A 144179-nucleotide genomic window follows, 5' to 3' on the forward strand; every position below is an offset into this window, starting at 1 on the left:
TATTTCTGATATGACAACGGTTGTTAATAATATTAATATATTATTATATTTGTGTGCGTAACAGTGATCCAGACAATTGTGTGATCGGCGTTATCAGTTTCGACCTATATCGACCGCCGAACACAATGCCATTATTATACCGTTGTGGCCAACTTTTTTTCGTTAGCGTTCTCACCGCACAACGAAAACGTCGCGTAATTTGCCCGCATGTATTATAATATTATACATCATCCACCAAACACGTGCGGGGAGGGGGAGTGCAAAAAGGGGTGTCCTCAGACCAAATCCCCCGGGCCGGAGTCGAACGGTTTAGTACTCAATAATAATATAAAACCCAGTACCATATTATGTGCGTGCAAGTCGAGGTTTCGGCACATCCGATTCACAATCGGTCGCTGCAGTTTTCGTTGCAGTCGCCCCGTCGCCGCAGTCATATAATAATATAGCCGGCCGGCAGATAAAAATGGCGTTTCGACTCTCTATTATATACATTATATTGTGTTATGTGCGCGCGACGCGAGAGGATAAAGTTACCCCTAGGGCACACCACGCACCGTACAGTGATGTGCGCCCATTGTGGAGTGTACCAAACACATACGGCATACGTATTAGTATATTATATACTTTGGTGTGTGTGTGTGTGCATGGAATAGGAAGGGGGGATGAAAAAAAAATAGACTCTGAGAGAAAGAGGCGATGATGTTTATAATGCACTATATACACACATACATACACACACACACACACACATATGTATAGTGTATACAAATGACGATAAAGCCCTGCATCATCCCCTACCGTCGACCAACGATCGCGTATAGTTTATAAAGAAGACAGCTGGGTGTGTACGCGCGCGCCCGCGTGTGTGTGTGAATTTGATAATCTCTCACTCTATATATATATTCCAACGGCGGTGGCTTGGGTGACGGTGTGGGGAAGAGCATATGTCACTAGCACGCCCTTTGCACGGATTATAAATACATATATATATATATATATATATATTATATACTATGGAGGAGCGACGAAATGTTTGGTCGGTAATTGACGGCGGATTTTCGACCGAGTGGCCGATTCCGCGGGGCCCCATTCTATGCGTGACGTATGTATGTATACGCATAACATATTATACTATTATATTATATTATGGGCTGCGATTGGAAGGAATAAAATATATCATATATAGGGTAGTATCTCTATAGTCTCTAGTTCTCTACTACCATATACATAGGTACTATTCACGACAAAAGTCGCCTTGTTTCAAGACTGACCGCGATTGCACGTACATAATATAATATTATATCTTATCATGTTGATATATTATTATTGTTATACTGCTATTGACTATCAGACTCCCGAAAGTTTGAATTAGGAAGAAAAAATCCACATTGATAAAAAGTATTTTTTTAGTAACGAATAACAAATAATTAAGTGCAATGGCGGATTATTTTTTATCGAGAATTTCGAGTTATTTCGATTTGCGGAGAGTCGTGTATCGTATTAACATCACGCATATAATTTTATTGATCGGTAAAAATTGGAAGTATAAATTTTATTTAGATCGGTACTTAAAACACTTAAAACGGATATAGATAGCTTCCCCTATTCGGCGATGTGAATCGTGCGCTGTTGTAAACTAACCTATCATTGGGTACCATTCCTATTTCTTTTATTGATATATAAGTTAGAATTATTAGTACAACATTATAATAATTTATTATAATGCAAATAAGTATATAATATGATATACGATAAACTAAATTTACTAATTTTTCCATAATAATAATAATTATTATTTTTGTTAATATTGCAGTGTAACATTTGTTACATCTTATATATATATACAATATACATATATATTATAATCACACTATATGATTGACCAATACATAATATATACACACTCAACACTTTTCTACCCATGCACATAATTACTTATTATTAAAATGAAACACAGCAGTTAGTTCGACATTGGCCATCAACAGGAGCGAACTCACCAATACACTTATTAACAGCCATCTACATTAGTAAAGTATTATTTTTAATATAATTATTATTTATTAATATGGATCTATAAACCAAACGAGTCTTATTATTGACAAAATACCTCATACACTGCAGTGCTCTAACCCCCAGCTACGGAAAACTTATCCATAATCATAAGGAATAGAAAACCTTCCCTGGATAACTAATATCGTAACAAGGTCCCCCTACCACGTTGCAGCAGTTAATAAACCAAATTTCAAAAAGTCAAATATAAAATTCAAAACATATAGAGAAAAAAATACACATTTTGTTAACTAATAAATAAATAAATAATAAGTAATAAGAATAACTATTGATTTATAATTTGGGTTGAATATCGATACTATTGAGTGACAGGATAACATCATCGATAATAATGGCATAGACGATTTGAAGTTGGCTGGGTGATAGATCAATAGTTTTAATAGAATGTAAATCACCGAAGAAATGTACTCTATCTGTAAATTATATAGTTGTGGTGGGGGGGGGGGGGGCAAGTAGTATATGCAGCTCCACCGATTACCATAAATTATTAATAAATAGGATTGGAAAAGGTAAATTAGCACAAATGAGTAATATTTTCTAAAATTAGTCATAAGTTAGTAGTTGAACTAGGAAAATTATATTTTAACAGTTTTAATTTTTTTTTTTTACAACAATTATAGCGGTGATCAAATGCTCTACGCCTAATTTTTCTACACGAATAGGTATACGTTTTGCGTACAATCAACATAATAATATAATTAAGTCTTGCTTAATGGATTTATTATAATTAATTATTTAATTGTTCTAAACACGTGTAGGTGTAATTAGCTATAATAAATAACTGATTCGTACCCCATTAATATTTAAAGGAGTGTATAGTATATAGCAATAAAAACAGTATAATATAAGGTACCTCTACTAGCAAAGGCAAACAATTCAAAATACAATGATGTATATACGTAATATTTAGGTACCTATAGCAATTTACTCTATACAATAAAAATAATATAATGCGAGTATAAAGGCTTGTTACTATACCTACATATATACATATAATATATAAATAACATACAGCTAGAGTACGTCTAGAGTGATTTTTGTTTTTTGATCTCGACGATTCGTACCTACCTCCTATGTACATCATATACGCAATTCACATTATAATATTATATAATGAACTGTTCTATAGAGCTGTAACAATAAAACGATTTCGGATAAATATATGTATACATATATTATACACACGCATATTATATTGTCGCCGATACGTTTTAATTATTATTTTATTTACAGATCGGGGTCGTACGCACTCGATAATAATATTATAACAAACAGTGGTGGTGACGATGACGGCGACGACGACAACGACGACGACGACGCGTACACATGGGGGTAGCCTGAAGAGCTGTTTTTTAGCCGTTAAAGCGTTTGGGAATGGCGGTGGGGGGTGCCGTGTCAAAAAAAAAAAAATACAAAAATTCGCGCAGCACTCGAGTGTATCCAGGTTGTTCTCGGCGACAACTGGCCCCGGCCGCGGACATAAGTGCCCGGCAGCCACTTGATGCTAAAAGTTACAATGCAAACACACCGGTGCGACAATCTGCAGTACCTACCTATACACACACACACACACACACGTGGAAAGTATTATAATGTTGCGTTTTTCCCATGAGAATCGCACGCGAAGAGCTAGACCGATACCGACTATACAATGTATTATTATATATATATATATCAATATATTACATACTGCACGCGGCTTTATCGACGTCGTACTTACAGATCTTTATTATATAGCCTTCACTCGACAAGCGTATTCACGGATTCCTATGAGCTGTATTCCATGTGCATGTTATATATTATTATGTTATTATTTTTGTTTAATGTATAGAACATAATATACACACGCATAATCTAATAGCTTCTATAATAATGAACATTCAATGCGAATATTTGTTAGTTTGTCGCGGTTCGAACTCTGTATATAGACTCTAAAATTACTGGACCGTTTTCAATATGAGTTGAGTTGTGTCAATAGATGATTATTCGAGGCGATACGGGAAAGGTTTGAACTTAATTTTTTTCAACTCCATAAAAAAAAAAAAAAAAAAAATGAAAACATTTCAACTTCGGCAAACGGGAAACGACAATAATGGATCGAAATTTGTGTAAAGTTGGTTACTCGGCCAATATATACACACGTTATATGGTTATAGTTTGCGAATTAAATCTAAATGGCATAATACATGTGCGTGCATGTCCACAGTCTATGACCAATAATTTATAACGAATTTTGCACGGAATCAAAAAAATACTCCACCGATTTTGACGATTCGTGACAGGTTTAAATGTACAAATAATATTAAAATCGTGACCGTATGTCAACCGTATATTCGTCCACTGTTAAGCAGGCAGCGATATTGATTCGAGTGGGGAAAAAATTACAACACTTACTAAAGTTTATTATTAGTCATTATTGGCCGCCGATGCCAATTATGATCCATCTCGGGTTCAGTTATCACCGGCGGAAAATGTGCAGCTCCAGTTTGGTAAATATTATTTATATGCATACATACCAGGTCCGGTTCCTATATACTCGTATATTAAAATTTGTCTTCACTCGCCACCACCGCCGCCTCACTTGGGATTTGACCGTTCGCCTGCCATGTACACACACATACATATATATATATAAAATTTGTTTGTGTATATACAATAGAAACACGGTCAGGTCAACCGTACGCTAATACGGTTTGACGTGGATTTTTTTTCTCTCGTCTCACAATATTATTTACCTGTAAGCATAGGCCGTGCATTATAATATATAGGTACGTTTTATGTAGGTACGCATATGTATAAATGTATAATATTATTATTGTATATACTCTTCTTCTCTGTGCCTATATATATATAATATGTACCTTGTATCTACGTTGTATTGTTCTCTGTGTCGGCTACCGTGCGGCGCGCAGTTCCGTCGTCGTAGGTATACGGCGGCAGGTCCCGCGTTGAAATCCCTCTTGGTGACTTCTCGGAATTCTTTGAAATCAACCATCTCCGGCCGGCTTTAACAATAATAATAATAATATATATACATTATCGTCGATAATCTATCGCCACTGTGACGGAGGACCGCGCTTATATAGGTACGATAAGGCGACCAAGACGAAGACGATGGCATCAGACACCGAGCCCGACACAATACGTCAATACGTGCATATATACATGTATAGTGCATGATTTTTACACAGTTATTCCGAAACGAACTGAACGCGCGTGTAAAATATTGTCCATAGGAGACATCATAATAACATTGTCTGCTCGTCTTCGTGCTGTTACACGCGGCGATGGTGACCGCGACGTCGGTACACCACACACACACACACACACACACACACACACACACACACACACACACACACACACACACACACACACACACACACACACACACACACACACACACACACACACACACACACACACACACACACACACACACACACACACACACACACACACACACACACACACACACACACACACACACACACACACACACACACACACACACACACACACACACACACACACACACACACACACACACACACACACACACACACACACACACACACACACACACACACACACACACACACACACACACACACACACACACACACACACACACACACACACACACACACACACACACACACACACACACACACACACACACACACACACACACACACACACACACACACACACACACACACACACACACACACACACACACACACACACACACACACACACACACACACACACACACACACACACACACACACACACACACACACACACACACACACACACACACACACACACACACACACACACACACACACACACACACACACACACACACACACACACACACATATATATTATGTATTAATATGTGTGCCTTTAAAAGTGCATTGCAGGTTTAGGCGAAAAGGTTAAGCATATTAGGTATGCATGTAAGCGCGTGTTGTATATACCTACTGCGCCGAGTGAAAACAACGGGGGACTCGGTGGTAAGGGATGAAATCCGCGTGAGAAAAATATCGAATAATGTTGACATGGCCCAAGTTTACAGAAGTGTTTGATGCAATTTTGAATTTTCAGACTTGAATGATATACGTTCGTTATGCCCAGGTAATATTATGATGCCTATCAGTGTGCGATGACCTAACGATATTTAAGAAATTATGCCAAAAATGTTCTTTTTTACTATAGTTTTGTATAATACCTAAAATCACATAACTCAAATCTATGATACAAATTCATGAGGAGTTTGTCACACAAATAATTGTAGACATTGTTAAACTGTTTAAGTATTTATTTCCATATCAACTTAATTAATTGATGCATATTTGAATTTTGAAGTGAAGCCGTTGACTCTAAATAGTCTAAATTATTATAAAGCTTTCCGCCAATCATTATGTTGTTATCTGTTGTCATCGATTACCCGAAAACCAATTTGAATACTGTCCTGAAATTATAAACATTTTTTCATTTTGTAAAATTGCAATTAGGTGTGCCGTAACACTAAAATTCACTGAGTTGAAAATTAAATAATTTTTCATGATATTTTAAGTCATTCCAGTTACAATAAAATTTTCTGAATATTATTAAAGTGGAAAGTACTCACTATAAATATGATATACGTGTATTGTAACAGAAATGCCAAAATATGTTTTAATATGTATTCACGGATTTACTTCGCTAAATAAAAAAAAATTATTATGGTAAAATGTGTAAAAAAAAATTGATATCGTATTAATAAGGACGCTTTAAATGTTTATCATTTTTTCAACGTTTTATTCTATATTATTCTAATAAAATATATGAGACTATGCATTTACATCTAAATCAAGGTCTAAATCCGTTCCTTAAATATTGGAATCCAGATAAGTTGAAATTCAAGGAAAATAAAACATTTTCGACTTGCTAGGAATAGTTTGGGATATATAAGATTAGGCAAGGGAACGGCATTTAATTCGACTATCGAGATTTCATTGTACGTATGTAATACGTAATTTTACGAGAAAGAGTAGTAGTGTAGCTGTATTGGGTAAAAATAGTATAATGACTTCATTTTTAAGGTACTCGTTTAGATGTATAGTATAATATCACTGGGTTAAACGATTTACAGTATAAACAGTCGATTACTACCTATATATATTAAAGGGGTTGCACCGTGAATACACCCTGAGCAAACCACGGAGTTTAAAATACAATCTAATTTGTTTGTTGAGGCGGTCAATATGTCAAGACAATATTTGATAAACACAATTCCCCTTTGAAATCTGTTTTGAATTTTGAAGGGGCCTACTCAACCAGTGCAACGGTTTTAGTACCTATTTAAGTCGAATAAAGTATATTCAACGAACACGCTGCGTGATAACGATTTCCACTATATATGCTCAAGTATGGGCACAACAAGAAACATATAATTTGTCTTTTATCTTATAAAATAAAAGTTTTTGTGCACCGTAAAATGCACAATGAACGATTTTGATGATATTATTCTATTACTCCCATCATGATATTACGACTTAATTCTGTCTATAATTTATGTTTTATAACACACAGGTTGTACATAGCTATATATATATTCCAAACGTTTCTCGACAAGTTATTCGTTCATATTATTCATTAAATATATTTCATATTTGATTTGATTATATTTTAATTACGCAGCGTATTTATTTGAAGGTGCTTACACAATAATACACATGGTATATTTTATTATATGCATTATTGATGAATGATGATTAATACATAAAACACAATTTCATACCTACAATTATAATATTCTATATACAGCCTTGTAAAACGTAGTATATTTAACTACTCGAAATACTTGGTAGGTACCTACGTATCTAATTATTACTGCGAATTTTAATAATAAATAGGTAGTTGATGAATTTTTTTATTTTGTTTTAAACAACTTAAGTTTTTGGAATTGATTGATTAGGTAGGTTTATCAATTAGATTGTATGACATCGCTGACTAAAATTAAACTAACACTTTAATTTTATTATTATATTATTTGAATAGTGCTTTATTGTATTGTATTTTTATTTCTAGAGTATTATACATAGGTACTTAAAGAGGACATCACTGAAAAAAGATACACTGAGATAATAGCGTGATACATTTTAATGATACTTCGGTAATCATTGTGTATACATACGATTCCTTTTGATGGGGTCGTTTGGCTATTTACGCTCCCTAAGCTACTTTATTATTAAAAATCAAATTTATCATAAAACGTTAATGGCCACGGACATTTTTTATATAATTATTATATATACTGATCATGATAATGCAACTTATTATTTTCATTTTTATGGTAACAATGAAATGATATTGCATAAAAAAAGAAAAATACGATTACTAGCTTGTCACCATGGACAAGTTCTCTCGAGTCTCGGCAATAGTAATAATGCTATTATAATTTGTCGATAAACATAATATATAAAAATAAATATACCGGAGTATTCTCTAAATATATGAGCATTATACATTATTATATTTTTTGAAAATGAAATATATAGTATGAATTTGAGTCATGAAATATAGATTAATAGTAAAAACGTATGTTTAAAATAGTATTGTATATTATAGTATTAGAAAATAGTTACACCTTAGGTGCTAAGTAGTTTCAGTGATATTTATGGTATATTCATGGGAGTGACTAAATACAAAATTTTGGAGTAACGAAAAAAATATTAACAAGCAATTTCTTTCTGTTTATTTTTTTAAATGGGGAAAAATCTGTTTCATAGTTTGTTATAAAATAAATATATTTAAAATAGTATAGCATTTGGGACATTAAATATATTTAGTAAGTTGAATTGAGCAGCGAGTTTTTTTGAGAAAAAAGTTTAATATAAATTTACAGTATACTTATTAATTATAAATACATTTTCAACTCAGAGATTCAAACCACAGCCGTGATTTAAACGTATTTAACGGAAACGAATTATAGTCTTGTCTAGTGGACTAGTCTATAATTATTGTAATAAGTTTTAATTCATAATACATTAATACACTATTTCTGCCGTTTTATGATGATTTATGACGTTCCACAGAAAAAATAATTAACACTATCACAGTCCACAGAATATATACTATTATTATTATTTTTTTTATAGTTTATTAAAACTTAAACAATAAGGGTTTTTAGCCTATATATTATTTTGTAGCCCCGATTTTAGAATAGAATAGTACATTATTATAGTACCTTTATATATATGTCGCATCCATTTTACGTTCTGACCCGTTTCGTGAACTGGATGAAATTTCTATGGCTGCATACTAGTTGCGGTCATGACGATTTTTGAGATAAACAGATATAACAGTTGCGGCCAAGCCAATTTAGGTAATATCTTAATTGCGGTCATAGCTTTATTAACTCCAATTCCAGGCGACATTTATATTATACGATAAACATATTTTTCGATATAATGTACACAGCGTTTATAAATAAAATAGATTAAATTGTATACTCCGATCATAGTTTCGAATATTCGAATAATTTAAACATAAGTATCAACATTTTTAACCATACCTACACAATAAATAATAGTGTGTAGACAGTCCTAACTCCTAAGTATGTTATATTTTTGATATAAATGGGAAGGAAAATGTTGATTGATACATTTTTCTAAATTAAATAAATAAACGGAATATTAATTTCATATTTAATTATTATATAAGCTATATTAACTATATTATATTATATTATTTAGTATACTTAGTTATTATTATTTGAGTGACCGCAACTGTATGTAACCTTTTTGATGGGTGACCGCAACTAGTATGTAACCTTTTTGATGGGTGACCGCAACTAGTACGTAATTTTTGATTATGACCGCAACTAGTACACACCGATTTATATCTATTTCAGTTTAGTAGTTACTAATGTTATTTAGTAGTTACTAATATTGCATAAAAATAAACAAATAATTCAATAAGGGAGGCGTATAACCATATTTAATTAATATCAATAGAATAATATTTCAAAACTTACCTATTTCACAATAACAATAATTATATAGGTACAACATTAATATTTATTTATTCATGCATTATATACGGGTATAATAAATATAATACATCATGTTATATTAGAATTAGACCTACTATTAAATTTAAAACAAAGTATTTTTTATTGGTCTTGAGTCTTGAATTGCTGTTTTTAAAGTCTCAAGTCTGGATCGCATTTAATAAGCATACGTTAAATATTCTCAAATGAGAATGGCGCATAACTATAAATAGCCAATAATGGATATAATATATGTATTCATAACACTGCGATTTATTTGAAAATATATTAAATTAAGATTTTTCCGCAGCTGGGCGATGATAGATACTGGAACGAAATTTCCTATTGGGTCTATACACTATATTATGTATAATATTATATTAAATACTACGGTCTGTGCCTATACGAATATATATGTTATATTTTATATCTTATACCGTCAAGTATAATCGTGCAAAAATCTGAATACGCGCAGCTGAACCGATAGTCATCTGGGCCAAAATGTCACCCGCGCTTCAAAGATCGTGAAAAGAGAGAGAGAGAGAGAGAAATATAATAATAATATGGACAATGACAAAAGTAAATACACCACAGAATAATGCACACGTCGGTGTCGCGGAGTCTATTTAAGAAGTATTTTGTCAGCCTTTGTGATTCCTCGACCGCGGTCGTCGGGTATATCCTAAATTTCCATATAAAGACTCGCCCGAGTGAATCACATCGCACAAACCCTCTTCCTATATAATATGGTAGGTACCTCCGCAGTACCTAACCCCCCCCCCCCCCCCCATGTCCGAGAGAAATAATGCCCGAGGAATTTTTATTATTCCCTTTTCTTTCGGCGACTCTATACCACCTTGTATATACTTATACATATATATATATATATATATTTATGGGGTGGGTATATAATAATGATAATAATAATAGTAATAATAATGTTCAAACTAAATATAATAATATAATAACATGGGTGACAAATTTTCGGTGTACCCGGTGCACAGTTTAACGTCAATTATGACATGCCCAGTGTTATCTGTGTAAATATCATTTGCCGTCTTCTAAAATAAAATTCGTATTATTATATTTTATACGAATAAAAAATAAATAAATATAAACACCATCTGTTTCGTAGTGTGTCGTACTTTACATTGTATAATGTATATAATATATATAGTGATATCCAAGCGTGTATTCCTTTAGTCGTCATTACCGACATTTACCTAAGAGTTATATTTATTTTTATTTATTTCTACTTAGAAATTCCGTTTCTATATACCAGCTTAATAGGTGTATATTATATTTAAATTGAAATCAAAGAATAAACGATATATATTATCTTAGGAAATATATTTCAATAAACATATACATAATACATATAGCTCTCTATGTAATGTGTAAGAACTTGTTTGATGTTAAGCTTTAATATTTGTATACTAAATAAAATATAATTAATATATATATATATTAGGTATACTGACAAAATCTAGTCGACTTTGAATAATCGTTTTTTTTTTTTTCCAAAAGAGGAAGGGAGTTTGTTTGCTTACCGGTTTATTGGGCCTTTCCCAAACGCGTGACTTAAAAAGGATTTGCCAGACATTAATACCTCGAAACAATGTAACCAAACCCTTTTTTTCATAAACAATGTAGGTATGTGATAAAAAAAAATTATATAAATATCCTCTTATCGACAAGAGAAACTGCATATTGTATACCTATATATAGTTGTTAGGGGAAACTTTTTTTTTTTTTTAATTAAATGTTTTTGTTATTTCACCACTCGGCATTTGGCCAATGTAATAATTATTACAATTACTGACGGTTAAAGGTTACTGTAGAAACATACTCTGAATAATTGTTATTGTATGATCCTTGTGACTTGTTTTGATTTTAAAATTACATACCGCGGGCATTGTTCTTCGATTCACATCGATACAGCGTTTAAATGTAATTATATTTTATACAATCAAACATACAGTTGTACCTATAGTAAACCTAAAGTTTCAGAAATTTCAGATAAAATATAGGTAGCAAAACAGCAGCAAATTCAAAACAAATTAATTTTCTGTGCTTTGGTGAGTTCACGCGTAAAGAATACGTAGCCAATAACGCTGAAACGGTTAAGTTGACAATATTTATTCTTACGTTTAAATGTTCACTCATCTAAATTCTAAACGAATAATGTTCATTCAATTGAGAACTTTTGAAACCAATAAGTATTAAAGTATATAGGGATTAAGGTATGCGATATATTTATTTTTATTTTTTTTTTTTACAAGAAATAGTATAGGTACAAATATACAATTAAGCACAATAAGTATATGTGAGATTAGGATAACAAAACATTATGGAGTTACGTGAATAAGAAGCCACCTATCAGTAATACTTAGCTTGTTTATTATGTGATTCTTATTAGGATTAAGTTAGATGATCCTTACACCATTTTCTTTTCAACCTGCGACGGGATATGTAAGCCTTTTATTAGATGATTTTCATGATTTTCTAATTTATTATAACATCGTTTATAGAAAATAGCAGCTTCTTCTTCTACTATTTTTATACCTATGTCTTTGTGGTGAGTCATGTTAGAGACGAAGGGTGGGACATTTGTGATTTTACAAAGGGTAATATTTTGGAAGGCCTAAATTATATTTCAATTTGATTTTTTAGCCGATCTCCATAGTTGGATACCATACGTCCATATGGGTTTCAGAAGTGATTTGAATATTTGAAGTTTTATTTTTAAAGATGTGAATTTATTTTTAGAAAGTAATACTTTTAGAGAATGGGAACGGGCATTAAGTAATAATCTTTTTTTTTTTATGATTTTGACATGTTAGTCTTTTATCGAGGTTTAGGCCTAAGTATTTAACAGTGTCAAGAGCAGGGATAGGTAAGTTATTTACAGTTACGTTAGGGCAAAGTCCGTGTCTTAGAGTGAAAGTTGTGTGAATGGATTTGTTGTTGTTTAATTTAATTTTCCATTTGACATACCTTCTGAAGTTCTGAGAGTAGGTTTAGGTGGGATTGTAAATTCCTTGAAGCAATTAGTGGATCATTATGTACTGACAATATGACTTTATCGTCAGCATAATCAGCAACAATAGTATTTTGTGTAGAAGGTTGATCTGCAGCATAAATATTAAATAAAGTAGGAGAAAGTACACCTTCTTGAGGTACTACTGCACTAATTCTGGCTATATTTGAGGTGGCGGAACCTTGGCATATTTGAAAATGTCGGTCTGTAAGATATGACTCCATTAGTAGAAATAATGTAGGAGGAAGAAATTTACGAAGTTTAAACAGAAGACCTTCATGCCAGACTTTGTCAAATGCCTGAGGGATGTTTAAAAATTCATAACTACAGAAGCATTTGTTTTAAGTAGGTTAGTAATTGTATCAATTACTTTATGGACCTGGTGTACGGTGCTGTGATTGGCTCTAAAGCCATGAAAATTGTGAGGACGGGAGAACATTTTTTGATATTATGTGTGGATAAATACTTTGAAGATGAGTCTTTCACAGATTTTTGTGAAGTATGGCAATAGACTTATAGGTCTATACGATGTTGGGAGGTCAGGAGGTTTATCCGGCTTAGCAAACATAATAATTTCCAAAAACTTCCAAAGAGTGGGGAATTATGAAAGTCTCAAAATAGCATTGTAGATATAAGTAAGCAGTATGAAGGCTTTGTTCGGCAAGCCTTGTTAGATCAAACCTTGGAGATTTTTTGCGAAAACAATTGGAGATTATAATTTTAACTTTATTAGGTGTAAAGTATTTTTCTGGGCGAGCACTTGGTAAGGTAGGATGTAAATAATTTTCAACATCGATAATATATTGCGGAATATGGATGTCCTCATGCGGATAAAAAGTTTTAGAAAGGTGGGCTTGGAATTCTTATGCTTTTTCAGCATCTGAAACGGCAAGATAGTTGTTAGCATTTAACAGTGGGGGTGAAGCAGTTTTATATTTAAGTAATCACTTAGTTTCCCTCCATAATCTCACATCAATTACAGATAAAGAGTGTAATTTTTGTTCAATTTCATATGATTTATATTTTGCCAAAGTCTTTTGTTAGTGAGTTATAGCGAGTTTATTATCAGCTGTTTTGTGAGATGGAAGCCTAGTGACTTGGTATTTAGCTATAGACCTTCGTATTTCTACTATTAGGCAGTTAATTTGATCAAGGTATGCTATATGAATTAAAAAATATATAATTTCTGAGTCTGTATATTATTTGTACTCTTAATTTCGTATACAGTGTGATCACGATAAGTGGAAACACTCAATAACTATGTGTATAGGCTTTATATATTAAAATAGTCATAGATCTACATGACGTGATCTGATGAAGTGGCGTATATAGAAATGAATTTCAGGTGGGCTATAGTAAATTAGTTAGTGATCTCTTACACTTAGAAGGTAGATAGCTACAATATTATATTTAACAGGTCGTCTGTTCTACTCGTCAGTCAATCGTCGATGAGGTTGTATTGGTAGGTGAAGGTTAGGGAAATGCTATAAACATAAAAATAAATACATAAGTAATTTATTTAATTTCGTTAGGGAGGCTACAGTTCACAAGTCCTCCCCTTATATACGCCACAGGATATTTGTATTGTTATATCGTATGTAGTCGATTTAGGAAAAGTATATAAAGTAACAATGATGACGTGGTGTTCTGAAAACTCCAAAAATAAAAATAAACATATTGGTACAAGTCAATAGAATATAAATTCAATTGTAGTGTATAACTTTTTTTATTGTGATAGTTATAATGTGTTTCATCTATTTAATATGTATATATTATATATATATACTCCGATGAATAGTCGGGCGCGGTAGTAAAATTTGACCTTTATCTGACGTGAATTGAGGTACAAAATATTATTTCTATTAAAAACCACTGACCGGGAAGGGTAAAGGTATATAGGTAGATAAAGAAGCCGACCACACCCGCACACACAGTGTAATACCAGTAGTAGTTTGGCGATTAGTCCTTAAGGTATATTTGTACGTGTAGGTACAAATATATATATACACATATACATTGTGTTCGACACCGACAACAACTGATGATTTCCTGCCTTCTTCGCGCTTTACATTATTATTATTTAACCTTTACAGACCAAATCCTTTGATGCCACAACGGCAAACACAAATATCCGTTATAAAGGATGAGATGCGTTATAATATTAATGGAATCAATTATTTTGAAATATTTTTTTCTTGATGCATTTGAGGTTGAAATATGCCATACGCGTTTACTATAATATTATAGAACATAAAAATAATTTAATGAGTTCAGTTGCAAATTTGCAATAATATTTTAATATTGAATAAAGTATTTACATATAATGAAAAAACTGGCGATGACAACGCATTTTTTTTAAATAATATAAACGGTACACCCTTTTACACAAATAAAAACACCGATGTCAGGGAAAACAGTGCTAACTGATCTCCTAAAAATAAACAATCTAATAAGAAAGTTTTTTTCTCCAATAGTAGAAATTCTAGTTTAAGTTCAGACTTTTTGAAATTTAAAGAAACTCAAGATACTATAAGCTTACCAGATTTCCCAGCAACATCAAATCAAGGTTCAATTCTTAATGAACCTATTACAATGTCAGAACTGATCTTTAGTCTAAATGAAAAAAAATGCAATAGTTGTGGACCTGACAAAATATCGTTCTCATTTATCCAAAAACTCTCAACTAAAGGTAAAAAAAGCTTGTTAACGAAATTTCGTACTATTCCACGTCAAACCCTCTAAAGCGTTATAGAAACCACTATTCCAAATTTTAAGATTCTTCGTTATGTAGTTTTTGAGATGTAGCGATGAAAGAATGAGTGGTAGGTATTTGGCTTATTTATATATTTATAATCTTATAAGATATATGTACAAGTATTATGAACGAACAAAAATTCGATACTTGTGATAAACAAATATTTTATATATTTACTAGGTTTGGTCGTTCGGTGCGTCTCCTGTCAGACAGAAGAGTACGAAGTTTCCAAAATGCGTATACCTAATGAAAATATATGTTATTATGTTAATATGTCATTAATAATTCTTTGCCATATTTCAACTCTTAACTGAACTAAATAAATGTTGCGACAATTATTACATAATATCAACTCATCTGTGATACTTGATTTCTATCATCTTAACAAGTAAAAAACTGAAATGATTGAGCGATAATGTAGGTACCTACTATAGCAAACAAAAAACAAAAAACAACAGGACTTTAAAACGAAAACAATTATCTGCCTCTGAACCTTCAGTGAAATAATTAAAACTCAATTCAACCAAACAGATTAAATAATCTCATAAACACATGATTTATTTGTTTATTATTAATATATTACCCATAGAAAGTCATAACAAAAAATAATTCATTAAATTTGGTGTGATTAAGGATTTATTTTTAAATAATGTCTAAACAGTTTCTTGAGATAAATGAAAAACTAAAACCTTAATCTATTTATTTTCTCCTTATAAAATTATTAATATATTAATATTACATTAAACAATATTTATCATCGTTGGTTAAACAAATCCAATTCAGTACTGCGTCTAAAAAATTCAACAAATTATATTTAAATGATTTAAAATAAGTTTATTTTACTTCTAACCTAATTTCTTTTCTTAGCTCAGCTGTACTTAACGCGAGTTTTCGACCCATTTGAATTTCTAAATCTTTCTTCTGTTTAATTCTTCTTATTTTCTTTTCCTCTTCTTCGATTTCTTTTTTAATATTACACAATCGTTCTCTTTCAGCTTCTTTCACTCTGAAAATATTTTACTTATAATTTTTAAAAAAAAACTTATAGATACTATAATATTTTATAGCGATACTTTAAGAAAATTAACAATACATGAATATTAATATTGATAATTATATTGATATGTAACTATTAAAACTTATAGATAGGTAAATAAAAATATAAGTTGGGTTTTAACCTAACTGCAATATATTCGTATTTTAAAACGTTAAAGTTTTTTTTTTAATGAATATCCTAAGTAAATACGAATTAAATATTTAATACGTTCATGTATTAATTTTAAATATCCCTCATGATTATAAATTTATTTTATTCGAAAAATGTATTAAACTATAAAGACATTTATCATTCACATTACAGTTTACACTCACAATAAATACATAATTGTTGTTAGAAATAAATGTGTTTATTATAAAATAATAGTTTTTCCAGTTCATACATTAATTATTAATCCATATGGAGAAAAATATGTCCAACAATATATATAGTTTACCTACATAGCTATATTTCTCAAAATTGAGATGCCTTGAATTAGAGCAACACTACTATAAGGGAATAACTCCGAAGTCTATGGATTAACAAACCAACTAGTATGCCGGATAAGCGACTTAAGAGACTAGGAATAGTAAATGTAATGGTGATTGGTACCTATTAAAATATTTCATAATTTAAAAAATATATAGATAATGGTATTAATAATTTTTAATAATTTTATTGTAATAATTTTATCATTCCTATTAGCAAATCTTAGAAAAATTCACCTTTGTATTTTGGCAGAATGTTCTAAGATTCTACGTTTATTTTCTATCTCTGCTCTGAGTTTTTTATTATCAGTGTACAGAGTTGCATTCTCTTTTGCTCTTCTTAACTGCTCATATTGCATTAACATTATACGATCTTGCCATCTTTGCATTCCATCATCAAGTTCTCTAGCTACTCTATGAACTTGACCCATGTGTTGTTCTCTCTGTAAGCTAATTAAATTATGTGTAATTATTAATATAAATACGAGGTCTGTTCAAAAAGTTCCCGAACTATCGTTTCTAAAAATAGAAAAATTACATTATTGTAAATGTTATTATATCAAAATAAAATAGAGAGAAGCATCTATCTTTTCAATTAAATCCCAAATGTTTATTGCTATGGAATCATTAACTGTGCGCGTTCAAAGTAGACGAGTCGTGTGTATTGTGCGATTTTTAAGATGAGTAATTTTCACGAACAACGTATTAATATTAAATTTTGTGTTAAACTTTGTAAATCTTTTACTGAGACTCACAAAATGTTGCAAAATGCTTATGGTGATCAGTGTTTAGGACGTACACAGTGTTGTTAATTTTCTCCAAGACCAAAAAAGCTCGTCAGGTTAGATCAAACGTCAAAGTCATGCTAACAGTTTTTTTCGACAACCTGGGAGTTATTCATCACGAATTTCTACCTGCAGGACAAACTGTTAACCGATGGTACTATCTAGAAGTCTTAAAACGTCTTCGAGAAAAAGTGCGGAGGAAAAGGCCTGAAGTGTGGAAAAAAACTCATGGTTTCTTCATCACGACAATGCTCCGGCGCACACTTTCCTGTTAATTCGTGATTTTTGCGTGAAAAACCAAATGACCGTGCTTCCTCATCCACCATATTCTCCCGATTTGGCACCAGCAGACTTTTTTTATTTCCAAAACTAAAATATCCGTTAAAAGGACAAAGATTTTCTACGATAGACGAAATAAAAGAAAATTCGCTAACGGAGTTACGAGCAATTCCAGAAACCGCTTTCCAGAATTGCTTTCAACAATGGAAACGTCGTTGGCAAAAGTGTATTAACCAAGAGGGAGAATACTTCGAGGGTGATAAGTCTCAATAGCTTGTAAATAAGCACCATAAATAAAAAATTGAAAAATTCGGGAACTTTTTGAACAGACCTCGTATATTAGCAATTATTTAATTTTAATTGTTTTTTTCTATTCGATAATCATAATTAAAAAGTAAAATATTATTTCAACCAAAGTGCAGAAATATCATAAATAATAATAAAAAATAATATATACTCTTATTCTCTACACTAAAATGTTTCATTAAAATTGATAAATTAAAAAAAGCGGTTAAGTAGAATGTAGATGTTGCTCTGCTGTACATTAGGTGGTGGGGTGGACCTCTGAATAGGGTAGGTTAGATTTGAATGCAATGATAGGTATCATTGTATACGAAAAACGATTCAGAACGGAGATGATTTGTCAGTCTAGGATATATTATTATTTAAATATTGTCATATATTCTATTTTGAAACAAATATTTTATTATTTTTTTCAATTAGGACGCATTTTGAATAAGGCATGGTTAATCAATTTTTCCAAAAACATTGCATGTAAGTTATCATAATTCATAATACCTTATATTATCATAAATATACATGATTTCATAATAATTTGAAACTCAAACGCACAAAACATTTTTCTTATAAAGACGCTTCAAATTTTCTCTATAGCTACTTGAAAGAAAACTTATGGAAAACTTAGTGTTGTATTTTTAATTCTTAGTTATAAACACAACAAATTTTATGATTTTTCAACTTCAAAATAACTTGCAAATTTTCACGTTTTCGACAGATTTCAAAAATTTGATCTATAAAGGATTATAAAAAAAAAATTGTGCCCATGTATTCCTATAATTTTTTAATCACTATAAGAATAACTTGTGAGGAAATTTGTATTAAATTTTAAATTATTTTGATTGGGCCAAAAAAATTTTATCGACACTTCAAAAAAAATTTTTCAGAAAAATTGAAAATTTCAGTTGTCTATAAATACCTTAAAAAAAGTCAGAATATTTCGAAAATTAAATCATGTAAAGAAAATGCCAATCTAAATAAGTGGTAAAATTTTCATTTATCTACGACTTATACTTTTTGAAAAATAACAAATATTTAAAATCGTTTGAGGATAAATCGTTATCGTTACACTATTTCGTAAAAATTTAAAATTCAAACGTACTTAACATTTTTCCTATAATGATGCTTCGAGTTTTCATTATAGCTACTTGAAGGAAAACTTAGTGATGTATTTTTAATCCTTAGTTATAAACACAAAAAATTTTATGATTTTTCAACTTCAAAATTACTTGCAAATTTTCGCGTTTTCGACAGATTTCGTAAAAATTTGAACTATAAACGCTTATAAAAAAATTGTGACTAATGATTTTTAATTTTTTTTTAGCTACAATAAGGAACTTTGTATTAAATTTTCAAATTTTTTTGGTCGTCCAACATTTTTTACCGACACTTCAAAAAAAAATTCTCATAAAATTCGAAAATTTCAGTGGTCTATAAATATCTCAAAAAAGTCAAAGATTAAACTGTATATAGATAACACTAACATAAACATTTGGTGAAAATTTCAAGTATTTACAGCGATTAGTTTTTGAATTAGAACCATATAAAAAATCGATTTGGTCGAAAACTGGTTTTGCGTAAAAATTCCCGTTTTTCTGTCATTTTTTTTTTGTTTTTCTCGATTTTTTTGAAAACTGTTGGAAAATGTTTACTTTTGATTTCTATAATGCACCAAGGATATTCACTTTTACATCGGAAACCACCCCCAACGTTTGAAATTGAAGCATTATTTCGACTAGTTATGTCTACACACAAAAAAAAAAACACACACACATCATTGTAAAACCAATACATTCATCACTTCATTCAGAATCTAAAATTATAAATATTGTATATTTTCATTTTAAACGATTTATTGAAATGTATGATGAATCAATATGATAATAAATAATACATTATACCATGTGAGTTTTTAATTAAAAGTTTGTAGATTTTTTACAATTTAACAAAAACTCAAATTTGAACAATATTGGGGTACATTTATTTATAAAATAGGTACGCATTTTGACCACAATATGTCATCAGTGCTAAATAGCGTCTTACTTCATCCAGCGTAGTTTAATATATTTTTCTGTTATAGGTACAGAGAGTATACAATATCTGCAACGGTAATAGCCTAATCTAACCATTGACATAATGACATGCAACATGCTCCTTCGATTTGATATGTAGGTATATAATAAATTGATAAAATTTGAAGTCAAAATATTCATTGATTTTATGTTGTTTTATCATTTAAGCAAATTGCATTATGTAAAATATGTAACTCTCAATAAAATAGATTTTTTCGATATTCCCATTGTCATGTTTATTCTATAGTTTTACCTACTATTTTTACTTTTTCATAATATTTACAAAATTGTATGTTTGTACTAAACTTCTATTACCTAAATTTTTTTGTGACGAATAACAATAATAAGGGTAAGGCCTTATTCTTTCCGATAACATATTATTTATATTGATCAAAATCGAATTGTTAATCACCTTTTATTAGCTAACTCTCGCATACGCATAGACATTTTGTCTAAATGATTTTGAAAAGCTCTGCGTTCTTTCGCTTGGCACTCGTCAAACTTGCGACGGATTGTATCGTCATGTCGTGCTTGAATTCGCTCTAATTGCACAGCATGCCGCAATTCCTCCATACGATTTGACGACTTAATTCTCTACGAGAGTAACAACAATACATATAATTTTAAGAATATTTTACACATGCATATATAAATTGTCTCTGATTTACATATCGGCCAATTTTGTGTGATTCGCTTTAATATATTAATATAGTAATTCTTTTATTAAAAATTGAAGTTTTATAATAAAATTATAAAAAATTATAAAAATGTTTTTTTAATTACAGATGATAATCCACTTTAAAAATAATCCATAATCATAAAATTTAAGCACAGGTCACAAACAATTAAATAATTATATAGTAATTTTATGCATATATTTTTATACATAAAATATAGTATATTATTTAATAATGTTATGTACATATAAATAACCATATATTTATATATATGTATATATTTAAATATAGTTTCAATCTATATTATTTGATGAGTAAGAAATGAATATTCAGATATTATCAATATGAATATTCTATGCATAATATCACCAAATTATTTTAAGACTATTCAATTTGAATATCCATAGAATATTCTTTTATTAATCATAATCATTCAATGAATATTCGTTTTGAACTATTGATGTCATATTATTGCATATTGATAGTATATTCATAGAACGATTATAAGTGGCTCATTTAGCTGTTTTTGGATGAGATTAGTAGATTGATAGAAGGGTGACAGTAGAATCTAGAATATTATAAGATTATTCAATCATAGTAAAATGAATATTCTTTTCACACATTATGAATGTTTTAGTGTTAGTTGGGTATTTATGAATTAACCAATTTTCAAACTTAAAATCCAGAACAATATCTGTGTTTTTACGATATTTTGCCTTTTAAGTGATTTAATTAGCCTTATTACACAATGAAAAATTAATTATTTAAAAAAAAATCTAGGACACCAAAATATCAAATTGTATCCATTAAAATGGTTTTCCGTGAAACAAAATCATGAAGATAATATTTCAGTAACATTATCAAATTTTTACAATACATAGAGAAGCGATTTATACACTAATCATAATGTACCTATTTAATTTTTTTGATAACTTAAAAATAATCTAAATAGTTAATTAATTAATTCGCCGATATTATTTTTTACTTTATTTATCACTTAAATTTACAAATAAGTGGGTATCAATAAAAATATAAATGCTACAAAACAGTTAAAACTTTCTTCTACGTGTTGTGACAATTGACATATCTGCTGTAGGTACATACAGTTTTTGAGTAAGTTTGTCTCACGTAAAATCATTTTTTTTATATCTATAATATAATACCGTTACTACATTGCAATTGCCGTTGTTAGTACTGGCACAGTGGCACTTTTAAACTAGGTACATTTAGTACAATTAGTGAACAAACAATCTGAATTCATCTCAAAATGTCATTAGAATTGCATATACCAAGCCCCTTAAACAATGACTTATTTTTAAGTTTGATAATGTATTCATTCATTCATTCATTCATTCAAATATTAAATCTATTAACTACACAACATTGGTTCCATTGAACAAAAAGTGATAATTTATAGATTTGTAAGATGAAGAAAAATTAGATGTGAGCAAAAGCATGTGGTGTCTTCTTAGGCACATGATTATAATGGATGAAAAATATCAAGTTATTCAAATTAATAAGCATTTTAATACTTTAGCTGTGATTTAAATAAATATAATTGACTAAAAAGTAACCGTATATAGGGTGATTTTTTTATCATGAACCACTCATTATTTCAAAAAGTGTTGACTTTTTTCAAAATATTTTTTTACAAATTTCATGTTGTTAAAAAACAACGTTTTTATTAAAAAATTATGTTTTTTAATATTTTTTACCCTTATAATTTTTTACTTTTTTGAATGACAACCTAGAGTTTTGATTTCATATTCCAAAGCAGAATATTTTTCTAAGTATTTTGATACGTAAAACTCGAATTTTGGACGAGTAGTTTATGAGTTATAAGTATTTAAAGTTTAGATTGGTAGAGTGGAGTGGAACGGGGTTACCCCGCAAAATGTTTTTCCACTACTCCACTCTCTAAACTTTAAATACTTATAACTCATAAACTACACGTTCAAAATTTGATTTTTACGTATCAAAATACTTATTCAAAAAAATTCTGCTTTGGAATATGAAATTAAAACTCTAGGTTGTCATTCAAAAAAGTAAAAAACTTAATAAATTATAAGGGTAAAAAATATTAAAAAACATAATTTTTTGAATTTAATGTGATAATTTGCGGTTTCGTTATAACTTTGAAATGTTTTTACTTATTATATGACATTGATTTAGCTTTTAATAACGAATTCGTTTAATTTTTAAGATCTAGCGCGAATCAATGGTATAGATGTAATAAGTTTTAATTTTTAAAAGTACAGTATTAGATGTACTAATCTTACATATTAAAATCTTAAAGTTGATGTATATAAATATTCAGGAACAGATTGGGATAAAAATTCGGCCCGGGAAACCTGTACCTGAGCCGGCCCTTCATGAAAAAAAATATACTCAAATTTAGTTAAACAAATATATTCATAACTAATTAATACATTAATGCTTTAGTTAATGTTTTAGAAGTACTAGCTACCTTATTGATTATTTCATCTGTGTCTATATTATAAAGAACTTCTTTTTCGACGGACATTAACATAAACGCCTCTAGTTTGGATTCCGATAGTTTGCTCCCTAATTTGTTTTTAATACATTTTAATGTCGAAAATTATTATTAAAATCTGTTATTCTAAAACAAAAAGTACGACCCAGTAGCCCGGCCCTCCGACCCAATCCGTGCCTGAAAATATTAATTAATAGTAATAATGACATTAAGTTTAACTAAATCCTTAAAAACAACTCTCGAATGAACTAAAATTACTTCTTGACTTATTTGAAGTGATTTATTTCTTATTTCATCTGCTTTTTTCTGTCTTAAAATATTTATGTCATGCAATCTTTTTTTGTGTTGAAGAGTGTTCATTTGTTCATAAAAATTATTGTCGATCACGTTTTTATATTTCCTGAACTTTGTGTCTTGTTTTAATGCGTTTTCAAATAACTATAAAAATATATACAAGTATAAAACTTAATTATCTAATTAATTAAAAGCGAGAATGAAATGTTAGATTACCTATATATTTATATATTGGCAGAGGATTAAGTTTTACAGTTAAAATACCGGTAATATAATTTAGCATTAGCACATAGGTAAATGCAATTGTTCAAGATATGCATATATAGGTAATATTTAATATTGTTAAGCAAATTACAATATGTATATAGAATGTGCAAACGACATATTTTATACAATTTTATTAAGCATATGTTAGGTAATAGCTTTATGAGTAAGTACCAGTATAGGTACCTATACATATGCCTAAAGCATAATAAAGATGAACATGAATGAAAAGTAGTATTATAAGACTGATCAAACACACGCTGAAAATTATAGCGCACCTATTATTATGTTAAGGATATTTATATCAAGAGGACGTGATAACCGCATGTGTTGTCTCCGTCTTACAACTGCGTAACATGGAAAATTTTACGCTCAGTAGATCACGTTTAGCTTTGTTAGTTTAAAAGTTAAAGTGAATTGACCTCTTATAAATTTTAAAGGTATGAATATTATTTAAATGACATCATGGGTTTTTTACTATATTTTAATTTTGAAGCGAGTTATAATTTTTTTAAGATATGCAAAAATATTACAATTTTAAAATACTTATAAGTTATAACTCGCTTCAAAATTAAAATGTAGTAAAAAGCCCATGAGGTCGTCTAAATACTCTAAATAATATTCTTAACTTTAAATTGTGTAAGAGATCAATTCACTCAAATGTTTAAACTAACGGAGCTAAACGTGATCTGCTGAGCATAACATTGCAAAAACTGTTTCGCGTGGGACAGAACCGAGAAAGCTACAATTTTAACTAAGAAACGACATTTTCACCATATAAAAAGGAGAATTTTGTTTGTGCAGTTTTATTTGTACCATTTTTATTTTTTCGATATCAAAACTACAAAAAATTTATTCGTTCTTAAAAAACACAAAAATAATGTATTATGAAACAATAAGAACTTTCGAATAAATAAAAACGATATTGCACAGACAAAATTTTTCTTTTTATATGGTGAAAATTTCGTTTCTTAGTTATAACTGTAGCCTTCTCGGTTCTTTCTCGCGCGAAACATTTTTTGCTTTGTTACGAACTTGTTAGACGGTGACAGCACATGCGGATGAGGCGTCCTCTTAACATTAATATAATTTATTATACCTTGCGGTCTTCAATTTGTTGTTTATGTTCATTAACTTTTATGTCTTTTTGTATCATATGTTCTTCCAACTGTCTTTGATTATTCTCGAATGCCATGTGCAGTTCATCCAAACGCATATGCTTAACTCCATTTTCTACATTTCGTTTTGCCGTAATAAAATCTTGCCATTTTTGTTTTTGTTCTTTAGTTAATCGTTTTTCTTCTTCCCGCATTTGTTCCCAAAATATATTTACCCTATGAGCTAGATCCTCTCCATACTGTTTTTCTTCACGTTTTCGCCTCATACTGTCCAAAATCTTTCGATCTTGGTCTGGTATATGAATACCACTGATGTCCATTAGACTTCTGTAAAAACAATAATATATTCAGAATGTTCGTTCGTTCGTTTGTGTGTGTGTGTCTTGTGTTAAACGTAAATAGGTACATTTCACTGTTGTTATTCAATTAAATTTAATATCTTTTTTATGATATTTAATACGTATATTATTATTTTAGTATTTATAATTTACTTCAAGTTTGTGACAAATATATGTAATTTTTTATGAGAAATTTAAACACTATTTTGTTCGAGTTTATATAAGCATATATGCGTGTACCTTATACGATTACGATCATACAGAAGTTAATTTAAAATCGATGAACTATACAAAAATGTTTAAAAATGTTTGCCCTTTGAATATTATTATTCCAAAATTACACAATAATTATACGATAAGTCTATTACACATTCGCGCATAAAAAAAATGAAATACGTACCGAGTTGCGTTTCCAGATCGTGAACGTTTTTTTACAGTTTTATGTTTATCAATCATCTTATCTGGTTCACGTCTTTCAAGGATTGCAATCCTATCGACTTCTTTACACAATTCTTTTAAATCCATCAGGTCACTTATGCTTTTCGATTTTTTACAACGACGTTTTCGTCTTTTTGTGATATCATTGTGTAAGTTTCTATTTTATACATATATATATTATGTTATACATTTCTATGTAAAAATAGGCAGAGGAATTTAATTTGATATTTGGATGTGATATTTATAATATAGTACTACCTAGGTACCTAATCTAATGAAATATGACAATAGGGAATTATTATTAGGTACTATTATTATAATAATATTATAAGGAAATGTATAAAATTCATTTTTTGTAGTTTTTAAGAAAGGAAATTTATGCTACCTATACAACCTACTATTATACAATATTATCTATTCTATAGTAATCAGTAGATATAGATTCCCCAGATCTTGCGCAGGAAATAAATTATTTATGTAATTTATAAATAATTTTTGTATAGTATTAAAAATATTTATTGATAGATATCAAAGTACCTACGTAAGTCATGCTAAAAAATTATATATTATATATTATAATTTACAACGTAATAATTACTTTTCATCTTCATTTAATTTATTTTGAATAGACTTGGTACGTCGCATATTTGAAGCAATATTGTTTCGATAAAAAGACATTTCTTTTCTTAAACATTTTTTTCTTTTTTTTCGTGTTGATATACTATCAGTTTTAGTTTCACTGTACAACAATTTATTTCTCTCTTGTTTACATGCTTCAAGTTTTTCTACATAATGCATAGACACATATATAATAATCCAAAATTTTAAGTTAATTGTAAATATGTACCTTATTATTGGCTACAACCCTGATACCTCTGTAAAATTATAGACATTAATATTTCCACATAGATTTGAAATTGTGTTTTTTTTTAAATTAAATAAAAAAATATTTTTTGGATAAAGATCTTTATATTATATTATAAAATAAAAATAAAATTGTGCGTTTTATAAGTGTATTTTTTTTTAATTTGTCAGAGCATTGCAATCCCAATCATACTTCATATAGTAATAAGGTTATTTACTTATAATTGCATACTTTACACTTTTACAGTGTAAAGTAAGTTTACACCAATCCGTTTGAAAATTTAAATGCGGAATAATTACTTGGTGCCTTAAATAAATAAACTTGCTGGATTTGTGGAAGTACCACCCATAGGCAGGTAGTTATGAACGTTTTAAATATTAAATCAATATTGGATAAACTTTTTGAAGTCGAAAATTTAACCTGCATACCTATCAATTATCATACAGGTATTCAGAAAGTTTAGGTTGAAAAATTTAATTCGTTTACGTTCGTGTTTACTTTCTTTAAAAGGGATAGATAATTACGTTAATTACTTTATATATAATATTTCAATTGCTATTACATCAACTAATGTAGAACCATGTTTATAAATGACTTAGAAAGAATTGAAATACTTTGAAAAATTTTGAAGTATAAGAATTGATAAAATAAACGGTTAAAAATTTTAAGTTTCTAGGTACCTATAGTAATTTGTTTTTGAATAACAGAAAAATAGGAATAGCGGTAGAAGATAATATTATATGGAGTGGAAATTCAATAATAATGTTGAACAAAATTTTAATTCAAGCTCATAAAAATTTAATTTGACTTTTTGGTAGGAATTTTAATTGAATAAAAGTATAGACAAATTTATGAATTTCTAACTCAAAATAATTTGCCCATTTTCGTATTTCAAAGTGTTTGATCAAAATTCTAACTAAAATGTTTATAAACAATTTGTGAATATGTATTTTTAATATTTTTAAACTATCATTGTAAAAAAATATTAAGAACCTTGTATCAAATTTTCAAGCTTTATTACCTAACAAATAAAATTGTATCTATTGGCTTTTATAGAAAGATAAACTAATTTTGAAAATTGAAAACTGAGGGGGTCCGCTAACAAATTAAAATAAGTCAAAATATTTTGAACATTGAACATTTTGCGATGTTTAAACGCTAATATAAATATTCAGTGAACATTTTATGTGTCAAGGGTCATAAATCATAATTCATATGTCATAATTTGTTTTAGTCACACCAAAATCGATTTTGCGTTAAAATTCACATTTTTTCTTCATTTTTATTTTTTCCCGGTGATTTTGAAAACTATTGTCATTTTTAAATTTTAACCTCTCAAATGTACCAACTAGATCCACTTTTCCATCATAAAAGCTATTAAAGGTGAAAATCAAGGCATAGTTTCAAATATTTATCGTAGATCATAGATACAAAAAAAAGACACATCATTGTAAAATCAATAGGTATACATTCATCTCTCTGTACAGAATCTAAAAAAATAGAAAGTAGGTACATCTGTACCTAATTGTAGAGTACCTAGGTATAAAAAGTGTACTGCGATTGTATAACTAACTAAATTGCATGATGTATTTATAACATTACTAGCTGATCTCCATTTTCCATACAAAATACCCACTCTATATAACTCAAAATTGTTGGTTGATTCGACGTTTATACCGGCTAATAGCCATGATCAAAATTTCCCATGGATTTACCCTATCCTCCATAAAAGATTTTTAACACAGTAATTTAAAATACGCAGGACTAAAAGTAATCATAACATTTTATCGCATACTTAGCTTTGTAAAGGTGAGACAATTTTTAAAACTGGTAGGTACCTAATAACAAATTGCTAATTTCTTATTCATCCATTCTAAATTAATAAATCTCAAATTTTAAATAAAAAAATTAACGGCAACTTATAAAGATAAAATATAGCCTATGACACTTACGAAGAATTTGGCTTTCTAATGGTAAACAATTTTCGAAATCTATTCAGTAGTTCCAGGGATTACTCTCAACGTCATTAGTTGACTTCTCTTAATACTTGTATAAGTATAGATTACCTACCTATTTAATTATTTTAATAGTTTATATATCATATTGTAATTGACTTTTGAGTAAATTCCTACTTATCGCAAAATAGTGTGGATTTCCCATTATCACGATATTAATCTAAATATTTTGAAAATTTCATTATATAAGTAGGTAAATTAATTTTTGCCAAAAATATTAGACAGGTACATAAGATGTCGTTGCGTATATAGGTATAAAAAAAAGTAAGTTAAATTTGTTTAGACTGTTTATTTGAGCATCTACCACAAATATTGTTTCTAAATTACAATATAATATAATAATATTGTTAAGAATTAAAATTATCTATAAAAATAATTGTATTTAGGTATATTATATATTGGTACCTAGTTATAAGAATTGTTTATTTCAATATGAAATACTTATGAAGAACAAAATTTCCACTTTTAGACCAATCGTTAAAATTAAAAATAAATCCAATAATTTCTAATGTCTAATAGGTACATATAAATTAAGGGTTGTTTTATATTTTGAAAATTGGATCATAATATAGAGAAAATTATTAATATATAATGAATATTTCAATTAAATAACTTAAGTTATTCATTTTTGAACATCAAAAAAACAATATCGGGTGCTTTGCCCCTTAATCCTCCTAGCCACCCATATATTTTAACCTATTAATGGGAGTTATGTACCCCGAAAGGTATTTCCTTATAAACTTTAATAATTCTTGGTTTTTGAACCATATTATATGTTATAACTGAATATGGATTACTTGATGATGGTCGATAAATATTTTAGAAATTATATTAAAAATATGCTGAAAATATACAGCTCACCAACAGAAAACGAAATAGTTAGCGTTTACAAAATTTAGGTTCCTGTTATTGATCAGTTTTAAATAAGTTATATAGTGAAGTATTTTGTTTTATTCTAATTTTTGAACAAAATATCTTTTCATTTCATAAATATCATAAAGCCGTATAGCCAAATTATATGTACCTACAAATCAATATTTAATAATAACTGTTCATTTATTTATGAAGAAACTAATTAGTAATTACACATTTTCAAGCACCCAATATTTTATTTCAATTTTTAATTATACTTACCTTGTCTAATTTTTTCATGCTGTTGATAAACTGGATAAGCTAACTTAATTGACACATCAAGATCTTTAGAAATGTCTGCGGCACTCTTGTACAATAACTCATTAGGCTATGAAAATCATGAAATTAAATAAAGATACTAATACAAACTATACCACTTGCCTTTATTCTAGCTTTGCGACAAGCTAATAGTGATCGCGGACTAGTCAATATAAAAGGACTCAAATGTCCACACGTATCAAAATTTGTCAAATCCAACACATCTGAAGACATTGATTCCGTAACACTACTCCCCATTGTTAAAACACACAGCTTAAATTTTATTCTTATACAATTAAATAGTGTTAGTACTAGAATATCTGTAAGAATATTGGTGCCTGTTAGTACCAGGTATTGTTGAATCAATAATTTTGAGGTTAAGAAAAGTTACTAAAGCAACACTCAAAAGAGCTGTACATAAACAAGATAAATTACACCTAAATATTCTTAAAACATATAAAAAACTATTTTATTTTATAAATAATATAATAAATACAAACATCATACTTTAAAGTATTAAATTACAGTTGTTTTTTTTTGTTTTTTTGAGGGGAAGGGGTTAGGGGACTGGAGTATGTAGGGGACGAATAAGCATGGCTTAAGTATATTAATGAAATAAAATAAAATAACAGACTAAAATCTAAAAAAAACTATAATTATTGCATATAAATGTTATATTTATGTTATATTTCTCATGAGAAATGTTTTTGTTTATGGATGACTAGAGCTGAATTTGAAACATTTAAGTGATCATATTATTTATAGAAACTTTTCATTTAAGTAGCTATGTTCATGATAAAGTTACCACTTTGTTGTCTTAAAAGATTAAATGGGGAATAAAATGATTAGTATTTTGGAACACATAAATATAAATATTTACACAAATACCTAAAGTGCTTTTGAAATTATTTCAAACAAAACTCAATAAAACAAAGATACAATAAAAGTAGTATAATTTAAATTGTGCCATTTGGTAACGCTCCATTGATGTCATCTATTTTGGAATTTGAATCATCATCTAATGTAATTTCGTCACTAGAAGAACTACGAATGTCTCCATCCATCTGAAATCATTTCATATTTGAACTAAATACAACAATTTTAAGATTTAACAAAGAATTTGAATAAATGTATGTAATAAAATAAATCTAAATAAGAGGAAAGAGGTTGTGATAAATACTGTATAGATACATACTGATCCAGAATTCCACGATAGATATGCAATTCTCAAAATTAAGTGTGTCCAATAAAGATGGAGACCAAGTAAAAGAAACAGTAGTCCATTGAATATGTAATAAGCTGGGAACATTTGGTTCACCACTTGGGGCGCATTGACTGACGTACTATATTTAAAATATAAGCCAAAATTATGATAAATAAAATTACACAAATATATAATAAACAACCAATAATACTAACCTGTACAAAATCCAAAAAGGGAACAGGCCAATTCTAGTTAGTAGCCAGACAATAATGAATACTATTGAAATGAAGTCACAAAACTTTTGATACTTGGCATATTTGGCCATTTTTGCCAACTATAATAAAAAATACTGATTAAAATGTATGTTCCAAGCAAAGCAAAGAACAGGTAACAAGTATAAATATTTTTAAGTAGAGATATTTCAAATTTGATGTAATTTAATCAGAGGTCAACCATATTATGAACTTTGTTGAAACTTTATTATTTTTGTCATGTACAATACTAACTCATATTATTACTAGATCTTTACAAATATATTCCTGAACATTAATACTTTTATTTTATAGCTAGATTAAATAATTTGGAACTATGTCACATCCCCTATACCAGCAGTTTCCAACTCATGGCCATGGACAAAGGTCAAGTATCAAATGATCTGAAAATTTTAATTAAAATCAACATCGAGATTTTTATATGTATTTATACACGTCAATATTTCTTCTATCATCTTATTTGTGTGATTATATTTTATACCTATATAATAGGTAAGTAGGCTTTGATTTTTTTGCGGTAGTCCGCACAACTAAAAAGGTTGGGAACCGCTATCCTAAACCATATCTTTCATATAATTGAATCTTTAAAAAATAATTGCAGTTAAAACAATAAATTGGCAGACAAATTTCTGTATTAGGCTCTATTTAAACTATAAATATAACATATTCACTGCATAAAATAATATATTTGTGTTTCTTTATTACAAAATTATATACAAATTAATTATGTAAGTATTATCAAATTATTGGTTTGTATGACGTACTTAGTAATAGTCATTATTTGATGGTAGATGTTTACCATTTACTACTTGTTCAGCATGGCTTTACAAAACGAAACACCAGTTGGTTATCTTTAATTCTCACACATATACAATGCCATAATCATAAGGTAGATAAGGACAACTGAGGGTATTTTAATGGAAGAGATAGAAACCAAAAGTATAGTATGTTTGTAGGGAATATACTTATTAATCTATTAATAAGGAATCAATGATAAATATTCAATTTTTAATAGCATATTATCATAGTAAATTATATTAATTAGCAATTTTTTAAGAAATAATACTCAGAAAAGAAAAGGTTATGTATGTGATACCCTCCAAAATGTTATGTTATTTGTTTAATAGGCGATAAAACAGTAATTTACATAACTCACTGTGGTAACAATGTAGAATAGTTACTTTAATTGTTAATTGATATGCTCCTCATGAATATTTAATATGGGTAAGAGTTAAATTTGGCCAACTTTTCCTTTAGTTATACAAGTAATCAAACGATTAACATTTACTAATGAACAAAATATTTTATAACTGCCAATATAATATTTATACATACATACATTGTTACTTTTCATCATGATTATAATTTTATCAGACATCTTTTATCACATGAATTAAATATTACTTATAAGAAAAAACATTATGAGGAAGCTATACCCACATATGTTTTCTCCGTCTTACACATGTACGACATCATAGACTAAACACGTTTACGCAGTCTGAGTAGAAATTGATCAATTTTGGTTCCAAAGTAAAAATACCTATTACAAAATTGAATTGTGATAATATTTTGAGGGAAAGATGGTGCATTTTTTGATGACTCAATATATGTTTTAGAAACAGCGAAAATTTCAAATGACCTTTAACTTTTCAAAATTTAAATATTTTTAAAAAACAAACTATCTTGCCCTTGTAAATATTATCATAATTCAATTTTGTAACAGGTATTTTAACTCTAGAACCAAAATTGAAGAGTCCTACTTAGACTGCATAAATGCATTTAGTATGTCATACCCATGTGTGTAAGACGGAGAAAACACATGCAAGTATGACATACTTTTAAGAATTTTCAGTTTCTTATGAAACCTTTTACCAAGTTTTTCTGAACATTTATGAAAGAAACAAGTTTTTGTAAATCATTAATTTATAAGGAATCAAAAATATTTAAAGTCTGTAAGTAGGTGATCTATTTACATTACAATTTCAAATAGACATTAAAAATTATTGTTGATTTAAAGTTATATTTGAATTTGAATTTTAACAATGTATAAAGAACCTATATTTAAATATTCATTTTTCACCAAGGATAGATTTTTTAGTCAATATTTAATGAAAAAAATTGATACATTTTTATATTATATAGCCCTAAAAGTTAGAATATTTTGAAAATCTTACCATGTAAAGAAAATGGTAGTATAAATATTTTTTTTTAGTATAATATTAAGAGGACGTAATACCTGCATGTGTTGTCTCTGTCTTACAAGTGCATTATACAGTAAATTTTACGTTCAGCAGAACACGCGTAGCTCCGTTTGCTTAAAAATTAGAGTGAATTGACCTCTTATAAAATTTAAAGGTATGGTTGTTATCTAGTCAACCTCATATGCTTTTTAATATATTTAAATTTTAAAGGAAGTTATGAGTATTTTAAGAGGCACAAAAAATTCACAATTTTAAAATACTCATAACTCGCTTTAAATTTGATATAAAATAAAAAGCATATGAGGTTGTCTAGATAATAATCTTACCTTTAAATTTTATAAGAGGTCAGTTCACTATAATTTTCAAGTTAACGGAGCTACACGTGTTCTGCTGAGCGAAAAATGTACCATGTTACGCATTTGTAAGACGGAGACAACACATGCGGGTATCACGTCCTCTTAAATGTAATGCTAATGCCCTAAGATATTGAAGCAGAAATTATTAATAATTATTTCAAAATCGATAAAAAAATAATAATAATATATTGTATGATATGAAACAAAAATATTTTGATGTACACTGTTATCTAGCACTGCAGTGTGTATTTTAATAGTTCTTTAGATCACACATTTTTCAGAAAACAGTTATAATTTTTTCTGATGAAAAATTCAATAAATGTGGCCTGCCAACTGCATTAAATAATCCAAAAATTAACTATTCATATTATTTTGATTATTGTTTTTTATAAAGTATAATCAAGTATACTTGTACACATATAGTTCTAAATTTGAATTACTCTTTCCACTTTTCTAAAAAAACTGTGTGTAGTTACTATCATTAAAAACTTACACTCATATAAATGTTCATTGCATTTTTTTATTTTTATAAAACTAATTAGGTATTGATCATGTGAAATACACAACTTCGCCGGAACACCATACCTAACCATATGGATCAATGAACAATTAAAAAAATTTCATTTGAAACTAAAAGCAGTATAACATCACGAAAAGAACCAAAAACCGCACTAAAGCCACGTCTCCCACAAGATGTATTGATAACTCCAAAATCATCATTATCTTCACCATCGGTGTTTCAATAATTCCTTGGCAAAAATTCATAACTCTTAGACTATAACCACCACAAGATGTTTTACTTGAAGCAGTTGAAGATCAAGAAGAGAACTATCCAGACTCATAATCAAGCTAAAATGTGTCCGTAAACTTATTTGTAAACCTTAATTACCTTTATAGTATTGTAAAAACAATGTAAAAGCATTGTAAAAATATGAAAAATATAATTTTTTATTGTCCCAAAACCAATTGCATTCAAAAATTACTTGCAAAATAAGTAACTTGAAACTAACTTGCATAAATATTTGATTTTTAGTTGTAATTTTATCAGCCCAATCATAAAAATGTTTGCATATTTTTTTTTTAAATATCCTAAAAATTATTGTACATTAGGTAGGTATCAAGGTTAAAATAATAATTTTTTCTGTCATTATTTTTATAATATAACAATGAATATAATCTACAATCTTTGTTTTAGACTATTAAATTGATATGAAACTATAACCTTCAAAAATTGACATATGTTAATATACAATAAATAAAATATAGTATAATAAAAGAACTAATATTTTTAAATCAGACAAATCCCAATCATATTTAAACATAATAATGTGACCTCTAACATAATTTAATTAAACAAATAATATTTTATACTTTTAATTTAAAATGTGTAGAAAAGGTTTATCTTTATTGTTTGACCTATGATTCTAAGAGTTTTAAAATTGATTTTTCAATTTTATTTTTTATTTATGTTATTAATGTTATTATTGTTATTTTACTATATATTTTAATGTTAGGTATATGATAAAACAGCTCTATATAAAAAGCTTATACACAAAGAAAAAAAATTATTTGTTACCTCAAGGAAAATATCACCACAATCATGTGTTAATAGTACAAGAGTCCCAATTCTATGGAAATTGCATATCCACGAAAAGGATAATAAGCATATAGTACATATATGGTGGACAAACATTTGCCAAAAATCTTTTCGTTTGACATCAAAAAATTGAGAAACAGCTAATGCCCAATAAAATGATAATGATGTCATATAGTACCACCATGTATCTCTTGTGACACCCTGTAAAAAAGCAAAAAAGTATGGTATAAATAAATATGGCACTAACTATTCTGACTTTTCAAAGAAAAAATATTTTTATAAGTAATTTTTACCTGGTGTGGATATCCAATCCAACAATAATCTATATTCAATAACCATGGTTTATTCCATAAGAATGTAAGGCCATAGTGGAATGAAAATGTGTAATAGACAAATCGCCAACTGAAAAGTATAATATAATCAAAGTATTTTTTAAAACATAAAATAATGAAAATTATTCAATAAAAATTGAATCTCAAACGATAATTTTATGATAGTTGATTAAAAATTAAAACATTAATATGTTTAGTATAGTAAACAATAATATCATAGAGAACTTTTTTTAAATACATTTAAAAAAAATTATATAATTTATATATGGGTGTACTTGCCTAGTATATAATTATATAAATTATAAATACATAGGTAAATACTTGATCATTATTTTATTTCTATTTATTATAAATAATAACATACAAGGAAAGTGCTACTATTTTTATGATGGTAATTGAGAAATTTCCAATAAAAGAAATACATAGAAATATGCCGGTTTTTAAGAAGAGATTTTTTGGGGGACGCCATACACTCGTTCTTTAAGGAGTTTGATATAGGCAATTTTAATGTAATTTAAAAAATAATTAAAATTTTAATTTTTTAATGTATTATGATAAAAAGAATGGCTTCCTATTGATGTCATAAAACAATTAAAATATTATTATTTTTAATATGGTGATATTTTATAGATTTAACTCAATACCAATTAAAAGATGTCAGACATTTTTAAAATAAAACTGTTGACACATTAACATCTATAATCTGAGAATAAATACATGGGTATTAATTATTGTTTTGTAGTTATCACTGATCACTAATTAGGTGTTTAGAATTTAAATTTAATTAATCAAAAGTATTTATACTTAATTAAACATTAACAATTATTATAGGTAGGTATATTGATAATGACTAATCAATTTTCATTAATACCAACTACTATATAAAAAAAAATTGTGGGTAAAAATATTTATATCAACTAATATTCTAAAACTATGTAAGTATCTATATTAATTAAAGTAAACTATTATAGTTAATATTTATTTTAGAACATTTTGACACATAATAATCTAATTATAAACAAGTAGTTATTTAGTTACTAATAACTGTTTAGAGCTTAGATAAGTGGAATAATATGACAAGGATATCCCAAAAATTATGCTCTGTTTATATTAGTTTTTAATACCATTAACTAAATAACTCAATGTTTTAGATTCTATTTTTAAACAACAAAATACATCGCTATAATATGCTAAGCTACCAAGGAAAGCCAAATGACAAAAAAGTAAATTAGAATTACTGATTGGACAGCCTTTAAAGTTTTAGATCTAAGCCTTTCTTGTTTTACATATTATAATAAAATGTATTTTGTTTAATCATGTAATAAACTATTCAATATATGCATGATAAAATATGTTACATAACCTATTTTCACGCTTAATTTTTGTTTGTCTGGCATGCTATACTGTTAAATATTTGAATAGAATATATTTAAATGGCTTCAATTATTCATTAACATGTTTTAAAGGTTTTTTTTAACTAACTGAACAAACGTAAAATCTGTACATTGTAATTTAAAATTTTAATAAATAAATATGTTAAGATTTAAGCTATATTTTAAATGAATAGTACCTTATAATATTAAGATGATGTCAACACACCATTTGCTTTCTCTATTTGACCAATGGCAACATACTAAATTTGCATTCAGCAGGACCACTATTATGTTTATAACTTAAGTGTTTAAAGGAATTGATTAATTATCAAGAGGAAATTTATCTGTGTTTCTACTTTGGATTTTTTTTATAGTATTTCAATTTTAAAGAAAAATAAGAGAAATTTTATATTGTTATACATTCAAATAACTACTTAACTAGCATACAAATTGAAATATTGTAACATACCTACAACATAAATAATTTTCCAAACTTTAAGTTTGATAATAGGCCAAACTATTCTAATAATAAATCCATAACACAAGGGTTGGTTCTACTAAAAGAAAAACACGTTTTGCATAAAAAAAATAACTATGCGCTGACATCCTCTAACCTCTTAAAAAAGTATTTGAATAAAAATATTTAAGTGTTTACCATTCAAAAAAGTTTTATTGAATAAATATTAGAAGTAGGTATTTTATGAACAATAAAAATATAATTCTTAAGAATAATTAGATATGTATTCATTATTGTACAATAATGAACCAACGTCATAACCATAATTATTAATCAACTAATTATAATTGAAAACAGATATAACCAAATAAAAAATAAAAAGGTTTATGAACTTATCTCAAAATTTTATGGTTTACATTTTATGAGGAAATAATAAAACTGAAAAATAAACTACATAGATAAAAGGTACCTATAATACAAGTTAAAAAACAATTAGTTGACAAGAAATAACTAATATAGTAATAAACAACATATACAGTGTAATTATTTTAACATGAATCAGTAAAACCTATTTTATTGTATTTTGTACAAGACCAAAGTCTTTTATTACTAGTATATTTAAATGATATCAGTTTTGAATTTCAAATACTTATGCTTATTATTTTTAAAGAATTTTGGTTTCAAAATAGCTTTTAATTGTTTAAATTTGATTGGGTCCATGTGTTAAAGCAATCATTCTGTATATTATGAGCTATGGTGGATCATTCTTATTTTGTTACAGATAAAATATGAATTATTATATAACTACTTCTACAAATTCAATAACATTTAAATTAAATAGGTAATATTCTTTATCTCAAATTTATTGATTTCAAATAGTCAATTTTCACCAAAACTAATGAAAAGTATTCACTATCAATATAGGAAATAAAATCAAAATGATTTTTAAGCACTTTTATTGAAATAATGCATATTGTAATGCAGGTGTAGTCTATGAATTTCAACATTATTTTATAATATTTGTCTACATTAATATTAAGCACTGTTTTTAATATAATATAAAACTATTATTATGCATTGAATTTATAACCTGTTTAATATTTAGAGATCCATAAGTCTTTGCTCTTAGTTTCAACAAAAAAAACCAAACAGTTGACTTATTAAGGTGTACAATGGTAAATATGATGAAAATTAAAGTTAGGTATTTATTTAAAGTTAATATTTTTTAAATCTATCCACATTTTAGCATAATGAATGTATTAATACCAGGCAATTCTCCAACTACAGACAAGGAATTGTAGTAGGGTTAACAAGAAGACTTTTAATCATTATACCTCAATATTATGTAGCTCACAGCTCAATTTATTAGATTATTTAAGTAGTACCATTGTTATTATGCTACACAGTTACTTCATTACAGATAATTACCATAGACTTGAGACAAATTCAAACATCAAGTCACAAAAGGTTAGTTTTTTATTTGTATAGATAGAAAAATATTACCTGCTCTCACAGAACTTGACGAGGGTCGAAGGCTTATCTTGAGCTCGCCTCAACCTCAACCATCGTTCTACTTGTCGCTCGGTCCAATCGAGCCTTTTGGCCAGGCCCACCACATCCTTGTGATTCCACTTGCTGTTTCGTGCATACCTTTCCTCTAGCATGTCATTGTTCGGGACTTTTTTTGGTTTGGTGCTCTTGATGCCCAGCGAAAGGCCAAACGGCGAAAAACAATATCTGAAAGAGAGAACCAACTTAGATAGGAGAAAAGAACGAAAACCGACAACCACAATCCAAAAGGTGCGCACCTCCTGAACCGCCCACCCTAAAGTTTAACTCACTTTTCGAGCAGATATCTTATGAGCAACACGACGACGGCCATGGGCAGCGGGTAGACCAGGTGACGGTGATCTGTGTACTGGACCCGTTCGTTGGGTTCCAGATCGGACCACTGGGTATTCGGCGGCAGCCAGATGTCCGGCGACCAGAAGGCATCGATCAGTGGCCGGAACACGGACATTGCGCGTTTGATTGGCAATGAGCACCGGTGTGTCGGTCGACTGTCCACAGCCCTACAAGTTGCAGGATGACGGATGCAACTAACTGGAGACAACCACGACGATCATCGTAATATAGTCGGTCAATAATCGCACTAACCACCGCACACGTTACACGCGAACTAACTGCGCGCGACGCGGGACGTTCGGGCCTATTTATACGGCAACGCACGAGGACGGCGGCGGCGACGCACGCGATTGTCGTTGTCGTTGTTGGTGTCGTCGTCGTCGTTATCCGTCATGGAACGGGTCGAAATCGCGCCAGTGTCGAATCAATCGACGATCGATGCCGGGGTGGCCGACGGACGTTGTCGACTGTCGAGTATGGGCGGTTAAATCGCCGCTACAACTCAACTCGACGACCGATGCGATGCGTTGCGATACGGTGCGGTGCGGTGCAGCGAACCCGACGGCCGAAGTTTAGGAGGTTTACGGCGATAACGTTATATAACCGATGGGTGGGTGGGTGGCGGGTCGGAGGCGTGTGCGTGTGCGTGTACTGTGTAATCATATTGTACATAGAATTAGTGTAGGACGCTGGTAGCGTGTGCGTGAGGTTTCTGCCGTGTGCGTAAAAAAAAAAAAAATAAAACGTTAAAAGATACAATGAAATGATAAACGAATTACTGCCATTGGCGTTAGGTACGGAAACGGGTGGTGACGAAAAGAGGATGAAATCGGTGGCGGAGGTGTGGGGAACCGGCCGGCCTGCTGCAGTTGGTTGGCTTTGATGGTGGATGACTGGCCGGGGTGGATGATCTCACCGATAAGCAATGCCAGTAAAAAATTTATTAAAAAATCATAATAATTATGATACAAGTGAATATTGATAAATAATGGTGTAATTTAGCTGATGAAATTATTAATCTATTCCTTTTTTTACTTTTTAGGGATAATTTCTGTGGTAAAATATTGTGTAGTGAGACATTACAAGTGTTTTTCCGATGAACGAATTTTTTTCATAAAAATTGTTTCTCTATTTATAGGATAATAACGATTGAAACATGTGATAATCATAAATCATAACAACATTTTTGAAAACCGAAAATGACGATGGCCCTTAATTTATAAACATGATTTAAATTTTAAATGAATAAAAATATTCCGCATTAACTCGTGGTTGGCTGGCGGGTAATTAACAATGATATCACCACACATCACATGATTATATTTATAATATTATCTTAAATCATGATTGCTCATATCACAGAATAACTGTGATATTATCATAATCATTGCCGGTATCCAGAATATGGTCGGATTTTTCTCTACAATTTCAATAATTCAGATTTCAGCCATTTCAATTTTCACTTTTTCAGGTCTACAGTAAACAGTCTTCTGGATATTGACTACCGTTCACTTTAAATTTCTGCAACTTTAGATTCGTAATCTGACATCTGTTTAGTAAATTAAATTTTAGATATTATAGTATTGTAGAACTCCATAGTCCTATTGGTGAATAAATTAATTAGCCCGCAACTTATAAAATATTATTGTAACTCTGAACTTGATTAATATTAATTGACCTCCATCATGAGCAAGTTTAAAATAACATCGGATTTCATAGTTAACGCGTTGTGCACTGTGACCATCGGTACCGGTGCTATTGAATATAGTTCAAACATAATATTTAACGATTTATTTGTCAAATACTTTAAAGAAGCAAACAAGTATGTTACTACAAAATACAGTTATCTTAGTGTTTTCATTTTTACATTTTTGAGTATTTCTATAAATATGCTAGACTAAACCACTATAAAAATAAAACACCAGGTTATTTGAACTATACCATTTACGTGGTTTATTATACTGGTGTCGATAAAATATAATGTTTGATAATTTTTAAATGGTTAAATCTAGCCAATTGCCTAGTTCATGTCTAGATCAACTAGATAAAACAGGTTTGAAAAAAATATGTTGTAGTCTCAAATTTAAAATCAAAACCAATTTTTAACTTATCAACAAGCTTAAATCACAATTGTTTATCTGCACATTCTTAACTTTTTCATTTCCACTCATGCTTAAATAAGTTGCTTGATGGTTGTTTTATTTATTTCAAAACTAAATATATATTATGTTTTTCAGAAATAATCAACCAGTTGCTTTAAGTGACTCTTTGAGAAAACGACTTGATGATGTAATTCAAGACTTAAAATTAACAGATTTTAAAAAAGCTTTTGTTGTACCATTTACAGCTAAAGGAATTTATCCAGTAAATGTTGGTTGTTTGAATACTCGTATGGGTAGTTATATAGGAATTCCAAGCATTTATGATCTTAACTCTGCAGATGATATTTCTATTCTAAACGCTTCAGATTTAAATATACAAGTAAAATCAATTATTTTTATAATATTATATATTAAGAGTTTGTATGCTATTAATTTTTCCTCTTTTCAGGAACAATATGCAAAACTTATAAATGACAAGTCTGAATTTGGACAGCAATTTGTGAAGTCGTTAATCTTCAGTGAACGTGCTAAAAAATATAGTATTGCTCGAGAATTGCTGCTTACAGATAATCATCGAATATTTATTAAATCTGTTTTATCTTCTATAGTACTAATTCCAATGTATGCTTTGGGATTTTATGTATGTAATGGATTGCCTCTAAAACCAGCTAAAATTAGGGCGTTAGCACTTGTTTTATTAAGTAATATAGGAGTATTTGTATGGTTTTTAATACGTACTGCTACTGAGAACTTTTATCAAAAAAAAGCCGATGAAAAAGTATGTAATATTGGTGAAGAATATATTAAGGGCGGCATAGAATATTATGAAACATTAATTCAAAGAAATCTAGCTTTAAGAAACATTTTACCAGATGGTGAAAACATGTATAATAAACAAGGAAATCAAATTGAATTTATTTCAGAATTATCTGAACTACCCCTTACATACAGAAAAAAGTATCTTGAAAATAGATTAAAAGATTGTATAAATGAAAACAAAGAAACATCAACATAATTTGTTTAAATATTTCAATGCTATTATTTGGTTTTTTAAATTAAAACTATTTAATTTTTGCTTAAAAGAATTTAGTTCGTAGACATTTTATTATGTTCATTATTTTCAAATCATGTTTACATTTTTTTTTTTTTTTTTGCATAAGTTATTAAAATGTTAAAAATAATTTAAACTGTAAATGGAAAGATTTATTCTTAATTCTTATTAGTATACAATATATTATTGCTACTTAAAGTTATACTTCGCTATTAATTAGTGACATGAGAAGATTTATTTAACTACTACTAAAATAATTTTACTGTTTCTTGAATAGTGTTATAAAAAAATAATATGTTTTACTTTGAATACTTTGTACCATATAATAAATATATTATATATAATTATGTAATAAATTTGTTTTCAATATTTTTATTTTAAAGTTATAAACATTTTTAAATTATTATATATTTATAACCAGGGTACAGATTTTATACTTTTTATAGCCTAAAAAATAATTGAAATAAACGCTATAATATGACCTAATAAATCTTAAAACAAGCATTATAAAATGCCCTAAAGACATAAATGAAAATTAATTAGTTCATAATCAAACAAAAGATACAAAAAAATGTATGACAGAATATTCCAGACAAAATTGAATGAATACAACCAATAAGGTGTCTTAATTATTCACCGTCCAATTGGCCAATTCAGCGGGCTACTTTAAAATAGATTTTAATATTAACAAAAATATATGGATGCTTATTATTTTTCTTATGGATTCAAATAAAATATAATTAAAAATAAATGAAAAACTTTAAGCTTTTTTTATTTTTCATACCGCATAATATAAACTAGAATAGATACCAGAAAAAAGCTAAAATTGCCCGACAACCTCTTTGAAGCCCTCAGCCCTACCTATGACAACACCAACAAAATAATTACATTTTTAAAACAAATTGATATGGATAATCTAATTTAAGAACCTATTGTATAACCATATTTTAGTATGTACCTACTAAATACTAATTTTGTTACAAGCTTATTACCTTAGCAGTTGGAGCTGTACCATGAATAAAAAAGAAAAAAATATAAACAGATTCATGGAAATACAAAATAACACATTATGCAAATTAGTAAAAAATAGAGTTATACAATTTCATTTGTGGAGTCCCTGTTTGCATGAAACAAATTTATAATTCATATATTTTTATCTGTATCCTATAACGATTAGCAAATGCTAACCTATAAAATCCAAGCCCTGCTTTAACTCTACCAACCAAACACTACTGCTAACCAAAAGTTAAATGATAAATTCATTCATTAATATTAAAATAGACAAAACCAAATGTAAATGGTTGAACGTAAATTGGAACAAATAGTATTACCATGTTATTATACATAATGCATGTGAAACAGACAAAAAATAGTAACCACATTCACTGTCCATGGTATATGAGCCAAATATTGTAATGTTAATAATAAATTAACCGTAGACTTTAAAATAGTTGTTAGTGTTGTTACATGTTCATTTCAATGCTAATTACCTAATTTTCTGAACAAAATGAAATTAATTTTGTAGTACACAAAATGTGTGTGTGGTTTACCATTACTCATAAGTGTGTAGAATGTTTGGAAAGAACGTCGTTCATGAGCGCATGTTCACACGTTCATAATTCATATATTTTTATCTTGAATTTTATCATTGTATAGTGAACAATACTATAACTTCTCGTTTTTTTTTCAAATTGAACGTGAACTTTATTTTAACGAATTTGGACGATTTTTAAGGCACTCAATTCATTTATCATTTTATAAATATATATGTTAGAATATATTGATTAATTATTTTTTATTATAATTCCTATTGTAATCAGTGGCGTATTTAAGGTTTTTCCGCCTCTAGGCACTTTCCAATTCGCCGCCTTCCTCCCCCTTCATCCTTCTTACAATTATTTCTAAAACGTATTTAAATTTACAATTTATTATATTATAATATTATATTAAAAAGATACATTGAGATATATGTAGATATATGATTAATTTTGAGCGAACAAAAATTAGTTGAGTTTGATTTCATCAAATGAAAAATAATTTTTCTAATTTTGTAAAAAAAAATTGTTGAAATTTGCCGCTCTAGGCCCGGTGCCTAAATACGCCTCTGATTGTACACAACTAGCACGGAGGGCTAGTTCCTATTATTAACAACTAAATGAACGAATTAATCTTTTCTAAGAACTCGACCCCGAACACATTCGTTTGAAAAAATACACTAAGGTTAACGTGAACGAGTCCCTTTTTAAAAGACTGGACGTGATCGAATTTATATTTTTAGAGAATGTTCCATAACTAACACTGAGTAATAGTGGTAGTACAATAATAAGTTTCGTCTCACTAACAGGTATTTTAGTTCTATGGTTAAGTCGGCACAGTTATTGTTGAGTTTTGATAAAATTGTATTTTTGCGATCTATTTAAATGTTTTCATCATTTTTTTATTAATAAATAATAACTTTTTTTAATTTTTGAAAATTCAGAAAGTAATAAGTGATTCAAATATCTTCCATTTCGACCACGAACCAGTAATCCATAAATAGAGTATTATTACCTTTACGTTATGCTTTATGCAGTAACAAACAATGAATCAACGGTTTAATATAAATGCATAATTGTGATACAACAGAATAGGTGTGTTTAAGTGCGTTACTAGTCAAGAGTAATAAAGTTCTATTACCAAGTTAAAATGGGTTAAAACTTACAAAATTAATTTAACTTTTTAGTTTTTGCATCAGTCAAACCATTTATTTAGTATTCGTGGTCATGAGTTTATGACGCCAATCGAATAAATGGTAAATAGCAATAGACATTACACACACGTTTCTAGTTTTTATATTGTCTAATGACTAACTTTTTTTATATTAATAACAATTTTGTTATCAAAACGAGTTATCTACCGTACACAGCTAATCACTGTTTTGTTGTTATTATTATTATTATTTTCAGTGTGTAACAATGTGATTCATAGGTAAGTAATGGGTAGGTATAGAAGTTTTTCTTAACATGGTTCCGAACTGCTTTTTTTTCAAATTTACGATTTTATAATAATTCTAGTGCAACAGCGATGAACTCGTTTCCGCCTCGAACTGCTACGCTTTTGTACGAATTGGACAGTAAGTGTAAAATGATTGGTTTGTTGGTGTAACTGTCGAGTTTTGTATTATTGTGTTTTAAACAGTCATTTCGTCAATATTTATTGTCTTGTTTTATTTTATATTGTAGAAAAGCTCATGGTTCTTTTACGTGATGGTAGAACGCTTATTGGATACTTACGAAGCGTTGATCAATATGCTAATTTATTGCTTCAGCAAACAGTTGAGCGCATACATGTGGGCAAAAAATTTGGTGATATACCCAGAGGTGTGTTTTTGGTCAGAGGAGAAAATGTCGTTTTACTTGGAGAGATAGTAAGATTGTTTTTAAAATGTTGAATTAAATTTAACAATTTTAATAATTGATGTTTGTTTTTTTAGGACGCCTTAAAAGAGGCTGATCAGATGTTTGAAAGAGTGTCGATAGGAGACATTTTAGCGTTACAAAAACAAGAGCAAGATGCTAAGATTGAAAAAGCTAAATCTATTGAACGGTCTTTGAAGAGAAGAGGTATGCGATTTCCTCCAGACCTAGTTCAAGATGACTTTCTTTGATAAACATGATAAATTTGCAAAAGTAAACAATCAACAAATAGTGATACTTTAATGTTTTCCAATTTTGTAGATTTGTTAATTATTTTAACTTTGAATTCTAACAAATTAGTAACTAAAGGCTGTCAAAATATTTACAATTATATTTTTTATTTAAATAGTAAGAGTAAAAAATTGTTAGTATCTTTTATTAATTTACCTAATAATAAAAAACATGGTGATTTTTATACTCTACAAAACAAAAAAGAAACAAATTTTTTCAATTGTCTTTCATTTTTCCAAAATCAATTTGGAGCAATAAAAGATCTTAAAACATTTTTATGTTACCACTATGTTTTTTTTTTGAAATTTGATGCAAATGTCATATTGTGTAAATTATATATTATATTGTTGACTTATTCCATATGGATTTGAGCAAAATGTATAATGTAAAAAAAAATTAGATTTTAGTTAATTTTTTTATTTATTGATTCAACCTTATATAATTTTCATTAAACATATAATTTGTCATTAAATTATTCATTTTTTAGTTGATAGATTTGCTATATTTTTTCCTCCAAAATGTTCATAATTTAGCAAAAACGGCAAAGCTATTTTATAAAAGTATAAAAATATATGTATATTTGAACATAACCTGACCAGGTTAAAAATTAAAATTGTCATATAACAGCTATTTAGATTCTAATAATTACATACAGGGTGAACCATGAGTTTTTGTTTTCTTTTTTTTTCATTTACTTTTAGAAATATAACGTAATGTAGACTTGCTACAAAATTAAATTGTGTTAGGTCTTAAAGAATTTTGATATGCAATTTATGATATTATTTAAATTAAAACTTTTGCTTAATAGATTCATTTTTTTAATGATTTTTCTTAAACTTTTATGCAAATGTAAACATTTAATCAAAGCTGCTAATTTTAAATCCTAATACTTAACCCAACCAAAACATTAATGCAACTGTTGTACAGTTGCGTTTATGACTACTAAAATAAGGTATATTTACGGCACATTTTAGAATTATGTACTTAAGTTCTTTCTATTTTCGGAATCAGTCATGTCCATTTTCTTAGTTTCCCCCAGTATATTTTTGTACTATAATTTATAAAATACATCTTTCACTAAATGAACAAAGATTCCAGTTTAAAATATTATGAGATAGTTATTTACTTCTTATTCATTGAGCATATATTTCCTATTTTATTTTTTCTGTAATTAATTTGTCATATTACTATCAGATCACTACAACTGTCACCTTGAAAAAAAAGTTCATCTTTGTTTTTAGTTAAAATAAGTTGAAATGGTGTCTCGACATTTCAGAATATTTATTTATTATTTAAATTACTTATTGAAGTTTTTTTTTTTTTTTAGTCTGAAAGAACTTGTAATGACCTTAGCAATCAATAACTTCAACTTCATTACACTCTTAATTGCTTTTAGAAATGTATTGACATCCAGGGCCGGATTGGTATATATTAGCCCATCGAGATTTTCACTTCTAAGCGGCCCATTTACATATTCACTGGCCCAAAATTTGGGTCTCTATTATTTTTTATCGGTTTATTACGTTTAAAATTGTTACAAACTTATATACTTATCCTTAACATGTATTATTTTTACCCACACTGATACTACCGGCCTTAACTTTAAGCTGCCCACTGAGATTTTCTTGGTAGCTCACCTAACCAATCCGGCCCTGTTGACATCTAATGATGTGCTGGTATAGTTTATTTTATTTTTTCTAATTAAATAATTACAAAATTATTCAACCGTACAATTTTATTTAATAAAGACAATTAAGTAGCATTAATTATGGCAATGGAATGCAAACTATTTTGTTTGTGGACAATCCATAAATTTTAGCTGTTACATATCATCATCATGAATTCACTCGTGAATTCATGATTATAAAATTAAAATTAATCTAACAATACAAGTATTTAAAATCAAATAATTCGTTGGAATATAATTTATAAATATAACAAATATATTGATAATTAAAAATAAAAATCCAAAATACAAACTAATATTTGTGTGAAAAGTTAGTATCAACTAGTGCACTATGTTTGAATGGCAGAAAATTAAACAATAGACATGACAAAGTAGAAAATAGAACATAAACTATGTTTTGATCATCAATCACCATGGTTGTTTTGTTTTTTGAAAAATGGCAGTTTGAGTTAAAGTCCATTTTGTAAAATATGGTAAGCTGCTCCGAGCGCCCAGCTTATTTCATGCCCATCAATAGTATTTAATAACTAAACATCAAATTTATAATGAAATTAGATTATTTGAATATATATATATATATATATATATATAAATCATAATTGTGATATTAAAATAGTAAAGACTTACAGAAACTGAAGTGTCAACAGGTAAACCAAAACCTTGTTCCAATAATACAGAAATATAGGTTAAATCAAGGCATTTAAATGGACGTAACTCATTATAACTTGTTTGAGAACATTCTGAAAAAATTCAATTTATTATAAAAATAATTAATATTATAAATAATTATTAACAAAAACATTACCTTTCTCTGCTGCTTTATAAAATGATTTAATAGTAACATCTCCTCCTTCTTCGCCTGAAAATTAGAATAATAGCAATAAATCAAATGTTAACAATAATGTACAATACTATGTTTATGTTTAAAGTATAATACATACCGACAAGATCAGCATCTTGAGCTCTGTCATAAAAGTATGAAAATGCAACTATTTTCTGGTTGAGCAAATCTTTGGGTTTGTCAGTGTATACAGTCTTAACTACAGCTTCAATTATACTTTTACACAACAAGTAATCAACAGCTGGACCTTTTTTTGATGGTGCCCCACTAAAATTAATATTAAAATATGGTAATAACTAAGGCTCTGATTAGAATGATCTTTCAAAAAATATGAACGATACCAAAACATGTAACGGTGCAATAAAAAAAAACATATAGCTGATTGGTTATCTATATAATTGATCATCGACTAGATATATGTGATATTATAATACCAGAGCATTTAATGATATTTTATTATAATATATTTTGTACCTATTTACATATATTTTTTATATTAGTAGAAAAAAAAATTATAATAATTATAAAATATAATTGTTACTTTAAAAAACGGTTAAACATTTCCTTATACATAAAAGTTAAAAAAAATAGAAAAAACTGATGTAAACACACTATATATTTGAAATATTTGTATCGGTGTATATAATATATGTATTGGAAATCATTGGGTTTAACATTCCAGAAAAAAATACAATGCATCAAAATTCTAGACTCTAGTCCTAGTACTAAGTAATAACTAATACCAGGACTGTAGCTAGGAATTTTCTATGGGAAGCAGTGGCGGTCCTTGACCAATTCCAGGGGGAGGGGGCGAAATATTTTTCACATTAAATACAATACGTACTCAAAAATAGAAGTTATAAAAAAATTTATTGCATGTAATAATTTTATATTTAACCAAGAGGGGGGGGCCCACCCATATATATATATATCCACCCATCGCCCTTCTCCTGTAAGACCACCACTGATGGGGAAGGGTCCATAATCCTTTCATACTGCCCCATAAAAGAATTTCCTAGTAACCACATAGTAAAATGCATGCAATGATTGGAATTAATTTGTCTCTATATTTTTTTATTATTAAAACTCTTATCAATTATCACAATAGGCACTATTAATACATCTTGGGCATCTTAAAAATTACTATAATATTATATTAAGTATTTATTCAGTTAAAAAAAAAAATGATTTGAAAAATAAACATTTTAAATTTTAGAATATACTAAACATTTTTACATTTTCTACTTACCTAACCTGTTAGCTACGGCCCTGACTAATACCTATAAAAGTAGATAGACTAAAGTAGTCAAAATGACTTCATATTTGTATCCTAAAACTCAACTTAGCTCACTTAGAAAATTGTTAATACAGCAATTAAAATTAAAAACTTACGTTATGTGATAGGTTTTTTGAGCAAATTTGTAGGGTGTTCCTTTAGCTGCTTCTTGAACACACGGACTAGTAACATTTAACAAATCACCATCTACAGTAAACACACTCTTTCGTGCAGCCATTAATCCCAACCCTAAATAACTAAAATGTATTTATTTTAATAGTTTGACATAATATGATATAAGTTTAATCTTAATATACCTGTGGCTATACAAATTAACTTTTTCATTCATTATCGAATACTCAGTAATAAATTCTGGTAATTCTTTTACAATTTGTTTACTATTAGTAGGGATAAATGTGATCTGTATAGATCCACCACCTAAATCAAGAGCAGCTACTGTATTTGTTAATTTACCATTCAAGCGATCTGGAAAAATGAATTAACTTTTATAGCTGCTTTATAAATAAATATATTGTGCATGTATATTTTTTTACTGAGAAGAAAATTGACTGTAAACCATGAAAAAAGACCCTCGTCAATACCATCCATTATGGCCACTGAATTTTTATTTGTATAAAATGGATTTTGTTCAAATAATTGTACTACCTATAAAGAAAAAAAAACAAGATTATTTATAAAATTAATTTAGCAGTTATTTTTGCAAAAAAAAAAAAAAAATACTTCGTTGAGAAGTCCATCTGCTTTTTCAGTTGGCAATAATCTCAAACCAGCTGTTGCTCTCATTGCAAGCGGTGTGCTTTTCCAATACCGCTCAGGCACAAAATTTTTAGCTTTGGCTAATAACTGATCAATTGATTCAGCCCCCTAAAATATAAAAAACAAATTTAATAAACTTAAGACATCATGTTATAACTATTAGTTCTGTTAGAACAATATTTACTTTTTTTGGATCATCGGCAAAACTAGATAAGCCTGGTTTAACTTGAACAAATAATTCATCTTCTAGTTCCAAAGAACCACCTATAAAAGGTAATAACAATAATAATAATAAGCATTAAATATTAAATGTTTTGTTTACTTGGTGTTTTTTTAAAAGCTAATGCTAAAACTCGTGAACCAGTACTTCCTGCATCAATAATAACAGCATATACAGGTTCTGCAGATAATGGTTGCTTTTTAACAACTTTATCTCCAAAATCCGATTTATATATAGTATAATAAGCTGAAATTTCACAAAAATTTAATTAACTGATGTTAAATGATAATTACAAAACAATATCATAGTATAAATTATATACTACTTACAGTATATTACCACAAAAATTATAGCAAAAATACTATACAGTAAATATTTAGATTGATTTACTTCAGGTTTATTTTTATCATTAACATAAGTATCATCTTCTTCAACAATCTATGAAAAATCATTAAAAAAATGTTAATAATTATACCATGTGTCAATATTGAAAGGGTTTGAATGGAGAACCTTATGACATTGCAACTATGATATAAAAATAAATGTAAATTTACCATTTCTAATTTCAAACGAAAATAGTCAGCTTTTGAAATTATTTAATTCTTTTCAAAATAGAGAAATCAGTTTCAATATATATTAAAAATATAGGTAGATAAATATTGGACAAAAAATACTTCTTAGCTGTAGTATTTTTTTTTTATAAATAAATTAATGATGTTACATAAAAAAATTCTATATTGAATATTACTAATGATATTAAATATTGCTCGTCTTTTGTAAAAACAAAAAAAAAATAATCTATTATTTATATGCCTTACAGTATATAATTATACTAGCTGACCCGGTGAACTTAACGCCTTCAAATAAAGTCTAGTTTCAAACTTTTAAATAATTTTGTTTCATTTATTGTTACTAAGGATCCCTGTCAACTTGATATATTTAAAGGGTATTAGTTATTACCAGGCGCGTAGCTAGAAATTTCTAAAAGGGGGGGGGTGTTATTCAAAATTAATTGAAAAAATTATACACCCAAAATTGATCACTTTATGTAGGTATATTTAAATTATTCACATATATATTATTATAATTAATGCAAAAAATAAAAATTATTTTTAATTTAATTAATTTAATGCGTCTATTTTTTAAAGCTAGAGTATCAATTTTTTCGTCAGTGGTTACGACTAAATCCCGATGAATATTCATAGCTGCTAAGCCGTTCAACCGATTTTCACCAGTTGTGTTCCTCAAATATGTTTTTAAATGCCGTAACGAGGATAATCAAACAATCAATAATTAAGAAGTTGTAAACGTTTTCTTACACGCTGCATGAAAAGATATATTAAATCGTGCATGAAACAAGTAATCAATAAAACGTCACAGAACAGTCTAAAATAGTAATTAATGCCGGATCCTGGCTTTAGTGCTTTACATTATTGTTATCGTAATATAAACTAATATATTTCATTTTGATAAATAAGTGTAAATCACGATTTAAGATAATTCGTGTTTATGTGGCATCTTTATCTTGATAAAAAAATATTAAGTATACCTACTACGGCTGAGGGAGGGGGGGGTGTTATTACACCTGTAACACCCCCCCTGGCTACGCACCTGGTAATTACTAACAAATCCTCATATAATCACATCAAAAGTATTTATAAATTAAAATTATTCTATAAGCCATTAATTACTACTGACTCGTACATCTATACCAAGGTTTTTTTTCTTAGGTTCTATCAAATATAATTTTTAACTTACAGAATTTTTTTAATGCCCAATATATATATATATGTACATTGTTCTATCATGTTTTTTTATTGTAAGATAACTATTATATGACTATTGAAATCAATGAAATTAAAGTTTTAATTAAACATATAAAGTTGAAAAATATACGTAAGAATTTATGTTAAATCGAAAAACTGTAAATTAAATATTATGCTTGAAGTTGGCATTTAGCAATAAATGTACATTTATACTAATACATATTAGTTTCTATTGTTACAATTTAAATAAAAGTGGTATTTAAAACTTAACTTTTTAAAATATAGCACTACATAAATTATTAAATACTCCTCCTTTAGTATCTAACCATACTATCCATTTAGATCTAAAAATGCGACTATTGTACGATGAGGCTATCATGTTTCACATTGGTCCAATAAGTAGAGATTGTAAATTTCATATAAAATCTCAACCATAGGAGTACATAAATTCAATGTTCTCTTTAGAAAATAATCATCATTTTCTAAAAATTATCTTTGCTCTCCTGACTAAAAAATGTCAGTGGATACTTGTAAATTCTAAATCATATAGAACATAATAATCTTTTGCATAAATAAAAGAGGGTATTTTAACACCAATACCCCTGGATTAAATTTAAGATTTTGATTTCATAGGAAACCTCGGATGAAACTAAATCATTACTTACAACTTTATAATTAAAAAAATCTTTTATACAATTCTATAAATTCTCTCAGAAATTAATTATAAAATGTAGATACTAATTTTGTAAAAAATTACCTAATTCACCTATCCTATAGATAAATTATAGATTTTTTATTGTTAAAATCAAATAATTTACATCTTAAGATACATTAAGAAATTAAGTTTTTAATACAATATAAATAGGTATATGTATCTCTACAAAAATTAAAAGAGTTAGTTACAAATTAAACAACTAACATTATATGTAAGATATAATTTATAAAATAAGAAAATTAAAATAGGTGCCTCAGTAAATATTATGTATGTCATACTTGGTGACCTTCACTCAATACTGACCATGAATTCTATAAAATAAAAAAGAGTAGGTACTACATAATAACAGAGATTACAACATTACCTATTACCTAGCAATGACAAATGATAAAATTTCCTTTTTCTATTAAATTTAAATACACTGTAAATGTATTTTTTTATCTATGTATATCACATCAGAATTCAGAATATATAAAACAATTTAGACAAGTTTAACTCTTTCAGATTTTAAATTAGTATACCTCATGATGAAACAACTTTTATATTTTAAATACACTGGCCGCAGTTCTTAAGCATTATCTAAATAAAAAAAATTATACAGATCAGTATTGATTATTTTTTTCTAAAATCAGTATTTTTCTGAAAACAAATTCCTAGTATTTTTTTAAGGACCCCTTGGACATATTAAGGGTCCTACTGTGTCCGTATCAATCTATTAACATCATTACTAAAGCTTAGAAGTTGATAACCTTACAACAATTCAAAAAAGCAGCTAAGTAAATGGATGTCGCTCTGCAGTACAGTAGGTTACAAGTGGGTTATTGTAATGGATGGTATTAAATTTGAATTCAATGATGCAATATCATTGTTTATGAAAAACGATTCTGAATGGAGAAGGTTTATCAGTCTAGGATATGTTATACTGTATTAATTATATTATTATAATTTTTTAAAAAAAGTCCGTAATTATTTAATTTTATAAAATTGTGAAATTGTACTATTTTCTCCTTTAACAGCTTTTATTTCGAGTATCGTTTCAAAAATCAAAAAATGACCTCTCTAGAGTACCAGCTCGAGAACATTACCTTTCAGAAAAGATGCTACACTTGACACTTTTGAGCAAGTTTAGAGGGAGCAAAAATATTTACAGAATAAAAAAGAAAAAGAAATAAACATCATTGTAAAACCAATATAAACCTCGCTCTGCTCAGAATCTAAAATATGAATATAGCAAAAAATGAACAAAAAATGACCTTGAAATTTAAATATTGCAAATAACGGCTTAAAATAAATAAAAAGAAAAGGAAGTTTTAATTTATAAAATACAAAAAATTATAATAGCTTACAAATTATAGAAAATTATTTAATTGTGCTATTAGATCATATTTGATGTTGTAAAAATTAAACAAACAACTATTAATAAATATTTATATTAAAAAACTTATCTACGACATCCACTAACGTGATTGGCGCAAATTTGAAATGAGCTAAATCTTCAACACAGGAGTTATTAGGAAAGCACTCAATTTAAGCTATGGTATACATTTATTTATGAACTATAATTTTAAATACATTTTAGCTAAGCAAGCATCATCTAAGAATTTCAAAAAAATGCACCAAATCCTAGTCATAATTACTCATTAGATCATACATTTTCCAATTAGGAATTAAATGTTAAATTAAACTTAATACCTAATATGAAAATAGGTTGATTTGTCAGCACTATAAATTTAATTTTAATATTTAATACCTAATGAATTTAATCAAATTCTGATTTATTAAGTCAACTTAAAGACCATATTAAAAATATTGAGGTTTTTAATGCTACTTTGAAAATTGTTCACTAAAAGAAGGACGATTCTCATTTGGAAAAAAATGAAATAGAAACATGATCAGTAGCTGGAAATAAATATGGTATTCAATTGAACATAAAAATTACGATAAATGCACGATTAAAGAGAAAAGCATTTTCACCGTAACATTTTACACCCTCACATGTGTTTTGAACCTAAACAAATTATTTTTGTCCCCTTGCACTGTGTCTGCACGGTGCTTTAAGCACGGTTCTTCGACACCGACTCTGCATTACAAATTTGCTACTCGGGAGGTGGGTATACGTTGGTTTGGCTTATCGTGTGAAATATATTATCTATATTAATACGTTTTGTATTTGTTTAAAATATATATAAATATATGAGCAACAGAGCACAGAAATTTATTATTATGATCATAGTGATGTCAAAATTGAAGTTATTAGAAAATCTTTTCCACAAACCTGTTTAGTTTTCTTAGAGTGCCTTTCCATTTCAGTAAATCAAATAACAACCGAAGTCGACGAAACTCCGTGGACCGTTGTGTGAATATTTAAAAATCTATGTACGTATATTATGGATTAGCAATAAACTACGGTCGGAGGATAAGCTGAGACACGGTTAAGCAGCAACAATAATTATTACTACTCAGCAATAGTATTAAATATTAATTCACACGTTAATGTACACTGCTACTGCAATACTGCGTACAGACTACAGACTACAGAAATACAGAATACGGATATCTTTAGCCGATTGCCCAGGTCGAATAGGTAATGTTTATTTTATCTACGTTATCATTTTTGAAAACACGGTAAGTAAAATGATGTTCAACTATACACATATTATCATATATATATATCTAGTAGTTGTATCTCAACCTGCAAGTTATATAACACAATATGATGAATCCACTGATAACGACTAATCCGACTCCGCCTTTTTTCCAAAGCTTAAAAAAAATATGAAGTCATTTCTCGTTACACAATACACTTTGACTTTTAGGTAGGTACCTACGACGTAACAGTATTATTCTTTACAACATTTTGCAATACATATTTAAATATTTAATATAGTGTCACTGAGGATTTTTGTATTTTACGCTGACCTCCATCCTGCACAGTTTTTTCATTAAGTTTAATTTTATATAGATAGATAGGTACCAGATAAAATCGTTTTTCGAATAATTATTGATTTATTAGCTTACAAATAATAAAATCTAATGTTAAGATTTTGAGCGAAGCTATTAATCTATTGTTTTAGAAGGATGTGTATTTTTTATTTTTGTAAGTAATAGGGAAAAAACTAAAAAAAAAAAATAAGAACAAAAATGAGCGCCTGAATTGTACACGGAATTCCTGTCTATAATATTTAGGGAAATCCGAAAATAGCTTAAATATTAAATGCTTTATATGCGACCATATCAAAATTACCTTTATTATGGAGTAATATGTAAAAGTGAGAGTACCTTACTTACGTACTGTACACATTTAAATGATACTTCATTATTATTGAATCATATTTTTATATTTTTTTTGTTAATGTAAAACGTTCATTTAAAGTTACATCTTTAATGGACAAAATTATAACATTGATTATGTTATGTACACAGATATATATACTTTATATATCTGTGGTTATGTATATAGGCATGCCTGTGTATGAGATAGTTGTAATAATAATAATAAAAAATGTTAACGTCAGAAACGAATTTAGTTTTTTATCGTAATTATTTACGGTGCCTATTACGAGATAAGTCGTGTAATAATTATTGCACACTCGTAGTACCTTAAAATTAAATACCTAATGTATATTATTATTCACTATAAAACATATTAAATTATTAAATAATTTACGGCTGCGCTGTCATAGGCGTGCGCAGACTTTATTTGCAGGGTATGCGGCTGATAAAATATGCCCCTCTACCACAGATATAAATTATCCTAAAATTAATGAGCATGACATTTCATCTTACACTTTTGGTTACTTATTTGTTCATGTGCTCTCGATCTCCATATATTATTATATTATGTGATCTTATGACTATAATAGTATAATATATAATATTTAAACTATAGTTTCTGCGAAACACTGCAATGTTACTTATTGTTGTTCAACGTGCTGTCTAAAATTAATAGTCAGTTACCTATAGACTATTGCCGATGATGACCGACTTGCTAGATAGGTACTCAAACACGGACTTTAAATTGCTTACATATACGAAAAGGTATATCGGATATACGACGTGACCGCCTAAAGCACTCAATCCGCCATAACCATAAAGTCTGGTCGGATATTGAGTTAACCGTTGATTACTGACAAAAGTTATAAGGTACGATGATACAATACACGCAATACGCAAATGTCGCAAATCTAATCATAACAACGACGACAATTCCCACGGAGAAACCAACTTAAACATAAGCAACTATTGTGTATAAATTCGATAGAAATAATTAGTGCGCTTGCGGTAGTTTTTATTTAATAATTAAATCAACTTATTTTATTATTATGTTGGCTGGAATTAAGTTAACAAATTAAAAACTGTGCTGGCTATTATACACATATTTGCATTACCTATTATAACGAAAGTATGTTTATTTTGTTAAGTGTTTTGTGACTCTCGGTTATTGTAATTTTGTACATAGTTATTAATTCTATTTATTTTATACTCGCATACTTTCAAACATGAATATAATATTTTTATTTAATACTTTTTGAGTCAATTTTTCGTTTAAATAGTTGTTTTAGGAAAATGTATTTTAATGTTCTCTTATTCAGTTATTGCAGGGAATTATTTTTCAGATACAAGAATATATCATAATAAGACACGATTATATAATTCAAATGTATTGCTTTTTCTAAATATACAAATCATCAAGCTATAGTTTTATTGAAAAAAAATTAGACTGGATTAAAAATGGTACGTGAATAAAATTGTAATTAAATAATTAACGTTATAAAGCTTTGCAGGATAAAAGAAAAGCAATTGCCATTTATAATAGTGGTAGTAGCCAGACTAGCCAGTATAGGTAAGCTATAAGTTTAATTTATTTTTAGAAATAATATGCGAGCTCAGCAATCTTGATGAAATCTATTATTCTTTTTTCTCGTCCGGAGCCGAATGCTTCTTTGAGTGAGGTATTGTTTATATTTTATTGTGTTCGGTCTTCTTACACATAAGAAGGAATGTGTGAGTCTAGTTTGTCCAACGCGTACTCTGGTAACCATGATTTCCTCGTGTCGTGTGAACTTTATTACTGAGTTTGATCATTTTTTGGTAGATGATAATTTTATTTGTTTAAGTTTATTGTTATTGTTGGTTTGTTTTTTTTTCCAGGAATAATATTATTAACTGTAATTTACAACAATTAGCTATAAGTAGTATAGCGTAATACTATAGATAAAGTATACAATAATAGTAGCTACCTATACTATTATTACATTTTTTATTTAGTGTATAATCTAAATTATGTATAGGTAGAAATATAATATTGCCGTGTTAAATTCAGTATATAACTAATTATTTATTTTGTGTATATAGAATACATTTATTTTGTTATTATTTTCTTTGGTCTCGCGTTAAGCGTTTTAAGGACTACCGATAACGATATCCACGTTTTGAATTTAATACGGTACAGGGGACATTGGGAGAATTGTGGTTAGCAAAAAGATACATTATTAAATCATCTTTATATTTATATTAATCTGCATTATTATATTGGCTAAAATAATGATACGACATAATAAATTTCTTACGGTTTCTCAGTTTGTCTCATTTGAGTTGGCCGTCAGTTCACTCCCATTCTCCTCTTTGTGGAATAGGCCTACATGGGGACACCACAATAAAAAAAACGCGCCTGTTGCAATACCTCATGTGACATTAAATGCGACATATTATACATTGTCATCGTTTAATAAGCTAAGGTGGTGTGGAAACTTGCAATACATTACATTACAGTCTGCAGTAAATATGCTAAAAATACCCAACTAAATATTTATGGTTTTTATTAGAGAACATAATCCTATAATTTATTTTATTGTACAGTCGTTGTAGTAATAATACATATCAACACGACTAACTAGTTTTCTTTAATATAATAAGTATAATGTATACACGATTATGTTTTCAGAATTGAGAACCCCTAATACCTCTATGCGTCAAATTATTCAATAATCATAGGCGTGCGCAGACTTTGTTTGCACTGTTTGCAGGGTACCTATAGGTATGCGGCTGATAAAATATACCCCTCTCCCACAGATATAAATGATCCTAAAATTAATGAGAATGATATTTCATCTTACACTTTTGGTTACTAATTTGTCGATGTGCTCCCAAGCGTCTGCCTGCAGGGTATGCAATGCATACCCTGCATACCCCGTGCGCACGCCCGTGACTGTATAGCTTTAATAATGATATATACGATTCAGTAAATCTATTGCAATAAAATGAATCAGTGCGTACGTAGAATTTCTCAATGGGGGGGGGGGGGCTTGAAAATAAATAATTACTCGGTTGTCACATGTTTAACAGGCAGCGCCGGCGAAAGCTATGGGCTAACTGGGCGACTGCCCAGGGTGCCAGCACGGAGGGGCGCAAAACTGAAAATTATTTTTATTTATCTTTTAAAACGCATTAACAATCTATACAATTTGAAATATTCATTATCTAATGTCGTTTTAATTGAAGATGCATCTTCAATATTGTCTCATATTAGTCATATTTGTAGAATATAAGAATAATATAACAGTGCATCGATACCGCTGGTTTTGATGTAAAAATAATACATGGAATTATGGAAGCATACCACCGCATTTGTGTCAATAAATAATAAAAGATATAGATGGTCGTAATAATTATTTTCATATTATAATATTTACCTATTTATAAATAAAATTATATAACTAGACGATTAAGGCTATATTCGTTAGAAAAACCGTGGCGGTAAAACTCATTCGGACCTTACGGTGAAAATACTGCAGAGTATAGTGTAAATCAAAAAGACACAATTGTCTGGCACACACAATTATTTATTCAATTTATTGTTTTCGACGAGCTCTCGCTCCGTACGGTCTGCTGTGTAATGTCAAATACTCAAATGTATAAGGCAAAAAGTAACTGCCAACCATAGGCGCCCGCGGGGGGGTGCAAGCTGGGGCATTTGCCCCCCCTGGCTTTTTCAAAATATTTTTTTTAATTGAATGTTTTAAGATAAATGACTATATACTATACAACATATTTAAAGTATAAAATAAGTTGTAATATAATAAAATATAATACATTGTATACGAGTATAATAAAAAAATGTTATTATTTTAAAACACCTAGTAAAATTATAATATTTATCCTCAAATCCTAACATTGCCCCTCCCCTAGAAAAATTTCTGTGGGCGCCAACCACAATCAATATTCATATGATCATATATTTTGTTTAGTAAATTTGTACATAGTATTTTGGTTTCTTTTTTACAATAAATTCCGTTTTAATTAATAAGTAGTTAGTGAAACCAGAAACACAATATTCCTATATTATAGGCAGTGGTGGGCTGGTGGCGTGAAATTATATTATATTATTTTATTTGATATTTTATGTTAATGAATATACTTTGAATTTTGATAGTTGATATGAATATATGATGATATATAATAATTAATATATGGCGCAACGGTCGATATAACGTGGTGAATCGCACATTCGCATATTTATTATTATGAAAATTAGTATTATTAACTTAACACGTTTTTCGGAGTATCTATAAATATGATATTATAAATTTAATATTATTTTCGTTGTACAATTTTATAAGTTAATAAAATAATATGTCTAACCTTATTACAATATTGTTATGATACAAAATACATGCTAATTTTATTTAACTTACTAAAAAACTTAATTTTAATACTACTCAAACTAGTCTTGGCGGGGGGGGGGGGTGTTAAGGGCGCCAAAACATGGTTTCGCCCAGGGCGCAAAAACTTCTTGCGCCGTCCCTGTTAACAGGTTAACTAGGCCATTGGAATAACGATGCTTGGATCATAGAGTAATATTACTCTATGGCTTGGATAGACGGATATAGTGTTGTTAACATCAATTCAATTGTTATCACAGATTATAGATTTATATGGACTGTGGCACGGCCACGGCTTAAGATAGAATGGTTGCACAACGAGCACGGCTTAAGATAGTATCTTTAATTATGACTAATGACTATTGACTATGAAATGTATAAAAATATTATCTATGAACCTTAAGAGTTTAGCCAGTTTAGGACAATATGGTTTGCATTGTTTGCAATAAATAAGTAAACACACGATTTAAGAAACTATATTAAATCAAGGTTACACTAGATTTTTGTCTAAAATAATAAATAGGTAGAGCGCAGCGCTATCTAGCTTTAAATGTATTTGGTAATAGACACACATGGCGGTGAAAGTAGTATCATTGATTATAGAATAGATCTATTCTATAATCAATGGTAGTATCAATACAGCATATGGGCTGATATACAATATTGCCATCTCTATATTCTTATTACTCTATGGTACAGGCCAGGGGTCTAAAATTAAAAATACTGTGTCCCCTGACACACTTGATAAGAGTTGATTATCAATATAGATAAATGATAAGAACTATAAGTACCCAATCAAAATAATGGATCCAGTCGTACGGATCCAATTGTTATTGTTGGTGGTGTGTTTTTTAAGTTTTTGTTTTCAAGCGTAATACCACTAATATCAGCTGTGTTTGTGTGTAATATACATTATAATATGATATACGTCTGTTGTCTGTATAATAGTATATTAAATATTTAAACAGCATAATACAGCTCTGCAACTTGCAGCCTTCTAGCGTTATTTTAATTAAATACTTCAATATTCGATCTAAAGCTTTAATTTTTGACCATTACATCTGTTCTGTAATTGTGATTTGTATACGTGTGCTCAAGCCCTGGAGACTTGAACTGTACAACTAGGTACCTACCTATTTTGGTGGTAAAATGGTAAGCATTATATTTGAAACAATAATTTATTCTAATGAGAATTTTATCTTTACTTTTTATAATTTTTTAAAATTGCAAAAAAATGAACATGGATCTCTGTTATAGGTACCTAATATTTATAATTACGATTTTTAAATTTTGAATACGTAGGAATGTTTTCAAATAGATAAACATGCAATACCTATCATGGTATTTTGCATGGTGTACAAACATTGTTGCAACATGACATAAGCCTTATACCATTAGCCAAATGATAAAATTCATGTTTCGAACAAAATACATTTCAAAAATGTTCTACCAGACATATGTAAAGTCAAACTTGAAACTAATAGTTATAAAATTTATTAAAATATGATAAGTAGTAAGTATAGTTACTTTTGGATTGCTATAGGATTTAATAAATATATTTTTTCTTTAAAACCATGTCTCTTTAGATCAGAAATCTCATACTTCAGAAATCAAAATGAACTAATTACATGCTAATTAAATTTATATGTCTATAGTATCTCATTATTTTGTATTTGCAGGGTACCAAGGTGTGTGATATTGGAGATGATGTTAAGGAAACATTGAGAAAGTTTCGATTCCGTAAAACAACTAAAAATGCTGCTCTTATAAGTTAGCCATTTTCAATATCAATATACATTTTTATTTTAAATATTTATCTTATTTTGTTAATAGTGAAAGTTGATAGAGAAAAGCAGCAAGTATGTGTAGACGAAATGTTGGACGATGTTACACTTGAAGAACTAAGAGAAATTTTACCTGGTCATCAGCCCCGTTATATTATTTATTGCTGTAAAATGGAACATGGAGATGGACGAGTATCATTCCCCATGTGCTTCATTTATTTCACTCCAAGAGGTACTTAATAATAGTTAAGAATTAAATTTGTTATCTTCTGCCAATTATTTTTAATTTTTAGATAGTCATATGGAATTGCAAATAATGTATGCAGGCACTAAAATGGCTTTACAACGCGAAGCCAACTTGACTAGGGTATATGAAGTGAGAGAATTGGATGAAATGACTGATGAGTGGTTACAAGACTGTGTTATGGGAAAGTAATATCTTGTATAAATTTAGAACTGTTTATAAATGACATAAAATTGATTTAAAATGGATGTGCAGTTTAAAAAAAAAACCATTAATTAACTTAAAACAAATAATAGCCCATATTTATTTTTAATTATCTACACACTTTAAGGTATTAAAAGAGATAAGATCTAGTACAAAACTCTAAATAAAATTGAACTGTTCATTGAACTTTGTTTTTAGATATTTGACGTACCATATCAAAATATATTATACAGTAATTATTGACACCATTTTAGATTCTTTATATTATTATTTTTTAATCTTTTGGACATATTTAAAATGTTTGGGTATCCTTAACATTTGAACCACAATAAACATTCCTTTTAATTTTGCACTTGTGTGTATTATGATAAAGTATTTTTTTAAATTGTATATCTTAATTTTTTCACCCAAAAATCGACAAAACCCTGTTTTGGTATGAATACTATATTTTTAATAATTTAGATTTTCTAAATTATAAATGTGTGATTTTTTTACTCTACTATATATATATATATAACTATACAAACTATTTGTACAATTTATTATACATACTATTATAAAACATACTAAACTTATTATTTAATCAGGAAATTTTTAAGTGGATATATTATATTTAAAAATATATAATATTATTTATTGTTAAATTAATCTATATGTTCATATATTTATTTATTCATTTTTTTTTGTTAAAAATTTAATTTTTAAGTTTGTTAAATTATATTTTTTAAATATCTGTAGTGTAATATTTTCTTTAAAAATTACAATTTTTAATAGTTTATAATATGCAGAATGTCACTTTTTTATAATAAATGATTAACTGTGTTTTTTATATTATGGATTATAGTTTACTAAAAATTTATTGGTATTTTAAGAGAGACTAGGTATATTCTAAAACAAATGTATATTAACTTTTAGGATGTCGGTCCTGAGTCTTTGGATTAATTTCACTACTGTGATATCAATTCATATTTTACAAAATAATTGTAGAAATAAATCATTGGTTATTAATTGTATTTACTGTTTAATATATACATAATACAATCATTAGTTAGTTACTAACTATTCAGAATTGTAAAAGGACTTTTGGATAATTTGGGATATCTAAATATTAATATACTTGAAAATAATATTGATTAATGATCACTCAATTTGTATATATATTATTTTTACTTATAAATTAACAACAAAAATTCAGTGTGATCTTAATGTACAAATATGCTTATTGTATAATATAAATAGGCAATGCAATGCTTTCAAATTTTACAAAAATGTAATAGTTAAGTGCATCTATTGGCTGTAATAAACAGCTTTATAATACTTCCAAAATGTACTAGCTATGTATAAACATTTTTTATAATTTATTTCTTAAATCATATTTTTACTATTTTACTTTTATTTTTATATCTGTAGGACCAACTAATTGAAAATATTTATAATCATCAATAAATATCATTAAAATATAAAAACATAATAGTAATGAAACTTTTTAAGTTATATAATCAATAATGATGGCCTTATATTAATAATTAAATTTTTATAGTAGGGTTAACATTTATATTTACTAATATTGTACTTGTATCTTGTATGTATGTATCAATGCACTAAACATAGACAATTTTAATTTTAATCTATGTAACTTGAGATTATCAAACTGGTACATTTTATTACTTAAGAAATTACAGTATTTTTTAAGCTTTATTAATACAAAATTTAAAATAAAATAACTAAAATGACAAAATATTAAAAAAATATAATGACTTATTAATAAAAATGTACAAATCATATGAATACATATCACTAAGAGTGACTTTTAACATTTATTATGTTTATTAATTACACATTAAAAGAAAAAAAAAAAAAAATTGTAATAAGTTACATTCTAAACACAAATGCGAACACATCACTGAACACATTATTAGGTAGATATTGTATAATATATTTATATACATATACACACATACCTTTATATTTTAAATATATTGTGTATACAAAGGAATATAATATATTATGATTCTATAAAACAAACTACAAGTCTCAAGTATGAATAGAGGTACTTAGAAGTAATGTTTCTTATTTAACGAATATAAAGTCTCAAATTGTTTTGGGCAACGTCCTGTTCGAGTAGAGTAAACACCATACTCACACAATGGCAACAAACACTGGCCTGATGTTATGCAGCTGTTGAAAAATAAATGTTTAAAGTTGTTACAGCTTTTTGATTGAATCATTTAATTATACAATGATAATTGTTTTTGGTAAATCATTTTCTAATAATTAATGATTTTTTACATACTATACATTGGTTAATATACTAATAGAATTAAAACAGTACCTAAAATAAATAAAATTTGTGTAGAATAAAAATTACTTACTATCTATCGTGATGGTTAAAATACACGTGGCCTTTCTTGTATCGGATACACTCTCGTTGTTTGTCGAAACAGTCACAAGAACATGAACCATTGGTTGAATAACGTACAGTGTAAACCATGGGACACTTGCAACTATATTTTATAACAACAATTATTTAATTATTGATTAGGTAAGTATTGTATTAGGTAATTGACGTACACTTAAATTAACTTAGGAAAAAGCTCAAACACCATTGTTTATTAGCCACTAAAAGTTTCGGTTATAAGAAATCTATTTTATTTCTTTATTTAATATTTTTAGTTACTATTACATCAGTTAACTTCTGAATTTTCAGTAGAGATTTTCAATCTTCAAGGACTAAATTATGATTTGTAAAATACAGATCACATGGGGAGGAGTGCCAAAGCTAAACACCATCAAATCTCATAACATTAGTACTCAAAGATTAAATAGGTCAAGTCTTTCAGGCTTTAACATAAATATTTTTTTAAATATGAAGGTTTTATGTTATTTTGAATTAATTTAATTTTTATACATTCCATTTTGACTTAGGCATCCAGGAACAATTTAAAAATTATCTCGTTCAAATATCTAATGATAATTTTAGAACATTAAAATATGTAACTAGGTACAAATCGCATACAATATTCTTTGATATTTGACGTTTCATATTTTATACCTACTAGAGTTCATACATTATACAGTATACACACTATCAACCGTCACGGTTAAATTCCACTAGTTGAAGTTGAATAGAGTTCAATAGTATGGTAATAACTAATAATATAATAGACACGAATAGATATTAATATAATGATCTATTTTCAAAATTTTAAAGGAGTAGGTAGGTAACAAATACCTCAAACGTCACATTACTTAATATTTATTGAAGATCGTGTAGAATTATAAGTGCAGCGGATCCCAAATTCCAACCAGTGGTACCTACCTACGTTAAGCTCGCAATCGGAAGAGAATGCATTTTTTGAGGAGCGAAAAAATTTACCTACTTCAAATGAAAATTTGATGGATCTTCAGTTGGTACATTATTTTTTATTGTAAGCCCAAAAACTAAAATTGACTTTGCATAACAATTTTTGGTTTTACTCAATTTTTTCTTGTTTTTCCCGGCACTTCTGAAAACTACTAGAACTATTTAAATATTGACTTCTCAAAAGCAACAACACACTTGAGTGGGATTCACTTTTCCACCGGAAAAGATACTGTAGTCTCATTTAATTTGTATGTGATCATGATCATAGGTGCGTCAATAGAAAAACAGTTTAATACTTATGTCTTATAATCATCTGTGCATGTATAATTTATATCTATGTTATATGTTGATTGATAAAAGGTATACTGTCTCGGTAATGGATATATTATGTAAAAAGTATTATAATGCCTACTTTAATATAAGCCTTACGTGGCTGTTTTTAATGAAATCCTAAATCTAGCAAGCTGTACGCCTGCACAGACTGCAGAGCTGTCTATAAAGCTGCATGTTTTGTATTACTTATTAATATAATAAAATTTTTGATTTACCTGTTTTGATTATTTTTTTCTGGTCTGTGCCTGATAGGCGTTGGGAGATCGGGGGTCACCATGGCAGCAGTCGGCATCGTGTCTCTGGGCATCAAGTCGTCCGTTCTTGACTGGCATTCGCACTCAGTATGATTGTAAAAAAGTAACGATTTCTGGTTGGACGATTGCTCGGGTGATTGCCAGTCTCCAAGTCCGGGTAAAGTCTGCATAAGAAGTAATATATATATAAGGGTACAAACTCGTTTAATTGATTGAACTGAGGTCGCTTAAGTCTTATCTAAATGGTTAATTGCAGAACTTAAGATTTTCCAAATTAAAAGACTTACACCTACCCATCATAGGTGGACATCCACATTAAAGTGTTTAAGACGAAAATTATATAATGGGGTTGAAAATCTTTTTAAAACTAAGCTTGCAGCTTGCCTTAAAAAATAATGCAAACAAATTCGTATAGACACATATTTTTTCTATAAATGTGTTTGTGATGAAATATAATACAACTTACATTTCATATAAATCATACATATGATACATGATAAAATACAAAAAGTAACAAAACCGTTACTTTTATGAGTAGCAAACGTCCAAACTCGCACGAGTACCTATAAGCCTAAATATGCAATTTTAATCTCGTTTTATTTCATGACAGTGTTATACCCTACAAGGTATATAATATACTATATATACATTTAAAAGTTCTTCACATAATTTCTAGTGGTTCGATAATAATAATTGTTTTATCTTAATGCGTTTCAACAGCTCGAACTCCCTCTAAAATGTTTATGCATATAAGTCGTTCGAGGGAAACGTCATGTAAAAAAATTTTAAAAATGTAAAATATATAATTCCATAACTTATATTAAATATATATTTTGATGCCGTTTAGTATATCCAACTTTCAAAACGATATTGACAGGTCACAGATTACATAATAAAAATAGTATATCGCCTAGACACATGCGAGTATGTGACCATGACGAAACGAAATATTTGTTTGATCACGCCACTCTGTGTATACATAATACATATACAATAATACAATATGTATATACTATATACATGATACCAGAATACGTCTATACATACAGAAACTGAATTATCGTTTCTACATTAAGGGGGCTCCTGGATGGGTCCTGTGATCAGTTATCAGAGCATCGGAGAAAGTCCGACAATTGTAACGATCACGCGCTGATTTTAAATTTTTCACGCACAATGCCGCGGTCTGTCCGCGGGTGACGTTTCTATTTTCATCTCGTTCCCGGGTCGTAACCCCTACGGTCCTACTCCACCTCTACACCACCATCGACATTTACGCCCCGTGCGATTAACAATCGAAGTATCGAACGGACGCACTGAAAAGTATAATATAACACGTGTACTATTATACGTGTATTATATTATGATATCATATTGTAATGTCACCGGCTCGCACAAAAGGACCCTCAAACCCATTTAAATAAATGTTATAATTTATAAGGATTGAGGGGATTCATTCGATAAATAGGTACTCTGATAGTCCGATAAGGCGATAAATATATTTATATATTATTATTTCGATCGTTGGGACTAGTAAAATCAGCGTGGTCCTAGGTATAGCTGAATACACACATTTAAAATATTTATAAATGTATTATGTACCACGTCGTGCAGGCACGCATCTGTCTCGTTTTTATTGTCGATAGTCGATCATCCCCGTACGACGACCACCAGGATTTCAAGTTCCTCGATGATTTTCGTTAGATTTTGCAGTTCAAAACTGCATGAGAGGGTGATCAAAAATGTTTATTAAGTCCTCGGGCCTGACTGCAGTGATTGAAATTTGAAACGTGGCCGAACAGTAAATGTTGCGGCAAGCAAACATTTTAAAATGTTTGAACATCACAACCTTTTGGTGTTCCTATTGTTGTATTATTATTTGTGTAGGCATTAAAATATTATTATAGTATTAATGTATTATAGTCTATAGATCAAATAACTTGATATTACACGATGAAACCTTTACGTTTTTTAAATATTACATGTAAAACATGAACTATGAATGTATTGATAATTCGATCCTCGATATACGCATTATACATCTATCTATAGGTAAACATAATCTTGAATATATATTTATGCAAAATGAATTCATTATTAGTTGAGCATGATATAGGTAGGTATATATAATATTTTCAAATAGTAAAAAACATATTAAGTTATATCATGTCATGTCAATTTGTAATAATTAAGTTAGTTAACAAAATATTATTTTAAATTTTAATACCGGTATTATATGATATTATTATACGTTTTCGAGTTTAAGTTGTTAAAGAATTCGTAAAATATTAAAATATATTGAATGTACACGAATTGATATTGAGTTATAATGTTTCCAATTATCTTGAATTATACATTCATTCCTTCAATAGCCGTCTTTTTATTTGTGTACTTGCAGTGGCGTAATTTGGCCATGTTTGTGGGGGGGGGGATAAAATATTTTAACATTTTATCTATACGGCTATACCCCCCCTCCCATAAAAAAAATAAAAAGTATTTATTATAAGCACCTTTCAGAATTCAGAGTAATATATTTACCTATGTACACATGAGGCATGGAATAAATTCCGATTGAGTGTACAAATCGATGTCATTTTTAGTTCAATAGGACTACGGAAAAATATTAGGATAGGATAAGATAGGACAGATATGACAATATTCTTTCGATCGTCGTCGATCCACGATAAAATAATACTTTACTGCTCGGTGGTTTATTTTTGTACCACTACACAATGCATAAACAAACTCAAAACTTACACAAAACATATTCATATTGCAATAGTGATACTTATAAACTTGCGTGGCTGCATTTAAAACGAACTAGGTATGAAGTATTTATGTACAACTAGCATAAAGGATTTGTTTTTTTTGTATTAATTCTATAAAGTATAAAATATAGGATATTTATAATAATATTAATTCGCCGAGGTATTTGATTTCAATATATACATTTATATAAAAAAAAAAATAATATTATTAGATGATGAAGTACATAGGTATGTAGTTAATCAATCTTAAAAAAAAAGGGCATGGGGGGGGGGGGATACGACACCCAAATTCCCCCCCGTAATTACGCCACTGTGTACTTGAAACTAAGCACCAAGCCCTCAAGGTAACAACGTAACGTTAACTTTTTTTGTCATACACAGTATTACGGTAATACCTACAGCATGAAATTTCCATTTGTATCATAAATACATTTTATCATATTACTGTGTGTAATGTCTTCTCTTTAATAGTAATAGACATAGTAGATATACCGTATAGGTACAGGATGAGTATTGTAGTGTATTGGTATTACTATTACATTAAGTACAGTAGATTCTCGATTATAAGAAATTCTCAAAAACTTATTATTTTTTTGTTCGCTTTGTTATTACCTTGATAATTTGAATTTTTAATAGCAATAATTGTTCAAAGATTTTTTTATCTTCATCGAACTTTCAGTTAATCAAACATTAAATAAGGACTAAAATATGTGTAACACGGTTTTTAATTCGTAATTAAATCGTTTAGGTTCTCAAGTATAAAATATTTAAATATTTATATAGTATATCTGATATATTCACACAACTCACCATCTAATTGACAGTTGAAATATCTTATATTTTGTCTTTTTAGTTTATTCACCGTCAGAGCTATAGATTTATATTATTTTATAATATTTTTAACTAACTTTGAAATTTAGCAAATTCATATCATGAGACACTAGGGTCAAATGGGGTATTTGTAAATACATTTTGTTACTTTTTAATATTTTTTTTATTTTCTAAATTATAATTAACAATACATTTTCTTTCTCATCAAAACCATTCATAAACATATCCTAGGCTTATAAAATTTCCTACACAAGACCAGAATATTAAATCACTTAAGAAAAAAAAAAATAATTTACATATGCCCCATTCATTTACATTTGCCCCATTTATTTGGGGTAAATGTAAACAATGATTTCACGTTATAAGAGTGAAATAGAATCTGGATCTGGGGCATATGTAAACAACCTGTATTACCTTTTATTTAACGTATTATCACATAACCTCAAAATGTTATAAGTTTCATTGATTCACTATATCAATATACGTTCATATCTTCATGTTATTAATATGAAATACATTAAAAATGATTGGTTAATTTCTTATGATTATTATTTACAAATGCCCCGATTTACAATTACCCCATTTGACCCTATGTAGTATGTGTATGTATAATATATATGTATATATAATATTATATCATTTTAAGAGTTTGTTATTTATTTCTTCACGATTCGTGATAATATTTTATATTCATACAATGATACAATGCCCGTTTAGTATTTACGTTATTGTGGTATAGGTAATCATACCATTATTTAAAAGGTGTCCTGGATGTACATATAATATAATATAATATGAAGATAAACGCTGAGAAAAAATATTCGGTAAATATTGGATTTAGTCTTGTTAATTTTGAAACCTTATAGACTACCTGGTACATTTTGTGTTTACATTATAATTATTTTATCATTACAGGACGCCGCAGAATTTGCCTCGGGGTTTTCATTTGGGTACCAATAACACTGTCAGTCTTCGTTACTTTCAAGTGTGTGCACTTAATACATATATATATATATATATATATATACTACTATAATACTATATATATAGTATTAACGCCTTATGATCACGGAGTTCGTGATGCTGCTTCAAAATGTGGATAAAAAAAGAAAAAAGAAATGTTTTTAAGAAGTATATGTTAGGTATTTATTTTGGTATATAATGAGGAGCTATATTTTATTCTATATATTATATTATACATTGTTTCTCGAATTAACTCAAATACCTAATATCAAAACAACATTTATTATTATCCATAAGATGGAATTTTTCAAATAAAATGGCTTTTATTTGTTTTTCTGTTGGACAGCTTATACTCGTGTATTTTTGTATTTTACGACTGCGTATGAATAATTATTTAATGGAATAGAGCAACCGTAAATATTAAGTGGATGACCAAAATTCGATTGAAGACATATGGAAGTGCGATGACTCGAAGTTATTTATTATACTGTATTGTTCCAAAGTATCTATACACAGGTCTATGCTGCAAAAGAAAACGGTAATTTTATTCGCCCGTTCAATCCTGACAAATTAAGATACAACTTAATCATCTCGTTTGTAGCCCCGGGTTCCGCCACACAGTAGGCGTGTTAGTCCTTTTTTCCTTCCTCTCAACAACTGTTTGTTTATAAAACAATATAATGTCCCGAGGACCGTTATTATTAATGGGAAATTATAATATCCTGTATGTGCCTATAGTAATAAAAAATAAAAAAAACGTATTATATAAAATAAATGTTGTACACAGAAAATCAACAAAACCCGGATCGGATAGCCAAAAGACAATAGGCATATATCTATATGTTGTTTTTTCTCTACTCGGTGGTTACGAGATCTATAATGACTCGTTTTGTAAACGGGCAGTCAATATTTCATCGCAGAAAGAATAAATCGACTTTGCATAATATAGGTGGTAATAGTTAAATGGTAGGCCTCTGTCGTTCTATTCGTGACGAACCAGCCCATTTAGGAATATATAATATAGGCGTATATATACTATATAACTATATATCCGCGTGGATAATAGATAGGGATTAAACACATCAATCTGAAAAAATCACAAGCTGCAGTATCGGTATATAGAAAGTTGTGCCTTATTTTGGACTTGAGTTGTAGGCGAACACGTGGTTAAATGGTTTATTACCTACGGCTAATTGCTTCACACGCATTTATGTCGACAATAGGCCTACCTATATTTATACGAAAAAATTATAGACAGTTACCTACGTTAATTGTTCTTATTCATTTTAACAGATTGCTTTCTAGCGATATTTCAAAATATTATATTTATGCAGGCACAATAAATATAAACCCTACAAAATTGTTAAAAATAATCAAAGTACATATCTGCTGATTATTAGTTATTCATATTATTATTATAATTGTGTTTACCTATAAGTACTGAAAAGATAAAACGAAATAGTGAAAGTTTAAAATGAAACGAATATAATAAGTAATGCGTTTTAAGTATTTTGTATATATTTTTGAAATGAAAGATTAAGTAAACGTCATAAACAATGAACTTCCAAATGAAAGTCAATGCATAATACAATTGCACATTTTATTTTTTTTCATTAAAATTATTTTATTAGGTGGTTAAAACTTGAGAAGTTCACGTGATTTAATTTATTATTAGTCAATATAGTCGGTGAATAATTAGCAATAGCAATTATGGTAAGAACATTTTATTAATTTATGTATACATATACCTACATCGTCATTCGTCATATGTATAAAATATTTTAATAATATTGATTTATCCGCTTTACAAATACATTTTAACACCAGCAACTTAACAACTATCACTAATGTGGTGGACGGTAGTTAATAAATTACCATTTACCATATTGGCATATTATGATTTATAAATATAATTTTGAATTAAATGAACAAATTTTAAAAATAAATTTAAATAATAAGTTGATTGTACCTAGTTTAATTTGAAACTTATCTAAAAAATAAAAAAAAAACTCCTAAAAGAATTAAATAAAACTTTTTTGATGTAAATTGTAAAAATATATTAATTATTAAAAGAGCAAAGCAAAACCGTTATAAATTAAATCTAAGGCTTCCATTATATACTGAGTTGCAAGAAATAGATCATATATTTGGATAAATAAAGAATATTACTGGTAAAGATTGTATGACCTTAGTGATTGAATGTGTTGTACTTACTGAATATTACAATAGGTACATTATAATTATGGATCTCAGGAATGTAAATTTAAATATCGAGTAATACTAGCTAGAAAATATAGTAGCTATATTTTTTTAATAACATCAATAACGTATTAAAAACTAATTATTTTAAAATAAATTCGATAACGTATTATGTATAACTTAGGTATAACATTTTAATATTTATTATAATTCATATTAACTAATGTATGCAGTATGCACTTGAAGTTATACAGCTGTTATAATTGATTATTACTCTAGTTGAATAATAATATTTATTAATACATAAAATACATTTTATGTAAGTAACAAATATTTATTTCTGTATAATATATTGTATTGGATAATTAGCATATAACTATTATTATAATAAACACTCTATAAACACTTAAATGTGCAAAGTATTTAGGTATATAATGATAGTGATACTTTAATTATTTTATAAGACATGTGCCAACGATTTGTATTGATTTGTTGTGCGAAGGCGGTGTAAAATCGTTATGCTCCATTAATTTTGTCATCTTTAGATGTCAATAATATTTAACTGTCAATAAATTAATTATTAAATGTCCGTAAGGTGTAGTGGTAAATTGAACTCTAGTGTCATAGGCCAAAGTTATTAATCACAAACACACAATGTCGAAACTATATATTCTCTTTGCATGGTTCATACAGCGAGGGGCACACGTATTGGATGTACCTATTTATGAACCTGTTTGGTGGTGTGGGGATGATATTAAAATAATAACTATACCGATACATATTGGTATTTGGTACGTGACTTTCAAACTCAAAATTAAATTCAAGGACGATTTATTATAATATATATTCATTAAAATAAGAAGGTAAAACATAGTCATTTTGTCCAACAAGGCAATAACTATTGGTATTTGAGTTCCAATGGTATGGCATATCAAATATAATACCTATAGTTGTAGCCATACAAAAACATGAATTGCGACAAGCCTATTGTTCCAAAAAAACTTCTATGAATGCCATGATAGGTAGTATTGAAATCGATTTTTAATTAAATTAAATAATCGATACAATATACTATATAGCATCAAAGGGCAGGTTCTGTAAAAATTAAAATAGTAGATTTAACTAATTTAAATTTTGTAATCAAGCAGTTGTAAATTTAAAACCCATATTTTGTCTTTGATTGGACACAAATTATAGTAATAGTTTGTGAGTTTTGAATTTAAAAAATAAAATACGCATAAAAATTTATTTGAAAATGGGATTGAAAATATTTATCTAATTTTTCAATAATAATGTTACTTTTACTTACGTAAACTAGGAAGGGCAAATAAATTGGTTGTGAAGTCTTCGGTCCGCATTTCAATGTTGGACTATTACAACAACCTGTATCTTCAGCGCAAACATGGAGCACTGTACACGAAGGTAAATATTTCTTATTCGAGCTGGGGTATATGTCAGTTACCTTGATCACTCGAGATCTTGGTACTTTGCAAGACGCCTCTTTCGAAATTCTCATTTGATGCTTGTAAGCTTCACCTCCTTCGCTATCACCTAAAAATTGTTTTATTTATACATTTAATCTATGGTTAAGTGGAAAGTCTGACAAAATTATAAAAATTTAAAGTAAAATAATTTGATTGATTTCATTTGGTATAGACATATAAATAAATTAAAGATAAATTATCATATCAAAATATTTATTTGAAAATAGTGATTTATAGTTATAGTTGATTAATAATTTATTGTATTTATTGGTATTATCCCTAACACAATTACATAACGCTGATTAGTCTTTTTATTTCAATAATATATTTAAGTTCAGTTTTAACTGTTTTTTTTTTAGCGAAATGTCTTGTAAAAACAAGTTATGGTGACATGGATGTGAGAGTGTGATAGTTAAAATGTAAAAGTTTCCATCCGGTAATGCAAAAATTCTCATAATCTGCCGGCTGTCATTACATTTTTGAAATAAGTGGAAATTCATTTTTGGTTTTCCCTTCTTTATATTTACTCAATTTATCACTTATGGTATAATAATTACATATTTACTGTACATTTTATAGATCTAGCTATAAAGTATTTAGTAGCTAAGTTATTGGTAAAAAAAAATAGTTTTTTGAGTGTGAGCATATATTATATTATAGTACATTCAATGTATTTTAATATATGTGAGTAGGAATGCGAAAGTGTCTGTAAAACTCTGCAGTGACATGGGAACATGATTTACTGTCGAGTATATATATATTGTACATGTACTTTTATACTACGTATACTAATATAGATATATGATCAACAATTATTGACTTTACACTGCACTGAACGAGTATAAGTATATGTGCACACTGGTGATTATCACGTATTCACGTTTTGAGAATAATAATACTAATGTAATGTAAATAAATGCGCGATTTGTGCATGTCGGGTTTTTTGCCGCACGTTCGACTTAACGGGCATGACTCCTATCAGACGAGAATCGTTCATGCAACTGACCATCACGTCATACAGTATAATAATAATGTAATAGCAAAATGTGTAATATATACCTTGCCCTTGCAACAAGCTGATTCTGTGTGAACTACGGAAAGTTTCTTCCACCGTCTTTCTAGAACCAAGAAATTTCCATTTATTTTCTGATATCGGTGACATAGTTCTCGCTGGTTCGTGTTTCTGGATGTCCTGTAAAGTGTTCGGTAATTATATATTTATATGTTAAAATTAGTAGTAAGTATAGGAGTAAATTTATGTAGTATCACCTATGTATAATTCTATTAAGAATTATATTATAGTGGCTTGGTGTGGCTAGCTGATAGGTGATTATCCGGGATGTTTAGCAATAAAGTATAATTGCCAAACATCCAATACGTGTTACGAACTAACCGTTCCAGCGAATAGATATAGTTGCCGGGATTAGGATCAATAAAAAAAAGTAAAGGTCATACTAATGTATACATACTTTTTAGGTACATTAAACTTAAATTTAACATTTTGTAAACTATATACGGAACGCCTAAATAATGGCAACATATTATGGATGTAATAAATAGTATAACAGTTTAATTTTTTAATTTGTTAAATTGTGGGGTAGACAATAAAGTAAACATTTAGTCCAATAAATTAGCAAAATAGAATTTCATTAAAACATCAAAACATAACGTAATAAAATATGGTAAAAATATTCGTTGTTAAATTATTATTGAAAATGGTTTCTGTATTTTTGGCTGCAATCCGATTAAGAACTACCGTATTCTCTTCTCCTTTTTATACTTTATACACGCGTTGTTGAAGTTAGTTTTTAATCTTACCATTTACCAGTTACATAATATGTATGTTGTGTTGCGTGATTAGATGATGCAGGGAAGATGAGCAATAATAGCAAAATAAATTACAAGTAATGACTAAAAACATACAACCATTTTCACCACTTAATAAGACAATTAATTTGTAATTAATAGTACTTGTCCAAATTCCTAATAACTCTGTTGCATTTAATATAGATTTAGTATAGATTAACCAAACATCCCATATAATAATCATAATATAGGTACTTACGCATTATTAAAATATACAACTGAGTCTCAATAACTCGATTCTCAAGGGAAATAAATATTAATAAAACTTTCTGTATTTTTCGAATTAAAAAAAATCGAGTTATTGGGACTTGACTGTATTACCATTTGACGATAATTGTTGTCATATTTAACATTCACTAATAAAGATATTTTCAATATTATTGTACATAGGTAGTAAAACGTCGGCCGCAGAAATGCAAGATATATCAGTAGTATAGTACAGTAGTCACTCGATAATCCAAACCTCGATATTTCGAAAAATTCCATAAATTATGCTTAGTCCCCTGAGAAAACCTTTATAATTAAAAGAAAATACATGTATTCCGGACCTCTTGATAATTCGAAATGCCAGTCGGTGGGACACACTCTACAATTCAAATTTTTTTACAGAACCTCTATAATTCGAATTTCCTTAAACGCGATTATATGTATAAAGATTATGTACAAGTACAATCCATTTGACATACTCATAATGAAAATAATTACAACAGTGATAAAAATATATTATTGGATTTTACCTACCTAATCTAGACTTTAATCGTACCATTTCACCAAAATAAACCTCTGCATGCAATGGGTAAGTAAGCAACTGTTGAAATCGAATAAAACGTAGTCAGTTGGAATAATGGGTTCCATAAAGTATAAGTGTTTGTCGATCGTCGAATAAAAAAAAGTAATCGCGGAAGTTAGAGCAGGTGAAAAATAACATACATTTTTTACCTCTCTTTAATTTGAATTAATTTCTTTTCCCTTAATTATTCGAACATTCGGCAAATCGAAAACCTCCATAACAAAGGTATTCAAACTATGCGTCGCGGTTCCCAGTGGCGTCGCGAAAGTTTGCAAAGGGAGCTGCGTCAAAACAACTAAAACCAATATCATACATAGGTCTTGCGTAATTATTATAAATATATATTATTTGCAATCATTATGGAAATTAAAAAGACACACCTTACAACGCGCGGACCATTTGAAGTTTTAAATCTATAGTACTACAATCACTGCTATTATCACCTATATAACATATTGGCTGTATTGTATCCACGTGTTATTTCGATTTTTTCATAATGAAAAAGTCTGAATAACTTTGCTCTATAAATTTTTAGCTCAGCCTCCTGAACTTCAAATTATCGAGTGACTACAGTACTTACTAGAATCTAATAAGTAATAAGCTTATAACTAAATGGTACTTTATTATTTTATATTCAAAAGCAACATTATTTGTAACCAAATATGGTAATGATTTTATGAACGAGAGTTCAATCAAAAATTGTTTAAAAAAAAAAAAATTAAATGATAATGAATTACTTATTTTGTTTACTTACATATATTTATTTTTGTCTGAAGTACTGTTTAGCAAATTTTCAATATTATTCGGAAATCAATAAAAAATAATATATTTTTAGTATATTAATAGTAAGTAAAAATTGTATTTTATTTACTGTCTTAATGAAACTACATGACACTATTGCATCTTTTAATATTCAAGCAGTCCCAAACCATAAATCGTGCTTATGCTTTATAAGTAGGACTCAGATGTTTATGAAATTGTATATTTTTTAATATTTATCTAGTTTAGTACTGACTTGGATACAAATTGAAGTCATATTCTATTGAATCAACTAAGGCTATTTTTACATTGCATATTTCTGCATATTTAATGGTTTTGTATTTATGTAGGTAATTCATATTTTAGGATTTTAAAAATATAAATTTATATTTCAGTATATTTTAAAACTTTTTAAAAACGACTTAAATTAACGAACCATTTAAGAGGACATCGCATCCGCACGTGTTGTCTACGTCTTACACACCTATACGATGTAGCAAAATTTTCCTTCACCGGTTTAATTTAGACTAGTGATTTTATTTGGTTGGTGTAGACTAACCGTGTTAAAATAGTGTACGTATATACTGTTAGTTTTGAATTAAGAGTGAATTGACTTATTATACAATTTAAAGATAAGTCTATTATCTAGACATTAAATTTGAATACGATAAAAAAAAAATAAGTACTAAAATAATAATAATACGTGTTGCATAATATTATAGCCAGGTATATTATTTTATCATGTACGTGTTTTGCGCATTACCTAATATTTATTTTTTTGGGGCGTTAATTAACTTTTAACTTGCAAGCCACTGAAGACACCGACGAAGACGTTGACGGTCGACATCTGTTCTGTTTTTTTTCCAAACCAATAATTAAAATATAATTATAATATTATGTAGGTATCTATTTAAGCATTACAAATTACAATATATATTGTGTTGTATAATATGAATGCGATCCGACCGGACGTTGTCTCCCACATTATTATTATTTCTAGACAACGCTCGTCGTATGTGACTAACTCATGACATAGGCACATAATAACTCTTTCGCAAAATAGACTTGAAAGAGAAGTATCCATATAATAACCTATCGGAGTTTCCATAAATCCGTTTTGACCGGATCGAGAAACGCATTCGTACACAGTTTCATAATCTGATAAATCGTTAAATTCAAGATTTTCAAGAAGAAGAACTCGATGTGTATCGACTGAGAATAGTTACGTACCGACTCGTATCGAAGTCTAAATCCGATACGGATCGGTACGTATCGCTAGTATATTGTAACTTATTGAACACTCAAAATTAAATCGATACGTATCGATACACTCCAATTTCTTCCTTATAAATCTTCATTGTTCATTCAAGCTATAATTTAGAATCTCTTTGTGGCTATTTTTGGTAATAGCTATATCATCTATGTCACGACCGCGGTCATGGTCAATTTATGCTTTTTCTCCCAAAGTGGTTATTTATTAAAAACAATTTTATAATTTGTATTCTTATACATGTTAATGTGTTATTATGCGAAAATTAAACACTTTTGTCTATTTTTACTCTTCTGAAAAACTTGTACAGACAACTGGGTCCACTGAGGCACTGACGGATCACGGATGAGATGGGACGTGTTTCATACATGGACGTAACGAATAACGAGAATTTTATTATGTTTTAGTAATCTCAAGTGCAGCGGTAACACCATCATCAGGTACTTTATTCGTAGACACGAACTATAATGTTAATGTACAATAGAACATGTACATTGCACATCCAACCGATAACTATAATAAATAATAATATTACGTATACCTACGAACATGTGTGTGTGTGTGTATGTATGTGTAATTCAGTGTTATTCTCGGCAGATGGATTTAGGGCGAACGTCTGTCCTGTAAAAATACACACTCACGTGTGTTTGTGTGTGCATAAAATAATGCATAATAGCCCACGCCCGAGGTGCTTCAGCCACACGAGAATCCGTGAGCTAATATATACAATGGGCCTATTGTGGCGCCTACGTCTCGTCGTCGTGTGAACGTGTGCGCTTATCTTGGTCGTCAACTCGCCGCATTGTAATTTTCACGCGCCGATTTATTTTTATTTGTTCACAGACACGCGTACAACACACACATACACACACATTATACATATTGAATTAGATGCATTTGCGTCATTTAAAAAAAATATTATACTAGGTTTAGTTTTAGTTCAAACGCCTATCGACGCGTTGCCCATTTTCTCGGAAAAATATTATCATATTATGTATCACTTAATATTATAATATCTCCCCCAACCTGATGTAACGATGACAGTGATGATTTAATAGATATTTGAATATTTCACTTGACACCAACGATATTACCACTTGCAATAACCGCGATATGACGGAAGCAGGAAAATATTTTTTAATTTTAGTTACCTATAGAAAAAAAAATGTAATTATTATTATCATAATATTTATGATTATCATTTACATTATATACATTTCATAATCTGAATATAAAAATGCAAAAACATAAACTAATAACATTCATAATAATAATATTCATTTATGTGACCTTTACCTATATGTATGTATATATAAATGTACCTACCTACTACCTATATAGGTAATATATACTTAATATTTTGTAAACGTTACAACAAAGATCTTGATGTCATGACTGAGAATAACTCTGAGAGTGAGAGAATAACTATTCGAGACTTATAAAAAAATATATTGATTTATTGGCCCCTACCTATATAACATTGTTGTAGACCTTGCAATATTTTTAGGTATTACAAATGAAATATGAATGTATTTAACATTTATACTTAAAATTAATTAATAAACACAATGTGTCTGATGTGATAGTTATATGCAAAGAAAACTGAATTTCTGTTCATCAAATCGCATTAAACCACACTTTAAAACATTTTTATTGCCACCTACCTAGGTATAAACTATAAAGTAATACTGTAATAAACGCTTAAAATAGAAATAGTCAATTAAACAATCAATTACTTATGGAACAGATTAAAATTCTTTTTTAAATAAGTTTTCTCATAAAATGCACTGGTTTTCGAAGAAATATTTAAAAAACTAAAAGTGTAAAGTTTCAAAAACAAAACATTAAAATAAATCAAATTTTATTTTTTTAAATTTTTTAAATACCTATGTAGGCACCTTTTTATAGTTTAATTGATTCATATGATATGTAGGGGACTAGGATTTTTTTTCTGTGGCTGTCTCTTTTTTAACTTTATAGCAAAAATATGTTTCAGTTGTGCCAATATTTTAATACTTGTTTTGTTGTAAATAATTAAACGATAACAATCAAAGATTATTACTTATTATAGTTACCTCGTACCTACCACGGGTATTATTTAAGATAAAATTATGCTACACGATACAAATATATGTTTGCATATACTATAAATAATTATAATATAGGTAAACTACAATTTATTATGAGTAGGTAGTAGGTATTTAATTCTTTTCAATTCATATTCCGTTCTTTTTTATTACAAATTGATAACATTATTAATTAATTAAGTTAATTACAATATTATAATTTTGCATATTAAAATTATGTACCTATCTATAAATATTCAAATGCTTAGTTCGTTAGGTTATCTCGTTTTGTATTCACATTTTATTAACTAATGAATTATCAATCATTGTACAACTCACTCTTATTTCTATTAAAATATAATATATTACAGTCAATTGATGAATAGGTTTACCCATTAAAAAGTATTATATTTGCACTTTGCAGATTAATTATGTAACAAATGTTTATAATAATAATATTATAACGAAACATAATATTAGACGTATCATATATCTGGTTAGTTATTCTGGCACCCAAAAATCAACATTTTTAATGTACACTAATTCCACTTTTTTGTATTTATCTTATTTGTAACTATTTTAACCAGATTTCAGCATTTTTGACTTATATTATTTTTCGTCAATGTTAAATTTAGTGGCACTAAGATGACTTACCTTCTAAAATACTAATCCTAATAAGTATAAAGATATACGGTTTTGCCTTTTGTCCAATAATAGGTTCTTTTTGCATAGGTATTTTATTATGTGGCTTGCACTAATCAGATTTTAAAATTTCAAGTATGTACCAACCAAAATGCTCTTAGAATCATTTGTTGGATTCAACAATTACTATAATTGTTTTCGAATTCACAATACACCAGTCACCGATATCTCAAACATTGTTGAGTGAAGTGAGACGAGAAGTTACAAATTCACAACATGTTTTATAGGTAACTTAGGTAGCATTTATGTAAATTACTAAATTCTAACAATCATAGACCTCTATCGATAATTAAATAATTGTTTGTCCTTAATCTTCGTGTACAGTAAACATTTAACACATTTTCTGATTAGAAAAATATTGTTGAGGATCATTACCAAATGTTTGTATTTCTATTTAAAAAATTTAATTATAATACACATTTTGTTGCTGATCATAATTTGCAGTATAAATCTATGGAAGTTTCACTGTACTTCCATACATATCAATGATGGCTTATCCTATAATGCATGTGTTAATTCAGGAATACATATATATAACATTTGTTTGTTTGATAGGTGGATCGGTTGGTGATTTGAACTAGGGTGATTAATAATTATTTATTATGCAAACACTCTAAGGGCCGTTCTTACAATGTCCGGTTAAGTGTCGGTTAAGACTAACCGGTAGAATTCTATCGGTTAACTTATGATAAATTCTTCCGGTTAGTGTTATCAGGCACTAACCGAGCATTGTAAGAATGGCCCTAAGTGTAATAGTGTCATAAGTTATAGCAGTGTGACATAATTCGAAAAAAAATGCGCACTTTAATGAATCATTGTATAATAAATAATTAATAATCACCCAACATTCAGTTTTTATATTTTAAACTAAATATAGCTCCCGTTTATAGGTAAGTCCTCAGAAACCTATACTATTTTGAGGGTAGTCGTCTCTGGTACATATATACTTTATAGATATTTTTGGATTCCAGATTATTTATGTCAAACAATAACTATATTTTATTATAATAATGCATATCTACCTATTATTTAAATCCATTTGCAATACCGGCTTATTATAATAAAGTATTAATACAAAAAACTACGTCACTTGAAGGAATTAAAAATTTTTCACGGAGTATTTATATTTTATTCATTAAATATGTGTACATAAATCAAAACATTATCATGATATATTGTATATACTTACCATCGGAAGACCATTTCGAATGTAAAATGTATAGTCGTATTGTAATGTTATATTGTATTTGTATGTAACGTACGGATGAAAAAATTATGATCCTGTTGCTGGACGTCGACAACCGTCAGGGATCATAATAACATAATGTTACTATATTTTATAATGTATTTCTATTATACATATAATATCTATTGTAATAATGATGGATGCCTATATTATTATTGTGTACCCTTGTTTACAACCGTACGTGTTACCGCTACCCACAACCATACACACATTATATATATTATATACATATATATAAGATATAACCATATAGATATAAATATAGGTACCTGCCGAACGTTAATATTTCGACTCCTGCAGTTTTTTACGACACAACTGTTGTACACACGGCTTTCGACTAATTGGTTATTCACAACAGTAGCGTCTCGCCGGTATAATATTAAAAATATTGTACGATATCATGCTCTAACAGTATTCATTGTAGTATAATATATTATGTATTGTATTGTAGTCACACAATTCGTCTGATCTGCAGGACGCACCTGTGACAAATACGTAGATATTGATATTTCTGACCAGGTTTATATTATGTATATTTTTTTATTTCTTTGTCTGGTTTTTCATATCTATTCATTTGTTAAGTGACGCTATGCTAAAATATGCGAAGGATACGATACTCAGAAAATTGAATTTTCAAAGTATATAAACTTTGTGGGTGGGCGGAGACGTTTGAAAAAATACCGCAGTAGTGTTAGCTGTTGCGTAAGTAATAATAGTGTTTATCATACAATATTATTAAAATTATATCATTACCTATATTATATTATGACAACAACAATATTTCTTTAACGTAAGATTACATTTTTGAAAAATGAGTTTAATTTGATACATATTTGAAAATTGATACTTTTTTAATTTATTATTGTAAGTATCAGTTTTTACTTTTTTTTTAGCATAAATTATTAGTTTTAATTTCATATTTTTGCTTTAAAATATTTATATCGAGGTAAACTTACGAGCATCGGTTGAAAATAAGTGTCTTTTGACAAATATATCATCTTGTGTAATAGCGTATATAACTAAAACAAGCATATAAACGGCAGTAACTGCAAAAGTAACAGAGTTAGGTATATGTGCAGAGAAATTAGGAAAAATTCGAGAGATCTCACTAATCATTTTGCACAGGCTTGCAAGTCACGTCTCAAGAAAATAATAATAAAATAATGTAAAAATGTATCTTTATAACTTGGCTGTTACATTCGATTTGAGTTCAGACGATCAATCATGAATTCCCAAACATTGAACATTGTTAACGTGCCTCAGTCTATAATATTCCACGTGAGACTTTTAATCATCACCAGTATACATAATAATACCAGTGTATGGTATATAAATTTCGAATACTACCATTTTTGTATGTTTATAAAGACTTACTATGACGGCTATAAAATACAAGTTGCAATTGCAGGGCAATTATTAATATAATATTTTATCCGTCTCTAGTAATGTTGTAACTATACTTATAGATTACTTTAGGTTAAAAGGGTTTTTGTAATCGTATTTTAAAATACAACTCAAATTTCAAAAACGGTAATAATCCTTTACTTTTTATCTAAGTGTATCTTCATTTTGTTATAGTATTTTGTAATAAAGGCCATACATTTGTGTCATATATATTTACTTATTATATAATATGTATAAAATATAGTGGCGTAGTCTAATAATAGCGTATTTAAAATTAACACGTTCACCACCCAAGACATTTTTGAAAATCTTAGGACAAACCCAAACCTAATATTATTTCGATTATCTCACTATCTCGTGACGCTAACAAAAAACCAAATACACCGTTAGATGGCGTAGGTAGCGCTTAATAAAACCATTATGCTGTGATATTTGTTTGAAGAAACCCAAGCCCACGATAAATAATTGAAAATCATATACCGAGTGTCACATATGTATGACATGGGTTTTTTTAAAGAGACCCCATGTCACACATATGTGACACTTGGCGGCGAACGTGTTAAAAAGGCCGCAACAAGTTATAAAACTGAGAAAGTGAGAAAACAAGAATATATTATAATACCTTTTTTTATTAGTACCATGATAGGCATGATCCACTGCGTATTACGATCTAACGAGTTTTTCATTTAGAAACAGATTATATTACAGTACGTATAAATGTATATAATGCCTATTATATTAATAAAGTATAATTACTTAAATTATTTACTTAATTTTTAAGTAATTTATCACGTACATTTTGGCTTATAATATTTAAATACTAAAAGGAAAACTATTATTAAATTATAATACAATGCACGACGTAAGTTATTATAAAAAAATAGCCATATAAAACGAATTAATGATAAAATTATACTAATTAAAGGTGTGAAATCATTTTTAATTTTAAATCCAACAATACTTGTATTTATAAAAAAAAAATAACCATCAATTATAATATTATTGTCATTAAATGTGGAAAAATTAACATTTTACCGGATCTGAAAAAAAAAGTATAGATAATACCGAACATATTATAACAGTGACATGACTTTAATTCCTTATATACATTGGAATACCTATATTTTATTGTACTATATAGTGAGATGATCGTCTATGCGACGATCCCATCGCGGGCAGTGGCGTGTATAGAAATAATTTTCGGGGTGGGTAGCCCACCTTATAGACGCCACTGCCGTTGGGTTTAATCAACATTAAATTTGATATGTTCGAAATTAATATCAATGCACTCAAAGTATTTTCCTATATATTATTAAAATAGTTGTTCGTTAGATTTAAAATATGTAAATTCTGCTGTAAAACTTGGCATCACACTATTTAAAATCTGAAAATGGCTTGATTATTCTGCATATATCATAAAAGTCCTTAAAAATTCTTTAGGTAGTTTGGTACAACAGGTAAATATTACATCTTGGTATTGAACTTCTCAAAAAGTGAAAGGATATTTGGATATGTAATATACTAATATTATTATAATTTGAGTTAAGATATTTACTATATAGTTTTTTTTATATTACTATTATTTAACTCCAAGTCATAAATTATTACGTTAATTCTTTCCTAATTTCTCACCCCCTCACGTTATAAGCAAATAAGCCCATTATATGAAAAATATTGTAATGGGTATCTGTATAATATCGCGTTCAATTATTTTACTAAACAGTGCTACTTATACAGTGCAATAGGAATGATGAAATGAAACATTTGTTTTGTCACAGTGTAGTGTATGATAGAAAAAATATTATATAAAATATTAACGGAAGAAACTTCATGATAACTGCCCCAGGAAGACAGAAAACGCGTCACGGTAACAAATTCAAAGACGTTATTTAATAGAAATAATAATAAAACGACTTTTATTTCATTCAAAATTCTATGAGATAGACATTACAGGATGATTCAACAAAACGTCAGACATCCAAGTTTATTGTTGTGCAGGCGCTATATACCCGAGGCGCCTACAACCGACATTGGCCGATTAATATTGTCGCATTATAAAAAGAATAGAAGAGAGCTTATAGTAATCATAAAAATAATAATTAAACACGCATACTTTTGTTATCATAAAATCAATGGTCAGAATCAGAAGACGCCGGACAAGGACACAAGCAGAAGGAATAGACAGGTAAAAATTCACAGAAGTTTGATTAGTTATTATGTCTATCGATTCTTCAATGGACATTCGTTACGCCCAGCTCAGAAGTCAGAATACCTTGAACTGTTCTTACTTTGCCACTTAAAAAAAAATTGTTTGATACATAAAATAATAATAAGATCATAGTAATTATTTAGAAAGTATAAGTAGAAAACCTAGGGTATATATAATATGTGTAATGTATAATATTATGTATTACAGGTCTCGGAAAAGATTCACATAGGCTATAATTATGTAAAAAAAAACCAAAGAAATCTATTGAATGAAAAACTCGTTTTTGTTATGTAGGTACTCAGGTATTATATGTAATAACAATATGCGGATTTGATTTATCACCGATTTTCAGTGTTCAACACTAAACTAAGTCAATAATATTAAAATAAAAGTTAAATATTTATTTGAAATAGGTACGTAATTAATTACCTATAGGTACATATTATGTAATCAGCATGTTCGGTCTATAGGTAGTTATGATAGCAATGATTATGCATGGTAAAATAATAACTTGTAACTGCCTAAGATATCGATGGCAATGTATTGTTTATATATTTTATAATAATATAATTTATAATAAAATTATAACACTATTATTACAATAAAATTATACATCTTATAAAATGTATATGATTATTTGACTTTCGATCGTTTGCGATGATGATGGTTTGTCGGTGATTTAAAAAAATTATTACTGATTATAAAGTTTAATTATATAAATTGTTAAAATAATAAGAGTTTATAAAAAACCTTAATTATATAGGATTAATATAGTATCGTTTTGTTTATATACACAATACAATATATATAATTATATATTTTACGTCATTGTTACGACCATTATAATGTCATGTGATATATTTTGTTTGCTAGAATATTCTTGAACACTATTTTAAAATTGATTGTGCATACTTCATTTAACATAAACAGTTAAGGCTAATGAAGTGTAAAGATTATTTTTTAGTTTAAAATGAAAAAAAAATTACGTTCCTATTCGACACGTTTTCTCATCACACATATGACGGTGGTTATACTTATACTGTATACACATACTATAACGGGCTATATTCTTTCCGGTTTCATTTTTGGTTTTATTTTTTTCGACGCGTAAATATTTACGGCAGACCATTTGATTATCACCGCAATAGAAAAAAAAAGCAAGTACATTAAACATCCCCTTCGTCTTTATCTAGAAAAAACCCAAATAAATAGATTTTTCGTGATTCATGTTTGTATTCCATTATTTTAAATCAATAATGATACTTTTTTAAAACCATGAAGTGTCTAGGTACTAAATATTTAAAAACAAAAATTAATTTTTAATATATTTAAGTTTTTTATTATAAATACATAATATTATGTCATACCTACTTGTACATTGATTTTAAACTAGTATATGTTATTTATTTGAGTATTAATAATAATTACTTACATATTATAACTTACAAGCATTACATATTTAATTAACATAAATAGGTATATAAATATTCAAAAATTACAAATATTAAATTTATAGAATCATATTTTTTTATGTTTGTGTAAGGTGATTTTAATAATACTCCCAAATTTTTAGGAAGTTAACTTCCGTTAACTTTGTCCCAAATGTTAATAATTTAATACGTAACTGGACTTAAATTTTTTTACTGGGTAATGGGTTACCTAAGTATTTTTTTTTTTTAGAATTATTTACTTATTTAAATATACATGGAAATTTGTACATTAATTAAATATAAAAAACATTTTAATTAGTATAAAAATATACATTATCGTAATTATAAATATGAATCTATACATAAAATATTAATTTATATCTTTATTTGATGCAATATGTATTAATTTGTTGTACAATTGTAAGCCATGTATACTTTATAAGTTGACTGTTCTATAATATAGTGTTGTAATTTTTATATTTTTTGAAACGTGATAGTGATGACGACTAAAATAATTCTTCTTTTTTTTCTAGATTTTAATTTAAATATTAAAATTATTCTCATCGAAGTAATTCTTAGTATAGATTTCCCTAGATTACGTCTATATATATATATATTTTTTTTATAAGAAATTTACAATCTGTTCTTAACTAGAAAACAATAAGCAAATGTGCATAGGGTATTTACATATGATTTTTTTGAGAGAAGAAGCCACCCATTGGTGACACTACCTCTTTTGTGTTCTTAAAATTTTTTAGTTAAGCTAATTTTAATTTTGAGACAGAATGTCCCGACACCATCTTCGCTTAGGCCGTCTGGGTGGATTACCTGCAGGAATGGACAAGGTAGATAGTTTTTTAATAAGAGGATTAGGATGAAGAGGTAGTTTGGTGTGAAATCTTTTGTAGTAGCATTTTGCTTCATCAAGTACTGTTGTTATTCTTAGATCGTTATGGAGCATTGGAGCGTAACATTGGATACAAAGGTAGGGGCATTTGTGATTTTTCTTAGGGCAATGTTTTGAAAAGCTTGAATTTTTTGTATATTTGATTTTTTTGCACTACCCCAGAGCTGAAGCCCGTAGGTCCAAATGGGTTTTAGAAGAGCTTTATATATTATTAATTTGACATTTAGGTTAGTGTGTGTGTTTCTGTGTAGCAATGAGCTTAGTGTGTGTAATCGATTGTTTAATTGTAGCCAACGTCTATATTTCTAAAGGCAAAATAAAATTTATAATATTTGGATAATACGATTGTACCTACATATAAGACAATAGAATTTTGCATGAAAAATAATCGAGGACGATATTTTTTTAACTTTATAACAATTGATAGGCCACACTGCCATAGAAATTTTAAAGAAAAGTGAATTGAAAAAGATTCATGAGTTAAGTTTACATTAGTCTTCCACTTTATTTGCAATCGAAAAAATTCCATACAAATTGAATATTGATTTTTAGTCAATATATTTAGAAGTTTTTTTTTTTTTTATTATTACTTTAAAGCCTCAACAACTAAGGTTATTAGCTTACATATTTTAAAATATTACTTATATATACAGGTACAATTTACAATACATTTTACAATATTACAATAAAATTATTCTTGGTAGGTATGTGTAATTAAAGTAGGGGAATATCTAGGAAAACATATGAAATTATATGAGGTTATAAAGTTTGGTTATTTTTAGGAAAGTTAGAATATTAATAGAATTTTCATAGTCCGGTCCGAGTGCTTCGTAGAGGTGTTCTGGAATGTTTAAGGAGGTTCTGGTATCTGTAAAATTTCGGCAGTGTAGAAGGACGTGTTTGATAGTTAGAGCTTCTCCGCAGGTTGTACATTGGGCAGGATCGTCGTGTCTCATGAGAAAGCTGTGTGTAAGCCACGTATGCCTGATTTTTAGAAGTTTTATGTAAACCGTAATTTATATTATTGTTTATTGTAAAAATAATAATATATTTTAAATAACTCTATACGTCTATTTGTATATAAAAAAAAATATATAAATATTTTTTTATTACCTACCAATAGAATAGTTTATTTGTTTATAGACGATTACTGTGTTTTTCGAGTGTAAAACAATATTACAGTGTTTATAATGTTTATATGTGTAATGTAAATGTAACTTACGGATACGAGTGCGATGGTACGGCGTATAATTATTGACGTCTCTTCCGATGTGTATTAAAATAACGATTAAAAAATATATTATCTTCATAAAGTACTAGAATTTCGCGCGAGTAGCACTTAATGAATGAACGACAAGCGCGTATAAATAGAGATTTATATGGTTTTGGTGTAATAACCATCCCATATATGAAACAGGATCGTGAATGAGAATTTTTAATTCGGCAATATGATAATAACTTGTGGTACAGTATGTACAATTATTGTTATATTATGGCTTAACACAATACTACATTAAAATCTTAATTGAACGCGTGGCGTGGTAGGACATAATATACCTATACATGATTGCATTGAACAAGTATATATAGTCATAGTTTGTCTGAGTACAACAATACGACTTCCGATGAATGGATAATATAGACGTCGACTGTCATCTCGGTCACATATTGTATAGTGCGCTCGTGCACTTTTGTCGTTTTATGTGTACCTATAATACGTGAATATGTGTGCGTATACCGTGTACTACACGGTAGTGCCGTAATAATGAAATCGTTATTGTCAATATTGTAATGTTGTCGATGATTATTTTAAAATCATGTTACAGTAGATACAAATACATAAATATATTGTAATAGACAATATAGTATAGACCACAAGAAAGACTACCGCATTAAAATTATAAACGTAAATTGCGAAGTACGCCATATAATATATGAGTTTTAATAAAAACGATGTTAGAAATGAGCTTGCAGGAAACTTTAAGAGGACGTTATACCCGCATGTGTTTTTTCCGTCTTACAAGTGCGTAACATGGTAATTTTTACGTTCAGTAGAACACGTTTAGCTCCGTGAGATTAAAATTTAGAGCGAATTGACTACTTATAAAAATTAAAGGTAACATTATTATCGATGGCTTTTCATGGGTTTTTGATTTTTTTTTTGATTTTAGAGCAAGTTATGAGTATTTTAAAAATATACAAACAATTAACAATTTTGAAATACTCACAATTCGCTTTAAAATTAAAATATAATAAAAATCCCATGAGAAGCACTCGATAACAATGTTATATCTAATTTTTATAAGAGGTCTTCCCTAAATTTTAAACTCAAGGAGCTAAACGTGTTTTGCTGAGCGTAAAATTAGCACTTGTAAGACGGAGACAACACATGCGGGTATATCTTAAATTGAATACCCTACTCCCTAAATAATGCCATTTGACCTAAACACCCTGGAAAGACTTAATATATATTATCGTTGATTCTGGTATAACTTATTGTGTCCAATTCCAAATTCAGCAACCTGATTTTAAAAATCATAATGCATTAAGTATACATATTATAACTGTAAGTTGTATTTCAGCATTTATATTTAATACCTAGTCTTTAATTGTAGCACTTGATGTGCTTATAGTATATGTCGTTAATATAGAATTATTCTTTTAGAGGCGTATTATAACGATACTACTAAAATACATTTTTCGGAAATCATAAAAGAAAAATACCTTTAGTTCATTGGCATAAAATCTTAAATATATTATTTGCTTAAGAGGACGTGATACCCGCATGTGTTGTCTCTGTCTTACAAGTACATTATATTGTAAATTTTACGTTCAGCAGAACACGTGTAGCTCCGTTTTTTATTTTAAAATTGTAAATTTTTTGTGCATCTTAAAATACTCATAACTTCCTTTAAAATTTAAATAAAATAAAAAGCATATGAGGTTGTCTAGATAATAATCTTATCTTTATATTTTATATGAGGTCAATTCACTCTAATTTTTAAGCAAACGGAGCTACACGTGTTCTGCTGAGCGAAAAATGTACCATGTTACGCATTTATAAGACGGAGACAACACATCCGGGTATCACGTCCTCTTAATATTCAAAGACGGAATATAAACCCGAATGCATTATCATAAATATATATACGATGTATGATATTTATTACATTATTTTCGATTGAAACATCGAGTGGTTCAGTTTAAAAATTCATCTCGATGTAAAATCCATCGCGTCACTGTGCATGCATTGGAATAATCTCTTGTATAAAATAAACCAATGAGTAACAAGCGTGCTCACGATGCGGTAATAACAATTATACAAAAACAATACGTTAATTTTTATCGAATTGATTGAAAACGAATTCACCCAGTGACCTTTACATATTATGACGATGTTGCCGGCGTACCGCGAATTCAAATGCGATTACATCGTGTGGTATACCTATGTTGGCTTATCTGTAATATAAATTGCATATGATATAAATATAAATAAACATAAGCGTAATAGTTTTACTCGTAAGAACGCATCGTAAACTCATAATATCGAATATTTTCAAGGCTAGCTGTTTCCGGGGAACGAAAAATGAGAATTCTCAGCTAATTTTTCTTTTGGAGCCAGCTGGTCGTCCTTCAATTTTGGACATTAGTCAGAACAATACCGAGAAACAAGGAAATACATTTTCACGCGGGTGTATGCCGTATCCTACAATATGTCTACGTTTACGACTGACCTATATCCGTACAGACCGGGTTAACGATGTAAATAGTCATATTTTATCTGTGGCCTTATGGTACGGCGCTATATGTATGATATTACGTGGAATCGCGATGAGGCTGCAGCACAATAACATTTTACAAAGTACGGTGCAGCTTATGTATTTTAACTTCAAAGCAAAAATGAACGTGAAACGTGAGAATTAATCTTAGGGTTTGGCTATGAAATTTTCTCCAAAGTGATGGTCAATGCCCATAAATCTCATTAATATAATTATAATATATACATTATGCGTGTATTATATATGTATATATTGACCTAAATCAGTAAATCTGTACATCAAAATTAAACATAATTCATATGGTAATAATGAACATACAGAAATTTAACCAAATAAAAAATATATGTAAAAATCACTTAAACGTATTACTAAATGATATAGATTCACTAATAAAGATACACAACTTAAAAGTTTAAGCGATATACAGCTGATTATATTATGATATTAAAATATCAAACACATGTGGCACATGATTTTTTCTAAACTATTTTTTCTAAAACATCTAATGAACCTCAATTTTGTGCCTTTGAATACGATATTTAGTGATGTAGTCATATAGATTAGGTAGTATAATTAATTAGACACTTTAAGTTATGTAAAAAGTTGACTTGTAATTTGTTTATTTTTTATGACAACGATATAAAGGTCAATACGACCTTTTCCACTTTAAGACTGTTCATGTAAAGGTTACTATATTTTAATTTACAATTTTATTAATTATGTATTTTTATTTAAATATATATAGAAATATTTCACAAACGCGTTGGTATTCTAATTGTTAAACTTTTAAATTATAATATTTTATTATTAAATTGATCGATAGACAAGTTTAATAAATTATATGATATACCTTTGTACGATTTCTGTAAACATGGTAGAAGTTTGTGTTTTTGATGTTTGTCTATTACTAGATAATTTATCATATTAGTGGGACATTGTGTTTTAAAGGTCAAACTTGAATTTATTAGTTAATTATCGATTAAAATAAATTTATGAAGTTTCAAAAATAATTTTAAGTTACTTTATAAAAATAAATACTTAAAAATGGTTAAACAAATATTTAAGAATATAGGTACACTTTTTCCAAGGCTTTGTACATATCATAATATAAGTATAACTTATTATACAATTTTATTTAATCTAAGTATTATTAAATAGATTATGTAAAACAATTTTGAAAGACGGATTTGTAAATGAATTTCATATTAATCATATTTAGGATCTAATCTACGGAAAACTTCAATAATGTAGCTTATAGTTAAAATTATAATTTGTATTTAATTAAATGACATGATTTGTGAATTGCACGATTTTATTTTATATGATGATATGTTTTAAATTACATATCGGTATAGTTGAATTTAAGAACGGTTCATTGGTCTGTGCCAGTCGCCAGAAAGTCTTTTAGTTTTGTGGTGATTTAAAATGGCAGCTGAAATACAGCCAACAATGTATAGTAAAAATGTAAGGACTCATAAAAAGTAGCATTTATACACGATAGTGTGTTTTAACTGCATCGGACTCTGGTAGTTTATTTCAGTGTGCAGGACTTTATGGCTACACGCAAATTGATCCTAAGAGAGGCTATTAATACTGCCCCGTCAATAATAATTAATAATAGTCATATATATTTGTAATAACTAGGTAGGTACTGAAATAAAATAGAAATTTTATCATATGTAATTTCAGTATAAATGCTTAGGCTTATAATAAGTTTCTAATGAATGTCTAATTTTCTTTGAGAATAAATTATAGCAACGATTAGTGTGTATGTTTTAAAAAACACATATTACATATGAGTATATGACAAATAAATTGTATTTAAATTAGTTAATGTAATCAAATATATAATTATTAAATATTCTATTTATATGTTCCAAATAATTGGAGATATCAAAGATACCACTTAAAAAATATCTACTAATATTTTAATCAGTGTTTTTAAACGTATACAGTTATTATGACACAATTTCTGTTCAAAAAAAAAGTTGGATCTGTTTAGGGAATAGTTTTAATTTTTACACAATAATTCAATGGACTATGGATGATTCAATATAAGTGACTGACGCGCTAGTACATTTTAAGAACGATATCCTTGTTGATAACGGATGAATTTTTTTTGCGCTCATACGTATATTATTTTTTGCTTGGTGTCATGATGAAATAGGATAGAATGGAATTTTTGTACTGTTCAATTTCAATGGAATATTTTAATTGAGCAATACAAATTACTCGGAAAAATAAAATGAACAATTAAGTCAATATATTTAATTGCGTAACCATAAAAAATTGTCAATTTTTCAAAAACATTAAAATAGCGTAATTATTATTTTTAATAGTAGGTACTAAATTAAGTAAAAATGTTTATGGAAACTGTTTTACTGTACGAAGTATAATATAATATGTATGTATGTATGTCTTCAGTGCCCCGTTCATATTTAAAAAACATATTATATGAATAAAGCGATCTGAATTTATTCTGAGTCATATGAGATTATACGTTTATATGTTCAGTAAATAAAATGCAATTAATAATTAAAATTCTAAAAGACGATGAGAAAATTTAACTGCAATTTTTACTGCTCAGCAAATTTCCATACGCATAATGCAAATTTTATTGGCACCGCTATTTTTATTGTTTCGTGAAGAATAAATAAAATATTTGCGAAGTATACTTATTTTGTCTACGCGAGTCGCGAAGAACAAACAATCATTATACGAATAAGAACGTATGCAAGTACCTATAGCTGTTTTTGTACTGTTTATATGCAAAAACACCGATAATGGCACATATTATATAAAATGTGCACATGCACGGTAATTCTTTTAAAGATAATTGAAATGTTCTTAAAAGTATTGACGTTTTTTGAAATTTTGTTCTTTATACAATTTTATACCTTATTAAAAAAACAATATTTTTGAAAAAAAAATTATACTTTTTAACGTTATTATTTTTTTTAGCAAAATACTTTTTTGAAAACAATATTAATATATAATAATATAATAATTAATTAGTTAAGTATATAAAGTTCAGTTGAACTGAATAGTGTACCAACATTTTGTGGGGTAATTTTAAATACTTATAAAATATAAGTCATAATACTAAGGCTTAAGGACTTCTATATAGGTATAAATATAGTACTTAAAAATCCTAAAAATCTATTAAATGATTAATTTTAAATTAAAATATCTTAAAATATTTGATAAATTACCTATATTATTTATATGTTAAATGTTAATAAAATAATGAAGTTTTTAAAATATTAAAAATTTGAAAAATTAATTTCTAATCTTATATTTACATCGTAATACACGTAATAAAATAATAATAAATATTTCGTTGGTGCGCACGAGCGAAAATTTCCAATCTTTATGCCAGACAAATACTATTATACTGAAGTGTATATTGTTATACTACACCGTATACATGCGTGTAATGTGTAAAGTTCATGTCGTACAATATTTATGTGTTATCGGAGATTTTTCATATGAGCCCTGATACAATCTCAATAGTGATATACTGTATTATAACAAAAATATTTCGAATTTTTTATTTGTACTCATTTTTTTTGTTCAACCTTTAACCTTATATGAAAATATAACTATACTGTACATCGAACTACTGCTAAGTATGATATTAATTTGTCTAATATATAGGCAGGTACTCAAATATGCATTTGTACGCGAAGTATTGGTAAAATATGCTAAGTAAAATTTTAAACATAGTTCATTGTGTTATGATTGATGAAGCACAGTTATGGATCAATTTGTTCTGCGACCTTTCTAGAGAAATATTGAAAAACTAGAAGTTTCAGCATTAATTACAAGTTATAACTTATTATATATATTATTTTATACTCGTTCAAAATTCAATTTTTATAAATTTAAATTCTCAGAAGTAAAATTGTTCTGTTTCTTAATATGAAGTAAAATAAATACTGTCATTGAAAAATGTAAAAATTACAAAAACGATGTTTTAAACATTAAAAAATAGTAAAAATTCAAGTAATTTTTTTTCTTTAAAAATGTAGTTTTGAATTCAAATTTGAAAAAAATTATTTCTAAGAACTCTTTGAGAAAATAAATGTTTACATTTAAAATAAACACTTTGTATATTTACTTATTTCTATATTTTATATATCTCATATCTATAGGCATACCTATACTATAAATCTATTATCATAGTGATCCGTAGTCTATTTATTCATAAATAATTATAATATGAAAACAATAGTCATGTCTACAAAATATTCATTGAGACCGTGATTAATGCATACGCGGGTATCTGTCACGGGTATAACCGACAAATATATACATTCTATTGATTAATAATGGAAGACAAGTCGACAAAATGTAGTCCGTAGAACTTGTCGGCATTTCTATTATCATTGTATTCACGTAATATTGTTCCGAGACAACACGGAGGGCGGAACGAAAAAAAAACACAATAGCGTTAAATTTGTCAAATAATTTTTGTTACGTTTATCTATATGGACATTAGTCGGTCATCAGCAGTAATAAATTAAGTAAAAAAATTTCACCACGACAATATTCTCGGAATAATCTGATCGCGGTGCTTCTTCTCAGTCATATAATAATAATAATAATGATATCCATTAACCACCACGTATTATGCACGTTACCGTTTTACTGGGGTCGTAAAAAATGAGCAGGAGAATCTGAATTATGTTCTCGATCGACGACCTACAGTATGAAATCACTGCTGATGCAATCGTCCCGCTAATCGTACCCGTCGCTCAGCTACGGTCTGTATGATATAGGTAATGTCTCAGCAGACGCAATAAAAACTTAGGTACATTTTTATTTCGAGTCTTGTCGATTTTTGATGACTAATTTCGATTGTATTCGACATTTTTACGGGCTTGCACTGTATATACCCGACAATCAAGGGTGTTTTTACGATCGTCTCTCAAACTTTCACTGCATTTTAATGAATCGAGGGGGGTAGGGTAGGGGAGGGACGAAGCATTACACATTATGTTACAGGCGGCTCAATATCTATTATTACACTATATTACATAATCTCTAAAATATATAGATATACATATTATTAGTGATATTGCATAAAGACTTCCGACAAAGCTCCGACGGCCGTTATATAGGTAATATATATATACCCTTACATATAATATTATATATCTGGTCGGCCCAATTGAACATCGCGTACGTATAAAATCGCTTCTGTCGCCTTAATGGGTGGTCGGAAAATCTTATTAAATCAAATATAATTATCTAACACGCGGTCGTCACTCGTCGAATGCGTATGGAAGGTAGGTATAGTATATAATATGTATAATAATAATATTATGAAGGTAATATGTATAGGTATGTACCGCGCACCGCGGTAATAACCGTGCGGTCGCGGGTGGTTAAACCGTATAATATATATAATAATATAATATAATATTATGTGTTCACGAGGTCCTCCCCCTTCGTGTATAGCGAAGGATAATTTTTGTGTCAGTGTCATAACTGCGAGCGTATCCGTCGTATAACTATAGGGGGATACACGCGTGTTATTTTTTGTTTTCTACACTTTTTTTACATTAATTTTAAACTCGTTATAACTACGTGATTACAGAACGATGGGCGAGACGATAAAAAGAAGGAGGAGAAAATTCGAGCGTGTGCCGCGGCCGTCTATATACATATATGTATATACAAGTCTGCTGCGTGACTCTTGGCACAGGGTATGCATCTGGAACAACCCCTGTACTGGCTGTACCTAAATGAAAATCGTTTTGTTCACACTGCAGTATGTATTAATGTATATATCAATTATAAATGCGTGTGAAATGAATTCATGCTTTGATGACCGGTAGGTATAAGTAACGCGTTGAGTTATATACCTAGTTATTAGTTTATTACATTCCAATTAAAAATCAGAGGTTAACCGATAAGAACAAATGACGATGTTTGATTGTTTGATTTAGTACGATTAAATTGGATTCTTGAGTAAACGCGTCATCTAATCTTTCTCTAAAGATATTATTTCGTCCATGTTTTCATTTTATTTGATAATAATAATAAAAAAAGTACCTAATAATGTTTGGGGAGTATAATATTTTATAAATATACTTATAGGAATATTATAACATTATCTCATAAACAGTTATAATAACTAATAACTTTTTGTATTTTGTATTTTCTACGATTTACGGCGTTTAAGTTATTTGATTATTGATTGTATTATATGTTTGGAGTAATATTTTAGACATTCATCTATTCATCTACACAAGCCGAATTTCTTATAACCTCATTTTTTATTTTTGTGGGACTTACAGCGTTTTTGCTTATGACGGCAGTATTTTTCTATACTTATAGTTACTAATTTAGTATAAGAAAAATATTAATCCTCAAAACGTTCAAATTAGTAGAGAATTTATTTTTGTTATGAATTAGTAAGTTGTAGCTTTTGATATAGGTAATTACAAAAGAATTATATAGGTATTATATTGTTATGTAATAATACCAATAAAATAATACTAATACTTCTGATTTAACAGTCATTCGATTCTAGACTCCAGTTTATAATTAATAATAAATTAATTTAAACAACGAAAATCAAAGTGAAATATTGTTTGATCTTCTATATTTTTACAATACCAAAATCATAAATTACATAGTAATAACAATAATAACAATTGCTGTCATTTTTAATGTAAAAACTAATTTAAAATTAATTCGTTTACATTTTATTGAATACACATAATTAATGATGTACAATTGTTTATTACACTTTTTCATATTCAGTACTCAGCAGTAGCACATATGAATAAATAAAGAAACAATATCTAGTTACAAAACATGTCAGATACCTATAGTAAGTACGCGTTATTTGAGCTCATATAATAATAATTAACTATTGTACGTTCCAATATTAACTTTGTACAAAAAATCGTGTCCATATTGTACTTTTGAAATTTCTAGACATAAAAAAAGTAATTTAATTCATATTTATTTTCTGACTCAAGTTATATAATTATGTTTGATAAATAATAACGAAAGAGATGTAGTAGCAAAATTTTATATATTAATTTGAGAAAAAATCATTATTCTGCAACATCTAAATAGATATTTAGCACTCATTAGCTTAAAATAAAAATGTTTAACTTTATATTACTTTCGCAAAAAATTCTTACAAGTGCCAAAACATATTTTATAACATAATATAATTGAATATTTTAGTATAACGTCAAAAGAAAAAGAAACCGTAAACACTGAAACATTGACATTAATATATCGTTTGAATTTTTTTTAATGACAAATTTAAAATCCTTGCAGTTAATATAAAACGTAAAACGTATAGCAAGATAGAGTTATACCTACCTAATTATTTGTTATTTATTGTCTGAGATTTTCGTACAAATAACATTTTTTATTAAACAGTCACTGCATTAAAAATATTTTAATAACATTTTGTTATACTATTTTTATCGAATATTATGATTTGAGTAGCATTATGATAGTGATAAATTTTAAAGAAAAAATAATTCCAAAACTAATTGTCATTAATAAATAGACTGCATGAATAATAGATTAATCAATCTGCTTCACGAAGTACAATTCGGGAGTAATAACACTTATAACCTCGACATTCAATGTTTCAAATACCAATAATACGAATTTCTGAATGTCTAGAACTACGTGTATAAATAATATTATATACTTTTATGGTTGGCACATTATTCATGAAAAAAGTATGTATATATTATAGGGCATTTAGGTATTATATTAGTTGAGACGAGATCACTTATTCACACAATATTACAGTACTTACAGCAATCTTGTTTTTAAACTGCTCTCGAACTTAATGCTCAGATACTCAGATAGTCAGACAGTATTCAGAACGTAAAATAAGAAAATAAAATACTCCAATACATTAAAAATCGGTGTTCATATAACAAAATCGAATCGTGCTAAAAAATAAAATTAAAATTAAACGAACGGAATGAAGTGAAAAATAAAAATAATAAAAACCGCTTTAGTTTATTACCGTGGTCAAGTATAAAGATTGTCTTGTACTGCAGTGTATACGTACATGCATATAGTATATACATATATAAACTTTTTTTTAAAACCCATTAGTCATTTTTCCATTCATTTGTAGAATAACTAGTGTGTGTGTGTGTGTGTATGTGTTATTGGAACAGCTGAAAAGCGTTAATAGTTTGTGTGACCCCGACAAACCAGAAACCGTGACAATAAACACGTCGTCGTCGTCGTCCGGGAGGGTATAGGGATGGTTCGTAAAAACTGTAGAAAAAAAATGTACATAGGAAGCTCGGTTTAATATAATATGAGCCGCAACAAGGGAAACTGACCAACAATAGATATCATTTGTCACGACACGAGTTCGCAGCCCCCCGCACCCCTCCCCATAAAATATATAAATCAACCAAAAACTCTATAATAAACTGCCAACATATATTATATATTATTATTAAAACGGTCCGCTATAATAACCGATATATACATTCATGACTTCTTGTTTTGGGCAAATATTTGTCGACAAGCCGTGAATTTTCGCGGTTGATAGAACTTTGCACTCTGAACAGCCTGAACACTGTTTATAACTTGAACAAGCTATTTGTCATAAAATAAAATTGTTACGATGACATATTATTGCAGGGTCGAATGGGCTTTTGGAGAATAAAATATAACTAGAAAATGTCCCGTACTCCTGGCTGTAGTTTGCTCTAGCTGTCGGCTCTCAGCACGATTTATTATTCAAAACTTTTTTTGTTTTATTCACAGTATGTCGTTCGCGCAGAACACTTATTTGGACAAAACACTAAGAACAAAGATTTGTTTCATTTGTTCGGCTACAGAAATTGTAAGTTAATCGATTTAGCGTGATGAATTTATATTCGGTTAAACCTTAATACTATTATTATACCTACTTAATACTGCTGCAGGGATGACCATGGGGTAAGTATTCAAGTATCTGACAATTGTTCCGATCGTAATGCACCCACTAACACTTTTGCCCACTAGTTGTTTTGGTATACAAGTTTAGTCAATAGCCATAAATAAAGGAAGCGTAAAAACGGGGTGAGTAAAGTTTAAATATGCACACACATTAAATTATTTTTTTACGATTTTCACCTTCTGAAAAATATAAATATATATATATAAATACATGCAATTATTCAGTTATCATATATTTTTTTGAATATAAAAATAAAAACCTATTATCTGATAATTAAATGTGGTAAACAATTTCCCTGGTCGGACTTCAAAGCTCAAATTAGGGTCATTATAACTTATCACTGACAGAAATAAAACAATTTATAATTCTTTTCATAAATCTGTTGTAGCCATATGGTTAAACGAAAATTTTTTTTTTTATTGTGTGTTCTTGAATTGTAATGTTTTTTAATTCCGATTCCACGCATAGGTAGACACGTCATTATAAACGTTGATATTAGTTATATTTATATATATTAAACCGTCTTGGTTCTTTATCTTCTTCCTCGCAGTATGTTATAGGGTCGAATCACTCGAATCATTTGAACTCTGACATTTTAATCCCTTTATTCGAACAGTAATAAGTTAAAGGGATTACAGTTTAGAGTTGCATTAATAATAACCTATTTTTAAATTTTTTTTTGAACTAAAAAAAAACTTTACGATCTTTTTTTGTATAATATATATATATATATTTATTTTCTACCATATATAACACCTACACTTAAAAGCCAAATTTTAGCTGCATATTTCATAGTAAAGACTATAGAATAATTATTTAAAGTTATGTTTTATTGGTCGAATATTTATGAACTTAAATTTCTACATTATATTCTATATTCTATATTATAATTAATATACTTCATAAATCAAATAACATGTAACGCTGTCCGAGTGGATCCTAAGTATAGAAATTTGAATTATTAATATTTAATCGTTATTATGAAATTAATTCACTAAGGCTTTAGCCTTACACAATTAATTTAATATAAAATATCTTAATGACTCATAATATATGTAAATGTACCAATTGATAAGTTAATTTGCGATAAAATAACTTTTTAAGAACACTGACAACACTATTTTGTCATTGAATAATGTAATTATATAATTAATAATATACTCATAAGGAATAACTTAATAATTTTGTAAATCCATCAGATATATCTATATTTTACGTTATACCACCACCCCTATGCAAGGTGAATAATATAAAAATAGCCAATGGTTATTACTATAAAGTACTTAAAAATGCATTATCTATTAAAAATATGCATGCATATATAGGTATTTTTTAAATTTTTGAATTTCTACACATCGATAAAGATCGTTAATTATTAATAATATAATGTGTCTCAAAATAATTGCATTATGATTCAACGATGGTTGAATTAGAATCTTTTTTCATAATTACAAATAGCGTTTTTTTTTGTGGGCCATACTTTGCCATAGATACTACGCTGACACCAAGTTTTTACATACAAACTGCATACGTGAGAAAAGGTACATTCACCTGTAGGTGATTCTTACTCAACGCGTCTTGTATGTATATAGGTAGCATGACTTGAACTTGCTTTCTGTAAGACGTTTCTTTGTGAATAAATGCTTATTTACGTGACTATCAGACTATTAATATATAAAACGTATAACACACATATGAATATATATATATATATATGAGTGTGTGTCGTTCGATTACGCATTATGTATTATTATTTATTTTCTTTTTTGCCGACATAATAATATAAAGACATTTGAAAAATTGTTCAAATACGCCGCCTTGACCCGATCAGACGGCTTAACCACTCTGGAATTCACTTGTTAGTTTGTTACTCACATATAATTAGCACAATAAATCTTTCGTGTCTTTTGAATAGTCACCATTCGATTTAGGCCGAATTACCATAAAAAAAAAAAAAATGTAAGTTGTCTGAGCATTTGATTATAAATAATTATACAATTATAAATTTAGTTCGTAAAAAAGAGCACAACAAACCTTCACAAAGGTACCTACATATAAATATGAATAATAATTCGCAAATTAGAAAAACTAAAATATTTTTTACATGGATAATTATATTTTTATAGATATTATATTGCATTTGGATTAAATATTATGTTATACATTCATATTTTCGATTTATAAAAAAAAGATTTATATATATATATATATTAGTCCTGTGCAGTGTGTACCTAATTTTACATATAAGTTTAATATGCTACATTTAAATTACACATGCATAAAAATTAAAAATTAGAAAATAATAATGTTATTATAAAGTAGTATACTCAAGTGGAGTCAAAATCATTAATAGATAATTAGAATTAGCTATAATATTATTATTTTTTTTTTTTATTTATGGATTATGACATTATTAATCATCAAATTGTTAAGAGGGCTACATTAAGTAGTTGATAGTGACTATAGTGAATAAAATATTTTTAGTATTATCTATATTATTGACTTATAAACCGACAAAATTAAAAGGTGTATTTGGATTCAAAGATTAGTAGAAGTTTGAAAACATTGATAAATTCCATTGTAATTGTTCATCGTAATTTAAATTTCACTATAGATAATACATAAATAATATATTTAAGTACTAAAATATATGTATATAATTATAAGACATATTTTATGAAATTAGATAAATATTTACTTTATTGAAAGTGATGTTGATAACTACATGATTTTATATTTTTCTAAATATTTAATATAATATAAATTAAACTTTTACTTTGGCATGAGTAAATTAAATAAGATGTCAATATAATACGATTTTTATTATATTCTTATTGATTAACATAATGCATAAAACAAAACTAGGTACCTGGCTGGCTACCTATTTATACTACTTTAAATATTATAAGTAATATCCGTTTAATATATAATTATTATTATTAAAAAGATTTTTCTTAGATTTTAGCTAATGGATTTTTTAATTAGTTTATTAAATGAACATTGAATATATTATGTAAATATATACATCTCTGTAAAAAAAACTATATATTATTATTACTGTAAAAATGAAAGGTTTGCATATTTCTCGTTAATTCGTAATAAATTAAATTGCGTGTTTTCATCAAAACAGTGTACTTCTGTTGTATTTTTTTACATACAATATAATATATAGACATATAGTTATTGACTATTAACTATTATTTTGTCCGTTTACAACTCTGAAAGCGAGTGTGTAATTTCCGTAAAACGGTTTTAAAAGTTAAAACCATAATTATTAAATAAATCTTTCGATAAATTAGAATTCTATCCAATTTACTTATAGTGTGTAATAATCATAATAATTATCGATATTTTCTCTAAAACGTTCATGTTATACAGCATATTCTTATATAACGGAACCGTGACGAATCGTTAAAATAATGTGTTCGTGATTTACTTTCCGACGACTATAAGCTATTTGGCTAAATATCAGTCTAGTGGTCGATTAAGTATATATATAATATAATATTTATTTTTATAATACATAAAATTAAAATTAAAACTGTGTAGGAACGGTTGGAAACGTCACGGAAAGATGAAAATAAAGTAAGTAGACCTGTTAAGCTTAGTAATAATAATTCAATATCGACAATTGAAATTAATTCTAAACTCGATTTATACACGCCACATAATCGTGGTGTAGAATTAAATAATATATTATACAATGACCTCAGGGGCTGAACCGAAACTATAATGTGTAATATGCATGCATATATACGCCAATACTGTACAGAAATTGCGATTGATTTATGTCGATTAAATAAATAGTAAGAGCAATGTATATTATGAGGATGATATATTTTTGGAAACCATCCCAGAAACTGCAAAACTGTGCGCAATCGGACAGTATAAATACCTAATATAATATATTGCACGATAGTCTGTAGCGGCTGCGGCCTCAGTCTGGGACTCTATATATTGTGAATTTCACAGACTCAAAGAGCTCGTATATAAATGTTATATTATTATATGGTAGTGCTCGGTTCTGAAAATAATAATAATAGGTATAGTTTATAATTTGGACGGATATATAGTACGATTCGTACGAACATTGTTGCAGCCGGCCGACGGTATGTGGAAAATGGAGATCGATACTGTTGCATTCGAAGACACGATTTGGAGCACCGTCGAAGTAAGTATAGTAGCAAAGAGTTTGGATTCAACGGACGTAAGATTTTTTTACGACAGGCGAGGCGTGGTGAATGTTCCGAAAATTATTCCAAATTCGTGTAAACTTTTACGATGTAATTGAGAAAATCGCATGTACGAATTCTCTTAAAGATTTTCGGCTTAAGGCACTGAAAATTATACCAGATTTTATTTATTACATATCATTTTATTGTTGTTCTAATTTTCGAGAAAACAAATATGTGTTTTAGATAAATACACGATACATAATATTAGTATATAATAATTTAATAGTTTAACCGCTTCGAGTGCGGTCGGCAATTCGAGTGTATAATATCGAATAGATGCTAGTCGGCGGTCGCCAACACTTTTCACTCGTAAACAATATTATTATAATTCACGTGAGACTCGTTTGAAAAATAAAAAATATTAAGATTGTGCTATTTGTCTGCGTCTTGTAGCACAGGATCGCACGAAAAGACGTTCGTAATGCGTATGTTATGCGTATATGCGTATGTTATGCGTATATGCGTGGGAATGCGACAAAAACGGATAACCGATGATGGACGGAAAAAACTTCAGACATTAAGTGAGCTCGCGAAATATTATTAATCATTACGAGTGTTTAAAGGTCGAAATTATTAATATGCCTTAGGGGTATAAATGGTATAATATGATTTATTCACTTGCTATACATCATACGTAAGTATCTATAAATATGCATATTATAGTATAATATATTATGTACCTGAATTTTTTTGCAACTTAACGATAATTATAAATATTAAGACGTAAACCTTAATGAATAAGTTAATTTTCAAGATTAACCAAATATTTCACGTAAAAAATAATAAAAATTTCATCGAAACTATAATGTACCTATTGTTTAAATCGAAAAAATATTGTTTTTAGTTATTCCTAGTCATGATGTTTCCTAAAAATCATATTATTTTCGTTCACGATTCAAATCTCCACATTTATCTTTATAATTTATATTCATCTTACATGTGAAATTCGTTGATCTAACATTACCAGCAGATTACCAATAACAATGAAATCTAAACCGTTGAAAAAACAGCAATAAACTTGTAGGTGTGTTATGTATAAATTGCATTATAAGTAATTTATAAAATATGATTGGTTCTTATGATTGAACTCTGCACTTGGTAAAATAAATATATTTTATTATCATTTATACAGGTAATATATTCTTTTATTAAACGTTTAGTACATTTTTTTTTACACATTTTATTATTTATTTAAAAATATTATAAATAAAACACACATGTCACACCAATATGATTCGACATAATTCAACATGAAAGACAACATTTGAAATTTAGTTTGAAAGCTAAAAATAAAAACGTTGAATATATTACGTCCATTCACGTTCATTTACCGTCTTTTTAAATTCCGAATGTTTCCAAAATACAAATTACGTATAATTTAGGGTAAAAAAATCATTTCACGGAAGCCTGCAGCAATACCAGTCTAGCTTATATCATTAGTTGAATAATTATTAAGTACTAAGTAATTTTCAAAAGTATTTTATTATTTCGTATGTCACATAGGTAGTAATCGAAAAAAAGCACATGGAACATAAATTTATTTCAAATCAAGTCAGAATATTTGTTATTAGTTATTGCATTGGTTTTAGACGAATCACAAAGTTACCAAAATAATTTTTTTGGTTAAATCCTTATGTTACTAAAGATTGGATACAGCAAAAATAATCGTCATAAAATGTGTAAAGGTATTTTTTAAATATAATATTTTGTAAGTATGAATTTCTTTTATTTTTAAAATTCAATTTGTCATTATGTTTAAATAATGCATAGGTATTTTAAAATTAAATAAATATATAAATATCAAAATGTTGATTAATTGGTCGTTAATTAGTAAATTAAATAAAATAATTCATTAAAAATTAGTAATTAGTATCGTTTATCAATTTAAATTTACTCGCGTCATTCATAATATTATTGGCCTCGTGCGTAGATAAACATTCAAATAGATTACACTAACATTCATATTGTTTTAACTTTTTAAATAATTGCAAAACATAAATATAAGTTGTTAATGTAATAATTTTTAATTTCAGTATTTTTTTTGGTTACACATTTGATTTTTAGTAAAAAAATAATTAATGTAAATATTGTAAATAATGAAAAATGTGTTTAGAATCGTTTGAATTATATTAATAGTTATACAGGTATGCATCTACGTGTGTTTTAAAATGCTACATGCACAATGCTCGATATTTACATGACTGCATATTATATAGTATACGTCATATTTGATACTACATGATATATATTGATGATGTGTATTTTGTAACATTTATACCGAACAATCTACTGGATTATATTGCAATGCTCTTCAAGCACATAACGTTATTTGTCATACTGCACATCGCACAGCGATATACCTTTAATATGCATTTAGGTGCACGCTGCAACATATATCGTACCTTCGATTATACACGGATAATTATTATTCACGAGTATCGCGCAGGGACATTCCTTTAAGATATATATTATAATGCGCACGCTCTGCACATAAATAATTACTGTCACGATGTATCTTCGTATACACGAATACAGCTTACGGTACGATCATTTAACCCTGTAATTACTATTGTTCGAAAGGTGAGCGCGGGGAACACATAGCATAACTGTCGGGATTTTTCGTCTTTATAGCCATTATACCTACGTCTGATTTGTTATAATATACCTAATATACATTTATCTCTGTCCAATTTTATACTTATTAATTTATTATACTCCGATTATGTTGGGTTATGCAAGTAAAATTCAGCTTAATGCAAGCAATTCATATTGAAAACAGTTTAATATAGGTAATAAAATTAAAAAAAAAAAATCAGTTACAAAATTTACTTTACTTTATTAATTTTATTGAAAAAAATTTACCTAGGTACTCCATCGCATTTATAATATTTTATTTTTTTTAATAGTAAGACGTTACATTACTTTACATTAAACTGGATATTATTCGTTTCACGTTGTAAAATAGAAACTCTATATACTTGGTGGAAAAGGAAAATTTCCGTTTCGGACCATAAATTATATTTCAACGTGTATATAAATGAAATGTGCAATATGCATTATTTTAATTAACCCGTGCAGATCGTGCAGATATCGATGTACAATAAAATTATGATTATTAATCAGATATTATTATTACCTTGCCGTATACGTCTAAGTCCTTCTCGGCCGCCACCGCGGTTGCAACCGCAGCCGCGTTCCTGTGCCGCAGCCTGACCAACACCCCGGGAGTCACTTGGTTCTTCTCGTCCTGCTCCTCCTCATCTTCATCGTCATCGTCGTCATCATCGTCTTCTTCGTTATCCGCACCATCGTCATCCTCGTCTTCGGGTACGGCCGCAGCCGTCCTGGACAACAGTCCCCGATCGGTGGTCGGCGCCGGCGGACTGGGCCGGTTGCTGACACCGCCGCCGCCGAAAACGCTGGCCAGGCCCAGCCGATCGTGCAGGAACCGATCGAGTTTCGAGTACCTTTCAACGCCGGTGGCCGTGTGACGGCCGTCCGCGCCGCCGTAGGACAGCGTCTGAGCCCCGACCACCAGCAGAGTGGCCATTGCCAAAACTCGCGGGGCCGCGGTCATGACACGTCCCTGTATTTTGAAATATGTAACCGCGGTAACAATGCGATATGGCGCCGATGTGATTATCGTCACTGGTTTCGCTGTAGTATGATTTGTCAGCGGCAGTCGCGTCCACGCGAGTATTACGAATTTATTATATTATTCAATAATATGACGTGTTATTTTTATGTTATTTAAGTAAAATAGTTATTATTAATAGTAATTTTACGATGGGCGTGCACGAGTCGACGTGCAAAATTCCGAAATGGTTTCGAAAAAATAAATAAATATTATATTCATCTACAGAGTCGTGTAGGCCGCCATCCGTCTGTTTCGAAAAATTAACGAGATTTGGACGACGCACGTGGACAACACTCTCGTTCGGCGGCAGGCAACTGCTCCGCTGCAACGACACTCGCACATGACCGCGCGCACCGGTCTCGGACGGAACTGCGGTGGCGCGCGACGCCGCCGAGTTTTATTTCCCAAGTTGCAGCTGCACAGGCCGGCCCCACCGCCGTCCACGTGTAATATATTATATACATAATATATAATATAATATAATATATTAATCTATCTTTTTACTCTCCCAATATGCACCATCTTCATGCCCACCCCTTCGTCGGTGCATTGTATTTTAGATGTTCAACATCTATAAGTGCAGGTACACATAGTATATGTGCATACATGATACATAGCTACGCTTGTTTCTCTTTTGGTCGAGCCCGAGGGCTGTTTACAATTTTGTTTCCTAATAAAATCTCGCGAGAACAAATAAACTATTAAGAAGCAACATCATCATATAATAATTATAGATTATAATACATATTTTTTTCACTGTAACAATAATATCACTATACCTGTACAATAAATACACACGTCACGCCTGTTATCTTCTCCCATCTTCTACATGCTGATGGGGTTGTATGCAGGAGAGTAATCCTAAGAAGAACGGTCTAGTATGATGGAAATGTAGGTACTTTCTGCGCCAATATCTGCGGAGGTTGATTTAAAATATTTAACTAAAATTATAATGTTGTCAGTTGTCATCATTTGTAGTTTAACCTAAACACCTAAGATCTATAATATGAAAATCCAGTCTATAATAGTGTTTTAGTCATTGTATATATATATATGTCACGTTATTACAGTCATAGATTTTTATCTTCATTGAATCTCGTCAAAGATTAAATTTTACATTATATACAATCATCCTTTTATACCAAAGTAGTAAAAAAGTCTTGAGTTTTACATCAAAATGACTCATACAGGCATACGGCTATCGTAAAATACACACTTGTAGTCTTAGCTTGATGTTTTACCGTATTAACCATTGTATTGAAATTGATCGTAAATAAACCAATAAGAGTCTTCCAAAAGTTTACCATATATATGGGATTGTAATAATACTTGACCATTACTATATTATTCGCAACGAGTTTTTTTTTTTGTAGGGTAAGGTGTATTGAAAAATAGTTTTGTCCATCTATAATGCATTATTGTGGAAAAACATAAATATTAATACTCTAGATTATTCAAAAAGCGACTGATGGTCTAAGTTTCAATTATTACATTTAAAAAAATCTATATATTTATAAAACATACAAGTCGTATAACGGTATAAAGGTATCTTTATTAGTTTTGTCGATGCTAAAATAAAGGCTCATCGATTAACCATAATTTTTATTCGTCAAAATACTTATGGTGTTAATTCAAAAAGTTTGCAACCTTTGCAATTTTGACCAAATACGTTTATATACAACCTGTAAATAAGTTTCTTATGGTATAGAAAATGTTAACGATGTGTTGATACAATAAATACTTACGCTGATATTTTTGATACATTTATTTTATATATATATATATTTGACATCAGCAGCAAAGGTGATTAGTCACAATAAATTAGTATACTTATTATATATTATATTATAGTAAATTAACTGTAAAATTTGGATTTATAATCTATATTAATGACTGCAGGTATGTATAATATATAGTACAACGTTAATCTATCATTATCTTCTTTTTAAGACACCTATATATGAGTCATAATGCGTTCACTTTTTACAATAATTAAAATTCGAACGAATTATATTCCACGTAATGTACAAAAAATTTAGTTGACTCTGGTCCTTAAAATACTTAATAAATATTATCACATTCCTATTTAATACTTTTACGTTTACGTTAAATTATTGAACAAGTACCTAAATTGTGTGTAGTCTGAAGTATATTTATAGGATCGTGCTCATATATATATAGAAATATGCAGAGATTAGTCATATCAAACTGTATTTCATTAATTTGTTTCAAAATAATATTTAACATAACCCGAATTCATCTGTTTAAAGAATTGTGAAATCGCATCATCATGGCACCTGTAGAAAAAAATGCTACCTATTACAATAGTATATTATACTTTATATTTTTTTACACAGTTTTAAATTATCAATAACCGCAATTGATTAGAAAAATGTATATGAAATAATGAACGTGAATATTACTTAGGTATTGACCATTAAACTAATGGTTTAAAATTTGTATCAATTGTTTTTTTTTAATTAAACTTTTTTTTCTTCTGCCACAAGCAATTAAAACATAATTTGTAAATTTCTCACTCATATAGGTACATAAATTCATTATAAATAACAATAACACAAGAATATTCTTTCATAAATCAACGATAGGTTATACTGTTCTATACAAATTAATAAAAGTGAACAGCAACTATTTATTAGGAACAGGATACATTTATTTATCGATCATACTCACACACATAAAACTATTAACACAGATGTGAAACTATTGTTTGTTATTATCTTTGTCAAATTTATAATTTTTTACTTCATGATTGTACTCAGGCATGTGACATTTGTACTTGTAAATGGCATTAATATTAGAAATTAAAAAAAATCCTCAACATCTATTACTTCGTAGAAGTTAATTTTCTTATTGTAATTTAGAAAATGTTATTGTCATGATTTAAAACTATCGTCGTATGTTAAATAATTAAATCTGTGTATAATTTTTTTTATCAGATATAGTGTTTTATTTTTATGAGCTCCTTAATATTCTAAAAACATCTTACCAAAAAATGATTAAAAATTATAGAAATTCAAGTTAGTTGTAAATATTAGTATTATTAATCAAATAAATTTGTTATGCAATTTTGTATATATCAAGAACCAACAATAAATAAAATACTTAATTTAATTAAAATATTAAATAATGTTCATTATCTTAGAACCAGTTTCTTGTACTTAATTATTTCCTCTTCAGTAAGATTTATGGTATTTTATGTTTATATTTTGATAAAGGAATATTTTATTTGTTAAAAACACTTGAACAGGTTACATATTACAGCCGTCAGCTAACCGTGTTAAACTGTAAGATTGACGAGATTTTTGGTCGACGTGTAATCATAAGTCAGTCATATTGCAGTAAAATAAATAATATAATTTTAACTATATATAACGTATATATATATATATGTATATATATGTATACGTTCAATCAAACACGACATTTTTAATAGCTAATTTGATTATTAATTAGTATATGTTTATAGATGTGAATAAAAAACTCCATTCCTTTAAAATATAAATATTATATATACTTAGAACTATACCATCACATAATTTTAAGAAATTTAATAAAAAATATATATTTATATTTTATATACCAATAGGTACATATTATTATTATATTATGAAAAAGTATTCGTTATCGTGAGTTGGATTTTCTTCTATAAGTACCTAAGAAAAATGCATAGACCTAAGTGCTTTATTGTGTTCCTGTTAGGTCAATTATTGTAGGTCGTTGTAAAAACCATACGAAGTTGGATTAAGTTTCAGGGTTGGATAACGTCCAAAATATTTTTTTTCCTGTGAGATCTGGTATATAGAGCTATACTGTTATTATATATATGGTCTACACTCTACATAGTAATTGAATTCTGAAAGTCGGATGCATTCGATGAAGGGAGCTGACATTGGTCAGTATAATTTATTAAATAATTTTAATAGTTCCCGAGACATCTGTTTCATTTTGTCATGTTACATTTTATTCGTATGGAACACCATTTAAATATTAATTTCTATAAAATTTCGTGAATGTTTTTAATATATTTTATACTATACATATTATGATTTAGGTGTACTTTTATAATTTTATCACAAATATTGAAACAATTTCAATATTAAGTGTAAATAATTGTTATGAGAGTTAATTAGGTATAAATAAATAAAAAATAACGTGAAGAAATATTAGCTGCAATATAAACGAATTTTGTAGATATATTTGACAAAGTATAAAATATAGAAATATGATATAAACAAGTCATAGGTATTAGCTATTTTTTAATCAACGTAAGACTAATTTTTAAACTTGAAATATAATGGGTCTTATGGAGTTGAGGTATTTTTGAAATTTTCAAGTATTATTTTGTTAAAAGAAAAAATAATTTATTAAAATCTTATAGTATTCAGAAATTATTCATCCATACAAAATATTTATATTACAAATACATTTTCCATTTATACTAGAAATATTAAATTTGAATTAGATGACTTTGTTTTAGTTCTTAAAAAAAAAAACAAATGGCGTAGGTACTATATTGCTATATGGTCGTTAAAAAACCAACAAAATATGAAAAAAATAAATATCCTAAACTTATTCGTGATAATTATAACGAATAGATTTTTATACAGTTTGTAAGTGAAGAGTAAATATGCATTTTTAAATAGTTTATACTCGTATATTAAAATAGTAGTTGTAGTTAACTTATCCAAATTATTAAACTACGAATTAAAATATATTTTATCCTTATGGTATCAAATTTTAGTGAATTCATGGTTGAAAACAAAAAATAAAATACAATTTTTGTAAAATCTGTATTATAACTCCGTATATGTATATTGATCGCAACATCGGTAAAAATAATGATTTCAGCGATGTTAAGAAATTGTCTGTTAACGTTTTTCGACTACTTATATTCGGATAAATATAGGCATTATATAAATTTATACAAGCGTATGTTTCGTAAGGTTATTATTACTATTTTGTGCATAGGCCTAGCGATTCCAAATATGAATCGTAAAATGAGTCTGTTTGAAACATCTAAAAATGGAGTGAATGGTGTCCGAATATCTGCCAAACAAACTTTAAGAAAATAATAATATCGACTATCATCATTAACTGTGGAATTACGTTTACTTATTGTTGTATAATGACAAATGACACCTATTTGTTGTGGCTGTATTCATCCATACTTTTTCGTCAGTCATTCCTAATTTTCAAGACGGTCTAAACATGTTTTCGGTAGTTCTAACTGTTGTAACTCCGTCTTATCAACTTCGATAATCGCCGGGAGTGGGTACAAAAAAATCAACAAAATTTTAGATTAAATCTTATTTCCACACTTAATGTCGAACGAAGATCCACCATTCTATATTTTATTGTAATATAGGCCTTGTAGCACTTCTGCTCCTATTTATACTGATAAATTAATTTCCCATAATTTCATACCATATAAAGCAACGAGCGTAAATAACAGCAAACGTTTTATTGATCCTAACACTTCGTGTTGGTACATTAAAGTTAAGTACCTACAACAGTATATAGAATGACAATTAAAAAGAAGAGTTGTAAGGAACTGGCGATCCTTATTGTTTCTATAATATATACATTTGAAGCACTTTCAAGCTATATCAGATGTCGTTTCCTGTTAAATTCCAATTAATATCTGCCAATAAAGACGCCAAGAATATTTTATATCTAGCACACGTGTTTTCTTTCATAAGAAATCGTACAAACATGCAATATTGTTATTTTAATACAGTATACAGTTTAAAATTATTAACCCACACCTACCAATTAAATTCAACTGAACTGTATATATTATGTGTAAATATTAAATATCTACTATATATATAGCATTATCACATTAGATTAATAGGAAATTAGATAAATAGGTACCTACACATATATATTTTCGTGCAAATATATATATATATAAATAACCATATTCAACGAACAATTATAATTTTTAAGCAATATTGCATTTCCCTACGGTTAGGTTAGGTACCCGATAGTAAGGTATACGAATTTGAATAATATACTCGTATATTACAGTTTCAAAAATTCCACTATGATTTTCGCAAACGTTTTTATATTATAATGGATTTAAAATTATAATGAATAAATATTGATACGAGTTATTTCTTATTATTCCGACGAATATTATTTCCGGACTATTATAAATATGTTGCTCTTTGAAAATTTATACATTTTGCCCTAAGGTGGTTAAAGTGGTTGAACCGTATAGATTTGTTGAACATGAAAACGATTGCATGTTGATCATAATACGAGTATGTATGTTAGGTACCTACATAAGTTATATACACCAGCTATCAGAAATCACTTGAATAATAATATGATCAAGCAATACTGCGTAGAGGTATAATCTATAGATATACCATATATAGATTGTATACCTTATTGTAACATACCTTGTGTCTAGTATACCATAACATACCTAATTATAATTTATAATGATCAAATCTTAATCAATAGAAGAGTGTCATTTTTAAATAATAATAATAATAATAATAATAATAATATTTGTTTGTATGTGTATAAACTTTTGAACTTTGAATAATGCATTGAACGATGATAATATTAATAAAAGGAAATTCAATTAAACGTTACGTTTACGCAACGTACAGTTACGTTAATAATATCATAAATATAATGTGTAGATTGTAGATCTTAGTTTATGATCAACAAATACATAATAATGACTAATGAGAGTATCATCCTAATGATATTATGCATTTTGTATTAAGTACATATTTGGAATTTAATTGGATTTTTATCACAGCTGTAATTTATCACAAAACTATTTTTTGTAGTTTTAGTTTATTGTAGCTTGTTGCCTAAAATTTTACAGAACACTTCTCGCACAAGTTTTAAGGGGTTGACTATAGGCAATTCTGTCAACAGTTCTAATAACAAAACAAAGATAGATTTGAGAAATTTATAAGTACGTGCAAATTACAATTGAATAATATGGTGAACTAGAAAAAAATAAATAAATGAAAAATTATATTTGAATTACAAATATTTTTATAAGTATAGATACGAGTAAATTGTAATTCATTTTTATTGTATTATACCAAATCTCTATTTCGATATGATTACATGTAATTATCATATGAATTATAAATATGATGATACTTACATTAATTTAAACTATAAAATAGCTACATATATCATTGCAGAGTGAAATAAAAAAATAATACTTGGAAAGTTGTGAGTTGAGCCATTTTGAACCAATTCATGGATACTTAAAATTGTTAGTTGTACGTATTTTTAATAAAATTTACACCGTAGACACTATACTCTCGACTTGTCTACAGCTTACCTTCTAAAAGTATATCAATTATGGTTATTGCGTTATTGTATCGTTTGAAAACAACCCATTTATTTATTTATTTTTTTTTTATTCAATAATCCGAATCATTATATTATATAACTATTAACTATACAATTAAAAATTCTCATGCTTTTTTTTTTTTTTTATGCACAGTAAGTATTCATATAATACTCCTTGTGTGGCTTGGTGAGGCGCGGTCGTACGCTCAATCTGCGGAAACGCACTTGTACCGGCCGCAGTTGCTAGCTGGTCACCCATCCGGGATTTTTAGCAACATGTCCTTGCCACACATACACAAACACGTGTTACAACCCTACCCACTTAAAAACCTACAAACAAATATACAAAAATAACCCCTACCGTACCCCCACACCCAATGGCCTATTTTGCCACGGGTTCTCCTTACAAAAAAATTTTAAAAAAATACTCCTTGTAAACACTTAACATCATATAACAAAAAATTGTGCCAAAATTAAAAAAAAATAAAAAATATTATGGTTTTGGGAACAGGGTTCCTAATTCCTATTGCCTATAAAAAATGTTGATTTATTTGATTTGGACGAAGGCTAATCTCTATTCGCCTAAGTTTAAGAGAATGATTTTGGTCACTGCAACACTAATGTATTTAACCGTCACTGTAATATATTTAATATATCTTATATTTAAGTACTGAAGTCTCACTTGATCGTAAACTATAGTATAGGTACCTATATGAGAAATTTAATCAATTAATTACTTACTATGTTATTACTAATGCCATTATACATTGAATTTACATTAATATTATAAAATTAATAATTGTACGTGTCTAATCATTATATTTTGTTTTGGAATAATAATTGAAAAATGTGAATTGGAAAAATATTAGTATCATTCATATATTTCATGTTTAAATTTAAAGTTTTATACTTTTATTTGTTTTTAAGTAATTTAATGATAACCATTCAAGTTTTCAACAATAGATTGAAAAATTTAATTTTAAATGATAAGAAAGAATATTTATTATCAACAAAATATGATTCAATAAAAATATATTATTATAATATCTTTGTGGCCACATCCTCCTACAAGCGGTACCGCTCTCGCCTTACAAACCATCCCAACCCACTTATTCTCGCCCTCAACTCCGCAAACATTCCAGGTAATTCACCGAGAAGATTAAAGAGACGCTGGTGTCTTGGTTTAGCTAGCTAAATTTGTTATTTACTTCAATAATCAAATAATAACAAGAAAAAAAAACATATACTTAAGTATGTAAAATGTACATAATATAAAATAACCTTAAATATCATGTCGAGTGTTACTGTTGGGTTGCTACTCACCTCGCGCACTCATATAATCATTGTAATTTCAGCTTATATGCTTATTGTAAACAGTGTTGGGATTAGATTAGTACTTTTTTATCTAGATAAAGATAAAGATAACAGGGCAAAAATGTATCTAGATAAAGATAAAAGATAACACAATTTAGATAACAAGAAAGATAAATTTAATTTTTTTAACACATTTAAATCCAAAACATTTTAAGAGTACGCCTTTGATACTACTTAGTACTTCAATATTATATAAACATCGGCTATATGAGTAAATTAATGTTAGCAGTAGACATTATTATTAATAAATAACTAAGGTATAACTGAAAAAAACATTTTTTAAATTAAGTATAAAAATCAAGAAAAAACTACACATTTTACACGATTCGTAATAATGTAATGTAGGTATATTTGATCACCATGTCCGGGCCCCTAACAAAAATATCAATAATAAAATATAATACTTGTATAATAGATAACATTATTATGAACATATTATTTTTTTTTTTACTGAGATGACTCGACAATTAAAATTTAAAGTATTGGCTAGTTATCATAAAAATAAATTGACAATCAAAATGTGTATTATATTTTTTTGTACCTATAGAGATGAATTTATCTAGATAAATTTATCTAGAAGAATGATTTTTTTATTTTAGATAATTATTCAGATAAAATTCAACTATTTATTTAGATAAGATAAAATATAACTAAATAATTATCTAGATAAGTCTCAACACTGATTGTAAATATTATTACAGATTGTGTATTTTCTAATAAATGTTAAAAAAAAAAAAATTACAATATCTAACAGTATACAATAAAACAATAAAGATAAAAAGCTAAATATTTTTCTGAATTCGGATGTTGCATAATATACAATCTACTATCAAGATTAAATTTATAAATCCACTCTCAACAGTTAGAAATTAAATTTTCCCTGTTACTCCGTGTAATTAATTTGCATGACACTTGGTCAGCATATTAGTTTTTATGTTTAAATATTAATATTTTTCATAACAAGAACTAGACATATGTATATTTTAATGTAACATTAATATAATGCGAACAAAATCTGAGCCAAAACTTATTTTTCGCATGTTATTATATATGTCTCACCGCTTGTGTGTTTAACGTATATAAACAGCAACATAACGACTATACGGCATTGCAACAATATTGCTGCATAGTCTACATTCATATTGGGCGTATTATCAAATGCCTGTTGTACTCTATATTGTATCGGTGGAAAACAAACAATTATTATAACTGAAATGTAAATAATTTACTAAGCAACCAATGATGTTATCCTACTGGTAGTTCAGTGCTTGAATAATGGTATGATGCGGAGGGAGAGTGGGCGAAATTCCTCGTCTTATTTTAAATTATTTTAGTGATTCTTTCTAATGATATCATTTTCTTTAATCAATAAAACATTTTAATATGAAGATACGTATATTTTTTGTTACACTTTTGCATGCTTCTTCTAAATATTTTCTAATTTAAGCATTTTTATGCATTTACTTAAACAATAAAGAGTTTTTGCCGAGTTAAAAATTAAATGAAAATGTCTATATCAAAATAGATCAAAATATATGTCCACAATAATATATGATTCGTTTATAAAAAGTATCAAAATGACCATGTTTAAAATAGTTGAAGAAGTACGTATTTTATTTAAACTTCTGATTTATTATTATTCATAATTATCAATGTTGTAAGTGCTTAAGTTTACTAGTTTACAGCAGCACTCCGAATATAGGTAGACCCAGCGTCCAAACTGCCCTTGCAACATGGTATAACTATCATAGTAGATAAATTTTGTTTAAGAAAAAAATTGTCAAACTAGATAATAATAATAATAATAATCTATGCTATTATATTTAAATGACACATCAATCCTGGTACCATATACGTTATACACACAACTATATAAACATGATCAGTTTCCTTAATTTCCTGTTTGACACTGACCGTTATACTGACCATTGTGATCGGTGGCGCAATTTCAATGAAAAAACTGGGGGTGCTGGAGCCCCTTATTTTTTCAGTTAGTTGACACTTGACATATAGCATACAATATACATTATGAGGGTGCTTATTTCAAAACTAGGGTGCTAAAACCCTAAAACCTCTGGATTGCACCTATGATCGTGATTAAACTTTGTACCTATAAATGCATAGACACATTATCAATCAACTATATAAGCAACAAAAAATACAAACCGCGTGTTTTTGTCTCTGTCTTATAAAGTTATAAACGTGCAGTATAGGTGCCTACGATACAATACATTCGCGTTCAGTAGAACCTATCATGGTGTTTTAGCTTAAATATTAATGTAGTTATTATCTGTGTCTGTGCGTTCATTCATTTTATGATATTTTGATTTCTCTGTGACGTAGACATTTTTTTGAATCGTATATTGAATTACGTCACATTTTTTACACACCTAATAATAATGGTATTATCGATCATGGCAAATTTATCATGTTATAGATGATGTTCAATAATCACTGTATCATCACTGTATAATATACTTATAGCCTGCACCACTATGTAGTGTTTGCTGTAAAATGGCCGGATGTCAGACGTGCCGCAATAACCTGCAGCAGAGTATATAGTTGTTTACTTTATACTAATATGTAGCGATTTCAGATTATTGACCTCGCGTTATTTTAATAATTTTCAACGAAGAGAGAAAATAAATAAAACGACCGAAAAGTATCCTCTCATCCGAGCGCTACAGAATAATATAGCCCCTGTCAACAGCGTTATACCGACGCATCACTGTATTACGCAGTCGTACGCCACTCGTCGATCTATGTATACGATCTCTCTGCTATACATATTATTATTAGACATTTACATCCATATACGCATTCTATAAGTCGACGAGTAGGTGTTGGTTATTATTATACTGCGTGATGTGTCTGTCTATGTGTAAATATATTCAACTATAGAAAATATGGGATGTGACTATGCCGTCGTTTTAATATACCACCTGTGCAGTAAGCCGTCGACGTTTTATTATTTTTGCAATTAGCATAGCGATAAAAATAATAATAATAATGTTAATAACTGATAAGCCTACTAGGTATACTTGACTAAAAAATGTTCAATCGTGTAGGCGTTAAAAAACTGGTCCACGAAAAATACATTTTTTCAGGGCCTGTATTATTGGGCATTATGCATTATTGACATTGTCATTCAACAAGATAAAAACAGTTTGTTTGTAAATTATTCATTTCAACTTTTGACGTCAAACTTTTTTCTTTCCAGTCTCCATAGTTCTTAATAATATGAAATTGGATCTTATATATTATACATATTACATAATAATACATGAGTATGACTGTACCAAGTTCGATACTAATATACCATCTAACCCCTAAGTCCAAAGGTAACCAGTGAGTCATTAAAAAAATTTAATTAAAACTTACTGTTATTATTATTAAAATATTAACCCAGTAACCCTGTTATTTAATAATTACATTGTATATTGGACATATTATGTCTGTCAATTAAATTGAATAAATAAATAAGTATACAAAAGCTATTTCAGTTGAAACACAAATTAAACTTTTTATCGTTTCTTTAAAACTGGTGATTTTGACTTATTCATTTTACCCGCACACCGTCCGTATTCAAATTTGATATAATATTCTTATGAAACTAATTAAATTCAGTTTTTGTTGAAACAATGTAAAATTATCATACATTCATATTTATATACTATATTTGTAGTCTTTCTATGATTTCTAATTATACATATTTAAAAAAAGTGGGTAAGTGGATGTCGTTCAGCTAGTGGGCGTAATTAAGGGGAGATGCGGGGATTGATCCCTTAAAAACTTTTATTTTACGCTACTAAGTACTAACATTTTATATTTGATGGGGTAGGTTACTGTCTGAAGCTTATTTAGCAGAATTTTCTAAAAACATGTAATTCACCCCTCAAACCAAATCCCTAATATTACACCACTGCTCTGCTGATGTATTGCAGTAGATTACAAGTAGGTTACTGTAATGGATGGTATTAAATTTGAATTCAATGATATATATGTTGAAAAACTGTTACGTTGAATGAACATGAAAAGTCTTTCCCCTTGAATTCGAATTTGTACAAGCGAAACTGCCGAAACTGTAAAACAATTAATTTTGATAGTATACGCAGTACCTATACGCACCATCTTCTAAATGACAATATTGTCGGTGGACAAATCGGTTTTGAAGGTTTGATAATTAATTATAATCGTAAATATAAACACAAAATATTAAAATAAATAATTTATTGTATGACATTATGACCATAAATATTATGGTAAAAAATATTCAAAATGATAAGAGGACACTCGAAGTACATCGGCCATGCGGTAGCGATGACGTCTGCAACAGGATATGATCAATACATAAAAGAATGTGCGTTATTTTTCGGGTGACCTGCTCGCTGTATGTTTTCTTATGTACATAAAATTTTTATCTGTTCATAACTGTTTAAGGAGATATATATCATTCAACAATAAAAAAATATAATTTCAAGGGGGTCACATTCTACTATAACATCTTATACAATATCATTATTATCATTATCAACATGACACACAACATTATCCAAAACCGTAGATTAATTTTAAGCTGTTTCTTACTATTCTGTATTACATCGGTATCGACTCGAGTTAGCAAAAGGTTCAAGTTTCTACTATTAATATTTTTTAACCATCAAAATAGTTTTTTTAAATTGATTATAGGTGAGCGCAATAATACAATAATTAAAATCGGACAACTTAATATCGATATAATGATATCAGAGATAATATTATATATAGCCACAGATGTACAGTTAAATATATATGTATAATTGTTAAATATTTATCTGTGATTATAAACAGCCGAATTGCGTATCTGAAATGGAACACAAATTACCTATCAAGTTTACTTATACATAGTAGGTAGTAGGTACATATACTTCAACACTTATAAAATATACCTTTTTGGGGACGCAAGAAACATAGGTAATACGAGTATGCAGCCATAATATTATTACAAAATCATTTGTAATTATTTATTATCTGTTTAAATATATGTAACCATCCGTCTATGTATACTACAGACAATAAATGGAGTGCCAAAAGGGATAATCGAGAAGTGGGTGGGTGAGTATAGTAAATAAGCAATGACCAATAAGTGATAATTCAGACAATTTAGTATTAACTAAAGTACCTATTTTATTATAATTACTATACGACAAATATTACAGTGAATGTCTCTATTTGATTATTCGTGCTGAACTGTGAGTGAAACATCATACAAACCTTTGAAAAATGTCAAATTCTATAATATAATTTAATGTATAATCCTCAATATAATAAGGACATACGTGACGATGTGATACACTTTTATTGGGTAGTTTTATGGTACCTACCTATACGATATAAAATGTAGTATTTATGTATATTTGATTCAATAAAACGAAGAAAAAAAATGTACGTCTAGACGTCCTGCGGGGACAATAATAATTACGCCGGTCTTCATTAATAATAATAATAATTAGTAATAAATTACACTTGTGGGCATAGCTTTAGTGTTTGCCCTAGGACCCCAAAAGTTGATGATGCCACATCATATAATCATGATACTGGTAGGTACATATATAGCATTATATCATAATATGTTTATATTAGATATTTTTCGTACAAGACCTAATTGGCCATAACCTATAATACTGCTATAATACGTCTATATTATATACCTACTGCACATACGTAATATAATATAGTTGCTTCAACAATACCGTATGTTAACTGCGGTCTGTAACTTAACTAATATTCCTAATATTATAACAGTCTGACAAAATCATCACCCACGCGGAACTACCTACCTATATATATATATATATTGTTATGCGTTATCGTAGGTATAACTTTGACAAAAAAAGTCGTAAAACTATAAGCAAATGGTAATGCACATATCTTACATCACTTACATATAAGTAACCATCAAATATAATTTTACACCTCTCTTTTATACGCGGTTTTTATAATGTATAATATATATATATATATAGTATATACCTATAATAATGTATTAATATACTTCTTACATATATTTTATTTATGAATTATTTTCAATATTATGTTGTATAGATACGCACTTGTAGATTTTATATAGACAGCTGAATATACGGTTATTGCCTGTGTAATATTAATATAACAACGCCAAACGCCTGAAATCAATAACAAAAAAAAAAAAAATCAACACTTAAAAAGCACGCGAGATAGTGTTTCTCTATTTATTTTTATTATATTATTATCGTCGTGGTATTCGTCCTCGTCCGCCTGAAGCGTACCTATATATCGCGATACGACGATCATCGCAGCAGAATGACTTGCTAATGGGTAAGGCAATATAACCCCTTCGCGACATTAATACAAAATAACATATTTATACATGTTATACCTATATACGTATAGGTGACTCGTAGGTGGGTCTAGCTGAGGTATCTATAAAATATTTTTATACCATCTTCGGTATCGAGTTAATTATCGAACTTCAAAGACGTATGTTATTATATTGTCATGTGTATAGATTATTATATTAGATATTATTGTTGATGTCTTTTTACCGTCGTTCCCAATTATTATTGTAAGATATAAAAGAATAACATACATATTAGAATATTGAAGTTAAGCATTAAAACTGCCAAACGGCTGAATTCCGAGTAATACATAATAATATACCTACCTAGATACAATATAGGTACCTAATACCATTGTCGCGAAAAAAACACGATGTTAAGAAATTATAATCAATTTAAAATGAAATTACGACAAAAAAAAATATATTAATTCGTTGAATTCTCCATAGTGACAACTCACTATTTTTGAAAGCTAAAAAAAATTCCTACTATATTTCATAAAAAAAAAAATTATAATCAGTAAAATTCATCATAGATATCAATGGTTAATTTTCATTAATATTATTATTACCTATATAATAATATATCGACCCGTTGAAACTTTCGATGTCGGCGGACGTATCATCTATAATTACGTTGTATAAATGACATAAGCCACCAAAAAAGTGAACAAAATCGAGATAATATGTCGTCATCTTTGGCTCTTTGCCACCGGTTCGGGCGATTGAATCCGACGCGCTGCACTTAAGTTCAATAAGCGACACGCCAACGTAATTTGATGATTCAGAGTGTAAAAAACGGTTCTACAAAAACGCTGGACCACAAGATGGTTTCCAGGACATGGAAACCCGTGGTGGCCGTGGAGATACGGAAACGAACTAGATCAGTGGCATAATAATTTGGAATTTATTCTGGAGTGAGATATATGTTTATACTATCTTCCTATTTGGGGTGGGGCTATTCTCCAACACCCTTCATGATCATCATTAAACTTCATAGATCGCATCGTAGTATTACATTAATTTATTATTTTTAACTAAATGAGGTAAATATGGTATAGTTATGTATATATATATACTATATGAAATATTGTATCATTATATTATTATATAGGTAATATATTAATTTTATTTGGAATAAATTACAATGGTTTCATTAGTAAAATTGCAAAATAGCCTATATAAGTTACTATACCAAATGGAAAACTAATTATGAATGAATAATTTGAATTAATTTAAATATATCCTTTAAGAGTTTAACCCCATACAAGCGGCTTACACGCAAACATTTTCTGTATTAACTATTTTGAAGAAAAATTGGACTGACGAAAAATAAATTTGGTCTACTTTAATTTTGTCACCACTATTAAAAAACTGAAATGGCACCACAGGCACACCTACCATCCACGGCCACCGTAATCAAAAAGTCAATCAGACATCGATGTTCATCAACTGTTTCAATCCGGAACCATCCATAAGGGGTGTTCTTTGAGGATGGCTTTAAGTAGAAAAATTATACCCGCAAGCAATACGGTGGCTATACTTTAGTAGTCTTCTGCAGATTAACGTGAAATAACGCTTTTGTTGTACTATAATTTTAGAAGTTTTGTTTTTAAGTATATAATAATATATTATTAATTATTATTATCAAACGCATCAACGCGCTGAAGTAAAATTAATTTATGCGATTTGTGGAAATTGTGTCTATATATTTTACAAGTATACTTTCGTTTTATTTATGTAACTGGTGTACAATTTTTAAGCTTTCATCAAAGAAGAAAAAAATATTATCAGAGTATTAAAGTAAGTACGTTGGAAAAAATAAAAATAATGCAATATATGACGAAATGAACAATAATTTATGCCACATGGAATAAAAGTCTAGGCTTGCCATTCGTCGGAAACCACCCCCAAAGTTTGAAATCGAAGCATTATTTCGACTAGTTATGCTGTTACACAGACACAAAAGAACTGTAAATGCTTATAGAAAAAATTTGTGACTATATATTTATTTTATTTTTCAAATGCTATTGTAAAAATATTTTAGGAGCCTTATATTAAATATTCAAATCTTAGGTGTAAAAGGAAAGTTTTTTATGAATTTTTAGGATAAAATAATTTACGAATTTTTGTGATTTTTAAGTATGTTGTCAAAATTAAAATTTGAATACATGTAAAAAAAAATTGTGGCTATACATTTATTTTATTTTTCAACTGCTATTGTAAAAATATATAATGAACCTTGTATTAAATTCTCAAATCTTAGAATTAAAAAGAAAAACTTTTATGAATTTCGATCTAAGATAAATTGAAATTTGCCGTAATTTTTACGTATTAAGTCAATATTTGAACTTCAAAATGCTAATAAAAAAAATCGTGCCTATGTATTTTTATAATTTTTTAATCACTATAAGAATAACTTATGAGGAACTTTGTATTAAATTTTCAAGTATTTTGATAGGGCCATAAACATTTTATCGACACTTCAAAAAAAAATTTTCAGAAAAATTGAAAATTTGAGTTGTCTATAAATACCTCAAAATATTTTGAAGATTAAATCATGTAAAGAAAATGCCAATCTAAATAACTGGTAAAATTTTTCAAGTATCTATGTCTTATACTTTTTGAATAATAACAAATGTTTAAAATCGTTATCGTTACGCTATTTCGTAAAAATTTAAAATTCAAACGCACTTAAAATTTTTCCTATAATGATGTTTCGAGTTTTCTCTATAGCTACTTGAAGGAAAACTAATAGAAAACTTAGTGTTGTATTTTTAATCCTTAGTTATAAACACAAAATATTTTATGATTTTTCAACTTCAAAATTACTTGCAAATTTTCGCATTTTCGACAGATTTCGTAAAATTTTGAACTGTAAACACTTATTAAAAAAAATTGTGTTTATACCTAAGGATTAAAAATACAACACTAAGTTTTCTATTAGTTTTCCTTCAAGTAGCTATAGAGAAAACTCGAAACATCATTATAGGAAAAATGTTAAGTGCGTTTGAATTTTAAATTTCTACGAAATAGCGTAACGATAACGATTTATCCTCAAACGATTTTAAATATTTGTTATTATTCAAAAAGTATAAATAGTAGATACTTGAACATTTTACCAGTTATTAAGATTGGCATATTCTTTTCTTTACATGGTTTAATTTTCAAAATATTTTGACTTTTTTTGAGATATTTATAGACAACTGAAATTTTCAATTTTTCCGAAAAATTTTTTTGGCCCTATCAAAATACTTAAAAATTTAATACTATAACTGCTTATATAATAACTGCTTCCAGGATTACAAAACTAAAAGCGATTACCGGGTTTCGGTTCTCAAATATACGGTTTTTTACCGGTTTTCGTTACAAACTGGTTACCGGTTTTAAGCCCTGATATAAATTAAAACTTTTTTTATTATAATTACTTAGGTTGTTCATACCGACCAGAAACGAATAATTATTGATATATACAAGGATATCGTCATCGCAGAACCCGATATTACGTATGAAAATCTAATGGTAAAAGTTTCTAAATTATCTAAAATTGGATTAGGAACAGTAAAAAAGACTATCTCGGAATACAAGCGTACGGATGTGTCCCCACCAATTAACAAAAAAAAAAGACAAACTGTAGTAGATAAAGTGGACGACTTTGACAAAAATGCGATTCGTCAAAAAATCCATGAATTTTGGTTCAGACGAGAAATTCCAACATTAATGAAAATGATACAAGTAGTAAACGATGATCCGGATCTTCCAAATCTTTCACGTTCGTCATTCCAAAGATTGATAAAGAGCATGCAATTTGAATATACAAAAAGGGATAGAAACAGTGCTCTTACCGAGAGAGAGGATCTTGTTGCTTGGCGGCGTAGTTATATATCTGACATTCAACGTTATCGACAGGAAGGACGAACAATTTATTTTTTGGATGAAACGTGGGTCAATACTGGAGATTGTTCGTCGAAAGTGCGGGTCGACCAAACAATACAATCACACCGAGATGCTTTCCTCAGAGGCTTAACTACAGGGACGCGTAATCCAATAGGAAAAGGCAAGAGGCTCATTGTTGTTCACATAGGGTCGGCCGAAGGTTTCGTCGCAGGTGGTCTTATGTGTTTTTAATCCAAAAAAAACACATCTGACTATCACGACGAAATGAACGGCGATACATTTTTCGAATGGTTCTGTGGCATTTTACCTTTATTGAAAGATAACTCAGTAATAGTCATGGATAATATGCACCGTACCATTCAGTGAAAACAGAAAAATCACCTACCTCTACTTGGAAAAAGGCTGCCATAATTGAATGGCTCGAATCCAAAGGCGTAGAGACTAACCCGTCAATGATAAAATTTGAATTGTTAAAAACTGTCCGAGAAATTAAACACAAATATGATTTGTACGTGGTTGACGAAGAGGCCAAAAACCAAAACAAAATTGTACTACGTCTACCTCCATACCACTGCAAACTCAACCCCATTGAGTTGGCATGGTCGGTTGTAAAAGGACATGTGAAAAATAATAACACAACATTTAAGATAAATGACGTTCGGCAATTATTAAACGATGGTATAGACAAAGTGACACCTGAAATGTGGTCCAATTTTGTTTCACACACTATTAAGGAAGAGGACAAATTTTGGCAGGTAGGCTATATTTCTGATGAGATACTGGACGAACAAGAACAATCGCACATGTTAACAATTACTGGATTGACGACTTCTGATTCAGAAAACAGTGATTGACGAATTTTAACATTATTATAATATCTTTGTAAATTATCATTGCTATGATTATTATTTGTATTGTGCAGCTGTATTTTTTCTTTTTTTTTATATAAGTTATATTATTATATACCCATGATATTTAATAAAAAAATATTGAATATATAATATGTATGTGTGTATACTTATAAACAAGCAGGCATAATAATATGGTAATGCCATTTTTTTTTTATTAATATTTATACGGTTTATACGATCTGTTCCTTTAGGAACAATAAGAATATGTGGGTAATGAAAAAAAAAAAATAATGATATCTCACATATCATATTTTTTATGTTTATAAAAATAAGTACGGGTTATAACCGCTGTATACACGTTGCCTTGTAGTGGGAACGGCACCATGGTGGTAGAAAATTTGGCCGGACAGACGTCGCGAGCGTCAGTATCGATGCACGGAATAAGGTTAGCTCTCTTCTGGGCCGGAGTATAGAATACAAATTGTATACTTGCTCACTGTATACAAATTATGAGATATTAATTAAATATATAAACTTATAATCTAGTAATCCAAAATATTTTATCATAATTTATTTAACATATTATGATAAAATGCATATGTATCATCTTATTTATTAAATTTGTATCGTCAGAGTTCACATACAAAACAGATTATTAATCTCCATTATTGGAATTTGCATATATTAACTCAATTTTTCAACTGTTAGTAGCTGGAAACGACTATCAAACGATTATAAACGACTTGACATTAAGGGGATCAAGTCATCTAACTTAGAACTTTATTCGATTTACATGAAACTAGACTTTATTAAACTGAATAGACGAATAGAGTATAGTTAAGTTAAATCAATAAAATTTCAAATTTCAACCACATTGTGGAGAAATTATATCAGAAGAAAAAAAACAAATTCAATAGTTATGATTATTTATGTATATATTTATTTCAATATTTTTGAGGATTTTATTTGGTTTCATGCAAATATTATATCACCATACAGCTTGGATACTTGTTGAAATAAATTTAAATCTGAAAAATTAAATATTAAAATTATAATATTCAACAAAATTACTAAATATTTTGATTTTACATTATCAACAGCATTGTCTGCTTCTTCATCTTCACTAATATCATCTCCAAATTCAATATCCTCATCCAATCCATCGTCAACAAATGTGACTGTATCATTGATGCGAACTAAAAATGATGCATATTTTATTTGATGTCCAAAAATGTTTGATTAAATCAATGGAATAATATTTACCAGTTTCTGGAAATTCTCCGTATGTTTTTAAGTTACGAGCTTCATCGGGCGTATACTTTAAGATTACATCAGCTTTTGTATCTTGATATTCTCGTAAACCTATTAATACTATATCAGCTTGATTGATCCATACCTAAAATTAAAAATATATAAAATAAAATAACTATACTCAATTTAATCAATCAATTAATAATAGAAATAATAATAATATTATAAAACAAAATAATACAAACAAAATAAATTTTACATTTACAAAGTTAGAGAAAGCATTTTTTATTGAATACTTATGGTAGTAAATAAAAATTTATAAAAAACAATAGATATAAGTTATAGTATATATTAATATAAGTGACTTATATCAAAATTACTATTTGAGGATCTAGTTCTTCAGGACCTTTCAAATATTTTTTAACATAATACACAATTAAATACATGTTCGTTAACATTTAAATTTAACCTGATGGAAAATTTTGTGTTGTTTTTTTGTTAAGCAGATTACCCACATGTTTTATCTGACAAACGTAGAACAAACATTTTCCTTTGGAAAGAGCAATTTTGTGTTGATAGATTAAATATTAAAATTAATTTACTTATCATCAAACTTGAATAAATGAATATTATTTGTGTTTCCTCTATTTATTTTTTTCTATGGCATTTGAATTTTTAAGCAATTTATGAGTAGGTATGTAAAATATTAACATGCTCATAACTCACTTAAAAATTCAACTATTGTAAAAAAACAATTACCTCTTTTCTTTTAGTTTGATCTTAGATCAGTTGTCTATAATATTAAAGCTAATAACATAAAATTAGTTCTACTAAATGTAAATTAGTCATTTTGTATCAGGCACGTAGCCAATTTTTTTTTTATCAACTACCAACCAAAGGTAAATTATAAATTAATAAGATTCTTTATATGGCATACTGCAATACTGCCTAATGATGAATATGGAGGAAAAGCCCTCTACAACTTACAAGTATTTCATGAAAACTAATGATTAAATAAATTAGGATATATATTATATATACATAATTAAGAACTCTAAGGACACCAAATGGTGTTGGAACACAGTCAATGTGTTTAAAGGACTCTTGGCGTTTGTGAGGGACTTTTTTATTTGATATATATTTACCATATTTATTAAAATTGAGCACCTTTTTTCTAAGTTTTCCTCGAATATGGCAAAGTCGTTTAACACCATCAAAACACATAGCTTCTAGACGTCCATTTCCCAACATTTTGGTAACTTGAGCATATTCTAAATATAAAAAAAATATAGGTACTGTATTCATCACGAATAATAAACAATTGAGAGCTACCTAAATTAAATAATTCAAAATAATATACCTAACATCTTTACTCTGTTAATAGTTAATTTTACTACCTAACTTTACTGCATTGAGAATAAATAAAATACACTGAATAAGTGAGACTGAGGCTAGTAGGCACAGGAAGCGACTACTGGTTATACTTTTTGCCTTTTGGGACATTTTGAATGCTTATCAGTAGTTATCACTATCACAGTTCACAGCAGTGTTATGCGACGTGTGTAAAATGCACCAATATGTAACTATATAGGTACCATTCAACCACAAATTTAAAAAAGCTATTTTAAAATAGCAGCTTCTGAAAAACAATTTTTTTATTATCACAAGCAGAATAAACAAGTTGTTAAAAAAAAAAATTTGAAAACCATAAGGAGGCCGGTAAAGTGCATTTGTTCCTTAAAAATAAAAGATATTCATTTATACTTTAATATTAAGTGTTTATAAAAACAATGTTTTGTTAGATAGAAAATACATTAGTAGATGCTTCATAGATAAAAGTATAAAACTGTGAAAATAATGCATATATTTTGTATGCTTGGACAAAAAAATATACACATCATAGTAACTTAAACTTTTATAAACATTTTTATACCCATTTATTCATAAACCATTTGACAAATAATCCATATCATCAATACTTATGTACTGTATTATTTATTAAATAAAATTATTACCTTGCCCATCTTCTTTGAATACCAATTCACGCTTTTCTGTTTCATTTTCGTTCTTACCTCGCCTACGATTTTTACCTCCTTTTCCTAATGATTTAAGCAAAAACAATAAGTATTTAGTATAGAGAATCAAATTGATTAAAAATATTATATTACATGATAAATTATATATGTGGACCTGATGAAACAAAGCAAATGATTATTTCCAATTGCTATGGCCAGGTCTAATAGCATTTGCTTATTTTAATGGTTTGACAGAAAATCTAGTAAAGTGTACCCCTTTTTACCTTTGACATGTTACTACACATATAATTATGAAATTTAAGTATTATTTTTATCTTTTTTAACGATTAAAAAAAAAATGCTAATTTTCGGTTTTTCAAATTATTTTTGCTTTTCTACATATCTTTGCTTCATTATGTTATATGATGACACATCACATTCAACTGACACACAGCTAGGAACTTAGGTTAATTTCAGGTTTTTATTTGTTTTTGTTCATGGTAAAGCTACAACTAAAAATAATTTTTTACCTTTGTATCATATTTCTAAGTACTTAACATCGGGACTCATATTTGCTTACTTAACTACTAACTAGCCAAATTTTATAAGAAGCATAAAAGGTATTTAAAATAATTTCAAAAACTCAATAAGCCTAGTTTTTAATTTTTTTAAAGATGAAATTTGTATCATATTTTTAAGTATCTATAAGAATTGAGCAATAATATAAAACATTTGTGTCATAAGTTTTTATCGTGCTTTTTTGACAATTTTTATATTTAGTGTTTATATGAATCCTAATAATGAAGAATTTAAGTGTTTGTTATGATGTTTTAAAGTCCAATAAATCCAGAGGCATGCAAATTGCTACAAAATATTGGTTTTCTGAAAGATTTTCTTACCTTTGTTTTTAGGCATCTTGAATTGATTTAAATACCTACTTACGGTTACAAAGTCACTAGTTCACTTCAGGTTAATGCTTAACTACTTCGTGTAATTAATTAAATTTACAACGCGTTTCCAAATAATAGAAATCGTCCCAACTCCCGAAAGACTGAAACAGAAAACAGAATGGTGAAAACTACTGAAAAGAACGTGTTATCATAAAGACATAAACCATCAGTCCAGCGCCATAGAGTAAGGTTAGTTTACTAAATTACCCTATCGTCCAGTAGTATCGATTCAATTTGATAAGAAAAATTGACAAAAAACAACGCCATCTCTTGATTAAAAATTACTTTATAATATCGAATATAATACATATTATATTATTTTGGGGTTTATATATTATAATAATATAATATATTTATAATATAATCACGATTAAAGATATTATTAATATACTATATATATATTGTTTATTAACAACGGTTGAACTAAAAATTACCTCACGAGTCACAGGTAAAATTTTTAAATGGCTGGAAGATAAAAAAATTTTGATTTTCAATAATTTAAAAAAAACCGTTAAAATTCGATATTTTCGATTTACTCTTATGCTTAAAAGTTAAAAGAGTCTAAATATTTTGATTATTGTAAGGTGTACAGAAAATACAAATCTAAGCATCCGGTGAAAATGTCATGTTTATACGGTTTTCTTTTTAGTTACCTACGCCAAATCCAAAATCAAATTTTGTTGAAAACTAGTTTTCATTATTTTTTTTGTTTGACACTTCACAATGTCGGACATTTTACCAAGAAAATAAAAAAATTACCAACTACAAAAATATATTTATAAATATTAAATTATTTTACATATTCCTGTATTTTATATTACGGAATTGTAATTAAAATTAATTTTAATTCAACAAATATTACATAATACTTGGTAATACATTCCTTGGATATTATGATTTTTCTGACTAATTTAAACAGTGAAAATCTGTAGGGGAAGAGTCATCTCCGGCCACCACCACGGAATGGCTCTGCCTGTAGAATACTATTATACATTTATACCAATACTAAAACACTCAAAACGCCAGTACTAATATAGGTAGTGTATAATAAACGTGAATTACCATATTAATATACTATGTGTAACTGTGTAAGTATAGTCGTACTTGGCGATAATAACTAATGTCTATTATAAAAGTAGGATATTATAATGATTATTTCATGTTTATTATTCTGTAGCACTTGAGTCATTCTTGGTATTTAACTTAATAATATAAAAATAAAAAATAATGCACGGTGATAATATTATATAAGCATAAACGTTTAATATATTATGCATGCCAATATTCTACAATAATATATATTGTGGGTTATCGTACATCCCATACCTACGCAATATTTTACGATGGCGAATATGAATTAAAGTAATTAAGTATTATATTATTATTATTTATTCTCTACATATTTTTATATTTTATAGATTGTGCGTTTGTGAACTATTAAATCACGATGATCACCCACAGCATCACGTCGTATGATACTTTGACAGTGCCACAGTGGCATATTTAAGGGGGGGGGGGTGATAGGGGAGGGAATCGCGGAAAAAAAGTCCGGACTTTTTAATCATGGACTTTTTAAACACGGACTTTTTTATTCGGAATTTTTTTCCTAGGACTTTTTTACCTCGGACTTTTTGGTAGTCTACTGATGGGCGGCGATCCCTCCTATGACTTGAATAATTATTAGTTTTTATATATGAAAATAAAGTATAATCAAAATTCAATATGCTACCAGAAATCTCTTAGAAATTAAATATTTATCATAATTTCTGCTTCAAAAGTGGCATCAGACACAAAAATAAAAACAATTCATTGTAAAATAAATAGTTTAGGCTTATGTATAATAATTTTAGTGCCCCCCCCTCCATGCACTAATTCAAATACGCCATTGTACTTTAATGTACTTGAACTTTATCATACGTTTATAAGAAATAATATTTTATAATGCCTACTTTTCTATATTTTATGATAATAACCAGTAACCTTTTTCAACATTCAACAGCTATAATTGTTTATTCCATTTTAATAATTATTCTTTGAATGTCAATGGCTTATAGGTATAGTATAACATACTTGCGTACTTATGTATATTGTAGTATTGTACTTGTACTTAACATTAAGATTTAAGTCCATGTTTTTCTTTTTATTCTAATCTTGGTAGTACCTATACAGAGCGATTCACTGAGCATAGTTATGGCTCACTCACCCCTTTTACCTATTAGTAATGTAACTACCTATCTGAATTTTGATTTTTGGAATTATTTTTTATAAACCTAGATGCTTAATGTTATATATACATTTTATACCATTTTATCCCATATCTATGTAGATATACAAATACCTAGATTTTTTAAATTAATTTAAGGAGTATTCTTGTGAAATAATTTTTTATAAGAACAGCCATCTTTTTCGAATATTATTAAGCAGAGTTTTTAATGTTGAAATATGGAAATCAAAATTTAAGTTCTTATGGTTCTTATCTTCTCTACACTTTTGCTTATAACTGTTTTTACAATAAAGTTTTTTTAGACTTTAAATGTATTCTTAATTCCAAAATTAGAATTTCTATAAATTCATTATTTTTGGAAAATGAGGGCGTGTTTTGTAGATGCTCTGTGGTGTATCACTCTCACTCTGTATATAGAATTAACCATGTTTAACTAATAGTTAGTTAATCACGGAATTAATAATATAATAGAAACGCCGATAATCGCCCACCGACCACGACGTTTTATCATTAACGTTATCAGTGTTCGACAAATTGAAATCCGGAGTAATCACTACAACTTTACTGCTAAAGATAAAAATTCTTTATTATCTGTGGTAACCAGAACTATAATTATAATAATTATTGTTTTTATATTAATATGTTTTATTATATTTAAAAATGCTAATTTACCGTCCGGCTTAGACAGTCAGGCTCATGGTCCTCTGACCTCGATCGACATTCGACGTTCGATAGTTGTCAGTCACTCGTTAGACGCGTCGCACACTAGGTAGTGAAGTACTTTTTAATTTTGCGATTTATGAGAACGTTATTTTCCGATACATAAAAATATGACGTGTTTAAGGCGGTAGATCTAAATTTTTATGTCTCGTTCTACATAATTTTTTAGTGTTGTAATGTTAACGTTGCAAAAAAAACCCTATGTATTCCTGTAATTCAGTAAGGAACTAGTTCCATATTGTTTCAAGGTCTAACAATCACCATTCAAAATGAAGTCTTCGCGGAGTATTTTAATTGGTATTCTTTTCATGTTTGTATATTGCCGTGGTCATTATGCAAGTGTGAATGATCGCCATGATTTGTGTCCAAAAATCAATCCTTGGGTGTTCCTTGGTTACAGGCCGATGGGTAGATATTATGATTTTATTGAATGACTGAAATTTCGTATGAAGTGGGCTAGTGTAAGAGTTTAAAACAATGATTTTTCAGGTAAAGAAGAAGCTGGTAGTTATGAAAAAATTTCAAATGTCACATTAAATGGATGTATCATGAAATGCTGTGAATCTGATGGTTGTAATGTGGTTTTCATGAACAAAAATGATTGTTATACGGTACCCACTACATTTACTTATTATGACTTTATATACTGGTGAATAAACTAGTTCATTATAAAAAATTATCGTTCAAATATTTTATTGCTATATCATTTTGTCTCGATAATAATATGATTTAGTTAAATTAAATATATTATACATCACTATTAGGTAGAACAATAATAAGTACATAGACAAATAATAAAAATAGTGATAGATTGATAAACATTCTCTTTGATAGTGTTTTAGATTAAACGTTACAATTATTATACATTGCTATACTGTTATTTAAATGATTATTAGTAAGTTTAATATGTAATGTAGTGAAAATGGTTTTAGATCTACAGGTACTTGTATTTGTTATTGTAAATAAAATAACTCATACTATCAGTTAGAAAGTTTTTATCCGTGGATTTTAGACTTTCCAACATCATTATCTAAATGTCTAGTGTTTTTCTATTTCCATCAGCGCCAGTTAAGCTAATTTATTATATTATATAAACATTTTTAGTCAACTCAGTAGTCAGTAACATTTGTTTCAAAAATCCATTCCCATTGTTAATATTTTTATTTTTTCTATTAGCTGTCATGCAAAACAAATGATGACTGTCTACCAATTTATACTAAAGAAAATGTATTGAATTTCAAAATGATTTTAGTAGCTCCAAAATTACCTGTTAAGGATTGGACAGTTATATTGGAAGAAAACAGTTTCTCAGAGCCTGAGTAAATATCAATTTGACTTTTTGCAAGGTGATTCTTTTATCAACAAACATTTAATATTTTGAAAGATATTGAGCTGTAGACATACATTTTGTGTGATATTCCTGTATCACATCACTACATGACTAAACAATAAAATATAATGCTAATATTCTCTTAAAAGTATGGAAAAATATGGGTTTATATGAATGTTTTATATTATTTATAATATAATATTCTATCAACATTAAAATATGTTCTTCTATGTTAAAAAAAATCTTTAGATATATTTTGCATACAAATTTACCTTCTATTAGCAACTAGGTAATCAATTAAAGGTTTAAAATTGAAAAATGTTAATACATTTGATTATTTGATGATAAAAGAATCATCCAGTATAGTTACCAATTCTGTATGTTTAATAATATATGTCTATTTAAATATAATATTAGAGACGCTAGAGTTGTATACCCCTTAGAAAAAATATGCGAAGTGAACAATGATTGCACAGATAATGAACTATGTGACGCTCAAATTGGTGTTTGTGTTTGTTCTGAGGGTTACCAATTAGACGAAACTAAGAAATTCTGTTATTCAAATACTGGTAATTTGGGATTAGGATCAAACACATCTGGTTATGATGTTGATGATATAAACAATGTTATACCAGAACAACAACAACAATTTGACAGTTTAAAAAAAGTAAATAAAAACAACTATTACATTTTTATTGAAATATTTATTTTGATAATGTCAACATTTTTTAGGTACCGGTTGAAATTGAATCACTAAAACCACCCGAAATCAAACATTTAGTTGTTTCAGTTTTGTCTAAAACTGTACGACTCCCGGAAAACGAAGCTACACTTTCTGCTTATACTGTACCAGCGGATGACACAGGCATATAAAACTTGTTTACTATTAGTCTGTTACTGGTTACAAATTTTAATTTTAATTCAATAATGATTTAGGTCATAGTTATCAATATGAATGGTCACTTATTTCAAAAACTCAGGGATCTGGGCAAACTGTATCAATGAATGATCAGAATGGAAGCACATTGAAACTTTCTCACTTAGTTGAAGGTCTATATACGTTCAAGGTAACTGTTACCGGTACAGGTGCTTTTGGAGAAACACAAGCCAATGTCACAGTATTACTACGTAAGTCTAAATTACAAATATATTTTATTAGTATATTGTATTAAAATTATATTTTGTAAAGCGCAAAGAATTAATACACCACCAAAAGCTGTGATATTACCATCGTCGTTGGTAGTAAAGTTGCCTAATACAGTAGCAGTGCTTGATGGTTCAAGTAGTCTTGATGATACTGGTATTGTGCATTGGAGGTGGGAGTTACAAAAAGGTCAATTAGGATATAGACCTCATTTACCCCCTGATACTCCAACTTTACAGTTGAATGATCTACAAATTCCTGGAAACTACACATTCAAGTAAAGAATTTTATTATTTATTTTAGATTCTAATGTATAAATCAATGTATTGGTTTTACAGATCTTAAAGATTGAAAATAATTTGATAGTAATTATTAGAAAAGGTGATTTTTTTGATTTTTCAGTAGTCTTATGTGTGAGAAAAATCTCCTAGAAAGTAACATGTATTGGGGTGGGTATGAAATCCTAATGAATTCAACGAATCCGAATATACCCACCACTTACATGGATAATGTTGAACAAATCTCAGAAAATATTATTTCAAACGAGCTTTGCTCAGAGTTATTTTAATCTACTAATGCTTTCAAATTGACCTATAATTTAGCGTTAAAATTAATAAAGTCAAATGATTTCCCTAAAATGTTGAGTTATTGTGACTTGTTTATTTTTATTTGAGGTTCATATTATACAAGGAAAACTTAAATTAGAATATTTATAAGTTGGTGAATACTGATTTTTTAAATTAACCTTAATAACTAATATTATTATTTATCAGTATATTAAATAGTAGGTATCTGTATCAAGCAATCTATAGTATTTTTATTTGTAAAGAACTACTGTAATAAATTAATATAAATATTTTTGTTTAATTAAAGATTGACAGTTATGGATGCATGGAATGCCACCGACTCAACTACAGCTAATATTACTGTTATGCGAGTGCCTGACTATCCACCAGAGGCAAATGCTGGTCAAGATATGGTAGTTTATTTACCAGTTAAAAATGTTACTTTAAACGGAAGTCTAAGCACAGATGATCATGGTATTGTTGCATGGGAATGGACAAAAAGTTCGTCAGATCAAAATAAAGCTGTAGATATTCAAGTGATTATCTATAAAAATAAGATATGTTATATATTAACAATGTCTAATTTACATTTAAAAATCTTTTAGGATACACGTACACCATATCCCAGATTATCTAATTTAGAAGAGGGTTTGTACACCTTTGTATTAAGGGTGACTGATAATGCAAATCAAACATCAAGTCCATCAGAAGTACACGTCTTTGTCAAACCACCAACCAATAAACCTCCAGTTGGTATGTTCATTCATTTTTTTATATGTATATTTTACATGTACAACTATAAATAAACATAGTTATTATTTATATAAAAACATATTTTATTAGCCGTGGCTGGTAAAAATCTAACATTATCATTGCCTCAAACTTGGGCATTACTCGATGGTTCAAAAAGTAGTGATGATATTGGAATACAAAAATGGAAATGGCATCAAATTAGGTACAAAGAAAATCTTATATTAATTTTTTTAAATATATTTAAGCCATATAATACTTAAATTTATTACAGTGGTCCATCGAATGTGCGTTTTAATAAAGACAATGAGTCAAGAACAAATGTTACTGAGTTGACTAAAGGTGTTTATGTAATTGGTTTAACAGTCACTGATGGAAATGGAAATAATGCTTCAGACATTGTTAAAATAACTGTGTACCAAAGTAAGATTATGTTTTAAGTGAAATACTATCAAGGAGAGTATTTTAAAGTATTTAAATTTAAAATGTAAAATATGATGTTTTTTATTAAACACGATTCTTCTATTACCTAATAATTGAATCTTCAGTAAATTTTTTATATAATTATTTAATTTAATTACATTTTTAATTCATATAACTCATTTTTTTAATAACCTCATAACTAACTATCAATTGTTTAGACAAAAATACTCCACCTAAAGCTAATGCTGGAGGAGATAAGACAATTGTATTGCCAGTTAGTGCTATTGTTCTCAATGGCTCATTGTCATGGGATGATTTGGCCATTGTAAAATGGGAATGGATTCGTGAACCTAATTCATTAGCTGCTGGAAATATAATTTTAAATTCGGACCATTCATCAGTTTTAATTGTGTGTATATTATATATAATTTATGTTCATTTAGTTTTAACTTAAAGTTAATCTAAAATTTTCTTTGAATAGGTAACAAACATTGTAGAAGGAAGATATGTATTCCGTTTAAAAGTAACTGACGACCAAGGAGCTTCTAGTGAAGATATTGTTTCAGTTAACATCAAGCCTGGTATAATAGTTTGCAAATATTGAATTGGTCACATACAAATTTATACATATGGTACTAGTCTACATTCATTTTCAGATCCTATTGCAAAGTCCATTGTATGCTTAACACTATATATTGAAGCAAGCCGTTTAACACAAAATCAAGCAAATGAGGTGAAATTAAAATTAGGAATGTTATTGCCAACTGGCAGTCAGTTAAAGGTTAGAAAATGGACAGAAGAACAAAATTCAAAAAGGGCCCAGTTACATTTCTTTGTTGTTGACAATAAAAATAAAACACTCCCAGGACCAGACGTAGTCTCTATGTTAAAATCCAAACTTAAACAAGATTCATCACTTTTGCAACTATCCGTTGATAATATTCAAACTACAGTTTGTCAAAATAATTGTTCAGGTTTGTGCATACAGTACTTAATGTTTGTTAATTGTTATGGTGTAGTTAATATGTGTAATAATAATAATAATAAAAAAAAAAATTTGGTGGAATATCTCCTTTGCATACACTTGCGCACACTTTTTTTGTAGAGTATGCTGGTACTTTTAAATATATCTAGCTTAATACAATAAATAACTTCTCAATAACTCTAAATAAAAATAACTTATAAGTAATACAAATACAAATCTAAATAAATAAATAAAAATTAACATGCTTAACTTATTTTTTTCTTTTAGATATTTTAATTTGAAAAATTTGTTT

The 144179-nt window shown here is 28.3% G+C and overlaps 9 protein-coding genes, 1 long non-coding RNA gene and 1 pseudogene across 13 annotated transcripts in view; 6 read left to right on the plus strand and 5 right to left on the minus strand.

The window, feature by feature from the left end:
* Positions 1 to 16530: 16530 nt before the first annotated feature.
* LOC149055879 (uncharacterized) lies at positions 16531 to 30853 on the minus strand. Of its 2 annotated transcripts, XM_089227852.1 has the most exons (10): positions 30666 to 30853; positions 30507 to 30612; positions 27091 to 27277; positions 26455 to 26649; positions 25698 to 26043; positions 24299 to 24478; positions 21282 to 21463; positions 17674 to 17886; positions 16763 to 16918; positions 16531 to 16703 (listed from the first exon to the last, which is right to left on the minus strand). In XM_089227852.1, the coding sequence occupies exons 1-10, from the start codon at positions 30798 to 30800 to the stop codon at positions 16667 to 16669; spliced, it is 1737 nt and encodes a 578-aa protein (XP_089083978.1). In that variant the 5' UTR covers positions 30801 to 30853; the 3' UTR covers positions 16531 to 16666. The 2 variants fall into 2 exon arrangements, with proteins under 2 accessions (XP_089083978.1, XP_089083979.1); XM_089227853.1 differs by lacking the exon at positions 24299 to 24478.
* Positions 30854 to 30984: 131 nt separating this feature from the next.
* On the minus strand, positions 30985 to 40773 carry schlank (ceramide synthase schlank). Its single transcript, XM_015509861.2, has 7 exons — positions 40176 to 40773; positions 39838 to 40071; positions 36466 to 36574; positions 36152 to 36373; positions 31962 to 32080; positions 31738 to 31885; positions 30985 to 31606 (listed from the first exon to the last, which is right to left on the minus strand). The coding sequence occupies exons 1-7, from the start codon at positions 40352 to 40354 to the stop codon at positions 31499 to 31501; spliced, it is 1119 nt and encodes a 372-aa protein (XP_015365347.1). The 5' UTR covers positions 40355 to 40773; the 3' UTR covers positions 30985 to 31498.
* On the plus strand, positions 33293 to 35535 carry LOC149055880 (uncharacterized). Its single transcript, XR_016191779.1, has 2 exons — positions 33293 to 33970; positions 35118 to 35535. It is a non-coding gene; the product is annotated as an uncharacterized LOC149055880 (long non-coding RNA).
* A 498-nt stretch (positions 40774 to 41271) lies between the features above and the next one.
* LOC107162804 (transmembrane protein 177) lies at positions 41272 to 46058 on the plus strand. Its single transcript, XM_015509846.2, has 3 exons — positions 41272 to 42061; positions 42477 to 42720; positions 42790 to 46058. The coding sequence occupies exons 1-3, from the start codon at positions 41925 to 41927 to the stop codon at positions 43354 to 43356; spliced, it is 948 nt and encodes a 315-aa protein (XP_015365332.1). The 5' UTR covers positions 41272 to 41924; the 3' UTR covers positions 43357 to 46058.
* Positions 46059 to 46284: 226 nt separating this feature from the next.
* Positions 46285 to 47745, plus strand: LSm1 (U6 snRNA-associated Sm-like protein LSm1). Of its 3 annotated transcripts, none has more exons than XM_015509850.2 (4): positions 46285 to 46359; positions 46446 to 46504; positions 46614 to 46798; positions 46865 to 47745. In XM_015509850.2, exons 2-4 carry the CDS (start codon positions 46456 to 46458, stop codon positions 47036 to 47038), a joined length of 408 nt encoding a protein of 135 aa, XP_015365336.1. In that variant the 5' UTR covers positions 46285 to 46359; positions 46446 to 46455; the 3' UTR covers positions 47039 to 47745. The 3 variants fall into 3 exon arrangements, with proteins under 3 accessions (XP_015365336.1, XP_015365337.1, XP_089083981.1); XM_015509851.2 differs by having other exon boundaries at positions 46352 to 46370; XM_089227855.1 differs by lacking the exon at positions 46285 to 46359 and having other exon boundaries at positions 46363 to 46504.
* Positions 47746 to 48795: 1050 nt separating this feature from the next.
* Positions 48796 to 56945, minus strand: NTPase (ectonucleoside triphosphate diphosphohydrolase NTPase). The gene is made up of 12 exons (XM_089227854.1): positions 56636 to 56945; positions 52209 to 52317; positions 51982 to 52125; positions 51844 to 51923; positions 51624 to 51767; positions 51437 to 51548; positions 51200 to 51368; positions 50999 to 51139; positions 49707 to 49873; positions 49571 to 49624; positions 49393 to 49505; positions 48796 to 49292 (listed from the first exon to the last, which is right to left on the minus strand). The coding sequence occupies exons 1-12, from the start codon at positions 56663 to 56665 to the stop codon at positions 49215 to 49217; spliced, it is 1341 nt and encodes a 446-aa protein (XP_089083980.1). The 5' UTR covers positions 56666 to 56945; the 3' UTR covers positions 48796 to 49214.
* A 5891-nt stretch (positions 56946 to 62836) lies between these two features.
* Positions 62837 to 64366, plus strand: GMF (Glia maturation factor). The gene is made up of 4 exons (XM_015519087.2): positions 62837 to 63173; positions 63701 to 63791; positions 63855 to 64037; positions 64099 to 64366. The coding sequence occupies exons 1-4, from the start codon at positions 63171 to 63173 to the stop codon at positions 64239 to 64241; spliced, it is 420 nt and encodes a 139-aa protein (XP_015374573.1). The 5' UTR covers positions 62837 to 63170; the 3' UTR covers positions 64242 to 64366.
* Positions 64367 to 65422: 1056 nt separating this feature from the next.
* Positions 65423 to 112056, minus strand: LOC107169358 (uncharacterized). The gene is made up of 6 exons (XM_089226443.1): positions 111199 to 112056; positions 77506 to 77638; positions 76272 to 76513; positions 68166 to 68368; positions 66626 to 66757; positions 65423 to 66431 (listed from the first exon to the last, which is right to left on the minus strand). Exons 1-6 carry the CDS (start codon positions 111637 to 111639, stop codon positions 66308 to 66310), a joined length of 1275 nt encoding a protein of 424 aa, XP_089082569.1. The 5' UTR covers positions 111640 to 112056; the 3' UTR covers positions 65423 to 66307.
* Positions 112057 to 130567: 18511 nt separating this feature from the next.
* On the plus strand, positions 130568 to 131641 carry LOC149055881 (uncharacterized; annotated as a pseudogene).
* An 805-nt stretch (positions 131642 to 132446) lies between these two features.
* LOC107169357 (eukaryotic translation initiation factor 1A, X-chromosomal-like) lies at positions 132447 to 135921 on the minus strand. The gene is made up of 6 exons (XM_089227466.1): positions 135695 to 135921; positions 134796 to 134879; positions 133948 to 134051; positions 132793 to 132925; positions 132619 to 132725; positions 132447 to 132557 (listed from the first exon to the last, which is right to left on the minus strand). The coding sequence occupies exons 1-6, from the start codon at positions 135708 to 135710 to the stop codon at positions 132552 to 132554; spliced, it is 450 nt and encodes a 149-aa protein (XP_089083592.1). The 5' UTR covers positions 135711 to 135921; the 3' UTR covers positions 132447 to 132551.
* Positions 135922 to 138551: 2630 nt separating this feature from the next.
* LOC107169356 (dyslexia-associated protein KIAA0319-like protein) overlaps positions 138552 to 144179 on the plus strand; it is an 8847-nt gene continuing 3219 nt past the window's right edge. Inside the window, exons 1-14 of the mRNA XM_089226538.1 lie at positions 138552 to 139097; positions 139179 to 139300; positions 139866 to 140008; positions 140437 to 140686; positions 140752 to 140884; positions 140956 to 141147; positions 141209 to 141440; positions 142037 to 142265; positions 142335 to 142482; positions 142573 to 142684; positions 142754 to 142902; positions 143121 to 143311; positions 143384 to 143483; positions 143559 to 143876. Coding sequence (XP_089082664.1) covers positions 138959 to 139097; positions 139179 to 139300; positions 139866 to 140008; positions 140437 to 140686; positions 140752 to 140884; positions 140956 to 141147; positions 141209 to 141440; positions 142037 to 142265; positions 142335 to 142482; positions 142573 to 142684; positions 142754 to 142902; positions 143121 to 143311; positions 143384 to 143483; positions 143559 to 143876 — 2458 coding nt within the window. The 5' untranslated portion in view covers positions 138552 to 138958. The remainder of the gene's footprint in view (positions 139098 to 139178; positions 139301 to 139865; positions 140009 to 140436; positions 140687 to 140751; positions 140885 to 140955; positions 141148 to 141208; positions 141441 to 142036; positions 142266 to 142334; positions 142483 to 142572; positions 142685 to 142753; positions 142903 to 143120; positions 143312 to 143383; positions 143484 to 143558; positions 143877 to 144179) is intronic.

The sequence above is a fragment of the Diuraphis noxia genome, unplaced genomic scaffold (genome assembly GCF_037042655.1).
Source record: "Diuraphis noxia isolate RWA-SAM2 unplaced genomic scaffold, SU_Dnox_SAM2 contig0004, whole genome shotgun sequence".
Taxonomy (NCBI): Eukaryota; Metazoa; Arthropoda; class Insecta; order Hemiptera; family Aphididae; genus Diuraphis; species Diuraphis noxia.

Bases quoted from the DNA above. Each gene is read 5' to 3' on its own strand.
- LOC149055879 (XM_089227852.1), bottom strand. From the start codon at position 30,800: ATGGGGAGTAGTGTTACGGAATCAATGTCTTCAGATGTGTTGGATTTG. The intron at 26,044-26,454 runs GTACGTATTTCA...TTGTTTTTACAG, and splicing joins CGATCTGGAAACGCAACTCG to AAGTCTAATGGACATCAGTG. The intron at 17,887-21,281 runs GTGATTAACAAT...TAATTTAATTAG, and splicing joins CGAGAGTTAGCTAATAAAAG to CTTACAGAGAGAACAACACA.
- schlank (XM_015509861.2), bottom strand. From the start codon at position 40,354: ATGTCCGTGTTCCGGCCACTGATCGATGCCTTCTGGTCGCCGGACATC. The intron at 36,575-39,837 runs GTAATATTTTTC...TATACTTTTCAG, and splicing joins GTCAAGTTCTGTGAGAGCAG to TTGGCGATTTGTCTATTACA. The intron at 36,374-36,465 runs GTAAAAATTACT...GCTTTTTTACAG, and splicing joins GGATTGGATATCCACACCAG to GGTGTCACAAGAGATACATG.
- LOC107162804 (XM_015509846.2), top strand. From the start codon at position 41,925: ATGAGCAAGTTTAAAATAACATCGGATTTCATAGTTAACGCGTTGTGC. The intron at 42,062-42,476 runs GTATGTTACTAC...TATGTTTTTCAG, and splicing joins TACTTTAAAGAAGCAAACAA to AAATAATCAACCAGTTGCTT. The intron at 42,721-42,789 runs GTAAAATCAATT...TCCTCTTTTCAG, and splicing joins CTTCAGATTTAAATATACAA to GAACAATATGCAAAACTTAT.
- LSm1 (XM_015509850.2), top strand. From the start codon at position 46,456: ATGAACTCGTTTCCGCCTCGAACTGCTACGCTTTTGTACGAATTGGAC. The intron at 46,505-46,613 runs GTAAGTGTAAAA...TTTATATTGTAG, and splicing joins GCTTTTGTACGAATTGGACA to AAAAGCTCATGGTTCTTTTA. The intron at 46,799-46,864 runs GTAAGATTGTTT...TTGTTTTTTTAG, and splicing joins TCGTTTTACTTGGAGAGATA to GACGCCTTAAAAGAGGCTGA.
- NTPase (XM_089227854.1), bottom strand. From the start codon at position 56,665: ATGGAAAGGCACTCTAAGAAAACTAAACAG. The intron at 51,924-51,981 runs GTAAACAAAACA...TACCTTTTATAG, and splicing joins AGCTTTTAAAAAAACACCAA to GTGGTTCTTTGGAACTAGAA. The intron at 49,293-49,392 runs GTAAGTCTTTAC...TTTGATGTTTAG, and splicing joins CTGTTGACACTTCAGTTTCT to TTATTAAATACTATTGATGG.
- GMF (XM_015519087.2), top strand. The intron at 63,792-63,854 runs GTTAGCCATTTT...TTTTGTTAATAG, and splicing joins TAAAAATGCTGCTCTTATAA to TGAAAGTTGATAGAGAAAAG. The intron at 64,038-64,098 runs GTACTTAATAAT...TTTAATTTTTAG, and splicing joins CATTTATTTCACTCCAAGAG to ATAGTCATATGGAATTGCAA.
- LOC107169358 (XM_089226443.1), bottom strand. From the start codon at position 111,639: ATGACCGCGGCCCCGCGAGTTTTGGCAATGGCCACTCTGCTGGTGGTC. The intron at 68,369-76,271 runs GTAAGTAAAAGT...CTTCTTATGCAG, and splicing joins ATTTGCCCTTCCTAGTTTAC to ACTTTACCCGGACTTGGAGA. The intron at 66,758-68,165 runs GTAAATCAAAAA...TATAAAATATAG, and splicing joins GAAAAAAATAATCAAAACAG to TTGCAAGTGTCCCATGGTTT.
- LOC107169357 (XM_089227466.1), bottom strand. The intron at 134,052-134,795 runs GTAATAATTTTA...TTTTATATTTAG, and splicing joins ATTCAAAGAAGATGGGCAAG to AATATGCTCAAGTTACCAAA. The intron at 132,726-132,792 runs GTAAATATTATT...CATCATTTTTAG, and splicing joins CGGAGAATTTCCAGAAACTG to TTCGCATCAATGATACAGTC.